Genomic DNA, 144,179 nt, shown 5'->3' with positions numbered 1-144,179 from the left:
ATCTATCATAACAGCAGAGCCCTTTCAGTCAAGCACAGTAATGTTGCTACTGCACGGCAACACTCCCTTTAGCTAGTGATCCACTTTACACGTCTACACAAGATAATAAATGAGTGGTTGCAACAAAATCATGAGAGGGCCATATGGCAGAGAAAGTTGATCCTGTTGTGAGAACCCAGGAATTCAGCATAGTTGTAATATTCAATACTTCCTGCACTCCGTTCTGGATTTGAAAGAGAGCAAGTTGCATCGTTGGATCTCTCAGTCTCTGAATTTTATTCAGTCTTTGTGTCTGAAAAGCTGGTACATGAAGGGCCACATTAAAGACTAGATACTGTGATATCTTTAAATATGCCCATATGCTGTTTCCTTCTCCAGTTTGATTTACGCTTAGCCAGCACACAAGACAGTGTTCAATTCTTTTGTTATAACCTTGACTTACTCTGACTGTGAAAGTTTCCCTTCACCTTTGCTATTAATGTTTGGGTAGTAACCAGGACAGAATGGGCCTCATTATGACTTTGGCGGTAGCCATGTCAGTAAAACCGCCATGGCTGCCGCCAGAGTTGTTTTTTTCCGGCGCCCGGGAATGGGCAATTATAGGGTCATTACAGCCCTGCCGTTGCCCTTTCCCGGGCGCCAGAAAAAAAATGCTCCCATTCCCATTCGAGCCATATAGGGCTCAATGAGAATGGGGAGGCCTAATGCACCAGCATCATTCAGAATTGTGCCGGTGCATCCGACATGGGCTGCTCACAGGTGCCGGTCCGCCCACTAGGTCAGACCTGCTGGGCAAAAAGGCACCCTGAGCAGACCTCGTCGTTTGCCGGTACGGTAACAACGGTACCGGCAAGCTTACCGGTATCGTTGTTACTGTACCGTCAAACTCATTATGAGTCCCAATGTGCTACATGTATTACAAGCATGCTTTATTCTGCTATTAGGCTTCCTCCCCCACTGTGGGGAGCGTGCTCAAGAGCCCAGCCAAGATGGCCGCTCTAGAGTGAGCACTGCATCAAGCCTCCATAATCGGGTACATATCTTGTCGTCAGCTGTGATTAATGTAGAACCATGAGGCAATTCACTGCTGAAGCACTGGGGAAAATAAGGAGGCACTTCCCTGCCTGAGGGAAGATCAGCATTTAGCTGAAGACGCTTGATACAGGGTGGACGGAGAAGGCCTCTGCGACATCATCAAGCTGCAGCAATTTGCGTATAAGTGGTCCAAAGCCCAGAGGTGGCAGAAAGGTGGAGACCAGCTCGAGGTGCCCTCTGTGGTGGAGAAGAGCTGATGGATGAGTGGTGACATCTCACGGAAAGGTTTCGCATGAGAATACAGAGGAGAGCGGAGAGATAAGCGGAGTCTGGCTGATACATAAAATCGAGACGATATGTATGAGGCATGTGGAGGGGTAAGCTGGAGGCAGCCCCTGGCCAGTACCCCCAAGACTGCATGGCCCAGATCATTGCCGTTTGCGCAGCTGGTCATGGAAGGAGTTGGTGACTGATAGCATATACTGCCTTCCGCGGGTGAACAGTGTGACAGAGGGGTGCTTGGCATAGAAGCAGATAAGTGTCCTCGGTGGGCCTGAGAGGCACCTGCTGGGTTTTTAGCTCTGAGGCCGGCTGGTACATTGGCAAGTGCTGAAGGGGCAGAGAAGTGAGTGGATCAACGGCAATGGGGGCAGATAAAGAGACACCTTGCCAACAACTGCTGCTCCGGGCAAAGAAAGCAGTGGGAGCCAGAAGAGTGAGAGAGACAAGTGGAAATTGGATTATCCTGCTTTTAAAATGTGGGGAATCAGGCACACTGGCAAACTGACATGATGATGTGCTTGTGTAACCTATGCGCCTTAACGATGCATGAGTAAATCTTTGAGACCTGTAGGAGAACAGCAGCAACATTCCTCATTGGATATCCTAGAGAAAAGTTGGCACATTGGCCTTTTCCTTCTCAGATTTAGTGGTGCACTGGTTGAGCCCTGTGCACTGAGGAGGCTATGACATTTTCGCATAGTGGTGACACAAATGAGGGGTGTTGGAGAATCAACAAGGCTGCTGTCTCAAGGTGCAAACCTAGCTACTATGGTGACAGTGTAGACAACAATAAGGAAGCCAGACAAACATCAATCTAAACTCCCGTTCGAGACGCTGGTCCAGGGTAAGAAGGGAAAAGTGATGGAGTCGACTTTCATGGACAGCCAAACACCTCAATAGGACAATGCACAGAACACGCTCATTGATATACAAGAGATGTTCACACAGTTGCGGGCTGGCTTACAATCTTTAGATAACAAGATGGACATGTTACCATGTAAGGTGGACCACATGAAAATTATACTGGACAAACATGGCAGACTGGATGAAGCAGAAACTAGATTGTCAAAAGTTGAAGATGAAGCCTCCTCGGCATCAAGGGGGACGGCACAGGTTAAGAAAGCATTAAAGGAGCTATATGTAAAGCAAGAAGATTTGGAATCACGATCTCGGTGGAACAACCTGAGAATAGTCAGGATTCCTGAGTCGAGTAATGTGGGGCCATGGAGCTACTGGTGGACTCCATCTTGCAGGAAGTGCTTAGACTGGACAGCTTCTCTTCTGCATTTATTGTGGAGCATGTGCATCATATCCTGGAATGGAACATGCCTGTTCCTAGGGCAACAGCAAGACTGGTAATAGCCTGAATGCTGAACTAACTGGACAGCAATCATGGCCTGCGCCGCTCTCAGCAGGTTAGGTTATTCCATGACTTCTCCAATAAAGTTCAAGCCACCAGGAGAACATATCCTGATGTTAAGTAACATTTTAGGGAGAAGGGATTAAAATACGCAATGCTATTTCCTGCAAAGCTATGAGTGGAATATAAAGAGAAATCAATGTTCTTTCAGAAAAAAGAAGAGGCCGGTAACTTCCTGAAATCACTACCCCGGGGACCAGAGATGGCAAAAGGCAAGGGAGGCCTATACTTGTCACCTTTCAGCGACAATCATTGACAGTGGCCATTTCATGGATGAAGTATTTACTAATTACAACTTAGATGGAGTCTGATGTTTAACTAGTATACTGGAGGCTGGCTGGTTCTGAATAACCTTCCAGGTCATAGGTTGGCACTGTGTGTTGGGGCAGGGGGATATAGTGAAGATTTGATGTTGCTGGTGGGGTGGGTGTCGGAGAAGGACAGTTGTTGTGATGTTTGTCTGTTTAGTGTTTGCATTTTTCTGACAGTACTTGTGACAATCACATGGCCTGTCTCCTATTTAAAACCTGATGGCACAAGGGGAATTTCAAGACATAGGGGGGGTGAAGTACTGCATTGGTGCCAAAGGGTGAGCATTCTATTATTGGTACATGTGACACCATCAGGAGAGTAATAAGGCAACCTTCTCTGTGTGATACCAATGGCCAAAGAAATACAGGTCATTACGTGGAATGTACAGGGTATGAATTGCTCCTTGAATGCCCAGAGGGTTGTACTCTACTTGAAAAGGCATAATGCAGAGATTGTGTTTCTGCAGGAAACTCCTTTTACAATCTCAGATGAGTCTAGGCTTTCTAGGACATGGGGCTGCCATTGCTATTTCTTACTCAAGCTATTCTAGAAGGGTAGGCTTAGTGATAAAGGGATCCTTGGATTTTCGGTTCATTGAGGTAGTGACGGAGGATAGTAACCAGCACTATATACAACCACATTATTACACTGGTTAAGTACTATGGGCCAACTCATAAGTGGTAGACACCTTGGAGTGGCTAGAGCTACAGATGATGAAATATGTGGGCAACATGACAATGGGCCTCATGACAAGTCTGGCGGTAACCGTGCAGTTAAAACCGGCAGGTTGTGCCGGACTTGCAATATTTACTGGTGCCTGGCTTGCCGGATTCACTGGGGGATTACGACGTCGGCATTCTGGGAAGTCAGGCACCAGTAAATGTAATTCCCCATTCCCATTTGAGTCCCATAGGACACATGGGTATGGGAAACACAGAGGCACCGGCACCGTAAATAACGCTGTTGGTGCCTTCGTTATGGTCTGCTTACCGTGGTTGCTGTGCCCAAAAGGGCAGACCTGCCGGGCACATCGACTCCAGCAGGCAGACTCGTAGTGTGCCATTTTTGGTAACAACAGTGGCGTTACGCTTACCAGCACCGTTGTTACCAGATCGACACACTCCTAATGAGGCCCAATATGTCTTTGGGATTTTAACGCAGTGTTAAACCTGAGGTGTGACAGGATGGGTGGGCCACTCTGACCATACTCTGAAACCACGTACAAGTTATATGAGCTATGCGATGCGTAGAGGGAGAGAGATCAAAAGGAACAGGATTTCATGTTCTGCTCAGCGGTCCATCAGTCGGCCTCTCGTATAGATCATATTCTTCTTTCCAACACAGAGACTGGATGGGTTACTAATTGTGATATACCGGTGGCACACTGTCAGACAATGCCCCGATGAAGGTTGGTCTAGTGGTACCTGGAAAAATGCCAGATAGAGTAGGCTGGAGATTCATAAGTTAGGGCCTGACTGATTCCATATTTCGGGCAGCTATAATTGAAAGTAGTAACATTTCTAGAGACACTGAAGGCTCGGTAGCCTCATGGGCCATGCTATGGGAGAACTTGAAATAGGTTATAAGGAGGGGCATGTATAGCCATGGAATGTGGGATATTGAGAACCATTAGGAGCGACTTGGAGAGGAGTGAAAGAGTCTTACTGGGCCTTGAAGCTGATCCGAATAGTCTAAACGATACCAAAGTGCAGGCCAAGATTCATGAAGAGTTAGGGAAAGTCAAAGAAGCAGCGATCAGAGAGGTTACGTTTCTGGACAGGCAGGTTGCTGTATGTGGGTATGGTGAAGGAAGAAAATCCTGGTAGATTGTTAGCCAGGCTGGCGAGGGTCGAAAACATGAGGACATATAAATGCATTAAAAGACAATGCAGCGTTAATGAGATACACGGATAGTAAGATTGTCAGTGTGTTAAGGGATTTTTACATGCAGTTACTTTCATCACAGGCGGATTCCTCAGAGAGTCTTATGAATGACTTTGTAGACCAAGTGGCACTATATTGGTTTAATCAAGAGGGGCGAGAGTTGCTATGTGGCCCTGTTACTCTGAAAGAGCTGCAAAGGGTGATCCAGGCGCTGCCATCAGGGAAGGCGTTGGGTGCAGATGACCTTACAGTTGAATTTTACAAGGCTTCTGAAGAGAGTTTGGCTTTGCACCCCCTGAGTTTCTATCACCAAACTCTGGCAGATGGTATCCTGCCTGAGACCATGGGCCTCATTACGACCCAGGCAGTAAGGGATTACCAGTACTGGTAAGGGCCGTGGTGCCGGTAATCCCTTACCGCCCAATTACGAGGTCCCTTTGCGGGTCCCTACCATAACGGCTGGTTCCACCAGCCGTTAAGGAAGGTACCCGCAAAGGGACCTTGGAGGTAATTACGGTATTGCATTTTGCGGTACCGTAATTACCGCCTTCCCCATTCCCATTGAGCTCTATGGGGCAAAAATGGGAATGGGGAAGGGCCAACGGTGAATGGGGAATCATCGCCCCTCCAACCTTGGAATGGGGCAGTAATTCCGCCATTCACCATGGCGGATTCCGGCGTCAACCATGGCGCTAATGGTGCCATTGGTTAACGCCTGGGTCGTAATGACCCCCCATGTGGGAAGCAGTGGTCATGCTGTTTTTGAAGCCTGGGAAGGAATCCTTATAGTTCTCATCCTATCAGCTGATATCCCGCATTAACATAGATACTAAGAACCTGGCAAGGATTGTTGTCTAGGCTGACACAGTTGATGACAAAGTGTGTAAAGGCTGATCAGGTATGCCTTATTCTGGGCAGGTCGACGTAGTATGGACTGCATCAAATATTTGGGCTAATGGCGGTGGTAGAGCAGGACACACCCATGGTGGCAGCCTTACTAGATGCAGAGAAGGCCTTTCATTCAGTGGAGTGGCCGTTTCTGTTTAAGGTGCTGTGATCAATGGGAGTTGGGAAAGGGTTTATATAATTAGTTTCATTGTTATATACTTTGCCAACGTGCAAGTCTGTGTTAATGGGCAGACATCAGAAAGAGTTTTGCTGGTTAGAGGCACAAGACAGGGGCGTCCGCTTTCTCCTCTTTTGTTTGCTCTAGCGATCGAGCCGCCAGCCAAACTAATTCGAGAAAACACATATGCATATGCGGATACAATTATATTCACGCAGCATTGTCATATCACTATATGCGGGTGACATGGTCTTATATCTAAAGGATTCAATGGTTAACTTGAAACCTGTTATAATAGATGTCCTGGAGTTTGGATGGTTCTCAGGGCTCAAAATGAACCCTAAGGAGCCAGGGCTGAGTATTTGGACAGCTTAAGATTCAGTGGCACATGACCAGCACGTGGTATCTAGGGATAGAATTGGCTCGTGAACCTGACACCCTTTGGAAAGAGAACAATAGTAAGGGGTTGGAGCAAGCATCAGGGGTAATTGATCAGTGAAGGAAGTGCCTGCTATTGTTATGTGAAAAGATTTTCTTGGTTAAGATAACACTCTTGCCCACGTTTTTGTATATTTTTCTTAATTTTCCCCTGTACAAAGATTTTTTTTTGAGAACTGAGCTGTATGATTTTGGGGTTTATATGGGCTGAAAATTCAAGATGGGAGAAGCTGATTGTCCTGCTAGACAGGGGATGGCTCGCGCTTCCTTATTTTGAATCTTATTATATAGTTGTGCAAAACTACTTTTTTATTATATTGGTATGTTCCCAACCCAGGCAGACCTCAGGTGCAGGTGGAGAGGGCATTGGTGGTGACATCATTTTTTAACAATTCCTCGCCGTGCGGCAGGAAAAACATTGTGGAGTGCATGTGTATAGCATGGCAGGAAATAGAGCAGAAAGTGAATAAGGAGGTTCTGTATTCCCCCATCCTCCCTGTAATGCATATCCCCGGGTTACCACTTACTGGTGAAAAGGGCTACATGCAGTGCATGAAGAGACTAGGCCGAAACGTGTCTGGTGTTGCAGATGGCACTCTTGTTCAGAGGAGAATTGCCTAGCATTTCCAGTGCTGGACTGCCCTTGTTGGTGGGGCAAAGACTAATATGCAAATGCATATTTCTCCTCTGTGAAGGGTGCAGTGAGCTAACATTTGGCTGTAGAGCCTCCTGACTAGAGGCAATTCCCTATAACAGGGTATTTGATGCAAGTTCATTCTCATAGAGGCGCTCCCACACTCCTTTTCCATGAAGGGACTCGGTTTTACATGATTTCAGGATCTCTCCGGTAAAAACAGTTTCTTACCTTGGGAAAGTTTAAAGAATTGGGGGGTACATCCTTACTTGACACATTCCCATACCTGAGGCTCACGTTAAAGGGTTTATTTGCCACATTTCCCAGGTCAATGGATGTCGCAGCATTGCTGCACAACGCAATAGAAGCAGAAGGAGCTGGGAAGTTAGTCTATATGGGGAAATCATAGAGAAAAAGGTGGGATGGTCATAGGCAGCACATGGGAAATGGGAAGAAGCATTAGGTGGTCCAATTCCTGCAGAGATATGGTGTTACTGTTGTAGCAGACTAGGAAAATAGCTCTCAATAGTCGATATAATTTGTTACATTTTAAGTACCTCCATCAAATATACTCCACTCCTGCATCTCTCCATAGAATCTTTCCAGATAGCTCTGAAGAGTGCAAGAGATGTGCACTCTCACCTGCCACCTATAGATAGTTGGTGCTGCTGGGAAACACAAAACAAGTGTCAGGCCGCACACTTAGCAAGGTTACTGCTCTCATTGACGAAGAGTCGGGTGGCAATGTCTTGGGGATGGAGGTCTTCATCTTTGGGCGAGCAATGGATGAGATATATAATGTATTGTCATGAGATTCAGTCGTAATATAGACTCCTAGCCCACCCAAGTGAGAAGCCTAGAGATATATGGGGCCCATATAAAAGGTAACTCATAGCGACATCACACAGAACTGATGATCAACCGGTCCTTGATATTGATGAGGGGTTAAATGTGTGGGATTTCTTTTACATGAATGCCTGGAATATTTTTCTTAAAGTGAAAGTTGCAGATGCTGTCTTGTTTGTTGTTAAATAAATAAAAAAAAGAGGTATTTTGTTTTATTTCTAAAAAGGCGTTCTCCCCACTGTCAATTATGTTTGCGCTGGTAACTAGGAATGTGTTAATTTATTTTATCATAACCATGACATATAGTAACTTTGAAAACTGTTGCTCCCCCGACTGGACTTGTAATGTCCCGGTGGTACCAGGAAGCTAGGTGCCGGTAAAATGTTAAGATTATGGCAGCAACTCGCCGGAAGCACTGGAAGGGTTACCGCCAGACTCGTAATGAGGCCCATTGCTGTTTTATTCTATTATAACCATGTCTTTTCTATGAGGCATGAGCTGCAATGTCAATAACGACTTTTGAGTGCCAAAAGTGATTTTCAAGGTGGAGACAGGGAATACTTCTACAGTGTCCTGTCCAGAAACAATGCTATCTTATTCTTGGAATGTCTCAATTGTGTGGCTTGCAGAGTGGTAATAAACATGTAAGCAACCGATGGCATGTGGCTTTAGCTATCACAAGAAGGCCAGGATGCTGTCAAAATGCCCACAGCATGGTGCAAGAAAACTACACTTCTCAGAGCTCCTGGCAAGCAGCCATTTTGGCAGGAACTCAGAAAATACAATGCCGGACCCGTGACATGGGCCTGTGATTAAGACAACTTTCCATACGCGAGCTCCAAGAATAGGCTTGCTCCTATTATCTGATTCAGCAACTGGGTCTGTGACATTCAGGCTTGCTGAGCACTGGATATACCCTCCACTTCCTGGAGACTTGTGAGAGCCATACATAATGACTCCATTCCTGATAAACTCATGCTCCACTCCACCTTTCTTCCGCCTCAAGGTGGTCCAAGAAGGAGTGCCACCAGTTCACATGGAAGAAAGGACATATCTGCAAGATACTGCCAGCTATTTGTCAGTCTCTGAGTTTGCCTGCTGGCTCAGAAGCCTCTTTTAAGTGTCCAAAGGGGCTGGGGAACTAAGAACACTCCAATAGGAGGTTCTATTACAATATTGCGGATTGATATATAAATTTAGCATCTGTATGGTGCGTGAAATCAAAACATATCAGTGATACATTCACTTTGTTTTTCCTTTTAGATAATGTTGTATTCAAGACCACCAGAAATAACCTGCACACATAGGGACAAAGGTCATTGGGCATAAGCATCACTTTTAGAGACCTTTCAACCCATGTTAAGCTCTCAGGAAAAGCCAGCCAAACCCTCAGACCCTTTAGACTGCACCATTTTTCCAGCACACAACACCCTATTGAAAACACCAAACAATCACTGCTCCTACCCTATTCACAACCTCCCCATCCCTCCATCAGGTAAAGTGCCATCAGCTGACACTCACCAGCCTAACATCCCTCACAACCACCCCAAATCTAAAATCCCTTCACTGAACTGTTCTCTTATCAATGTACGCTCTGTCACGCCCACGCCCTTGACATCTATAACCTCCTGATATCCCACAACTTGGACGTCCTTGCCATCACAGAAGCATGGCTCCTTGAAGCTTCATGTCCAGCATTGCATCTAGCCATCCCCCCATGAAACACAACATATCACAAAGACAGACCAAACACCAAAGGAGGAGGAGTCGCCCTACTATCTAAAGACTACCTCTCCATAAGGCCCTTCGACATCTCCCTAGAGAAAAATTGAGACATTCTCTCATTAATTCTTAACACCTCTCCCACCAGCACCATTACCATACATACCATTTACTGCCCACCAGGCCCTACACTCACCTTCCAAGAAAACATTCTCCATATCACTGGTGACAACATCAAAGCCTCTTCTCAAATCATCCTTGATGACCTTAACCCAGGCCTCAATGACACTTCTGTCTGCCTGGCCACCTCCATACCCAACTCCATGAAAGCACTAAACTTCAAACAACTGATTACTGAACCTACCACTCCAAGGGCTGCACCGTGGAATGGATCACGGCCCTCAACTGCCTGATCACCATTGAAACTAACTCCCCATGCCCCTGGACTCACCACCACTTCATTACCTTCACCATCTCTCACAACACAAAAAACACCACCCTTAAACTACCCCCCTGACTAAGCCAGAGCTCACAAAATCTCACAAAAGACCACATCATGTCACTGCTGCCTACACTCACACTGGAACCTACACAAAAACAGGATACAAATCTGCTGGCAGAACTCTATGCCACCATATTAACAACAGCCGTAGACACTGTTGCCCCTCTAACCCAACGCAAGGCCAAACCAGTGAGACAACTGAGCTCATGCTATACCCCTGACCTACAAGAATCCAAGCCAAAAAAGTGAACAGAAGAATCATGTTGGAAAAAACCCTCAGATACCACAAAACTAGAGTTTACCAGAACCTCCAAAGCCTACAAGCAAGACATCATCTCTGTTAAAGCCACTCCTTTCAACTCTAGAATAGCCAATGCAAAATCAGATTCTAAGCAAATCTTCTCTATCCTCAGAGAGCTTGAAACACTATTGACCCCTCCCACTCCCATCATCAAAGACAGAACCTGGTGTCTAAATATCCAAAATGCCAGGATCAATAAACTAGACACTATACTAAAAAATCCTCGCTAAACTAGTCAACCCTCCACCCCAAGCAGTTGCCACCACCTTCCTCCCAACCTTCCCACAATTTCACTTTCAGCCAGTTACAGAGCCAAAAGTCCTTGCCATCCTAAAAAGCCTTAAACCATCCAAGTGTAACTGGAATGAATGCCCATCCACAGTCATCAAAGACTGTGCCGAAGTACTAGCTCCCCTCATCACCTCCTTCATCAACACCTCCTTTGCCACAGGTATAGTGGCCACTAGTCTCAAAGGACCCTGGGTTCTCTCACTCCTGAAAAAAGCACACTGGACCCCAATACCACCGTCCCTTTACTTCTCAAAATCATTGACAGAGCAGCCTACTTAGAGGTCCAAAACTACCTGGAAACTGATCACATTCTAGGAATGCACCAATCCGGCTTCCGCCCAGGCCATGGTACAGAATCTGTGCTTCTTGATCTACAAAATCAGATAAACAAACTCAAAGACTGGGGAAAACTAGCCCTCCTACTTCTCCTTGATCTGTCAGCAGCGTTTGACCTGGTAGATCATAAAATCCTCTGCCACCACCACACCACATTGGCCAACTTCTCCAAAGAAGCCACAGCGTGGATCACCTCATTCTTAGCAGGAAGGGTCATGAATGTGTTTGCTGACAATGTCAATGTCCCACCAGCACCTATCCTTTGCGGGGTCTTCCAAGGATCCTCCATACCAACCACACTATGCACTATCTTTACCAGACCCCTCTTGGAAATCCTTGATTCACTCACCATAGTATATACTAACTATGCCAGTGATACATATATCCTCCTACCCCTCTTTGGCAACTACACAGATGGCTCAAACATACTCGACCACGCCTACACTACCATTCAGTCCTGGATGGCAGCCCACCACCTGTGCCTAAAAGGGGACAAAAACAAATTCTTAGTGACTGGACTCCCACTGCACTCAACAAGCTCAAACACCAATATACATCCTTCGAAAACAGACGGCACCTTGATCACCATCTCTACCTCAGTTAAGACACTAGGCATCCACCTAGACACCACCCTCTCTATGACTCTCGAAGTGAATGCAATCTCCTCCTCCATTGCCTACACATCTAAACTGATAAGGGCCTCCAGACCCTTCCTCTCCCCTGATAGCTGCCTCACCATAGCAGAGGCTGTCATTGGTGTAAGACTGGACTATTGCAAAGCCCTATTTGTAGGAACCTCATCCCAAAACATTCTAAAGCTCCAAATCATCAAAACAACATACTCGTAGCAGCCCTCAATATCCCCAGATGTAATTGGTATTACCCAAATTGGTTGTTTACGATTGTTCGAATGAACAATTGACCGAATTTAAAGGGTCACAATTGACCCTTTCACAATTGACCGAAAATATATATATACACAGGCCATGGTACAGAATGGTTATATATATATATATATATATATATATATATGGGTTTTGGGGAGTTTTGCCTTGGGTGGGGGGTTGTGGGGGGTTTCCCCCCACATGTATGGTACAATTGACCTTCACAATTCGGTCAATTGTGAAAAGGTCAATTGTCATTCGAGCAGTTGTAAAACGATCAATTCGTATACAACCGAGCTCACATCTCTGCAGCCAGAAAAATAGCCCACTGGCTGCCCATCTGAGAACGGATCTTCTTCAAAACCATGTCCATCACTCATAAATATCTGTCCAACACAGCTCCCCCCTATCTCACTCAAAAAATAACAAAAGCCCAGTCAACTAGACCCACAAAGTCCATGTTTGAAAATCGCCTCCTATAGCCTAAAGTAAGATGCTCAAAAGCGGGAGGCTCCAGCTTCCCATCCATCACAGCAATACAATGGAATTCTCTCCCCCCACAACCCTGAGAGCTGAACCCTCCCACTGGACCTTCCGGAAAACCCTCAAAACCTGGTTGTTTTCCTAACTATCCTGTCAAACATTACACTGCTTTGCATCGCCTCACCTCACCAACTGTATGCTCTAACTGACTGCTGCATTGCCTCATCCTACCAACTGCACAAGCTAGAGACTTTGGGCCTGAATCACAGAGCATTTTTCCAATGGGATTGTGCTCACTGTGTCTTAGAGAGACTCAGTCTCACCTCACTGAGGAGGCCCAACAAGGCAGAAACATGTGTCTGGAGTTGCTGATGGTATTCTTGTTCAGAGGAGAGTTGCCTAGCATTTTGGTGCTGGACTGCCCTTTTGGGTTGGACCACACTGATGTGCAAATGGATATTTCTCCTCTGTGAAGGGGGCAGTGAGCTAAAACATGGTCTAAGACCCTCTGGAGTGGAAGAAATTCCATAGAACAGGGTATTGGACCAATGTTCGTACTCAGTAGAGGGGCTCCCACACTCCGTTGTAACATTATAAAACACTTCTGTAAATCAGGCCATTTGGTTCTGTCGAAGGAGGTAAACTCTTCTAGTGTATTAGGTCATTTGTTTTGTATTTAACTTTATTGATCTAGACACGATTGGAGGGGGCTTATAAATGCTCTAACTGTAATCCTTGATTTTCTGTACTCAATAATGCAAACAAATACATTGATACTTTTAATAATAAGATCAATATCACACAAGCCATCATTTGGAGAAGCTTCTCCATGGTTAGACTTGGTCAAAATGCAATTTACTTAAGAACAAATAATATGACACTATTTTTTCAATCTTAATTATGATCGATTTATATGGACTTAGATAATAGATCAAATTACCGGTATCAGGTTGAGCTCTCGTAAGCTCTGTGCAGGGTGGGACCCAAACAGCCATTATATCTGACATAACCTTCCATATCCGCAAAGCAAAGGCACTTTCCTGCTACTAAGACCACGCCTGATTGCGAGGGAGGAGGAGCCAGAGTGAGGCAGCGCATTGAAAGAGCCTGGGCTATGTTGGTGCGGCTGGTGCATTGAGAGGAGTTGTGAGACAACAGAGATTGCCGAAGGGCCGCATTAGCTGGCTCAGCTCGGACAGTGTGAGGTAGCACCACTGAATGAAGCGGAGGGCAAGTGGTTACCCGGTCCCTCTGCAAATACACCACCGCCGTGCCAGCAGTTGAATTGAGCACCTGCACCGGGCACTAGAGGTGTGGTGATCACAGCCATTACAGGAGACAACAGAGCTTTGCAATGGGCTGCCGAGTGTGGACCTACAAGTGTCCACTGCCAGGACCCGCCCCCTAAGAACAATGCTGGCAGAGGTGGAAGCATCCCCGTACATAGCGGGGAGCCTGGATGTGCTGATCATGAGAGCCAGTCCCGGGTGCACTTCTATGACCCCAGGGTAGGTGTCAAATTAACATGCAACAACCGTGAGTAAATATAATTGACAACAAACGTGCATGTGTTGATTACACAGGTGAACCTGCTGATCACCGGCTGCCGCTGAGACTTGCTGTGATTTGGAGAACGAGTGGGGCCTGCTGGGAACTGGTACCCGGGGCAGATTTGCTTCAAACATACACCCCTATAAACTTAACCATAACAATGACGAAGGATGCTGGCGAGAAGAAGGGGGGTGCTATGTATCGCTTCAGCACCCCAGTGGCAAAACTTGCTGCAGGTCCTGGAGAGCAGTCCTCAGTGCTGGGAGTTGCGGAGGCACTACAGATAGCGAGTACACCAGACTTGCACCGTGTGCTGGAGACAGTACAGCATGGATTTGAGTCAGTTAACACTAAATTGGATGGAATCACGGCTGATGTCTCCTTCATAAGGGCCCAACTCGAGAGAGAATCTCATTGCATCACTGAAGCAGAGGGGCATATCAGTATCACACAGGACAATGTGACAGTCCTAAAAGCAGCAGTGTCCACTCTAACTAGCGACATGCAACAGGTCAAGACCAAATGCAAAGTCCTGGAATCCAGGTCTACCAGAAAAAACTTGCGCATTATTGGAGTCCGAGAGGATGCGCTCTGCGGCAACATGGAAATAGCCAAGAAGGGACTGTTGCGAGAGTTGCTGGGGGAACCTGGTTGGTCGCCACATTTTATAGTGGAACGAGCACAGTGGTCAAACCCAATCTGGGAGACTGCCCTCACCCTATTATTGCTTGCATAATGAACTACGGTGACAGGGACCTGATACTGCATGCTGCAAGAAAGAACAACAAGCTTCAGTTGGGATCAAATACTATCTACATTTATCCTGACTACACAGTGGCAGTGCAGCGAGGGAGGCGCATGTTCCAGGGAGTAAAGAAGCTATTGAGAGAAAGAAGCGTGGTGTACACCATGGTGTTCCCTGCACGCCTCAAGATCCAATTCAACAAGACATATTTTTTCACCATGCCGAAGTGATCAACGTCATTCATAAAGTCCAAAATCCTGCTCTCAGGGTACTGTGCTGGAATTTCCAACTGAACACTAGAAAAGTCCCTGGGGACGGTGATTATTGCTTTTAACTACTGATTGTTTGCGAGAAAATGGCAACATTCCTGATTGGAGGATTCACATATGTATCTTGGACCGAGGTCTGTTTTATAGTTCATGGTACCACCCTGCGCAGCACTGGCTGCTCCCTATGCAAGTGCTTATGGATGGAAGTTTGTTGGGGAACGGGGGGGTGGAAATGAAATGGCCAGAGTTTGGGTGGTCCTGAGGGTGGGTTCGTGGAGGAGTGGGTTTGTTGTTGGTTGGGGATATATATACAGGAAATACACCTGGTGAAGGCTCACAGGGAACTCCTGAAACAGAAACAGTCTTCAGTTAATGATATAATGTGGCAACTACAAGGCAACTACAAATATGGCACATGTGACCGGATTGAATACACTGATCGCTTTACTATCCTGGAATGTCTGGGGGTTGGGGCAATCCCATTCAAACATGTAAGTTAATTACATAGGCCAACAGTAAGGGGGCTGAGATTCTCTTCTCTCAGGAGACGCACTTGATGGGAAACCAGACAGAGAGTGTTGCAAAAGGATGGTGGATCTCCAAATACTATACCTCATACTCCACAAGGGCCAGGGGGGTGATAATGCTGATACACCGAACCTTGCAATTTACTCACATGGGAAACGTGGTAAATGAAGGGGGGCATTATGTCCTGGTCCTACTCGTAAACATCTATAGCCCTAATGCAGATGACCCCAATTATATAGGGATATTTGGTCTCTGCTCTAACTACCCAATGGCCTTGGTGATATTTGGAGGGGATCTGAAACAATATTAGATGTAGACCTGGATCAGAGCTCGATTACACTCAGAGATCCTACCAATGCTGCTAAAACCTTACACACTGATTTGTGTGAGTTGGACTTAATGGGTGCATGGAGGGCAACACATACGAATAAGAGAGGTTACATGTTTTACTCGACTGTGCACAATATGTACTCCAGGATAGATGTGTGGTTGGTGTCTGGGCCTCTGCTGACGGAGACAACAGAATCTCAGATTCTTCCCCACACTATTTCAGATCACTCCCCCATATTGAAGATGGGAGGCTGGGAACGGACGCTGTGGCGGTTCAAGCCCACAGCACTGAGAGACCCTGTGTTTAGCACTAATATGCTGGACCAAATTGCATTATATTTTGAGTCCAACGTGGGCACTGTAGAATCTATAGCCATTATATGGCAAGCATTTAAGGCATATATACGGGCGTAATGCTCTTCACTGAATTCGGGTTTCTTCGGGTCATCAGGTCAGAACTAATACACCATGAGGCTTCATTGTCTGGCCTCCAGCAGACATATGCTACACATCCCACCTCCCAAATCAGACATGAAATACTGTGAAAACAAAGTTAAAATATCGAGGCTGAGTACCCCAAAAGGAAATACACCGAACATGGGTTACAAAGGAACATACAAAGATCTTTTATTTTATACGGAACAGTTTCAAAGGACAAAGTAACAGATAGCTATTGGCCCTCAGTACAACACAACAAACTCCAGCGTGGTTCGGTGTGCTCAGCGAGTGGGACTGTACATTAGAATAGTCCCACTTTATATACGTTTGCGAACATGATGTCCAACCCTACTGCGGGTTAATATTCCTCTAATACATTACTGATCTAGGGTTCATGCCGAGTTCACACATCTATATTCATAGGGTTTGCCTTTAATACATTCGCCAACAAGCCTACACGGTATCAGTGTATTTTAGGATTTCTCATAAAGTCTTCTTCAAACATTAATACAATGTAGTTAAACAAGTGTTCTCAGTTCAGTATTTGTATACATTGTACTTAACATATGCTCGCGGATTAGTTTCATTGACACAAGTAATCCTTTACATACAGGTCAACGAAGGACAAGGTCTCAGTTCATGACCCCAACAAGTGGCCTGCAGGCAAGTTACATATTCATTGTAGACAGAGGTCAAGATGGCCATGTTGTATTTTGGAATGACATCGTCCACCATTTTAACTCACAGGTTGACTTTACAGAGAGAACCTAAAATTGCAGATTGACCTAAAATGGCGGCTTACATCGATTCCAAGATCAGGACCTTGCAACACGGATTTCTTCGCAAGTGACTTACAAGCAACTTGGCATAGGCCAATATACATATTTTTCATTGCAATAGGAGGCACAATATAATTTCCCATTTGACAAACCCTCCTTTTGGCCTATGCCAAGTGCTAAACTACTTCTGATCTCCTTGCAAACAATTCCATGCATCATCGTCCATGCACCCTGAATCGCTGTCAGAAATATCTATTGCCATCAGATCATTCGCTAAAATTTCTTTTAACACATATTCCCTGGAGGTTTTATCTGGGGCATACACTTTATGTCCTATTGTACCTATCGCTTGTGCGCAACATCCACCTAGCATCAAACATATACTAGGTAAACACTGGATACAACAACAGAATTCCTAAAATGATCAGTAAGACCGAAAGTACCTTCCAACCCCAAGATCGCAAGAAGTCCCAGAACCAAGCGCTAAAATCCGAGTTTCCCTCGGGAACATGCACTTCTGAACTAAGGAAGTGCAGATTCTGTATTGCTTTGAAGAAAGTTGGGGAGGAATCCGGCACGAAAACACAGCAAGCGGACCCCACTAATTTACACACTCCACCACATTCAGCCGGAATGACATCTAATGCCATCCGGTTCTGGAGCGCTACTAGTCTTATCACTTTCTGTTCTAATGTCATATTATAGAGTATGTCTGTGGTCCGGTTGATGGTTCTCTCCAGTACTCTCGCTAGTCTTCTGATATCTTCGGAATTCGCTATCTGCCCCCAAAATGGCACAAATGATTTTGCTACATCTCCCAAGACCTGTGCTGGAGTGTCACCATTCTCGTCCAGCCATGGATGAGCCTTTGAAACCTCTACAGTACTAGCTATGAACACCCCAGGTAACAGGATCCCTAAATAACAGGTTCCCTGCCAATCCCTGGGTAACCATGGAAATGCTACATTACCGCAAACAAAATAGACAGGTTCTCCTACATACAAAGGTCTGTCTTCCCCAGTCAAATTTGCAACGTTGGCACAACCTTTAAAATCTCTCATTGACTGAGTACCATTCCTCTGTATCTAGAAAGAAACTGAATCGGGGCTATGGTTAACAGTGTAAGAAGGAGGCATGGCATCCTTATTGCCTATCGGAGCCATCTTGAAGGAAATCAAAGATTGAAAGGGACGAGACAGTCTATCAGAAGGCCTAATAGAAGCAACGTTGAGCTTACTCCTATTTGCGAAAAGCGAGCATCCCAGGGGAGTCAGAACACGTTTCTCAAAATTATTCAAATTAGTACCATCAAAGTTTCCCGAGATGCTGTCGTTCCATCGACCAAAGAATAGTGCTCTAAGAGAAGCATAACAAGCAGTTGTCAAAGGTAAAGGATGAATATACCAACCTAACCTCTTATCCCCATGTTGCGGTAAATGTGAACAGACCCAACAGTTGGACCTATTGAAAATGGCATGGGTAGCATTCACGATAAGTAACAGAGTATTGTTATGGTACCTTTGTCTATGCTGAGAGTCCCTAGGGGACAGAGTATGTAAATGTACGAAGGGAGTAGAAACAGTCTGTAACAAGTCTCTAAAGGATGAGTTTCCTCGAGGTACCATAGGCCTAAGACAGTGACTATTATAAAAGCAAATGTTATTATAAAAACACTGCAATACATTTTCGGGGCCCAAGTGCTTCGTCCATTATCCCGGCTGGTCACGCAATCATTTACAAGTCCCATGCGAGCGGTAGCGGTGGCAGGCATTGTAGTCTTCAAACGACAAACCCCAATGTTATTAGCTGGCGATCTCCCGGCCGTGCGACTTCTTAGTCCTTCCACAACCCTAGCCAACAGAATCCCCTTTCTCAAATGTGGGCAAAAACAAGCCCTCGATGCCTTCTTCAAATGCACAACCGAACCGTGCCCTAAGTCTATCAGATGCACAGCAAAACCGTGCCGTAAGTCTATCTCCTTGGACGCAGATTGTAACTTGCTTTTCCCGGTACTGATTGATCCGGAAACAATGTGTCATCACTTCCCGTTGGGAGCAACGTATCAGGAGTAAGTGAAGATGCAGAATTTGAAACAACAGTTTCCGGTAGCAAAACATTTGGAGAGTGTGGAGACAGAATGGCAGGTTTCCCAAGCCTCACAGGCTCAGAAAGATTCTCTGATGCACTCTCAGCGCTATTTACTGCTTTGGGATCGTTGGTTGCAGCGTTAGCAAGGGGTTCTGTTTCTTCTGTATCGTGTGGTACTGGGTGAGGAAGTCTCTTGACATGTGTTGCGTGGATCCAGTGTTTCCTGCCTGCGACACGCACCGCCGTCTGTGTGACCAGCAGGACCTGGAATGGGCCCGCCAACGAGGTGCAAGGCAGGAAGAACGCTCAAATGCCTTGGTGAGCACCCAGTCCCCAGGCCGTATGCTGTGGCCCGGGCCCTCGTATTGCACAGGTAAAGCCTCTCGCACCTGGTGATGAATCAAATACAGGTTTTTAGTCAACTGGCTGCAATAATCTGAAAGAAGTACATTTTCAACATTTTTCAAGGATCTACATTTAGGAAGATTCCAGATATTGGCAGGTCTCCCCATTACCACCTCAAATGGAGAGAGCCCCGTCTTAGTTTGAGGGGTTGTACGCATGGCTAATAACACGATCAGTAAGGCACCCGGCCATTTTAATTTAGTGCCGGCACACGTCTTAGCGAGCTTGTTCTTGATGATAACATTGTGTCTTTCTACTAGTCCGGCTCTCTGAGCGTGTCTGGCCGAATGGAACCATTTGTTGATCTGTAATGCCACACATATCTGCAGAATTACAGCAGCGACAAAATGTGGGCCATTGTCTGACTAGATGACTCTTGGTAGCCCGAACCGAAGTAAATACTCCTTTAACATGGTTTTTGCAGTAGTCATGGCTGTAGCATCTTTGACAGGGAAAGCCTCAACCCATTTACTAAAAGCACAGATGACAACAAATACATACTTCATATTGTTGCACCGTTCCATTTCAATAAAATCGAAGTGAATGACTTCGAAGGGGACAGAAGGTGGCACAAAACTTCCCCTTGGAGTTGATGTCCCCTTTCCCACATTGTGTTGTAGGCAAATCATGCAGTCCTGAACATAGCGCTGGGCAATTTTCGAAATTTTGTTATTTGCCCAAACTTTCTCTAACATTTTCGTAACTATCTGGGCACATATATGCGTAGGACCATGGGCCATGACAACCATCATCATCACATAACCGTCAGGGAGTAGCCATTTCCCTTCAACTATGTCCACCCAACACCCATCATCATCGAGTTTCCCCAAGCCTTCAGCCCACCTCTTGGATTCTTCTAACGTGGCATCGGCTTGGATATCCCGTACAGACCCGACACCCTCGTCCACTGCATAGGCATTTACAGTCTCTCTTGAAATGTACATCTCCGTAAAGAGATCAGTGGCAGTTTGTCTAGCTGTCTGATCAGCAAAAGCATTCCCTTCTATATCATCTGTAATCTTTCGATGTGCTGCACATTTTACAACAGCTAACTGAATAGGGAGCGCAAGCGCTGAGAGCAGTTGTACTATTATGGAGCCATGTTGGATCTTTGTGCCATGTGAAGTTAAGAACCCTCTCTCTGACCAAAGTCTCCCAAAGTTGTGAACCACCCCAAAGGCATACTGACTATCAGTATATATGTTTACTGTAAGCCCTTCGGAAAGTTCACAAGCTCGGGTCAATGCTATAATCTCTGTGGCCTGCGCGGAGTTATGCGTGATTCTCTTGGTTTCCACAACCGTGCCTAATGTGGTGATTGCATAAGCAGCTGTGGATGTACCATCCGGAAGTTTGAAGCAGGAGCCATCACAAAACAGCTCTCCTTGCGGATTGTTCAAAGGAGTGTCTTTTAGATCAATTCTACCCTTTGTCTCTTGTTCGGTAGTATACAGACAGTCATGTGACTCTTCGTCACCGCAAGCAGTTTCTTGCGGGAAAGGAAGGAGTTCAGCCGGATTAAGAACGCAACACCTCTTAATTTGGATGTGAGGAGCAAACAAGATCAATTCATTTCTCGTCAACCATGCGGAAGTGAGGTGTTGCGTTTGGGTTCGGTTCAGTAGAACATCTACAGAGTGGGGCACCATCAGGGTTAGATCATGGCCTAGCACCATTCCCTCACTCTGTTTTACAGACGCAGCAGCAGCAGCGACAGCTCGCAAACATCTTGGCAAAGTGCATGCTACAGGATCAAGGGCCGAAGAAAAGTAACCGCACAGCCTATTCTTCCCTCCATGTTCCTGCGTTAATACAGCCAAAGTACATCCATCACATTCATGCACAAACAACACAAAGGCGTTTTTTCATAGTTTGGTGTGCCCAAAACTGGTGCCGAGCATAATGCAGTCTTGATTGACCAGCAATCATTTGATTGAGAAAATCAAATGATTGCTGGTGCTCTGTGTTCCATGGCAATGGCGAAGAATTGCCCTTCTTTGTCAAAGCCAACATCGGTTTAATCACTAGTGAGAAGTTTGGGATCCACAACCTACAGTAAGAAGCCATACCTATCAAGGCTCTAACTTCCTTCTGTGTATTTGGGACAGACATGCCAGAAATATGTTTTATTCTTTCAGGTGGCAATCTTCTTCCCTCCTTTGACATGAGATAGCCTAAATAGGCGACCTACTGGCAACAATATTGAAACTTTTTAAGCAAAGCTTTGTGACCATGTTGAGCTAGATGAATCAGCAATAACACAGTGCCCTCTTTGCAGGCACTTTCGGAATCTGCAGCTAAAAGCAGGTCATCAACATACTGAAGCAGTGTACAGGTAGAGGGCATTTCAAGGGTATCAAGCTGTTCTTTCAAAGCCCTACTATAAATGCTAGGACTCCCTCTGTAACCTTGGGGTGCACGAGTAAATGTGAACGAGCGTCCCCCTAAGGTGAACGCGAACATGTATCTACTGTCCTTGTGTATAGGAATACTAAAGAAAGCATTCTTCAGATCCACCAACACTAAAGTAAGTAGCTGTAGCTGGAATCATGGTTAATATCGTCACCACGTCAGGCACAATTGGAAATTGCGGAGTGACGACTTTATTAATGGCACGTAAATAAATTATAAAACAGAATGGGATTGCATTATCGCCTTTCTTGTACACGGGTAAAATCGGACTATTGCACAAACTTCCTGAAATTTCCTCAATCACCCCGCAATGCACAAAATCGGAAACAATGCATTTCAAAGCTCGCTCGCCCTCAACTGAAATCTTATACTGTGGAATGCGTGGCAGCTCAATTCCATGTTTCAAGACTATTTTAACAGGCTCAATCTGTAAAACACCGACATCATTGTCGTCAATTGCCCACAAGCACTCTAGTACATCAATGAATTCTGGCGGCAAAGGTCTGGTCAAGAATTGAGAGACAATAAAGTTGCTGTAGTGAAATCGTCAAACACACTCCGTCAGAAGAACAATGAATTACCGCATTTAATTCTTTCAATAGATTCAATGCCAGCAAATTCTCTCCACAATTCGAAGTCAACAGAAATGGACAGTGGTCCGTAAAGGGACCCAAAGAAATAGGCACCGGCAAAGAAACTGGACAAACAAATGGTGTGCCAGAAAACCCTGCAGAAACATTGGTTTACCCTGACAGTGGAATGTTTGGAACCCGAGAATGATCAATGGAACACTTCTGTGCTCCAGTATCTATCAAAAACAGATGTTTCCTATTTCCCACTACCATTTCAATGTAGGGACCTTTCTGATTAACGGGAATAGGTGTTGGTTCCAAACCCTGCTTCGTGCAATCTTAACGAAACAGATTATCGTCAAAAGGAAGCTCTTCAAAGAGGTAAGCAGCAGAAGGATGATCAAATAGGTTTCTAGTATCCACACTTGGAGTCTGATTATCCTGCGAAAAAGGTTGCTGAGGATCCTGTGTAAACTAGCCTCTACCAGGGCCCCCGACACCCGGGCGACCTCTGGACTGTCTACCCATATTTCCGAATGTGTTATTCGACCTTTGTCGAAGGACGGGGCATTGTGCACGCCAATGACCCTCTTGTCGACAATAGGAACACTGGTTAATGTTCACAGGACCCAAGGGCACATTCGCTTGCGGAACATACTGACCTCTAATCTTCGAACTACCCCCTCTGGGGCCTCTAACAATTTGCTGTGATAATACTTTAGTCTTTAAATCACCTTTTCGCTTCTCAACTCTATCTTTTTCATTGTTGACATGATTCTCGTAGTACTGAGCCATGTGCAGTACTTCTGATTGGGACTTCGCCTGCCAAGCGCTCTCAGAAGACATAATTTGTGACTGGATGTCAGGCAGCAATCCATGCACAAATTTGTCCACAAATAATCTTTTCCCAGACTCTGTGCCTAAGTCTTGTCTGCTGAAATCCGATAATACCTGTTCGAACCGATTAAAGAACTCGGTAGCACCCTCAGACTTCCCTTGGACACAGGCCGTAAACTTGTCCCAAATAATCCTCTTTTCGGGAATCATGGTTTTCAATTTTGCAATGATTCTATCAGGCAAAGTTAGTATCACCTGGGGCTGTCTCTCACCAGCTGGCCTTTCTCCATCGAGTCTAGTTATGTTAGCCCATGTATCTCCCAACCCTGATACGTCGTCTTTAGTCCTAACTTGTTTCCACAAATCTACGGGCAAGAGTACAGGGAATAAAAGATCAATGTCCCCCAGGGTGAATACTGAGGTCTGCAAGATGGACTATATTACTTTATAGAACCCTGTGGAATTTTTCCTAATGTCAGGAATAGATTCTCTAATAGTATTCACTTCCTGTCTTGAGAACGGGACGTGAACAAAATGTGATACATAATGTGCAGGAATGGTCACAGCAACTGCATTTGTTGCAGGATCAGCCACAATCTCAACCTTTGGGACAAATGTCGGAGGAACCTCTATCATAGGCAACTGAGAAGTAGGCGACTCCGAACGCTTACTAAGCAAAAGAGCCAAGTCGAGCGCTAAAGCAATTGAAGAAGGGTTGAGTAAAAAAGCTCTCTTATATATACTCAATAACTCTGTGGGACAACTAATCTTTCTCTTCACACAATCATCCTGTAGGTACTCTATCATTACCTGTATCACTTTCCTCTGCATTTCTGGCGTATACTGACTGTATGTGTCATATACCTCAACTGGAGTTATCGACATATCTGAAATCCATCTAAGCATGTCTTTCGCACAAATTTGTGCTTCCTCAGATATCGATTTTCGACAAGGAAGGAACTGTTTCTGTACATACATACTTGCCCCCTCGTCATCCTCATTCTGTAACCTTTCCAACTCCTTTCTAGACTCAAATAACGTCTCAACATGCTCATTTACTTTCTCCACAGTGTCTCTTGAAAACGCTAAAGTGTTTAGATCCCTTAACCCTTGCGGGAGATCTGTATTATTTAACTTGCCCCACATTACACATAAATGAATCCCTAAACCTTCAATGAAAACATTTTTCTCAGGAAAATTATCCATATTAGAAAGTGTGGCAAAAACGTTAGTTTGATCATCTCTCTCCATACAATGCTTAGCCCATGCAATCAATTTATGTTTCTTTTCTGGAGATACAGTATTACGAGTGACAACCCTTGACCCCGCACCTTGATCAACTATAAGCGGTATGAGACCACTTGGAAGAGGGGGATCAGGCAAATTCAATGGAGGTACTGTTACTGGTGCAATAGGAAGAGGTGGAGGAATAGGTTGAAGAACAACAACTGGAGGAAGAGGAACATTAGGAGGAGGAGGAACAACAGGCAGAGCAGGAATAACAGGAATAACAGCAGGAAGAGGCACAACAGCAGGAAGAGGAACATACAGAGGTGGTGCAGTGGCACCAGGCCTTCGTTCATCTAACAATTTGTCAATAAATTCATCAGAAACATGGAAATCTTTAGAAGGATAGATTTTCTGAATACCAAGTCAGAAAGCCCTATCCATATTCCTAGCTGACTCAGACTGTTTATCTTGGTCATACAATAATGCTTTTTCGGCGTTCGTCTTATGACGGTGCGCATGTTTTTCCCTACTCTTAAGTTTCTGTAACGCTTCTTTTTTCCAATTCTGCAAAACATTGAATGCTGCAGGTCTAGCCTTCTTCTTTAATAGAATCAACTCTAAATACTCAATACGAGGGATTTAAAAACTACCATTGATTGGCCACTTAAGTTCGGAGGCATGTCTGGATTGTCTGTGCCAAATATCATTAAACATTATACTTCCAATGCCATGCTTACAGTACATAGTACATGCCGGCGACCCCTCCTGTGGTGCTGGACGGCTAAATTCCAAAGATTGTCTATCACTGCGGAATAACACCCTGAAGCAGGTAGACAATTTCCCAGGCATGTCAAAATATTGGTGTTACCTGTTCAATAATTGTGTCTGCAGATACAATACGCCAAAATCAAATTATCAGGATACTTAAGAATTGGGTCACGACTCACCTGATCAATCCTAAGGAGGTCCAATCAGATTACAAAGAATCTTACCTAACTAATCTTACCTTGTGTTTGGTGATTTCGGCAAATCTGCCCACCTCGATAAGTGGACCCTCGTCAAGATGCCGTCTAAGACCACACGCTAATCGTCCAGGGATCGGGTCGTGCAGCGCTGCTGAGGTGTTGTGTTTCGTTCAGAAGGGGCCCCCTTCACCGTCTGATCCCGGTCCGATAGCGCGTGTCAACCTTCGACAATCCGGCATCAATCTTGACGGTCCGTATTCGGGCACCAACTGTGAAAACAAAGTTAAAATATCGAGGCTGAGTACCCCAAAAGGAAATACACCGAACACGGGTTACAGAGGAACATACAAAGATCTTTTATTTTGTTTGTTTGTTTTTTTTTTTATTTATTTGATAATGCGCGCCAAACCCTTAGGTAGCCGGGCGCATCAGTGTACACAAGAAAACTTAAGCTTCATTACAATATTTGGCATGAGTATATAGAACACATATGCAGGAATATATACAAAGACATATACAAAAATATATACAGTTGGGGTGCTCTAGCCAATCTATCTGTTATAGAGAGTACATGATCAAGTTTATAAGTCAAACTCATAGATCTGAGTATCACATGGGGTCTAGTGGATAATAGTGCATGCTTAGTGACCTAGAGTGCAGGGTGGATCGTAGATGCAGAGGGTTCGGTAAAGGCCATGTGTAGAAGGCTAGGTGTAAGGTCAGGTTATGTGTCTTTAGCACACAGCCATTTGAGTATCTTATGTCTGAATGTCGGGTAGGGTTGTTCAGTTCTGAGGTCAAGGGGTAGCTTGTTCCAGCATTGTGCCGATTTGACGGGAAAACTGGCACCTCCCGCAGTGGACCGTTTGAACCTAGGGGTCTCTAATTTAAAGGTGTGAGTGGATCTCGTGGGGCGGGTCGATGTTTACCTGGTGATTCTTCCACAAGATATGGGGGAGATAGGTTGTTAAGACATTTAGATGTGAGGGAGGCTGTTTTGAGGAGGATTCTATCCATTGTCTTTAGCCAGTTAACCTCTTTCCTAAATTTGGTGATGTGCTCTCTATGAGGGATGTCTAAAGCTGCTCTTAAGACATTGTTCTGTAATCTTTGAATTGTGTCTATGATGTATTTATTAGCTCCTGAATGCAAGGCGTTACAATAGTCTAATCTGGATAAGATAAGAGCGTTGGCTAGGGTGGTGCTACTAGCAGTGGAGAGATATGGTCTGGAAGCGCGGATGAGTTTGCAAGTGTAGGTGGTAGAGGAGGCAAGGGAGTTGACTTGCTTCTTGAGAGTAAGTGAGGAGTCCAGATAGAATCCAAGGGTTTTAACCACAGGCATCACCTTGATAAGGTTGTTATGAATACTGAAGGATGTGCAGTTTGGGCCTCATTTTTGAATGTTCGTCTCAGAGCCTAGGATTAGTATCTCCATTTTATCAACATTCAGGCAGAGGCCATGGGAGGCCATCTATGCCTGAATGAGGGTGTAGATCTTGTTCACCAAGCCTGAGTCCGTCTCGAAGTTGCCCGAAAGGGGTATGAGGATCTGAGTGTCATCTGCGTAGTTAGTGTAGGTGACACCCAGTCTGTCCAACTTGTCAAACAAAGGCTTGGTGAAGATGTTGTACATGGTGGTGGAGACGCAAGATCCCTGTGGGACACCGCAGGTTATTTTGATAGGGTCAGCCGAGTCGGATATGGAGAACACTCGCATAGTGCGATTCGCTAAGAAGGATTGGACCCAGGCTATAGCATCTGCAGTAAAGTTGGTGGCAGATTTGAGGTGGTTACATAAAACTGCATGGTCCACCAAGTCAAAAGCTGCTGACAGGTCCAGTAGGAGGAGTAAGGCTGTTTTGTCATTGTCCTTAAGTTCCTCAATTTGTGTCTTGAGGTCTAGCAGAGCTGTTTCTGTGCCATGGAGTGGGCGGAAGCCAGATTGCCGTGAGCCAAGCAAGTGGTTGGCTTCCAGGTAATCCTGGATTTGTATGTAGGCAGCTCTGTCTAGGATTTTAAGTAAAAATGGCACAGTGGTGATTGGTCTACAGTTGGTGGGGATAGTGGGGTCCAAGGTTTGTTTTTTAAGTAGTGGGAGGACACAGGATTCTTTGAGGTTGGTAGGTACCATGTTAGATTTGAAGGAGGAATTTATAAGCTTGGAGATAAAGGGAGCTAGGTCCCTAGCTGCGTCCTTTATTATTTGTGCTGGGCAGGAGTCGCCCTTGCAATTTGAGGGTTTGAGAAGGAGTATTATTTTTTCGTTGTCAATTATGGAGATAGTCTTGAACCTGAAGGGTGTAGTTGTCCTATTCTCCTGAGGTTGATTTATTTGTTGGTCAGGAGGTGGCAATGTATCTTTTTTTTGTGCAATTTTGCACTGGAGAGAGGAGATTTTGTTTGATAGGGCGTTTTGTATATTGGTGCACCATTCTTTATTTTTACGGGCATTGTCTGTCGGTTGAATTGGGGTTTCTAATTCACGGAGGATGGCGAATAGCTCTTTAGTATTAGAGTTAGCTTTCACGATCCTGTCGTTGAAGACATTCTTCTTAGTTTTGATTATTTCTTTTTTGTAAAATTTGGCAAATTCAGTTAGGTTATTTTTGTTGTTTTCAGAGGGAGAGTGTCGCCAAGTGGATTGGAGTTTTCTTTTTTGTAGTCTTAGAGATTTGAGGTGGGGCGTAAACCAGGTGTTTAAATGGGCTTCCTGTTTCGCTTTGCACAGTTTGGCTGGAGCACTAGCATCTAATGCTTTAACCATAGCATTATTGAACATGTTTAATCAGGAGTCAGGGTTGTTGCTTTCAGACCCAGAGATGGCTGGAAGGAGAAGAGGGATAAGGTTTTCAGCGGTTATGTCCTTCTTACTTCTGGTCAGGAGAGGGGATGCCATGTTCTTAGTCTTAGGGCTGTGAAGATCTAGTGTGGCCGAGAATGTTATTAAGTAATGATCAGTCCATGTTTGTGGGACAATATCGGTCATGCTGATGTTGCAGTTCCATTCAGATACCCAGTCGAGGGTCCTACCTTTGTTATGGGTAGGGACGAGAATTTTCTGATCAAGACCATGGTCTTTTAGCAAAGCTGCAACTGACTCTGCATGTTTGTTGTCAGTGTCGTTGAAGCCAAGATTGAAATCTCCCATCAGTAAAGTTTGGGCATGCTCTTTGGTTTTGTTGGCTATGAGGCTGGTTAGATCATCTTCAAATGTGCCTAATGGGCCGGGGGGTCTGTAAATCAAATGGACAGATAGCGTGCGATTATTGGAGATGGACATTTTTGCTGTAAGAGTTTCGCAAGATGGGTAGGGAACTGACATGGCAAGTCTAATGGGAAGGGTAGATTTGAAGATGATGGCTAGTCCACCGCCTCTAGCATTAGGCCGGTCAACTCTGAGGATTTGGTTATTAATAGGCACTGCTAGCATTAGAGTTGATCCTGCGGCCTCGTGAAGCCAGGTCTCAGTTATGGCCAGTAGGTCCAGGTTATCATTGTTTATGATGTCTGCAATTTCTGAAGCATGGGCTACCATTGATCTGGCGTTGATGAGGGATCCTGTTAGCGTTAAGGTGTTATTAGGTTTGGCTGTTAGGATAGTTATGAGAGGATTGGATGATAGGGTATCTTGAGTTAAGTCAGTCATAGTAGGGGTTAGAGGGCAGGTATGGGTGGATTGCTTGGTTATTCGATGAGGATTCTTTGGCTGGGTAATGGTGCGTCTGTTCGCATTGTTGGGGTGGTCTCTTACAGGTTCATAGATGCTAGGCAGTCTAGACCTGAGTCTCAGGTTTCTATCCTTAGGGGTGCTGGTTTTGATAATGAGGGCCATCATACTTATTGTAACGGTGGTGAGTATTAGGGTCTGGACGACTTTGATAAGGCAGGCAGGGTCATATCTGTCTATGACAGGAGCTTGCTATGTGCTAGCGATGGCAAGTCGGTTTCTGTGCTATAGCTAGGAGGTGCTATTTGCAGGAATATAGGTTCAATTTTGTCACAGAGCCTGAAACACTTGTAATTTGGAAATACAGTGTGCTACCGTTCAGTACATTATATTGTAAAATGCAGAGAGAAGATTCTAGTATGCTGGGCTTGGATGTGCTAGCAACTAGATTCAATTTTCGTTCAGAGGACTACGACAAGTAATGGCTAGAGAGATGCAGTATGCTAACATTCAGTACATTGTTAGGCTGCAGTAGTCACAATGAACAGCTGAGGAGCAGCTAAGGCAGTACTAGAGTAATAACAGTAATAGGTAGCGAAAAAGCAATGCTGAGCAACAATAACAGTTGGGTAATTTCTGACCGGCGTTCATTTGTGGGCGGTAATGGCTAAATTCAATTTCGACTAAGACATTGGTGACTAGAGAGATGCAGTGTGCTAGCATTTAGTACATTGTATTATGAGAAGCAGAGAGAGAATTCTAGCAAGCCAGGCAAAATGTACTAGCATCTAGATTCGATTTTTATTTCAGGGGACTAAGACAAGTAGCGGCTAGAACGGTGTAGTGTGCTAACATTCAGTACATTCTAGCATGCAGGGAATAGATGTGCTCGCAACTAGATTTGATTTTCGTTCAGGGGACTACGACAAGTAATGGCTAGAGAGATGCTATTTACTGACATTCAGTACATTGTTGGGCTGCAGTAGTTGCAATGAACCGCTGAGGAGTTTATACTGAACAGTTTCAAAGGACAAAGTAACAGATAGCTATCGGCCCTCAGTACAACACAACAAACACCAGCGTGGTTCGGTGTGCTCAGCGAGTGGGACTGTACATTAGAATAGTCCTACTTTATATACGTTTGCGAACATGATGTCCAACCCTACTGCGGGTTAATATTCCTCTAATACATTACTGATCTAGGGTTCATGCCGAGTTCACACATCTATATGCATAGGGTTTGCCTTTAATACATTCGTCAACAAGCCTACACGGTATCAGTGTATTTTAGGATTTCTCATAAAGTCTTCTTCAAACATTAATACAATGCAGTTAAACAAGTGTTCTCAGTTCAGTATTTGGATACATTGTTCTTAACGTATGCTCGCAGATTAGTTTCATTGGCAGAAGTAATCCTTTACAAACAGGTCAACGAAGGACAAGGTCTCAGTTCATGACCCCAACAAGTGGCCTGCAGGAAAGTTACAAATTAATTGCACACATAGGTCAAGACGGCCATGTTGTAATTCAGAATGACATCGTCCACCATTTTAACTCACAGGGTGACTTTACAGAGAGAACCTAAAATGGCGGATTGAAATAAAATGGCGGCTTAATTCGATTCTATGGTCAGGACCCTGCAAGATGGATTTCTTCGCAAGTGACTTACAAGCAACTTGGCGTAGGCCAATATACATATTTTTCATTGCAATAGGAGGCACAATATAATTTCCAATTTGACAATAAAGGTATGCCTAGATGCGTTCAGGGAGACAGCTGAAAGGGAGCTGAAATACCTGGTCAGTCCTATGGTGGCAGACGCTACGGGGACGCAGATAGGCCCGGCAGATTATAAGCCAACGCGGCGAAAAAAGAGAGAGGGAGCACACATATACCATGTATTGAGGATACAGACGGTAACGCAGTGCACTCAGATGAGGGCATACATGTAGTATTCTATAGATTCAATACAGACTTGTACTCATCCAAAGGAGTGACGACCGAGGCTGAAATAAACAGGTACCTGGGTAAGATCCTTACAACCCTTTTGTTGGTGGAGGCCAGGGAGTCACTTGAAACCCCACTGGCTCTTGAGGAAATCAAAGCTTCTACAGTGGATTTGCCAAACGGGAAAGCACCAGGGTCGGACGGGGTAAGTGCCGAATTTTACAACAAATTTAATAACAAATTGGTCCCTTACTTACTAGATATTTGAAATCAGGCCCTTATGGCCGGTATAAAGCCTGAGACCATGAGGGAAGCAATAATTATACTACTCTTGAAACCAGACAAGGAGGCAGATCGGTGTGAATCATACAGACCCATATCGCTGATAAACACAGATGCAAAAATCTATGCTAAAATAATAGTTAAACGGCTCTCACCCTTGATGCCATACATGGTTCACAGGGACCAATCCGTCTTTATAGCTGGACACCAGACGGCACTAAACACCCGCAGGTTTTACAATATTATGGCACAATTGCCGTGGGATAGCCGGGCAGTCGCGCAGCACTAGACATGCAAAAGGCTTTTGACACGGTTTCCTGGCCCTTTTTTTCAGGTATTGCTCAACTATGGGTTTGGCCCCAATTTCATCTCAAGAATCCTCTTGTTGTACTCATGGCCGGTTGCCAGGGTATGCACGAAGGGCATTTATTCCCCAAATCTCTCACTGGACAATGGCACAAGACAGGGATGCCCCCTGTTGCCCCTGCTCTTTGCCTTCGTGATTGAGCGCCTAGCGGATCTTATCTGAGAACAGTTTGGGAGAGCGGGTTTTCAACTGTGGGGAGGACCCGAGATAATCGCTTTGTATGCCAACAACATACTGTTGTACATCAGGGATCCTCAGATTCACTTACCTAAAATATTGGTAGTGGTATTGGAGTTCGGTAGGCACTCAGGGTTAAACCTTAACTCCACCAAATCCAAAATATTCCTACTGACAGAGAATACACATCAGCTGCACACTGTAATTGGACTCCACTGGGCTCCATCTGACTTTCGGTATCTGGGAACCAGGATGGCTCGCACAGGTGCCTTGAAGCATGACCTAAATTATGGTAACTACTTGACTGGTCTTAAAATCAAATTGCAGAGGTGGAGTCGATTCCGCTTTCATTCGCTGGGAAACTAGCCGTGATTAAAATGGTTGTCTTGACTGAGCTTTTGCACTACTTTCACAACATCCCCATGTGGCCGGCGTGTTCATTTTTTACTGAGCTCTCGGGTATGTGCTCGACCTTCATATGGCCAGGGGGATCGGTGCGTATGTGGTGGGACCGAGTAGCCCAGCCAGCCGAGAAGGGAGTCCTGGAGGCCCCAGACTTTGAGCTACACTTTGAGCAATATCACTGCACAGGAACGCATCATCCCGGGAGTGTGGAGGAAAGGGGACTATGGACTAGGAGTAAGGTGGTCACTACGGTGAGTAACCTTATTACAAAAGTCACACTACCAGCTGCACCTCCTCTGAGGTATTCTTCCTTTCCTCTCCCTCGCCCAGAAGCTCTCTGTCTCCAGAGCCCTGGTCCTATCTAAGCTGGACTACTGTAACAGCCTCTATCTAAATCTGCCTGCCGCCACTCTCCGTCCTCTACAACTTATCCAGAACAGGACTGCAAGACTTGTCATTGGCCTCAAGTCCAGGGATCGTATCTCTCCAGGACTGAAATCTCTGCACTGGCTCCCAGTGGATGCAAGGATTAAGTTCAAAACCCTCTGCATTGTACACCAGGCCTTCTGGGGTCTGGGGCCGCAGTACCTTCAACTAGCTCTCCCTAAATATCTTCCTTCTCAAGCCATTCGCTCATCTGCCTCCAACTCCCTCAGGGTCAGTCGCTTCTCCAAGCAACAAATTGGTGGCAGATCACTCTCTTCGGTGGGGCCTCTCTCTGGAACAGCCTTCCTGCCTCCCTGAAACTCGAGGAGAACCATCTCCAGTTCCGGAAACACCTCAACACCTTTCTATTTGCTTCTGCTTTCTCCCCACCCCTCCCCTGCTGAATTCCTGACTGAAACTGCACTGGTTACCTGGCCACCCTTTCTGATCTCTGGCCCAGGCCCTGTCAATTGCCCACCTGCACTGCCTCCCTGGCACCCCCTGCATTTGGGGACCGTTTTTCTGTATCCCTTCAGTCCCCCTACCAGCACTTATGTCTGCACTTCCTTGCACTTGCTGGCTGTTTTATTTATCTTATTTATCCTATTTATTCCGCTTTCCCATGAACTGCACTTTACCCTCTCCCTTCCCCCCGCGCACTTCTCCTTTCCCCCCTTCCCATGCACTTGCACGATCTGAATGACACCTGGCCTAGTAGGATCGTTGTTTGTCCTCCCTCTGCCCCCCCTTGCCTCGTCGCGCCTTGAAACACTTGTGTATAGGCGCGTTATAAATGCCATATCATATCATATCATCATATCATGTTCAAATCACTCACCCTAACACACAAATGTCTCCACCAGATGGCCCCAGCCTACTTGTCCAACAGTATCACAATGACACAACGCTCAAGACCGACACAAGCTATCTACCAGCACCGCCTAACCACTCCCAGATTCAAGCGCCAAAAGGCAGGCAGCAGCTTCCCCACGTTTGCCAGCAAAATGTGGAACGCATTACCTCGCCCACTCAGAGCTCAAGAATCCTTTTCGATCTTCAGGAAACAACCCAAAATGCACCTGTTCTCCCAAAGCCTTAACAACCAAACTTCCCCTCTCACCTAGTTCGGCACCACCTCCTGGCTCCTACCTATTTTTGAAAGCTCTGTATGTTATCATGTTAAGTCACCTACTTGTAACGCCATTATCCTCGCTATCTCTGTCCTGTAATTTTTTGCAACAACTGTAACGTCTTCACACTTTGTCCTATATTTGTTTTTCAACAACTGTATCGCCTACTCGCTGTAAGAAAGCGCACAGATACCTTAGAGCTTGGCGCGCTATATAATTTTCAAAATAAATTAATAAATAAATATACTATCTGACGACCCAGGCACACGATCCCACATAATGGGTTATGGACCATCATGACTTACCTCATGTTCAATTGAAAAGGCTTCAGATGAGATCTTTCCCACCGATATTACTTCTGGCACGAAGCATATACCGGAGTACAAACTCATTAGACCCAGTGGGGGCGACATGGAAGGCTTGGATTAGGCTGTTGTTTGTTTGTTTATTTATTTAGTAATGCGCGCCAAACCTTTAGGTAGCCGGGCGCAACAATATACACAAGAAATCTTAAGCTTAGTTACAGTACTCGGCACAAGTATAAACAACACATTGGCAAAAATATATATAAGAGTACAGGGCATATCTTAGGATGTCCAGGGAAGACTAGCATGTTTATCTATATAGACAAATATATAATCAAATTTATAAATCAAACTCATATATCTATGTAGCATATAGAGCCTTGTAGGTGATCATGCATGCTCGGTTACCTAGAGTAGAGTGTACTTCGCGGATGCAAATGTTCGGTATGGGCCAGGTGTGGTAGGCGTGGTGTAAGTCAGGTTATGTGTCGTTTGCGCGCAGCCATTTAACTATCTTATGTCTAAATTTAGGGCAAGGTTGTTCAAGTCTGAGGTCAAGTGGTAACTTATTCCAACATTGTGCGGCTTTAACAGGAAAACTGGTTCCTCCCCCTGTCGATCGTTTGAACCTAGGAGTCTCTAGCTTGAAAGTGTTAGCAGATCTCGTAGGGCGGGTGGTTGTTTTTCTAGTGTTTTCTTCCACTAGATATGGGGGAGCTAGGTTGTCCAGGCATTTGGACGTAAGGAAAGCAGTTTTGAGGAGGATTCTATCCGTTATCTTCAGCCAGTTAACCTCTTTCCTGAATTTGGTAATATGCTCTCTATAAGGGATATCCAGTGCTGCTCTCAAGGCGTTATTCTGCAGTCTTTGAATTTTATCTGTAATGTATTTATTGGCTCCTGAGTACAGGGCATTGCAATAGTCTAATCTTGACATGATAAGAGCATCGGCTAGAGTGATGCAGCTAGCACTAGAGAGGTACGGTCTGGATGCACGGATGAGTTTGCAACTGTAGGTGGTAGAGGAGGCAAGGGAGTTGACTTGCTTTTTGTGTGAGAGAGGAGTCCTAGTAGAATCCAAGAGTTTTAACCACAGGCATCACCTTGATAGGATTGTTATCAATGTTGAAAGATGTGTCGTTTTTGGATGTTGGCTTCAGAGCCTAAGATTAGTATCTCCGTTTTATCGTCATTCAGGCAGAGGCCATGCGATGCCATCCATGCCTGAATGAGGGTGTAGATCTTGTTCACCAAGGCTGAGTCTGCCTCAAAGTTGCCCGAAAGGGGTATGAGGAACTGGGTGTCATCTGCATAGTTCGTGTAGGTGACACCCAGTCTGTCCAGCTTGTCAAACAGAGGCTTGGTGAAGATGTTGTACATGGTAGGGGAGACACAAGATCCCTGTGGGACACCGCAGGTTATTTTGATGGGGTCAGCAGAGTCGGAGGTGTAGAAGACTTGCATAGTACGATTAGCTAAGAAGGATTGGACCCAGGTTATAGCATCTCCAGTGAAGATGGCCGCAGATCTGAGGTGGTTGCATAAGACTGCATGGTCCACCAAGTCGAAGGCTGCCGACAAATCCAGTAGGAGGAGCAAAGCTGTTTTCCCATTGTCCTTTAGTGCCTCAATGTGTGTCTTGAGGTCTAGCAAAGCTGTTTCGGTGCCATGGAGTGGGTGGAATCCAGATTCCCATGAGCCAAGCAGGTGCTTAGGTTCCAGGTAATCCTGGATTTGTATGTAGGCAGTTTTATCTAGGATTTTAAGTAAAAATGGCACAGTGGTAATCGGTCTATAGTTGGTAGGGATGGTGGGGTCCAGGGTTTGCTTTTTAAGTAATGGGAAGAGCAGGATTCTTTGAGATTGGTGGGTACCTTGTTTGATTTAAAGGAGGAGTTTATAAGCTTAGAAATAAAGGGAGCTGCGTCCTTTATTATTTGTGCTGGACAGGTGTCGTCCTTGCAATTTGAGGGTTTGAGGGAGAGTATTATTTTTTCTGTGTCAATTATGGAGATAGTCTTGAATCTGAAGGGTGTAGTTGTCCTGCTCTCCTGAGGTTGAGGTGTTTGTTGGTCCAAGGATGACAATGTGGCCTTTTTTTTGCAATTTTGCATTGGAGAGAGGAGATTTTGTTCGATAGGGCATTTTCTATGTTGGTGCACCATACTTTGTTTTTAGGGGCATTGTCTATCAGTTGAATTGGGGATTCTAATTCGCGGAGGATGGAGAATAGCTCTTTAGTATTAGAGTTAGCTTTCGCAATTCTGTCGTTGAAGGTATTCTTTTTAGTTTTGATTATTTCTTTTTTGTAGAATTTGGCAAATTCAGTTAGGTTGTTTTTGTTGTTTTCAGAGGGGGAGTGATGCCAAATAGATTGGAGCTTTCTTTTTTGTAATCTTAGAGATTTGAGATGGGGCATAAACCAGGCATTTAAGTGGGCTTCCTGTTTAGCTTTGTGCAGTTTGGCAGGAGCAATAACGTCTAGTGCATTAATCATAGCATCATTAAAAGTATTTACTAAGGTGTCAGGATTGTTGCTTTCCAATCCAGAAATAGCAGGCAGGAGAAGAGGGATAAGTTTTCCAACAGTTATATCCTTCTTACTTCTGGTCAGGAGAGGGGGTACCATATTGTTAGTCTTGGGGCTGAGAAGATCGAGTGTGGCGGAGAAGGTTATTAAGTAATGGTCTGTCCATGTTTGTGGAGCAATATCGGGTAATGTTTATGTTACAGTTCAGTTCAGCTACAAAGTCAAGGGTCCTTCCTTTGATGTGGGTAGGGGGGAGGACTTTCTGATCGAGACCGTGGTCATTCAGCAGGGCTGCATCTGACTCTGCATGTTTGTTATCAGTATCATTAAAGCTGAGATTAAAATCTCCCATCAGTAGAGTTTAGGAGTGGTCTTTGGTGTTGTTGGCTATAAGGCTAGTTAGATCGTCTTCAAAGGTGCCTAATGGCCCGGGGGATCTGTATATCAGGTGGATTGATAGCGTACGGTTATTAGAGAGGTGCAGTTTAGTTGTGAGTATTTCACAGGATAAGTAGGAAGCTGACGCGGCAAGTCTAATAGGATGGGTAGATTTGAAGATGATGGCTAGGCCACGCCTCTGGCACTAGGCCGGTCAGCTCTGAGGATTTGGTAGCTATCGGGCACTTCTAGCATTAGAGTCGGTCCTGTAGCCTCGTGTAGCCAGGTCTCAGTTATGGCCAATAGGTCCAGGTTATCATTATTTAGGATGTCTGCAATTTCCGAAGCATGGGCTACCACTGATCTAGCGTTTATGAGGGATCCTGTGAGCGTTAAAGAACTGTTAGGTTTGGCTGTTAGAGAGGTTTTAGGTGATAAGGTATCTTTAGTTGTGTGAGTCTTGGTAGGGGTTTGAACTCAGGTATGGGTAGACTGCTTTACTATTAGAGGAGAGTTCTTAGGCTGGGTAATAGTGCGTCTGTTGGCATTATTAGGGTGGTTTCTTGTAGGTTTGTAAATGCTAGACAGTCTAGACCTGAGTCTAAGGTTTCTATCCTTTGGAGGGCTTGTTTTGATAGTACGAGCCGTCATAGTAAGTATAGCGAAGGTAAGTATTAGGGTCTGAACAACTTTAGTGGAGCAGGCAGGGGACATTTTCTGTCTATGCCAGGAGCATGCTATGTGCTAGCATCTGGGTATTTTCCAGTATGGATAGCCAGTGAGTTTCTGTGCTATATCTGGGAGGTGCTATTTACTGGAATCTAGATTCGATTTTGGAACAGGAGGCCTGAAACACTAGTGATTGGAGTATACAGTGTGCTAACATTTAGTACATTTGTATTGTAAAAATGCAGAGAAAAATTCTAACATGCTGGACCTGGATGTGCTAACATCTAGATTCGATTTTGGAACAGGGGGCCTGAAACACTAGTGATTAGAGTATGCAGTGTGCTAACATTTTAGTACATTTGAGTTGCAGAAATGCAGAGGAAAGATTCTAACATACTGGACCTGGATGTAATAACATCTAGAATCGATTTTCAGTGTGCTATCAACAGAATAGTATTATAATGTAGTCTGGATGGCAGGGAACACTCTTATAGTATAAGCGTGTCAAGTTGAGTGCTGGTGTCCAGCTACAGTCTAATGTAGGCGGTGCTAGGGAAGCAAATCTCTCTTCATATTGTGTTTAAAGTATACATTTAGGACCATGCACGTGTATGGGTAAAGCACTTTAAACAGACAGCATTATAGGGCAGTGCATACAGATAGGCAAAGAGCATCAGGAGGTATATTCTTAAGTGGGCATACTTTGCAGGGGGCAGGACAGTTCACCACACTGTGCTAGTCGGCGCACTCTCTGATGAGTAGTGGTTAGAAAGTACCTTGTGCTTTGTTCCGGCGAGCAGAGTAACCGGCTGACGGCTGGGAAGGTGTGGACAGGCTGGGACAGGTAGAAGGCCTTAGTACAGGCTTTGTTGCTGGAAGCCGGCTACGCCTACCGTCTTGCAGATTGGCTGATTAAGAGGGCAGAAGGGCCAATCAGCAGCCTGGTGGAGCTTGTGCCAGGAAGCAGACAAGCTGGTTTTGTCGGGCAGCCATCTTGGAATGGCGGTCGTAGCTTCAAATAAATGTAGTAATTTCAGGAGCAATAGAATAACGCGGAATATCAAGCGTTATGGAAGCAATTCAGTAAATCTAACATCACGAAGGATGGTGTATGTTAAAAGTAGCACTATCAAAGATTATTTTGTAGAATTTCAGATCGAGTAGAGGCGAGGCCAGGGGCCTACCTCTATTGTGTGGGGAGAAGCTCCTGCTTCTCTCCCATGTAGCGGTGCACTGCTCCAGCAGTGTTTGGGGGCTCCTGTTCCCTCGCTGCCTGGTGGCGTGTGGATCACAGGCTGGGACAGGTAGAAGGCCTTAGTGAAGGCCTTGTTGCAAAGATAAACACACTGGCCCCATATGACCGGAATTTGCCATCATGGAGGATGACAGTAGTGAAGCCCACCACTGACAAATTACTCGAGAGAACATGGAAAAGAGCTGGGATCCTAATGGTGGGGGACCTGTATGATGGGGTAAGTTTGAAGACTGGGATACTATGAGTCTGCATATTAGGGACACGCCTCTAAAAGAACGTCAATATCGGTGCATTAGAAAAGCAGTAGCGGCGCGCTGGACCGACTTTCCATCCGAACCAGACTCACATGCATACTTACGATATATGCTCCTATCAGGTGGGGGCAAGACAACTATCTCAACTTTATATAAATTAGCACAAACAATGACACCATGTAAATGCCCCGACATCAGAACGCAGTAGCAAACCTATGGGTCATGATCCCTGAGGCACTATGGGAGCGCAAATACCAACTGACAAAGATGGTGTCTATGAACTCGAGACATCGACAAATACACTTTAATATTATAAATATATTGCATTACACTCTAGCTAGGGGGTCTAAGTTCAGACCCCTGAGCACAGGAGAGTGCCCGCGATGTAACAACTCAGAATCTACCCTAATGCATATGATGTGGAACTGCCCCAGGCTAAAGGAGTTTTAGGGGAAGGTAAAAGACACATTGGATAGGATACTGGGGCAAAGATTACAACGCACACATGTGCATCTTGGGATACACTGAGAGACTGGGTGAAACACACCGTAGATTTTTAAATGTATGTTTGTTGCTTGCAAAGAGATCCATTTTGCAGCGGTGGACATGAAAGTGTCCCCCCATGTGGACTTACTGGTTCCATGAGGTAATGTGGACTAACACAGCGGAGGAACTGGACTTGTCCATAGTACCCGGGTCGTGCTGCCCTAAGGACATATGGCAAACCTTTCGCCAGTACCTGGCAGACTCTGTTAGCGATGAGGAATGCAAAATGACTCTGTAATTCTGGTATCGGCGCAGTGCCCTGAGGAGACACACACATGCAAGAATGCTGCCTAACAATTCCATTTCAGATGAGATGGAAAGCTGTAATGTTGTGTGATGTGTGTCGCCATGAACGTATTACCATGTCAGTACTGTGAGATGTTCACCTGGTGTTTAATATAGAAAGTTTAAAAAATAACTTACCAGTATACTATATGTTTTGGGGTTGTAACTGTTGATGGATATGCTGTGTTCCAAGAATACCATAGTACCTTTGAGGGAACAGGCAATTGAGTCCAGTGCACTAATTTTTCCAAAGGCATTTCAATATGGTGAACAACAAAAAAGTATATTGATAGTCCTTTACATTTTCCATGTTGTCAAAATATTGAACACAATTCATGTGTTACAACTTAGCTATTAACAAAAGTTTTTGTTTTACAGAATCAGTGATATAAAGCCTTGGAATCCAAATGCATATATATAACATGAATTTAAGTCAGACCTTTTCACAAAATATATGTATCCAGAGTGAAATGTATGTATCCACTTAAAGATATTCCAGTATGACGGACTGTAAAGCAGAAGAGGGTGGTGGTCAAATCTATAGTTTCTAGCAAACGGCTACAGCTCAAAGCATGGTTTCAGGTGTTTTACAAGGGCATATGCAGACAGGAAACAAAGCAGTATATAATTCCTCAAGATTGTAGGATCATGACTATTCAGACTTTGATCACTTAGACAAGGTTAACTCAAAAAGTGTGCTAAAGATTTGATAAATAAAAGCATACGTTCTAGGGAGAAGTGCATGCAGCTTTCAGTAGAGATTAGATTATGACAGATTGCAAGCAACAAGCGGTTAACAGTCACCTATTTAGCCTCCATTATCCTCAAGTTTAAAACAGGCAGTTTCAAGTGCTTCACCAGTTTATAAGGAGGCAACAGATTTCGACTATCAGATAATCACCCAATCTAATAAAAGACTAATCAAGGTGAGATTGTGCAAAACAAATACTAAAGTATTCATCATGTAACACTCATTTTCTATTACATAATTAATACTTTGTGTGAACACTGTTGTCGAGGGATCAGCTTTGACCTTGGCGGTTCTCGTCGACGATCAGTCGTGGACGTCCTGTGAAGATGAGGCGTGCGGTACACATCGATGACAAAAGTTTGTTGCCTCAAAGCAGATCGTTGAAGAACGTAGGCCCAGTAAGGGCATTGGGTCATCGGTGTTGGCGTCGACGATCGGGACTCGACCATGGCTGGCTTTCGGATCTTCGTTGGTCTGGGTCTTTATGGACTTTGGGTGGTGGATTCTCCTCGGTTCACCGGAAACCCGACTTTCTCCACTGGGACAAAGAGGTTGACGGTGATGGCAAGGGAGTCCATGATTTCAAAGTGTCTTAGGCAATGGAGCATTGCGGCTCCGGTCGTCGAGCAGTACAGCGTCAAACTGTCCCTGCTTCTGGGAAACACGACTCTATGGGCTTCCAGCAGTTACGGCAAACCTCCAAGCCCTGGTGGACGATGATGGATTTCGATGTCCAAGTGATTAACTTCAGGTTCTTGGCTGACCCCGTCTCTGGTCAGCGGTCTTTCGAGGACTGATTTACAGGGCTCCATGAAGAAGATCAGCTTTGCACAATGTTCCCTCATATCTTGGGAAGAGTTCTCCTAGCCAGCTCCTCTCTTGGATCAGTTCTTAGAGATACGACAGCTTTTAGATTGGTGAAGGAAATTCTTGTCTTCCAGCTGGGCTTCAAGGTTAAGCATCAAGTTTCGACTTCAGCTTCTGAAAAATTCGAGTAAGTGAGCGGCCCCCAGATATACTGTTTTGTCTCTCATTCACACTGCTGAACCAGGCTCAGGCAGCCAATCATTCAGAAGGGAATTAAGCAGGCAGGCAGTCAATCAGGCTCACAGTGCATTCAGGCCATTCTTCTCCATCCAGACACTCACAACAAGAAATGTGGATTGGGGCAAGCACCAGGCCTTTCAGTACACCACACTGCATTTGAAGTGGGAGAATGGAAGAACAGGCTCCCGCCAATCCCCTCTCGCGCTTGGCCCAGAGGATCACGGCCTAAACACCCGCCACGAGAGGAGTTTGCCTATCTACCAGACGACCAAATACCCTGGTACAGGAACATACGGATGTGCCCACCCACCTGCCCAGCAGCCCGACCTGCCCATACCGACACCTGCGGCATAGATCAACTCGACTAAACCAACACATCGTTAGAGATGCCATGACGACCTAGCCAACGGTCAGCACACCTGTGCAAAACATACACACCGGACACTCCCACACCAATCCACACGAAGAACATACTCAGTGCTATGACGTAGGCGACGGACACACCCACGGACGTGCATCTTTATTATTTTCCACATAGGCTCTCAAAATGCAGAAACGCAAGACGCATAATGAACTTATCTAAAAAGGCTTGCTCACGCTTCTTCTAAAACCATGTACCATAATGAAGAATATAACGGAGACACGATACTGGGGATAGAGCAATATGATACCATAACCTAAAGCGCTGTGCACCAAACGGTTCCACCTACGCACCAGGCCCAAGTAGGCCGCAAGCAAAAGCTTCCATGAACATTAAATGAGCAAGAGCTCGGTTGCTGACCCTGCAGAATGAGCCCGGCAAAAGCACACAGCCAAGGGCACAATGTTGCAATCTCGCACACCGCAAGCCGACGCCAAGGTCGCACCTGCAAGATAAACCAGGCACACAGTGGAAGAAACAATATTAATTGTGCAGAATTCTGCCTCAGACACGGTCCCACCTCACGTGACCAAGCAAAACCTGATAGGATGCCAAGCCCAGGAGGAAGGAGATGCCTGGATCCCACGTTTCAAGACACAGGGCGACAGGGGGAGTAGTCGGCCTTCCAGCATATGAATAAATCCTCACATTGTCTGCACCTACCCATAGTGTAACATTGTTGCAAATGACAGGTACACCGCGAGCTGGGAACAGCGATGGTCCCAGACTGGGAGGCTCGCGAGCGGACCAATCAGAACATGGGGCGTTTATCACTGACGCCATTAATATTGACCAATCCTCAGGGGTCTTCATGTAACAATTTTCATGTATCAAACTGAAGGGACAACCCAAGTATATCACCTGACTAACCCTCAACCACTAACACCGTTCTCTATATGTATGCTATACTAACCCTACCACTCGAGCAACCAATCCAGAGTGGAGATAGGTTTTTTGCTAAACTTTCTAAGGTGACGCAAGTAGCGCGTCATACTAAGGTAAAAAGGGCCTGCGAGCCCCACGATTGTGTGTGTGTCAGGACAGACGCGTACGACCCTTGACCCATACCTGCCGTTTTGTCTAATAAACAGCAGAATCACCTTGCTTCTTGCGTGTGTCTCATACTCTATCTCTTTTGGGATATACGGGAGGAGTTGGGGCCTCCCTGCCCGGAGGTCTGCGGACGGCCCGGCCGACCCCGGCAGAATTTCCCCCCGACAAGTTGGAGGCACTGCTGAGATCTGTTTAAGATCTGCTTTTTATTTTTATTTTTCCAGGTACTCCCGTTGCGAGGAGGTCCGGCGGCGCGGCCCCCTCTGCCGCTGCCCCCTTCTGAGGACTACAGGACCATCGCGGAACTGCGAGAAGACCGGACAGCGCAATCCGGATATTGGCCTTCGGGAGCCGGTTGAGAAGTATCACGCCCGTGGTTGGCGAGTGTCCAGACGTGGTCCAGACGAGGGGAGGTGGCGAGCCGCTTGGAGGGGTGCACGCAGTCGAGCGGCCCCGCATCAAGAGAACTTGGTGAGCATGCCACGCACAACAAGCAATGTGAAATTGTGAGGGAGGGGGGAGGAATTAAATACGGGAGGCGGGAGGTGTTGCACAGGTGCGAGGCGAAGGTTTGACAATTTAGTGTTGGCAATGAAATGAATGGTAGCCGAACGAGTGCGAGAGCAGTCGGCTACGTTACGCAAGAAAGGGGGGCGGAGCACGAAAACATCACGTGCGGCCGCTCGTAGACACTGATTGGCCTAGGTCGCGACTACGTGTAAGGGTGTGTGTGTGGTTTCCTACGATTTGGCATTTATTGATCAATGAGTAGATGAGGATCCCTATTGTTCGAGCAAGAAACTCGATAGGTAGATGACGTTTCCCTGTAGGCGGTAGCTAGCTATTTGCCCAATACGGAAGATAATTGGCTGGTTAAGCCCTCCTGTCGAGGGGCGTAACACACGCGAGGCGACGCAGCGTGCGCAGTCCGATTATATTATTGATTACCTTGTTCCAGGCGAGACAGGAAGACAGTGGTGGGGTTAACGGGGGTAGATTGCAAGTGTTTTAAGAACTTATCAGTAGTTTTGAAGAGATCGGTGACGTCACCAGTAGGGCTTTCATAGGATATCCCGAGCACAAGGCATCTTTCTTTCTGAGAGTGGTGGGGAAGAGAATTGTGGTAAGGGAGTGGAAACGGAGATAAACGGTAATGAGTTGATCGGGGGAAGGCAAAACGGGGAATGTGGCTGCGCACGGAGAACGCCGGCCACGGCAAGTGTAGAGGAGGGAGGAGGAGCAAATGAAAATAGGACGGCTATATAAGAACGTCACAAGGGGTACGCAGCCGCAGGGGGCTACGTGCACCTCGGCCGCAGGGGGCCGTAAGGGTGTTCTGTAAAGAAAGAAAAGAAAGAAAAGAATATACAAATGTAAATACTATATTTTAATAATTTTCCTCAGCGGACTATCGCAAGTCCCCAAACTTACGGGGCCAGGTAAAGGTATAAGGCTGTGTATCGTAAGTGTTAGTAAAGTAATAGCTACCAGATAGGGGAAGGATAACTAGTGGAGCGCTACTATGTCATACGGGGCAGGATCGGGAGGGTGGGGGAACACCCTCACTACCCCACTACAACACATATGTAAAACACTGTCACCCCATAGGGAGAAACTGATCAAGTATAGCATAGAATGGACACAGGGGACGGACAACAAAGTGACAACACCATGGCCGCCTAATGGTAGCTTCGATCCATATACCCAACATTCACTATTAAACCATCTGCATAACACATACAAGGGGAAGAAGTTGACACACCACGTGGAGGTGTTTAACTTATGGAGGATGTTCCAGGGGTCCCGAGCAGGACCAAATGGAATGTTCACTGTGGGGGAAACACTGGAAGAAAAAGAGATCAAGGAGGAAGGAGAGAATGGGGAAAAGGAGAGTGAAGGCCCAAAGAACACGGGGAACGGACAAGAGGGAGGAGAAAAGAATAATAACTCAAAAGAAAATGGAAAAAAAAAGGAACAGGGTGACAATATACCCCTAGCGAAGGTAGTGAAAACAGAGGGAGGGGGGTTGTACCCTTTAAGAGAACTAGGAGAAATAGAAAGAGAACAGTTAAGGGCGGCTGAAGGGTATTCGAACCCGGCATACAGCCCGCCACCATATGCAGCTCATAGGAAGGTGCCAGCAGGGGAGGGGAGGACTGGAGAAGAGCAAACTGCAGAAATAGGACATGATGAGTGGGTAGCTGCGCAGATACTATTAAAGTTACGAGGTTCATTAACAGGAGAAGAGAAGGAGGTAGTAAGGAAAGTGGACGAGGATAATACCAGGGAGAGTGAAATGAAAGGGGAAGAGCTGTTACGACAAAGGGAAGAGATTTTGGAGGAGCGACTAGCAGACTTAAGGAATGAGCAGAATGAACTGATCAAACAGCTCGAGAGGGAGGAAAGAGAGAGGGCAAGGACAAGGAAGGAAGGTAAGAACGAGTTGGAAAAGATAAGGGAACAAACTGAGGAGCAAAGGAGAGAAGCCGAAAGGGTAAAAGCATCAGCAGAAAGGGTATCAAGAGCAGTACTACGAGAGAGGAAAAAGGAAGAAGAAGAGAAAGAAAAAGAAATGGCAATGTGGAAGAAGAGATTACTATCAGAAACGACTAGGAAATACGAAGAAGGGAGGGTGATAGAGAGTATATTAGAACAGGAGAGGGTGAGATGGGAACGAAGAAAGAGGATGAAAGGATATTGGAAAAGATGAGTAGTGAAGTAATGGAGGAATTAAAAAGGAAAAGGGAGGAAATTGGTAGAGAGATGGAGGAGAGAAAAGAAGGGGAAAGAGAAGATAGGAGAGGGGAGAGTGAAGTAAGAAGGTATGTATATAGAGTCACCGAAGTAGCAACAATGTCAGCGCAAAGGGGAGCGGTCGGTAAAGAAGAAAAGGGAGAACCGGACCTAATAGACTTAAAAACGGTAACGATCAAGGGGAAAAAGACAGAGTGGGGGCCGCCATTTACAATTGATTTTTGTAGTGAGGAAGAAGAAGGAATGGAAAAGGAAGGAAGAAATAGTGAAAGAGAAAGCCTAGATAAACTATACACCACCCGGACCAATATAGACTCACCATGGATTCGTTGGAGAAAGGATGAACTGGAGAGAAGTGAGGAGGAAGAGCAAGGAATAGCGGAAAGACAGACACATGAAGCCACACCGTCACCATCCCACCCTACATGCTCAACCACCTCACGCCCATTACGTACAACCAAACTCGCGCCCTTCACAAACGAATTGACACCCTATGCAGGTAGGCTTAGAGACCTCCCTAGACGCAGGCAGGAAGGACGAATACACACGCCCACACTAAATACAGGAAATGATGAAAGAAGGGGAAAAGGTGGAGAAGAAAGAGTTACGAGCAGGGGAAACACGCACGAAATTGACGATGTAGGAGAGACGGAAGAAGAGGAGGGGTGTGGGGACTCGATTGTATGGAACCCAAGGGGTAACACGAGACACAATGTAATGCCACTTCTGGAGAGGGGAGGGGTTAGACCACAATACGTCCCTTGGAAGCATACAGACAAAGAAAATATAATGTGCAGGCTCCCATCATTAAGTGGAGGTGCGGGTAAATGGATATATGAAATGGAAAAACACACCGCAGGACAGAAACTGGCAGTGGGAGATGTAAAGGGCCTTCTAATATCCATATTAGGGGATGCAGCGGATGACATTTGGAAGAGAGTGGGATTCACTGGGGTAACAATAACAAACACATCGCATGATGGGGCACCATTCGCAAACTGCAGACATGCACTATGGCAGGCACTGAGGGTACAGTACCCAGACACATCAGACATAGGAGCAATTACCTCACGCAAGATGCGTGAGAACGAAGATCCTGTTGATTATATCCAGGAAATCCAAGAGAAGTGGCGCATGGAAACTAGAGAACAATGGGACAAAACACCAGCAATATTCTATCATATACTAGTACAAGGGCTCCCAGAAGGAGTTCAAAAACAACTGAAGAAAGTAGTGGGAATGAAGCAAAAGCATGGCCAGAAATACAACTGACAATAGTGCATCATTGTAGGACATGGCAAGGAAAAATGAAACAAAAGGAAGAGGACAGGAAAACGGAAGAGGCTAAACTAGTACAGAAAAAACTTACTAAATACACAATGGAAGGGGCACTAATAACTACACCTACAACAATGACCCAAAGCCCCACACAAGTAGTGGCTGCACAAGATCCCTCCCAAGTACCATCCTCACAGACTATACCACAACAGGTGCCGCCACTCCAACCATACACGACCAACATGGGAGGAGGATACTCAAAGCCAGGAGCTGGGTATTATAATTACAACAGGGGAAGAAGAGGAATAATGAGAGGGAGAGGATATGGATACAACACACAGCAGCAGGTGGGAGGACTTAGAAATTCCTACCCCACTGGGCAACCAGTATACCAGGACAACACAGGAAGCTTTCCATGGCAGAGTAGGGAACCACCGGTGTGTTGGAGTTGTGGATTAGTAGGGCACATGTCACGCATGTGTAGAGTAAGACCAGGAACGCCATCATGGAGCGAACAGGGACAACTAAGGCCCACACAGGAACAGCAGGGCATACAGCAACAGCAGACATTGCAACAGGGAAATGAACAGCAACAACTAGTAACACAACAACAGCCACAGACATATTCACTGCCACAACAACAGGTAGCGATAACACAACAACCACAAGCACAACAAACACAACTGGGAAGGGTGACGGTCCTGGGACATAACCCTTACACAGGAAATGGTCAATCGTTGTACCCTCAATAGGACAGCCCACAGACGGCCTTGGTGTGTCCCATCCTGTCAGTAACACCTAATAGTGCGGAGGAACCACGCATAGAGGTAACGATAGGTGACAAAAAATTATCATTCCTTGTTGACACCGGGGCGACCCGGTCTTGCATAAGGGAAGGTAAATTTAAGATGTCAGGCGAAGCCATGAACACCCAAGGATTCTCTGGGGCTAGAGGGTTGGTTCCCTTTACTGATAACATTCCCTTTTCAATAGGGGATTACGACATGTCAGTCCCACTTTTATATTCTAGTGCCTCACCAGTAAATATACATATCATGAACAGGTTGAATATGACGATCTCCTTTACGGAGGACGGCATAATTTGCTCTACTCCAGGAATTAACATGCTCACAGCACGACAGATTATGCAAGCATACTGTGGACAGACAGCGATTAGGGCTGAGCCAGTAGACGGTGAACTATTCCAGTACGGGACAGACATGGCATTTGCATGGATGCCAGGGATAGAAGGAAAGATCTGGAGGAGGCCAGCAGCCTATTTGTTCAGACCAGAAACACCAGCAAATGAACCAGAAGGAAAGGTGATTTCAGTGGTCATAGAAAGCATTATAGCAACTGCTGATTACATTGCGGTGCATGCCCAGGACAGAGAAGGAAGAGCATGGAGGGCAGTGATAGCACTAGCAGAGGGATGTAGACTCACCCAGGTGTCAGATGAGGAGCTGTTTTCAGAAGAAAAGGAGGAAGGTGAAATGGTGTTTATGATGAGTGTGGAAATATGGCTAAGAGTAGCGTACAAACAAGTGGCACAGAAAATGGCAATGGCACTTGAGGCACCCACATCCACCCCAGTTCCCTTCTTTAAGGAGGATATGTCAAAAGTACCCACATCATTATGGACTACCAGCCCCTACGACGTGGGGTGCATAAAAAGTATAGGGGGAGTAAGGATAAAATTGAAAAAAGGTGCAATACTCCCCAGAGTGAAACAGTACCCACTATCAAAAGAGGCAGATGAGGGCATATATGAAATAATAACGGCCCTTATAAATAATGGCATATTGGTCCCCTCAGAATCACCATGTAACACGGCTGTATACCCAGTGCGCAAGGCTAAAGGGGGGTCTTGGCGTTTCATACAGGACCTCAGGCCCTTGAACAACATAGTAGAAGCAGAATACCCCATAGCCGCAAACCCGGCCACAATATTGTGTGGCATTCCAGCAGAAGCATCACGATTTACAGTGATCGACCTTAAAAATGCTTTTTTCTCAATACCATTGCACCCAGACTCACAAGATCTGACAAGCTTTACTTACAGAAACACAAAGTGGAAACACACCAGATTGCCACAAGGGTACTGCGAATCACCCTCAATATTCAACAGAGTAATACAGATGGATTTGGGTAACATTGCAGTAGAAAGCACAGTGTTGCAGTATGTCGATGACATAATAATTTGCAGCACAAACGAAAAAACATGCAGAGAGGACTCATTAATGATGCTGACAATATTGGCTGAAAAAGGGTACAAGGTAGACATGGAAAAGTTACAGTACTGTCAGGAACAGGTACTTTACATTGGTCAGCTGATATCCCAACATGGAAGAAAGATTGCACCACAAAGGGCACAGGCCATTTCAAAAACACCAGTGCCACAAACAGTGAGGGAACTGCAACAATTCCTAGGTTTGTGTAACTACTGTAGAGCATGGGTATTTGATTACAGCTCATATATAGGACCCCTGCTTGAGGCGTTAAAGGAAGCTAACAAAGGGGAGAAAAAGTTGGGGTGGACAATGGAAATGAAAGAGGCTTTTGATGAACTGAAAGACGCGATATCAACTGCTCCGGTACTGGCAACCCCAGACTATGAGCGACAATTCTTTATATTTTCACATTGCGACTCAGCAGTAATGAAAGCAGTGTTGGCTCAAAAAACAAGCATGGGCTACAAACCAGTAGCATTTTACAGCGGCCACTTAGATCCTGTGATGTTAGGTCATTTCCCTTGCGAACAAGGTCTCGCCGCAGCTGCTTTTGCGGTAGAGAAAGCGTCAGTAATCACCATGGGGTGCCCTACCACACTATTTGTAGAACACGGACTATTTGCTATATTGAATAAACCTAAGTCCACCCTAACCACGCAGAGGGCATCAGGCTATAAGATCATCTTATCTAGAGCTGAACTATCAATTGTTAGATGTAGCACGGTCAACTCTGCAAGGTTTTTAGCAGAAGTAATTGAGGAAGGAGATTATGCACACGATTGTACACAAATCACTGAAATGTACTCATGTACTAGAAAGGTTGAAGAGAACGCACTAGAGGGTGGTGAGCTACTGTTCATTGATGGGTCATCAACAATTGACCAAAGGGATGGCATAAGGAGGACTGGGGCAGCGGTGGTAAAAATGATGTAGGTACCGGTGTGTGTGGCAATGAAATGTGTACAACTACCACAGCATTACTCTGCCCAAGCAGCGGAGTTGGTCACACTGATCTTGGCATTGAAGGAAAGCTTTGACAAACGAGTGACCATATATTCTGACAGCGCATATGTTACGTCCACTGTCCACTCAGGGCTGTCGAAATGGAGAAGAAGAGGGTTTAGGAGAGCTGACGGCACTCCAGTGCAACATGCTCTCTTATTGGCTGAACTAATTGAAGTCATAAATGACCCCCAAGATTTAGCTTTGGTCAAATGTACCGCACACACTAATGGTGAAGACCACATTTCGAGAGGGAATGCAGCAGCAGACGCACATGCGAAGTATGCTGCATATTTTGGTGAGATATGGAACCCCCCAGAGTCAGAGAGAGGGAGAGGGAGGGGAATGGCTAAGGAGATGTTGATAAGAGAAGGGTACACCCATCTCCCAGCCACACAGATAATGGAGCTACAAGCGGCTGCACCAATGGCAGAAAAAGAAATATGGGTAAAAAGAGGATGCACAATGTCACCAACTGACGCACTATGGCGCCAGGGTGGCACTGGAAAGATTGTAATACCACTGGCACTATTGAACACCGCCCTGAGCCAACTACACCACCCAGCCCACACAGGCAAGGAAGTAATTGCAGCACGAATTAGGGAAGACTGGTTCTGCCCCGAGTTAAATTCTCATGTGTCAAATTTTATCAGCAATTGTCTCACATGTCAACAGTTTACGGCCGGTCACACTCTGAAGGTGATAAGAGGTACTATACCCTGGCCAGAGGGACCCTTTCAACATCTCCATATTGACTATGTTGATATGATCAACGTATGTCAAGGAAATAGGTATATGATTGTAGTAGTATGCCCATTCTTGAGGTGGATTGAAGCAGGGCCCTGCTCACACCCAGATGCATTCAGAGCAGCTAAATTCCTAGTGAGGGAGGTCTTCCCCAGGTGGGGAGTGTGCGAGGTACTACGGTCAGATAATGGCCCACATTTCGCAAACGAAATGTTCCAGCACATTACATCCTTACTGAACATCAAGCATAAATTTGCATGTGCATACCACCCACAGGCCAACGGTATATGCGAACGCCTGAATGGCCTACTAAAGGAGGCAATTGCAAAAATACAGCAAACAACAAAGAAGAGTTGGTTGTATTGCCTTCCGCTAGCCCTATTTGAGCTAAGGAATAGACCAGGTTCCGACCACCACCTCACCCCTCACGAGGTGGTTACCGGACGTCAAATGCGCCTTCCCCTAACGCCAACATCAAGAGCATTTACTGATCACGAGAATACTGCAACTGTTCTTGGTGATGAAATGTACCAATATGTGTCTTCTTTGATTACTAGTGTAGTGTTTGTGTCTCAACAGCTCGAGCGCACACGGGGCGGGTCTAACAGCGATCAACGAGAAGACGCGGACAAAGAACTGGAAAAGGAAAGACTGTGCAAAGTTGCTAAAGGTGACCACGTACTACTTCGCAATTTCAACAGGAAGTGGAACAGCCCACGCTTCACTGGCCCTCATCTGGTAGAGGAGGTATCAACGAGAGCAGTAAAGCTACAGGACAAACGTGCCTGGAATCACCTACACGACGTAAAGATCTACAAACTCCAGACCCGCCCCAGCGCCACCGACAGGGCCACTGGAAGAACAACAACAGCATCGCCAACGGAGGAAGGGACTTCTACCACAACTAACGGCCAAAGTGTCCCCATACCCTGCCACCCCCCAGATTCCCCAGAGACAACTACCAGAAAAGAAAGGGGTGATCCGCATACCGCCCACCCCATGGTCACACGATCAAAGAGTAAAGAGACTTCCGCCAGTTGAGCCCCAAACCCTCTGCCCATTGACCCTCTACCCACTGCAGTAATAACTGAACTAAAGGACATTGTCTTGCACATATACACATGTAAACACCTGAATGTTCTCTTTCTTTTCTCTCGCACATGCAGGTACAGCGTATTATTGTACTGCTAAGAAAGTAGATAACTAACAAATTCACTGCCCAGGAGTAGATGGTACCCTCAGACGATAACTACCCAGAAGAATTGTCACACCAATTTGTATATGAAATAAAAAGGCCAACGTACCTGAAAAGAAGGAGGGTACGCGTCTACTACACAGCATTCCTCTTGGCCATAGAACATTCAATGCCCCACCTCCAACCATACTTGCCTGCCCTAAGAGATAGATCGCTTAGATTGGCGTGGGAACAGCTCTTCGCCTGGGCACTGAATGACTATCTGGTAGGGAGAGCTTAAAAACAACAACTAACACTAATAACAAGCATATTGAGAATTTTCAGGCGGGCAACTTTAACGTCGCAAGAATAAGCTGCCGGACTGCAGCAAGGTAAGAGCAAAATGCCGGTGAAATTAGCATATGTAATAAAGTTGATAGGGATTTTAATGATCACCGGGTTCTTGGCTGCCTCTGTATGGCAGTACAGCTATGCTATCAATATTATTGCTGTACCCAAACCTAATGCACCCCCACTCCCAGCTGCAACAGGTGTTACGTCAGGTGGTACTAGTAAAATCCCACACAAGGGAAATAGAGTTAAACGCAGCACATACTCAGATAATAAAGGTATTGACAACTACATACAAGATTCAGCACACATCTCAAACAACATATGGTACCAACACATGACCCACATAGGTAAGCAGACAACAGAGGACAGCTGCTACGTTTGCTCATTGATCCCATACACCATGAGCGCTTCTCGAACATTCGTTGCCACGGAAATAGATGAAAAGATAGCACGATGTATAATATACCTGGCACTGTTCCAGACGAAAGGAAGATTTCAAGGGACAGTGGTGCAACTGGTGTGGAAAACACGAGAAAAATATCCATATGAAAACAACTTCCTTAAGACTTATTTGAGTTACCACAAGAGCAGTTTACATGCTGAAGCATTCGGATACATAACAAGTGGTCCTGAAAAAGGAGAAACAAAGAAAGTAACACTACAGTACCTACCATGTGATTGGTACGCCACTGAAGTTCCTGGTAAACAAGGAAGTTGGGAAAGACCACTGGTGACAATAACAGGGAAGGTGTACATGGACAACAAATGGGACATAGGAGTGGTTGGCAGCAACATGGTAACAAGAGAAAATATTTCAACTATTGATAGACACAACCATAGGTGCTGGATGACGTGGGTCAAGTACGTACCCATGCTCACGTGGATAGAGAAGGATGAAGACCCAATAACAATACTGCCGCTAACTGCACCTAAGGTATGCTACCAACATAAAGGAGAGGTGGACGTAGGATACAACACCAACTGTGCAAGCGTGATGGAGTTACCTGAGGGGGGAGCAGGAACAGCAGTAATAATGGACCATTACTGGGCCTGTGGAGAAAAAGCATACCACACACTGCCCCCTCTGTGGAATGGTATATGCACAATGGTGCACATTAATGTACCATCACTAGTGGTACCCCAGAAACATGTCAATGTGGCAAACTTCCCCAAAATGGATGAAGGGAACAAGAGGAAGAAGAGATCTGTACAACCTCAGAAGGGGCCAGAGAACAAAAACAACGGCAATAATACTGTCCTGAATAGAAAGAAAAGACAAGGAGAACCTCTGACAGGAAATTACCTATGGGGAAGGTCGGAAACAGCACTTACTTCAATTCCGCCAGAACACAGACTATTCAGCAGAGCAGCAATGTTCTTCTCCTCAATAATACATCCAGGACTGCAGGCTTACGCAAACGCAAAGTGGCTCCAGATAACTCGATGGGAACTAATGATGACTATTAATTCTACAGTAAATGGATTCAACGCAATAAAAGAAGAACTGCGAGCTGTGAGGATGGTAGCACTTCAGAACAGATATGTACTGGACCTCCTCACAGCAATGGAAGGAGGAGTTTGCGCAAAGATAGGACAATCATGCTGCACATTCATCCCTGCCAACGATGCTGACAATGGTACACTGACAGAAGCAGTTTCACAATTGGCCCAGATGCACTCCAAAATGATGGATGAAAGCAAAGGTGTGAAAAAGGATGAGAGCTGGTTTTCAATATTATGGTCATGGATGCCATCTTGGCTGTCAGATGGACTGAAGATTATAGTTGGATGTACTATTTTGGCTGGAGCTACACTGATCATAATAAGATTTTGGAAGGCCCGGAAAGCACGCACCACAGACGAGATGATCGAAATGGTTGGTATGCACCCCTTGATGCCAACAGATGACGGCCAACACACAGGCACTATCATAAAAGAGAGAGAGAAGTTGCGCAACCAGATAATCACCAACCACCTGGACCCACCATCTGTGAAGCTCGAAAACCCAAGAAACCCAAGGAGCTACATAGGGAAATGGGTATACTGCACTCCTGGAGGAACCTGTGCATATATATATTGGTCATTTAAAGACCATGTTAACCACTATGGACATTTGGGAGGAATAACTAAAATATGGAGAGTGAGAGGAGATAAAGAAAAGGATATGTTTGTGGTCGACAAGTCGACCAGAGGGGGGATTGAAGTGGGAGAATGGAAGAACAGGCTCCCGCCAATCCCCTCTCGCGCTTGGCCTAGAGGATCACGGCCTAAACACCCGCCACGAGAGGAGTTTGCCTATCTACCAGACGACCAAATACCCTGGTACACGAACATACGGATGTGCCCACCCACCTGCCCAGCAGCCCGACCTGCCCATACCGACACCTGCGGCATAGATCAACTCGACTAAACCAACACATCGTTAGAGATGCCATGACGACCTAGACAACGGTCAGCACACCTGTGCAAAACATACACACCGGACACTCCCACACCAATCCACACGAAGAACATACTCAGTGCTATGACGTAGGCGACGGACACACCCACGGACGTGCATCTTTATTATTTTCCACATAGGCTCTCAAAATGCAAAAACGCAAGACGCATAATGAACTTATCTAAAAAGGCTTGCTCACGCTTCTTCTAAAACCATGTACCATAATGAAGAATATAACGGAGACACGATACTGGGGATAGAGCAATATGATACCATAACCTAAAGCGCTGTGCACCAAACGGTTCCACCTATGCACCAGGCCCAAGTAGGCCGCAAGCAAAAGCTTCCATGAACATTAAATGAGCAAGAGCTCGGTTGCTGACCCTGCAGAATGAGCCCGGCAAAAGCACACAGCCAAGGGCACAATGTTGCAATCTCGCACACCGCAAGCCGACGCCAAGGTCGCACCTGCAAGATAAACCAGGCACACAGTGGAAGAAACAATATTAATTGTGCAGAATTCTGCCTCAGACACGGTCCCACCTCACGTGACCAAGCAAAACCTGATAGGATGCCAAGCCCAGGAGGAAGGAGATGCCTGGATCCCACGTTTCAAGACACAGGCAGACACAATTAAAAGACTCAATGGACATCTGCGACAGGGGGAGTAGTCGGCCTTCCAGCATATGAATAAATCCTCACATTGTCTGCACCTACCCATAGTGTAAAATTGTTGCAAATGACAGGTACACCGCGAGCTGGGAACAGCGATGGTCCCAGACTGGGAGGCTCGCGAGCGGACCAATCAGAACATGGGGCGTTTATCACTGACGCCATTAATATTGACCAATCCTCAGGGGTCTTCATGTAACAATTTTCATGTATCAAACTGAAGGGACAACCCAAGTATATCACCTGACTAACCCTCAACCACTAACACCGTTCTCTATATGTATGCTATACTAACCCTACCACTCGAGCAACCAATCCAGAGTGGAGATAGGTTTTTTGCTAAACTTTCTAAGGTGACGCAAGTAGCGCGTCATACTAAGGTAAAAAGGGCCTGCGAGCCCCACGATTGTGTGTGTGTCAGGACGGACGCGTACGATCCTTGACCCATCCCTGCCGTTTTGTCTAATAAACAGCAGAATCACCTTGCTTCTTGCGTGTGTCTCATACTCTATCTTTTTTGGGATATACGGGAGGAGTTGGGGCCTCCCTGCCCGGAGGTCTGCGGACGGCCCGGCCGACCCGAGCAGAATTTCCCCCGACACATTCATACCAGTTTCGGGCAGGTCTGTCTCAGTCATTGTGTCACACACTAGAAACCAGGCACCCATAACATGAAATGTATATTGGTCACCCACCCCATTCACCCAGGTCCCACCCTAAGGGTGTACCCACAACATACAGTCACTGGGAAGGTTCCAGCCAGTCTGGAATGGACTTCCCCACGATACCATATATGGAACTTCCACCCAACAGCCAGTCAGGGGAAGGGACAGTGGCAGGGCTTCCCAGGTCTTTGGGAAAACAAGGTAACAGGTAATAGAAATCAAGAGGCCACAGGGGCCATCTTGTCCCCTATCAGGAATCAACTGATTCCAATGGCAGGGCCTGGGTATCCCAAAATGGAGGCTACTCAGAGGACCTGTCAAATTCACCATGAAGCTGCCACCAGCCCATACCCTGCTCTGTGGGCCACACACAGGTGCTCCAAAGCATATACTAGGTGTACTGGGTTCTACCCCCACCCATGGGTGCCATAAGGGTATCCCATGGGTCTGCTCACCACAACCAAAAAGAGGAAGAGTTGCACTGCCAGGAGTCCCACATGGACTCCTGTGCAGAAAACAACACAGAACACACATGAAAAAGGAGTACAGGACAAGGACAGGGAGGCCATATCCCCCAATGCTTTTCCAGCATCACAACCACAGGGTAGCAAGGAAGGCCTCAGGGGTCGCAGCTGTGACCGCTCACCACCCCCAAATGATTTCCCTGACTTTATCCTACATTAACCTACAGGTTGGGACACAGATAAGAGAATAAATAATCTGAACCAAGTCCTGACTTCAGAAACCCACATGTATTTATGTACTAGCTTTACAGATGTAATTTAAATGATGGCATGAGCGTCTAGCAACAGTTATACTCAGGCAAATAATGTTGTATTGTCCCTATTTTTTCTATTCCATCAATTTATTTATTATTACTGTTTTACATTTATAGGTATGTATTTATATACAGGGAGGAACAATGTTCTTATGATCACAAAAGAAAGAACAGTCAATAAGAAATCAGATTTGACAGGAAGCAGTGAGCTCTTACAATGGGGTGCGTTGGAGGGACATTCTGACCAGGTTGTAGAGGGGAGTGAATGGAACAGTCACCAGGGACAATACATAAGATTTAAGTGCAGGCAGACGTTACGGGCAGCTGTATCAGGATGTGACCATGATGTATGAAGTGCTACAAAGCAGGCAGAGAAAGTGAGGGACAGAGGCAGGTTAGAGGCGAGGGACATTTTTTAGCTAGAAGACAGATGAGAGGTAGGTTAAGAGGGCAACTTGGAGGTGAGGACGTAGGCTTTTTTATATGGTTTTGAACAAATCCATGTAGACTGCTTCTTGGATTCCCAGGGGAAGAGAAATCCATGCAAGTGGAGCAAGAAGAGAGAAAGAGTGGATCTGAGAGGAAGCACTGTGTGCGCAAGGAGCCACACAGGTAGTTGAGTAGGCAGAGCAGAGACTACGGGAAGTCTTGTAGAGTTGGATAGGGGAGGATAGATACAGTCATGCCTTTCATGGATGGATTTGTGAACCAGAAGAAGAAATGTAAGCCTGGACCTGTTTTTCATCGTCAGCCATCCATCTTGGTGATGGAACGAAGAAGTAGGGGTGAAATAAGTGAATTCAAAGAAAGTCCTTGTAGCAAAGTTAATGTTCTTGTTGAGAGGAAAGAAAGCATAGTTGGGCCGGCCAAAAGGATGCTGGCACAGAAGTCTAGTTTAGAGAAGACAGTTATGATTAAGAGATGCGTTGTGGTGTTGAAAGGAAGCAGGTGCCTGATTTTCCTAATATTTAGCAGGTTGCAGCCAGGGCTGTTGCAGTTTTTGAGATGAAAGTAGAGAACATGTGAGAAAGGTCATAGATGACACAGAGGTTTCTAGCTGAAAAAGAGTAGGGGAGAGTGTCAGATGGGAACTGGATAGGCACAGGAAAATGTTTGCTAGAGCATTCAGTAGGGAAGCAGAGCCCATCTGTTAGGCAGAGTCTAACATCAAAGAGTGCAAACCCAGTCAATATTTTATGGCACAGAGACAGTTGGAAATGTTGATACAGAGATCAGAAAGAGAGTGCAGCAAAAGAGAACCCAAAGGAGGAGATTATTGCCCCAAGAGCAGACGTGTAGAGTGTAAACTGGTGCTGCCCAAAGACAGACACTCGTGGAACACCAACAGTTAGAGGAGTGAGTTGAGAGATGTTGGTGCTCCAGGTGATTGACAATTGTGGAGGTGCCAGGTAGGATTCACTACATGCAAGGGTTCCATCATGAATCCCAAGAAGAACAAGAGTATTAAGGAGATTAGAGTGATACAAAGTGTCAAAAGCAGCAGACTGGCCAAGGAGAATTAGGAAAGAGGAGAGCAGTTTCTGTGTAGTGAAAGGAGAAGAAACCTGCTTGTAAGGGGTCTCAAAGGTTGTGGATGTCTAAGGACTTGAATAGACGGTTGAACACAACCCTTTTGAGCACTTTAGAGAAGTGTGGAAGGAGAGACACAGGGTGAAAGTTAGCCAGTAGGTTCAGGCCAGACCCTTGCTTTTTTTAGGAGAGGGATGACCATGGCTGTTTTGAAAATAGTGGCAAAGCAAGCAGTCAAAGGACAGGTTGAAGAGTTCAGAGAGGTGAGAGGCTACTAAAGGGACAATACGTTTGACTAGGTAAGGAGCAGGAGGGTCTGATGGGGCAAAAGAGGGTTTGGCTTTCATCAGTATAGATAGGACTTTTTCAGTAGTAGTGTGACTTAAGTGGGAGATAGAGGCAGAGAATGATGGTAGAGTAGGTAGAGTGTAGAATTTAGAAGGAGCGAGTGTGAGGAAGGTCAGGAGAGAGTGCCTAATTTTCTTTAATGTGTGCAGTGAATCATTCAGCTAGGTCATTAGCCATGAGAGTGTAGTTGATAGTCATAGATTTAGGAGGAGTGAGGAGTGATTTTAAGGTGCCCTCTAGCGGGTGAGGATGGTTGGAGTAAGAGTTAATGAGGGTGAGGTAGAATTCCCTTTTTGCTATATCAAAAGGGGACTTGAGATAGTTCAAGGCACAGAGGTAGAGCTGCAGGTTCTCATGTGAGTGGTTACATTCCCATTTGCACAGCAGCTGACACATGTCTGTGCAGAGGACGTGTATAAATAGGGTGGCCTATGGTTGAGGATTCTGAAATGGAGAGAAAGTCAGCAGTGTGAAGTGAGAGATGAATGAGTCACATAGTAGGCACTGGAAGCTGGAGAAGGCACTATTGGTGGAAGAGGCATCAGGTGTGAGGGAGAAGAGTGAGAACTGTCGGTCACAGAGAACGGTAGGAATGACTGATGGTTTACATTTCCTTTTAGTAACAGGTGAGCAAGCAGTGAGGAGCGATCAGAGGGTGAAAAGGAGATGCAGGTGGAAACAATTGAGTGATCAGATAGGGAAGGTATGACAGTAGTATTAGTGACTGAGAGAAAGGTGGAGATCAATAAGGGATCCAAAGAGGTACCCCTTGTTTGGATGGACAGGTTATGGAAAGAGTGGAGAGCATGGTCACTAAGAAAAGACTGAAGTTAGGATGTCTGAGAAGTGGTTGAAGAGGGAACGTTAAAGTCACCTAAGATAATAAGGTGATGTTTAGTGGAAAGGGAATCAAGGAGCTGCCCAACATCAACTGTATGGTCCAGTGGGACCAATTGGGCAACAGATGGAGGTGATGTGAATTGAGTGAGGTGGAGCAAGATTAGAGATGGTGAATTCAAAATGGGTGGGCGATGGGGTGGAATTGGAGTTTTGTGAGGCATTGAGGCAGGAAGAGAGTACATGTCCGACACCTCCACTTCTGCCAGTCAGTCAATGATAGCGAATGAAGGATAGTTTGGAGTCATGTCGGGTCACCAGAGTGGCAGAACCAGATGGAGAAATCCAGGTTTCAAAGATAGCAAGAAGGCCAAGGGGAGGAGAGCTGGAGTGAAAGTAGTCAGTGATAAGGATGTTTTGTTGCATACAGCCTGAGCATTCCACAATGCAACGTTCAGTTGTGTGCATCGTTCAGAGTAGAGAAGTTGAGTCTCAGAGGAAGAGAGGCGAGGTGGATAGGTGTTGGAGGAGGTATGGTTAGCTTGTTGGCTTTGTTTATTGGAAGTAGGTGGAAGAGAGATAGACTAGTGTGATATTCGAGATGTGAGTTTTATAATAGCGATAGTTAAGGAGGAAATTGTAGGGTAGTTGGAGAAAGCATATGGAAAACTGAGTAGGAGGAGGAACTGGGTGAATGCATAATAGGTGAATATTGCAGGATGGAGAGACGGCTCATTAAATAGAAAGCTTGGGGTACTGACAGGTACAGTAATGAAGTACTTCAATGCAATATGTACATGGAACATAACATATTATTTAACACTGTTTTGTACAATTGCTGACAACTGTCTCCTCAATATTCACCTTGACTCCCCTGATGCAGCCTCTGGACTCTTCTGCAACCTCTGTGACTCTCTACCCATCTCCATTCTTCCCTCCGGTCCGACACACTTATCCGGACACTCCTTGGATGCTCTTATCTCAGCAGACATCCTGATCTCCAACCCTCTCATTACACCTCTCTCCTGGTATGAACATGCTCTCCTATCCTCTCACTGGGACCTCCTTGACCCCCCACCTAAGCCTCAGCCTGCACTACCAGTCTCCTTCTGCGTCATTCAACCAATCAAACGAGAGTCAGTTGCTGATTTTGCTACCAACTTCATTCCCCCTCCCACTCCTACCCATGACTCTCAAACTGATAGAGCCCTTACTAACCTTCAATTCTCCATCTCCAGCACCCTGGACATCCTTGGCCCTGTCATGAGGATTCCATGAAGTCTGCCTCCAAGAGCAACACCTGGTTTGGCTCCGACCTGGCCTCTCTGAAACGCAAGTGCAAAGCTGCTCAGCACATTCTCTGACAGACTGGACTGCTGCCTGCTCCAAAGGTAATACAGACTATCCATCTGCTTGAGGAAGAGGGCCAATATCCAAGCCCACTAACCACACAGCTGCACATTAAAAAAACCTGCAAGGAATTTTACAAACCTATGGCAGTCTCCATTTCTCCTCTTCCTTCGCAGGCCCTCTACAGTGGCCTCTCAGGTCATTGCTACAACTCAGGAAACCCTGTTCTCACTCTCCTCTACACCAGTCCCTTCTCCCTCACCTGCTCTCAGGCCTCTCTTGGCCTCCCTCTTTCTCTCCCATTTCACCTGATGAGGTCTCTAGACAAGCCCGCTCTATGAAAATCTCTTCCAAACAGGTGTTCCCCTGCTCCCCCTGAACTATCAAAGACAACATTGCCTCCCATGCCCCAGCCTTGGATGATTTCTGCAATCACTCCTTTGCCACTGGATCCTTCCCACCACTCCACAAGCCCTCTCTTGTTCACCCTCTCCTCAAAAAGCCTTCTGCCGACACCTCCTGTATGGCTAACTAACACCAAATCTCCATTACCCCCTTCCTGGGCAAACTCTTGGAGAAGCTGGCCATCTCACAGCTTATCCACCACACTGAATCTGTTGGTTGTCTCCACAACCACCAGTCTGGCTTCAGAGCACACAGAGGTTTGGAAAGTGCACTCCTGAATACCTGTGAAGACTTCTTCTCTAATCTCGATTCCAACTCTCCTTCAATTGTCATCCTTCTTGACCTTCCCTCTGCCTTTGATATAGTCAATCATGCTACCCTTATAAATCAGATCCATAATACCCTTAGCATCACTGACCTGGCTCTGAACTGGTTGACCTCCTTTCTCTCTGACCGGCCTTCCCAGGTCCAACCGGGCCCTTTTCTCTCCCCATCTCACTTTTCACATGTGGTGTTCCTCAGGGCTCTATCCTCTCGCCATGGCTTTTCAACATCTACCTTGCCCCTCTGGCCCATTTGATCTCTGCCTTCTATGCCTCCTCTTCTTCCTCTCTCATTCCTGTCTGTCTGCTATTCTGGAATGGTGTACTGCTAATGATATCTGCCTTAATGCCAGTAAGACTGAGATCCTTCTCATTGGGACCCCAGCTTCCCCTTCCCTCCAACACTCTGGCTGCCCTCCATGGGGCCCCTCCCCTCACCCTCACACTCCTGCAAAAAACATTGATGTCATCTTCGACTTCTCTCTCTCCTTCTCTCCTCGCATCACAGACCTTGACAAGAAAGCCCACTTTTTTTTAGCTGCAGCTCCTCAGAGGCTTCCTCCCTTTCCTCACCTTCCCCCAGAAACTCAATGGGCCTCATTAGGACCCTGGCGGTCCCATAATGAATGGTGCCGGTACGGGACCGGCACCGTTCAATACGGGCTGCCCTATTACGAGTTCTGCTGCAGGACGAGCTAGTAGTCCAGGATGCTAACTACAGGCCCGTCATTAAAGGGCCCCTTTTTAGCATCCTCCCCATTACCATTGAGCCCTATGGGGCTCAAATAGGAATGGGGATTCATTTTTATGGGGTCCCAGAAAAGGTCAATTACCGGGTCCGCCAAGGTCGGCATGACCCGGTTATTGCCCTTTTCTGGGACCCGGTAAAAAATCATTACCGGCGGCAGCCGTGCTACCGACAGGGTCGTAATGAGGTCCAATGTCTCCAGAGCACTGGTGCTCTCCTGGCTGGCCTATTGCAAAATCCTCTTCCTTAATCTGCCTATGTTCTCCCTTTGTCCACTTCAACTAATCCAGAATAGGATTCAAGACTTATCCTGTGTCTCAAGCCCAGGGACAGCATCTCTCCAGCCCTACAATCTCTCCACTGGCTCCCAGTTGCTGCGAGGAGCGAGTTTGAGACCCTTGCATCATCCACAAGGTTTTCTGGCGGCATTGGACCCCGCAACATCCAACTCTCGCTTCCTAAATACGTATGTGGTAAAGCCCTTCGGTCTTCTAACTCCAACTCTCAGCAGATCAGATACTTTTACAAGCAGAAAGTGGGGGGGTAGATCTTTCTCCTCCTCAGGTGCCTCCTTCTGGAATGGCTTCCCTGGCCCTCTCAGACTTGAGCTGGAACAAGTTCTGGAAGCTTCTCAAGACCTTCCTTTTCTCTTCCTCCTTCCCTCTCCCCTCCCCTGCTAATTGATCCCCTCTGCCTCCTTTTGACTTGCTATTTAGTTCCTTCAGATTCTCACAGGACACCAGGCCCTCTTCGACCAGTCTACCCCTGCACTTGATCTCTCCAGACCCCCCACCAAACCTGCTCTTGCCCTTACGGCGTTCATCTCCCTGCACTAGCTTGTATGGGCCTGCACTCCTTTGCCCTTCCAGACACGTCCCTAACACTTAGCAGGTGGACCTTCTTCCCCTCCACTCTCTGCATTACCCGAGCACTTGTCCACCTGACCCCCCTCCCTTGGCACTCACGTAACTCATGGCCCCTTCTGCCCTGACAGACACTTACTCCCTCCCCTCTCAAGCTAGAAATTCCACCGGAATACCGCCAGTACAAATTGCATTACCGCAACTGGGTCCTGTGCTATTAGCACTGTATTCTGAGTTGCGGAGGGGGTGGTAAATCCCCATTCCCATTGGGTCCCCATTCCCAAACACCTCCTTCCTACCCTCCCGAAACACGCCCCTCCCAAAAAAAAACCCCTGCTGTCCCCAAACACCCCCTCCCTAAATAACTCCCTTCCTCTCCAAACACCCCCTTCCCAAAGATTCCGCCCCTCCCCAAACAACCCCCTCCCTAAATCCACCCCCTCCCCCAATTGTATGCTATGGTTGATGGCCTCAGCTATGGCGGAGGCTACCTCATTGCCCTCACACACTCGTTAGATGTTTTGTCCATTATGTTTGTATTTATACTGCACATGACACATTGTTAGATGAATACATATTTGTCTATCTACGTTTAGCCTTTTTACTCACAGCCTGTATTACACTTGGTGGGAAAGACTCACTTAGAAGGAGTCTTAGTACAACATTAGACTTGGCGTGATTCATCAACTAGTTACAAAAAGTAAAGAAATCAACCTTTAAGAACAATTTGCAGACATTAGGAAACAAGTCCATACACACTATTGAGTTGGTTTACATTGATTTCACTGCCAGTGCATGGTCGAGATGGGGCTTCCAGAGTTGGTTGGAACTAACCCTCATGTTCAGCACACAGCAAAAAGATTTCAATTTGCATTTTTTTCCAGAGTCTAAGAGCTGGGTTATGATCTGGCCGAACACATGCTAATTACTAATATTCTCTAACATTAGCGTTGTTGAAATTAGTGACATAAGTATGTTAGGTAGGTTAGTAAAATGAATTGTTAGTCCCAGCATCACACTACACCATCATGCTATGCTATGCTCATTCTTTTCTTTGGTTTGTATGGTTCTCATCAGTGTCTCACATCTGTGCTAAGCCACGCACACCGGCTGCAACACTGTGAAGGGTTTTGACCGATGCTGAATCAATAGACTGGGTAGATGTGGGGATGAGCTGTCGCCGCCCATCATTCCATCGCAGAGTCCAGGAGAACCGCGCAGTTGTGCGCATACCAAAAGCGCCAGGGGTGAAAGGTGGTGCCAAAGGAAAAATAGCAGCACCTGTCAGAGCAAAAGCGCTTTTAAATCACCTCTGTTTCTTTGAGTGCAAGCTCCAAATGTCCATTCCAAACATTGCAAGATAGCTAATACCGAAGACCTTTGTTCAAAAAATCTGTTTTACTGATGTCAAAAATTTGCTGAAATCATGGGCACAAGACCACTCTAAAGATTCAACCTTCTTGTGGGGGGGTTCCACATAACCACTCAAATGTAAGGATGCCCATCAAAACAATAGCAAAAATCTCCTGTCAAATTCAAGACAACTCAAAAATGGATGCAATACCGGTACTCACAACTATCAGAAAGCCGGCGTTTTAAAACCACCAGACTTTTGTGTAAAACTGAACAGATGAACCCAAACCAGGCCAAGGAAAGACTTGCTAAGAGGTGGATACAATGTAAAACTACATTCTGAAATGACTTGAAGGAAGTAATTATTTAATGTATATGTAAAAATTGTAAGTTTGATTTAAACTGGGAACTAAAGTGACATTTAGCTGAATTCTGCCTGACAACTACCCCCGACAGGAGAAACCTGCTCAGCCACTCTTCCCAGGCTTAGCTGCATCCTGCTGCCCCCACCAAAAGGAGATGACACCTCTCTGATTAGATTAGGGGAGGGGCACCTGCAGGAGGTTGAACAAAGCACTGTCATGGGCTCAGGCAAATGTTATATTGGGGGGGTCGTAAAATAGCTTCCTCTTGGGAGAAGTGGGAGGAGAAGTGCCTCTGGGAGCCACCTGAGCTGGAGGCGGGGACAGACCAAAGGTTCCCCCATGTGCTTTGGAACCTAAACCACACCCATCTGGGCAAGAGCATAATTTTAAAAAAGATGGATAATTCATAGTACGGACTTGTCAGAATTATATAAGTAATTTCATTATTCTTGTGATTTTTCTGTGCACGTTTTAAGAGGCGTTAGGACCCTGTGGTGTATTCTGGGGGGTTGCTTGCAGATAATAGGGTCTCACTCCAAATGTCTGCATGTTAAAAATCTGACACTTCATCAATTAATGTCCATACTCCTTGCGCACATTTGTGTAATTTTTGGTAAATGTCCGATATTGGTAAACCAGTCAAAAAGTGCAAAATGTTGTCATTTTTTAATGCAAGCCCCCAGGAACATCAGAGGCAGACAAGCATGTACCATAAGGAATATATAATGTGTACATGTAATTTCAACAAATTGTGTATCTGGGAAATATGTATTTGAATCAAATATATATTTGTGGGCAAATTGACCAGGGGAGGATGCTCTGACCCATAAACAGACCTCATCATGATGACAATCCATTTCCTTCCCCCAATCATGGATGGGAGAGGGGAGAATTGGGCCAATGACAAGTAGAGAGGGGCAGGCTCAGTTATGCCACGCACACACCCACTTCCAAAACACATAAAAAGAGACTGCTGGGACAGGTAGAGACATTCATTTTCCATTTCTGCGGAGCATTTTGACGGCCAACATCCCATCCAGACAGAGACCAGAACCAGGGACCCATAGACTACAGAACTTTGAACCTAGAAGGCCCACTGCAAGCAAAAGTATTCTCAGCAGGCCTTCAGAATCCAGCAAACCTAACCAAACTATTCAACAGCTGGGCGAGCTGTTTGAACGCTTTGCCAAGAACTTTTGCCGGAACCGCAGACCAGACCCAGACTGCTGTGAGCAGGACCGGTGCCTGATTGACCCGCCAAGCAGAGAGAACCGCCGCTGGACGTGTTGACCAGATCCATGACGAGGCCTATTTCAAATTTATATTGTGAGTACCTAGCAGAACTGTGCAGAACCAATCTCTTAGTTAAAATAATCTAATTCAAACTATTTTAGCCTATTAGAACTGCCTCCTAGAATCGTGTCATTCTGTCATCTTTAAAACTGAAAACTGTCATCTGTCATTCTGAGCTTTAAAATTTCAAATCCGAAAAACTACCTTCACAAAATCGGCCGTTTCTCCGGAACCGTTTGTGCTAGGAGCGAAATTTTATCTTCAAGCTAAGATTCTAGGCTTTATAGTGCCTCCGTAATCGCGCTCGACGCGCTCGACGCACGCAACTACATTTGCCGCGATTTGACATTTTGCTCAATTTCAGCCACGTGTAAAAATATTTGTCCTTGCTTTGCTTGCTGAAATTTGTGTGCAACCTGACAATCATTCATAGAGCATTGCTAAAGTGAGCCTGAACTAATATAAACTAGATATCCCCCACCCTGAATCTCTAGAGGGAATTAAAAGCATTTTTAGCACATTTCTCACTTCATTGTCATCACATTCAAAGAATTTTGGGCCTGTGTTTCAAACTTCTACCTGTTTCCTCTAAGCTTGCTGGGGGGGAACTGAATTTCGTATTGTATTTGATTGCATTCCTGAGAACTGTGTGCTCCTCTTTCCATCTCCTTCCATTTCTTACATTGCATAGGAGGGGGGGGGGGTGAATTGCCAGAGAAAAAGTGAACATATCTCTTGTGAAACCATATCAGTTTATTTTCTGTACTGCATTTATTCCACCTTGCATTTCCTTGAAACCATAAAGCATTTCAGCTACCTCATCCTCTATACTACTTCTAAGTAACCAAATTAGTTTACCAATAGAACATTATCCATTGTTGATCACTGTCATATTTTAAGTGTGATATCCAATATTAATTTATTATAAAAGTGTGATAGATATATATTGTTATATTTCTCAAATAAACCTTTTAAATTTGCAAAACAGACCTACTTCTTGGCTCAGTGGGGTCAGGGGGATTCTAAGAGAGGGGTGTTATATAAGGGTTGTCATCCAGAGTACATGAACTGGAAATAAAAATATATCAATAAGGGTTTCCCTCAGCATCCCAAACTAGGCATTGACTTAGCTGTAGTGTTGAAGTGAAGCCGCTTAACAAAGTGCGGGCTCGTAGCCAGAGATTCTGGGTTAGATCTATCACTTGTGCAGATTAATACAGTGTGCTAACTGACAGGAGACATACATCCGGTCGGATCACCACGCTGTGTTACGCTGTAAAGCACTCCTCAAAGGAACGCTCTAAGGAAACGGTCTGTTTTGCAAAAATAAAATACAAACTTCTGTAAGTCAGGAAGGAACTCAAATTCCAGAATGACGACAATGGTAGACATCAAAATAGCCAGAGAGCACTTCTTACATAAGCTATTTGTGAGAGGTGAGTGGACTCATCAGGACCAAACGGTCTGGTTGCAGGCAATCGCGCAACAGGTCACTGAAACAGGGTCAGATACATGGAGAGATCAGGGTCCCCTACATGTGGCCCTGAGTGAACTATATATATGGCCCCTAAAGCCAAAGATGAACATAATAAGATTGCCAGGATAGCGGCATATTTGTACCTATATATGGGAGCCATACAGAATAAATGTGCTGAAGGCCAAGATCTGGCAAATAGGCAACAGATGGCGTTAGAGAAGGCCCAATCTGATGTGGACTCTTCTGAGCAGTGGCTGCTCAGGAGCCACGAGTCAGAAAATGACAGCAGACAGTACATCACTAAAATAAAGGAGGATATGGATGTGCTGCAACAGGAAAAGGCTGACCAGGATACCAGATTTCTGGCCTTACAGAGGGAGTACCAAGAAGGTTTGAACTCCCTACTGCAGAGCCAGAAAAAGCTGGAGCAACAATTAGATTTCAATAGGGCATGTGCTGAGCAGGTAGTCACCCTGCAAAGCCACCTAGATAGGAAAAAAGAGGAAAGCAATAAACTGATTTTGAAAGACCTGGATACCCAGGCAGAGTTTGACCAGGAGCGCCAGAAAGCTGGTGCCTTCCAAAGGCAAAGGGACGACCTGGCGGCACAGATGCAGGCTCTTAGTCAGGAAAGGGATACCTTAGGCCAGGAAGTCTGCCACTTAAAAAGGAAAATGGAAGAAAATCACCTGGCCCTCCAGGGACTGGGTGACCTCCAAAAAGAACACCAGAACTTGTTAGAGCACACCAGGAGGGTGGAGGAGGCTCTGGCATGAAAGGAGCAGGCCAGTAGGGATGGGACTCAGGAGGTAACCCTCCTGCAGCAGAGACTGGCCCAGTACTCCAGGACCAATCAGGAGGCACAGAGAGAGAATGAGGCTCTCTGCCAGCACAATGATAGGCTCCAGCAACAGGTAGCGATGCAGGAGAGACTGATAGAGTCTAGTAAGGCCTTAACTGAGGAATTGAAAGCGCAGGCTCTTGCATTGCAACAGGGAGCAGGGGCGGATAGAGATGAGGTTCGCTGGGAAAGAGAAGCTCCTGAGCATAACCTCAGGAGCCCTAGTACAAGAGGCCTTCATCTCTCCCAGTCCCTGGACTCTGCCACCCCCATGTCCCCTCGCGTACATGAGCCCAGGGCCACGGGGATGGCAGATTACTATCCAGCTAGAAGTATGGGGCTCATAGGCCAGTACCTCCCAGGAATGGATGGGTGGGCATCGGGGTATGGGCACCCAAGCACAGTGCAATTTAGTGGGGAACCCCAGGAGAGTAGGCCCATTAAGGGCATCCTGAAAACCTCTGCCCTGTTAGGTCAGTGGGGGGGTACCCATCAAATCCTGGCAGCAAGGAGGGATCTGAAGACTCCTCTGAGCATTACAGGACACAGGAGACGAGGTCCCCACATTCTGCCAGCCATTCCCAGGCTCGCAGAATCCGGGAAAACCTGGAAGATCAGACGGGCACCTCTGGGAGCAGTGCTTCTGAGTCAGACGATGAATGGACCAGGGTTACCCGAACCAAAAGGGCCAATAAGGCAAAAAGGGCCTTGCTTAAGGACCCATTGAAACAAATAAAGGCAATAAGGAGTGTCATCACGCCTTATCATAAGAACGCCAAGTATTCTGTTTGGGAACACTTGGAGCTCTATGAGCAAATGATGGAGACTTTCCATTTGAAGGACAGCAGTAGCTGCATCCAGTACGTCAAATGGACCTTCTCACCAGAATACTCCAGTTTCTTTGCAGGGCTGGAGGATCAAAACCATTCAAGGTGGTCCACATACAGGGCGGCCATCTTGAAACATTTTTCTGTTCACAGAAATCCTCAAGAGGCTCGCAAGGCAGCCTACAATTTGCAATGTGGGGAGGATCAGGCCCCACAAGAGTTTGTGCAAGAATTAAAGCGTGCTTTTGCGCAGACCACCAGAAGGGTGCACACGGATAGCAGAGAATTTATCAATACGTTTTTCCATGCCTTATCCAAATACATAATGACCCAGCTCGTGAGAGATTTTCATGAGAAAAGATCTTTAGACTGGGTCATTGAACAGGCTACCCGGATCTATGAGGTGCAGAAGCCCATAGAAGATAAAAGTAATGCGCAGAAAAACCCCAAAACCAACAGCACCCCTGCTGCTGCTAAGGTGGCAGAGGTAAAGGTTGCCCCTGTTTTAGATTTGGAGCTGGGGGGGCCTAAAAACCTGCCTGCACCAAATAATTCACAGCCCAGAAGGCCCTCGGGCCAGTCACAGACAGGGAGTCGAGGAGGTAGTTCCACAAATGGGGTCCCTCGCTCCCCTGATTATGTAAGTCCCCGCTACAAGGGAAACCGACCCATCCTGGGTTATGTGTGGACTCCTCCAGCCCAAGGGGGGGGATCCAGCCAAGCACCTGACCCAGGGAACTTCCCTCCTAACGTCCTCCAGGAGGGCAGAAATTCACCAAATCCTGGGCAGAACTACTTCCCCAGGTATCCACCCAATTTCCAGCCCCAAAATTATCCATCCTTCTTTTCCAAATTCCCTGAGCCAAGACAACCTAATCCGGGACAGGGGAGGCCAAGGGTGGAGGGGTACCCAAATCTTCCCAATCCGGGGTATTACCAGAGAAGGGATAGCTACCCTTCCCGGGATCAGCCCAGGGGAGAAAATAGAGCCCCGTATCAGCCTGAGCGGGTTTCACAACTTGAGCGCCAGGTCCAAAATATGGCACGAGATCTGGATCACATACTGAGGGCTCAACAGAACCCTCAGATGAGCATGCCGCCGCAGAATGCCCCAAACTCTGGACCTGGTGCTCTAGAACAATGACGGGGGCAGCACCCCGATAACCCACCGGTTCCCAGGGAGGAGGCACAAGTGGAAGGGGGGTGTAAAGCCTTGGAGGAAGCTTCCTTCCCAACTTGTAAACAGCCCCTGGAAAACCAGGAACCGGAAACAAAATCTCCTGCCCCTGAAAGTCTGCCTCCAAAGGAGCAGAGGGGGGGTAGGAGAAACAAAGTATCCAAACAGGCCTAGTTTGTGGAGGAGGTACAGATCTTCCAATTTGAGGGAGAGGAATCCTCAGAGGATCCTGGGAAAAGGATCTTCTCCTATAGAGATGGGGGAACTCCTCCCAAAGTAAAATGGGTCCCAAGGGATTCCAATCCAGACTGGGGAGATATGGAGACTGAGCTACCGCCGCCCATCATCTCATCCTAGAACCCACAATACCAAAATCCCCTGGTTCAAACCCATCCTGGTGACTGCCTCCAAAAAGGGGGGGCGGCACAGAACCGAAACCAGGGGAACCCACAATGGCTCTGATCTCCAGTTGCCAACTTTTTCTTTCAGATTCCTCAGGCTCTTCATAGAATTCTGCCCAAATCTCTTCGCTAGCAATGTCCAAAACCAGAAAGTTAGCCCACCAGTTGTCCAAAAATGTGCATTATCTGTGCCCCCTTGAGGAGAAGGAGGGAAGATATTATGCCCAAGTACAGGGTACAATTTTGGCACTGGTGGACACTGGATCCCAAGCTACCCTTCTGTCCAAAAGGGCCTTTGATGAACTAAATGCAGGAAGGGGGGAGAATTACCGTATTCCTCTCACCTCTCTTCCTGGACAACTGCACAACTTTGACGGGAAGGAAATTCCCGTCGAAGGGACTGCAGACTTGGACATTAAAATTGGGCGACACAAGGTGAAACACCCGGTCATAGTAGTGACTCCAGAGGGCACCCCTTGTTTACTAGGGAACGACCTCCTGAGAAGGTTGTCACCCCTAATAGATTGTGTAAACAAGGTCCTCTGGATCCAGACTAGCTGACCAATAAAATTAAAACAGAGTGTCAACCATGTTAGTTTAAACGGCACCTGCCACATGGTTGAACAAAAATCTGACCAAGTAGAATTTCACTTCCAGAACAACCAAATCCCAGACGTGACAGTAATAGCAGTAGGACAACAGACTGGTGATGGGGGGTCCTCTCTATATCTGAAAATCAACCTTCATTCCAGTTTAAGGTGGTATTCCACACTGGAAGGAAACACTCTGAAATTCTTTACCAATCCACAATCAGACACCCCCACTCCTATAGTCCAGAAAGAGGTGAAATCAGCTCAGAGCCTGGCTGATATTCAGCAAATTGGAGAGCAGTTGTTCATCCCTGTTCAGTTAAATGATGGGAAGGACTCTGTTCTCGCCCGAGTGTGTGTGAACAACGGTAAGAGCTTCATCAGCGAAGCCATGTTCTGTCAACTCCCAAAAGATCCAGCCATTCCCACATTCAAACTGATAGACAAATGGGAAAGGGACCTGGAAGCACCCAATCCGAAACATCTCCTGTGAAGCAGGTGTATGCTCAAAATCTCCATTGGCAACAAGAGCAGAGTCCATAATTGTTGGGTCGTGAGAGACATCACTGCCGTCTTTTACTTAGGCAGTGACATTCTCAATCGCTTCGCCATTAGTTTGGACCTAATAAACTTCAAAGCTTGGTCCCGATTAGCGGATAATCCCATGGGCTTTGATGATCCAGAAAAAGCATTTAGGTCAGCTCAATTGCTACCTTATGCAGTTGAAATTCATATTAAAGAGGAAGTCACCATCCCAGAAAGGACCCGACAATTCTCCCTGGAAGTGAAAGTTAAAAGAGGACAAAAATTGAAAAATCCTGATGCTTACATACATTTAAATGCTTCTCTCCAACAGCAAGGGTTGGGGGTAAACCCAACTCCATTAGTCAACACTGAACATGACACCATTCCAATAGAGGTGGATAACAGCAACTTAAAGAGTATTACTCTAGCCGCAGGCACCATTATTGGAATGGCGGTTGATGACCGACATTTTTCCATTGATCTAGGAAATGAACTGTTAGGACCAATCCCCAAGGATTGTTTTGACAGTGACAGTGATGACAACACAACACCAGACAGGAATTTCACCCGGCATGGGGGGAACTTCCTGGTGTACACTTCTTGCCCTTATGGTAAGGAAGATGTGACTTGTGACTTCAGGAGGGATGAGGTGATTTTCCAGGTCCATGAGGGCTGCCTTTCCCACCTGAAGCCTCCAGTCCAAATCAGCACTCTGACCAGGAACTTCTCCACCCAGCTGGAGGAGGCCGCTGAGATAGCCAAACCAGAAGTCTTTCCAGGCTTCAGGCAGATAGTGGAAGAGAGAGTCAACCTAGCTGATGCCTGCGTGACTCTGGAACAGAAGCAAAAGTTGAAACAAGTTTTCTTGGATTTCCAAGATCTCTTTGCGGTAGAGTCATATGACTGTGGTCGCACCGACATCCACACAACAACAATTCCCACGAACCCTGGCATGACTCCAGTGTTTGTGAAGCAATATCGCTTGCCTCTCGCATCCATGGAGTCCCTTACTGAAATAATTAAGAACCTTGAGTCCCGGGGAATAATCCGTCCAGTACACAGCACCTTCAATAATCCGGTGCTGGGAATATTGAAGCCAAACGGCCAGCGGAGACTCTGCGCCGACCTTAGGGAGCTCAACAAACGGGTCCATACTTCCCGATGGCCTCTGCCCTACATTGACCAAAGGCTGGCCCAGATTCAGGGGTCACAGGTATTCACAGCAATAGACCTGACCAATGGATACTGGACCGTGCCTGACATGTAGGGAGGACCAATACAAACTGGCTTGTACCTTTGGGGGCCAGCAGTACACATGGACCCGGACTCCATTCGGATACCTCAACTCCGGCAATGAATTCAACATTTTCCTACATAAGGCCATGCCCGACCTAGGTGCGAGGGGTAACCTGGCTTATGTAGATGATGTCCTCATCAAAAGTTCATCTGTGGAGGAACACATAGCGGAGATCCGTTATGTTCTGACACAGTTGAGGGCCGCCGGAGCAAAACTTTCCTTTCAGAAAGCACAGTGGTGTAGAACCCGTGTTAATTTCTTAGGGCATGAGATTACTCCTCAGGGTCTCTGTCCCCAGGAAAAGAAAGTGGAAGCACTTCAGAAACTGAAAGACCCCACCACTCTGCGGGAACTAAGGAGCCTCCTTGGACTGACTAATTACAGCAGAAAGTTCATTGAAGGTTACGCAGAGATCACTAGACCTCTGATTCATCTCTTGAAGGGGGGGTCAAGTGGGAATGGGGTCCAGAACAATCCGAGGCAGTAAGACAACTCAAGAGAAGCCTCTCACAAGCGCCTTGCCTAGCTTACCCTGTCAGAAACAAGGAGTTCTTCCTGGAGACAGGGTTCTCTAATACATGCTTGACGGCAGTATTATACCAAAAGCATGACAAGGTCAATAAAGTAATCTCCTATGTGAGCAAAACTTTATCCACTGTGGAGGAAAAATTCAACGATTGTGAGAAGGCACTCCTGGCAATGGTGTGGGCATTGAAGAATTACCGCCCGTTTATCCAGGGGGAACACATCATAGTGGAGACTCCACACCAGCCTCTGCAATATCTCCAAAGTGACAGAATGCGGGCCGGAAATGTGAGTAATTGCCGAATTACTTCCTGGATTCTGTCAATGCAAGGCTTTCCTGTAGAGGTCAGATATGGCCAAAACAAGAAGAGTCCCCTCACGCAAGATCTGGCTGACTTGCATGATTGTGCCAGAGAAAACTGTCTCGAGGCCGAAAGTCTAGAAATCAAGGACAACATGGAGGCATACCTTAATTCCCCACACAAAGTCTTTGAAGGAGACAAGTGTGAGGGAATGCCCACTGTCTATGTGGATGGCTGCTCGTACCATGTTGACAACAACGGGGAGAAAGAACTGGTTTCCGGCGTAGGGAATGCATGGGTGAATGAGTCCCCAGAACCCTCCGCTGGATACAAAATTGGTCCCCGAAGTAGTCAGGTGGCAGAATTGATGGCTGTGCATCAGGCCATCCTGTCTGCTGTCCAACATCAACTCCACGAACTGGTCATAATCACAGATTCGGATTATGTACGGAACAGGTTCGTGGAGCACCTCGTTAACTGGAAAACCAGAGGCATGCTATGTGCTAATAACAAACCCCTGAAACATGGGAAGCTAATCCAAAATATTGAGGATCTGGTCACATCGAATCGGATGCCCATCTACTGGAAAAAGATCAAGGGTCATTCCAAAGTAGAGGGACCAGACAAAACTGGAAATGACTTAGCTGATCAGCTGGCCAAAACCGGGGCCATCCAAGGGGATCTAATCGAAATAGAGTCCCTGTTGGGGGAAATCCAGGTCACTGCTATCACTAGGTCCCAGACAAATGCTCACAATGATCTTTCAACTGCACAATGGAGTAAGGAGACCCCTGGTGCTGATTTGATTACAGCTCAGAAGGGGGATCCAATAATTGGTAAGTTTTACCAACACATTGAGGACCCTGAGAACTTTCCCCTGACGGATACTGATTACATTGGGAAAGAGGACCTAAGAGTGTTGATGAAATGTCCAAAAAGGATCCGAATCCAAGACGGTTTGTTGGTAAGGAAATCCCAAGCTGGCCATGATCAGTGGGTGGTCCCTACCTCATTCCGAAGCCTGATGTTAAGTCACGCCCATGATGCGGCCACCGCCGGTCATAGGGGGTTTCACACAACACTGGAAATCTTAAGAGAGGTTGCATACTGGCCACACATGGGGCAGGACCTCGCCCAATACTTGAAGGGGTGTCTTGTGTGTGCACAATTTCAGGCATCATCCCTCACACACCGTGCGCCTCTCCAAAAGAGGGGGGATGACACTGCCATGGTCAGATTTGCAAATCGACTTTGTAGGCCCTGTAATTCGCTTGTCTAGAGGAAACAAGTACATGTTGACCGTTACATGCTTGTTTACCAAGTGGGTGGAATGTCTCCCAGCCCCAAACTGCAAGGCAGAAACAGCAGCTGCCCTGATGATTAACCACATCTTTCCCCGTTTTGGTCTACCTCAAAGGATTGAGTCAGACAGAGGTAGCCACTTCACCAGTGAAGTAATGACAAAGATGTGGGGGATACTGGGGGTTAAAAGGAAGCTACACATTGCTTACAGGCCAGCTTCTTCTGGAGCACTGGAGAGATACAACCGAACCATTGTGAGCATATTAAAAAAGTTTGTGGCAGATTCTGGGCCAAGTTGGGATATCCGATTACTTCTGGTCCTAATGGCCATCAGATCTACCCCTTCATCTGCAACTAAAATGTCACCATTTGAGTTGATGACTGGACGCAAGATGGTGCTTCGCCAGCATCTGCTCTACAGGACCCAAGAGCAGACACTGATAAATGCCTCCACAACTCATGAGTATGTGGAGAATTTAAGGAAACACCTTCAGCATGCTTTTGCCTATGCTCAGCGGAATCTAGAAAGATCAGCTGATAGCATGAAAACCCACTATGACCTGAAGACCACCAGGAAGGAATATACTGTGGGGGACCGGGTCTATCTATACAATTTCCAAAGGAACCAGGCCAAACAGGGAAACACATGGAAGGGACCGTTTGAAATTATAGACAAGATCTCCCCTGTAGCGTACATGATCCGCTTCCCCAAAGGTAGTCTGGCGGAAGGGGAAGACAAGTGGGTACATATAAATCAGCTAAAGTGTTGCCATCCCAGGCACACTCTGTAGCAACTGGAGGAATCCTCTGGAATCCCAGAGGGGACCGCTCCAGATTAATCCAGTCCCAACCTAAATTATCCCATATAGTCTCTGAAATATTATGATTCTTCTAAAAATGTTTCCTGTTCTATCTTGGTTTTTAAAACAAGACTGAAAAATGTAACCGGATGTATAAAATGTATGTGTTGGCCACACCATTAATAGTGGTGGAAAAATGTCTATGAATAGGTATTTCCGCTTTTGCTTTCTCATCCTAGGAGAGAGGAAACCATGGAGACTGACCAAGGAGGATGACCGGGGACCGGGAGCAGAGACCCGAGGGGCCCGGGGTACCTCCCAATATTCCCATCAGGACCGGTGAGGAGAACCGATCGATCCAACTGGGTGGAGGAAAAGATGCTGAACTGTGCCATCTACAGAATTGGAAGAAGATAATGAGGACATACCAGCACAGGGCTCAAAACCTCCTTTGCACCCGACTTCCCCTCGACTTGAATCAAAGCGTAGTCGGGCGGGGGGGTTTGTAAAGGGTTTTGACCCATGCTGAATCAATAGACTGGGTAGATGTGGGGATGAGCTGTCGCCGCCCATCATTCCATCCCAGAGTCCAGGAGAACCGCGCAGTTGTGCGCATACCAAAAGCGCCAGGGGTGAAAGGTGGTGCCAAAGGAAAAATAGCAGCACCTGTCAGAGCAAAAGCGCTTTTAAATCACCTCTGTTTCTTTGAGTGCAAGCTCCAAATGTCCATTCCAAACATTGCAAGATAGCTAATACCGGAGACCTTTGTTCAAAAAATCTGTTTTACTGATGTCAAAAATTTGCTGAAATCATGGGCACAAGACCACTCTAAAGATTCAACCTTCTTGTGGGGGGGTTCCACATAACCACTCAAATGTAAGGATGCCCATCAAAACAATAGCAAAAATCTCCTGTCAAATTCAAGACAACTCAAAAATGGATGCAATACCGGTACTCACCACTATCAGAAAGCCGCCGTTTTAAAACCACCAGAATTTTGTGTAAAACTGAACAGATGAACCCAAACCAGGCCAAGGAAAGACTTGCTAAGAGGTGGATACAATGTAAAACTATATTCTGAAATGACTTGAAGGAAGTAATTATTTAATGTATATGTAAAAATTGTAAGTTTGATTTAAACTGGGAACTAAAGTGACATTTAGCTGAATTCTGCCTGACAACTACCCCCGACAGGAGAAACCTGCTCAGCCACTCTTCCCAGGCCTAGCTGCATCCTGCTGCCCCCACCAAAAGGAGATGACACCTCTCCGATCAGATTAGGGGAGGGGCACCTGCAGGAGGTTGAACAAATCACTGTCCTGGGCTCAGGCAAATGTTATATTGGGGGGGGGGTCGTAAAATAGCTTCCTCTTGGGAGAAGTGGGAGAAGTGCCTCTGGGAGCCACCTGAGCTGGAGGCGGGGACAGACAGAAGCTTCCCCCTTGTGCTTTGGAACCTAAACCACACCCATCTGGGCCAGAGCATAATTTTAAAAAAGATGGATAATTCATAGAACGGACTTGTCAGAATTATATAGGTAATATCATTATTCTTGTGATTTTTCTGTGCACTTTTTAAGAGGCGTTAGGACCCTGTGGTGTATTCTGGGGGGTTGCTAGCGGAAAATAGGGTCTCACTCCAAATGTCTGCATGTTAAAAATCTGACACTTCATCAATTAATGTCCATACTCCTTGCGCACATTTGTGTAATTTTTGGTAAACATCCGATATTGGTAAACCAGTCAAAAAGCGCAAAATGTTGTCATTTTTTATTGGAAGCCCCCAGGAAGATCAGAGGCGGACAAGCATATCCCATAAGGAATATATAATGTGTACATGTAATTTCAACAAATTGTGTATCTGGGAAATATGTTTTTGAATCAAATATAGATTTGTGGGCAAATTGACCAGGGGAGGATCCTCTGACCCATAAACAGACCTCATCATGATGACAATCCATTTCCTTCCCCCAATCATGGGAGAGGGGAGAATTGGGCCAATGACAAGTAGAGAGGGACAGGCTCAGTTATGCCACGCACACACCCACTTCCAAAACACATAAGAAGAGACTGCTGGGACAGGTAGAGACATTCATTTTCCATTTCTGCGGAGCATTTTGACGGCCGACATCCCATCCAGACAGAGACCAGAACCAGGGACCCATAGACTACAGAACTTTGAACCTAGAAGGCCCACTGCAAGCAAAAGTATTCTCAGCAGGCCTTCAGAATCCAGCAAACCTAACCAAACTATTCAACAGCTGGGCGAGCTGTTTGAAATCTTTGCCAAGAACTTTTGCCAGAACCGCAGACCAGACCCAGACTGCTGTGTGCAGGACCGGTGCCTGATTGACCCGCCGAGCAGAGAGAACCGCCGCTGGACGTGTTGACCAGATCCGTGACGAGGCCTATTTCAAATTTATATTGTGAGTACCTAGCAGAACTGTGCAGAACCAATCTCTTAGTTAAAATAATCTAATTCAAACTATTTTAGCCTATTAGAACTGCCTCCTAGAATCGTGTCATTCTGTCATCTTTAAAACTGAAAACTGTCATCTGTCATTCTGAGCTTTAAAATTTCAAATCCGAAAAACTACCTTCACAAAATCGTCCGTATCTCCGGAACCGTTTGTGCTAGGAGCGAAATTTTATCTTCAAGCTAAGATTCTAAGCTTTCCAACGAGCCTAGAACCGACTTCCTACTCCTTATAGTGCCTCCGTAATCGCGCTCGATGCACGCGACTAAATTTGCCGCGAATTGACATTTTGCTCAATTTCAGCCACGTGTAAAAATATTTGTCCTTGCTTTGCTTGCTGAAATTCGTGTGCAAACTGACAATCATTCATAGAGCATTGCTAAAGTGAGCCTGAACTAATATAAACTAGATATCACCCACCCTGAATCTCTAGAGGGAATTAAAAGCATTTTAAGCACATTTCTCACTTCATTGTCATCACATTCAAAGCATTTTGGGCCTGTGTTTCAAACTTCTACCTGTTTCCTCTAAGCTTGCTGGGGGGGAACTGAATTTCGTATTGTATTTGATTGCATTCCTGAGAACTGTGTGCTCCTCTTTCCATCTCCTTCCATTTCTTACATTGCATAGGGGGGGGGTGAATTGCCAGAGAAAAAGTGAACATATTATCTCTTGTGAAACCATATCAGTTTATTTTCTGTACTGCATTTATTCCACCTTGCATTTCCTTGAAACCATAAAGCATTTCAGCTACTTCATCCTCTATACTACTTCTAAGTAACCAAATCAGTTTACCAATAGAACATTATCCATTGTTGATCACTGTCATATTTTAAGTGTGATATCCAATATTAATTTATTATAAAAGTGTGATAGATATATATTGTTATATTTCTCAAATAAACCTTTTAAATTTGCAAAACAGACCTACTTCTTGGCTCAGTGGGGTCAGGGGGATTCTAAGAGAGGGGTGTTATATAAGGGTTGTCATCCAGAATACATGAACTGGACCTAAAAATATATCAATAAGGGTTTCCCTCAGCATCCCAGACTAGGCATTGACTTAGCTGTAGTGTTGAAGTGAAGCTGCTTAACAACACCATCATTTGAACAGTGGTCTACACTTTCTATAGGAATGTGAGGTTACGCTAACATTTCTGCGTGGTTGAAATTCACACAAAGTATTCCTACAGAGGGCAGCGAGAGAGACATAGAGAAAAATACTGAGAGAGCAACATGAATAATGACATAGAGAGAGTAAGAGAGATAAACATAGAGAAGAGAGACAGATCGAGAGAGAAAGAAACATAGAGTGGGTGAAAGTTATAAAGAAAGAGTGGCATTTGAGGGAGTGGTAGAATATTAAAACAAACTTTGGTTGAGGAAAAGGTAGAGCATTGACATAGGTTTTAAATGCGGGAGAGGATGAAAATTAAAATTGGATGTAGTTGAGAGAGTGGGAACATTAACGTTGAAAGAGAAGTATAAAACTAAAATTTATTAGACCATATTTTTACGACTATTAGTGGGGGATAGAATCCTAGAGACCACATTGCATGACATACATGAATGTGAGATGTTTTCCTAATGACCAAGGAGTGAGGGGAAGAGATTACATTAACCTCTCATAAAGTCTCTTTATGCTTATCAGCTACAATGTTCATTTTAAGGTGGTGACACACAAATATATCAATGTGCCATCATCCAGCTAAATGTATTTATCTAAGGCACTAACAGATGTATTACCATGTAGATGTGCCTGTACTGCAACAGTTTTAAGCTGAATTGATCTGAACCTGTGATCCTATTACTTGGCCAAAATCAGCTACAAATGGCAGTTAACACCTATTGTCAACTCTCCATCTTCTTCTGAAAAATAGTCCCCACCAAAACCAACTTCAGAAACTTGGGATCCTACTGGGTGCAGTCCCGAGCCTTAACCATCATTTGGGAGCAATGGTAAAATCAGTATTCTCCCAAAGTAAGTCGCTCCTATGGATCCTTCCATTTATCCTCAACAACAACCATCCAATGATGGTAGGTGCACTGGTCAAGGGCCACCTTGAATATGGAAGCGCCTTCATTATTGGCCTTCTAGAATACCCGATCAAAACATTTCAAGCAACACAAAAGAATCAGTGACACATGGTTTTTCTCAGGAAAAACCAACCAGTAATAAACCATGTGAGGGGCCACCACTGGCAGCTGGTAAATTAAAAGATAACATTAAATGATCTGTACCTAATGTAGAAATGTCCTGAATACTCAGGACTCAAGCACTTCTAGGACAAACTAACACAATACAGTCCACATGCTGTGGTGACAAATGGAATATCAGACTACGTCCAAATGTACATGTAAAGCAAGGCCACTGAACCCATACTGCAGCTCTACATCTCTGTCAAAACCACCCCTCAGACATGCACAAATTAGAATCAGAATAAGAATCATGAGAACCCCAACAAACCAGCTGGCAACATGCAAGTATGAGTTTGCTTGCTTATGCCATTGTCTGTGTCTGCGAGGATGCTCCTGGTGTCCACTGTAATGCTTCCTTTGCCAGCTTTATGCTCCCCTAAGGTTGCTTGTTACGTGTTCACTGTAACCTAGTTTATCCTCTCACCCACACTAATGTCTAAATTTAACAAGGGTGTGGGAGACCCTCTAATGAGAATGAACATTGGTCAAATAGCCCGTTGTGGGTTTTCTCCCACTCAGGGGGGTCTACAACCACTTTTTAGCTCGCTCTCGGTAGAAGGGTTCACAGACATTTAAAAAATATATTTTTAAGAAATTGGGGTTTCACACTAGGTTACACAGTGTAATCCAGATGTGGAGCCCTTGCTCACTGTGCTTAGAGAGGAACCACATCACCTCACTTATGAAGCCCAACATGGCCGAAACACGTGTCTGAGGTTGCTGTTGGTACTCTTGTTCAGAACAGATTTTCTTATCATTTCAGTGCTGGACTGCCCAAGTGGGTGGGGCCAGAATGATATGCAAATTGTGAAATGTACAGTAAGCTAAAACGTGTTTGTAGATCCTCCCAAGTGAGCACTTTCACAGAGCACCGGTTATTTGGCCGTGTTCGTTCTCAGTAGAGCGGCTCCCAGACCTTTTTTTGAACTCACGTCTGAAGCCTGTCTGCTTTCTTGCTCCATTGTAGCTTTCAATGTCCACGCTTCACTTTCTGCCGACCGACAGTCCACATCACTGGAAGACAAGATGCTAACTACCTAATGTGGCTAACACCAAAAAACTATTCAGTTAATCATTGGCCAATGTGCAAATTAATACACATAATTACCCAGGTTAGGTCAACTAAGAACAAACATGTCACTCCAATGCTACAACCTGCTCATTAGTTGTCAGAAGTAAGTTTATCACTCTTTCTGTGACATCTACTGATATCAAATCCATACCTCATCCCTAAAAGTTCTCAATGTGCTCCATTTCGACAGCTTTGAGCAGCCCCAACAACCATCCTACTCGTTCTCTTTCAGATGGTGCGTCACAAGGTACAAGCTTCTTCCTATGAAACACTCTTCTCTGGAGCCCATCAACCGTCAATATCTACATTTAGACATGTTTTGTTGGGCCTTCACCAGCTAGACAGTGCCATGAAGTCGTCTGGTCCAGTCATGCTTTACGAAACTCTATGTAAAATATAACAGTATTGCGAATCCATTTGTCGCTCATTCTCAAATCGTTGCATTCTCTGACCTTTGTCCTATTTAAAATTTCTGTTCATTGTATTCGCAACAAATACAAATATATCATTAGTCGTAAAATGGTAATCTTCTGGGTTTATCATGCATACGTTACATCAGACAGTATATGCGAGCCATTATATTTAACATTGCCTTATTATGTGAACCACGTGTCCTTGGGGTGTCAATACCCCTTTCTTGCATTCGAATAGAACACATTGGGCCTCATTACGACCCTGGCGGAGTGGGTTTACGCCAGCGTTATTCGCGGCGGACCCGTCCGCCCTACTACGAGTTCCCGTAGCGCCATGGAGCGTTTTCCGCCTGGTTTTTCCGGGCGGAGAAATCCATGGCGCTACGGGACCTTGTTGTTAATTACGCCACCGTATTTAACGGTGGCGTAATTAACGCCTTCCCCACTCCCATTATACCCTATGGGGCAAAAATGGGAATGGGGAAGGGTAAAATGGGGAATGGGGATTTACCGCCCCGCCAAGGTCGGAATGGGGCGGTAAATCCGCCAACCCCCATGGCGCTATCGGCAGCTTTCCGCCGTGCTCCATGGTGCATTTGGCGCCACGATTTCCGCCAGGGTCGTAATGAGGCCCATTGTATTCTTTTAAGGTGGCTTTTGTAATTTTCCTCCACCCACCTATTTTTTTTTGTCACAGCCACTTGTCAACAACACTGCACAATGATATGTGCGGAAGTCTGTTAAGTGCACATTGGAGTTTTTGTGAAGACTCAAGGCGAAACATCCTTTATTGCATAAGAGCGTCTGGCCCAAAGGAAACATGTAATCACATTTCACGGACAGTACATGCTGGAAACGTTCCTGTCCTCGCCAGTTAATATCCAGCTGCAGCAGAAAAATACCAGCTTTTAGTGGCCCATTCAAACTGTGAATTGTATGGGAACGCTACAGTGGGTCAGTGAAAATGCACTTATGCTTCATTACAGGATATGCTGTTCCTTCAATCCATGCTTCTGATGGCTCGGAAGAGGAACACAGATTACGACAATTCTCTTGTAATCCAATTCGGTGTTGTTTTGGGGAAAAAAGCCTGCCTGTTTGTACTGCCATTAGGGCACGTTGCGAAACTAAGCGAATAAAAGCGTAACGTTTGGCTCTGAAGTCATCCGTCCCCATCGCTGCCTTATCCCCGGGCTAACAAAAGCAATGGCTGCCGTGTTTGCCTATTTGAAAAAGCGACGCATTTTACAGTGGGTGCCTCGAAGACACACACAAACCTACTTTCATTTTGCTTGCTATTGTCAGGGCTGATTTATTTGTTAAAGTGGGACCCGCCAGTGCCCATGGCAGTTCGATGCAAGTGCCAATCACGTGTCGAGGGTGAACGTGACCGTGCGTGGAGCAGAACAGCAAACAGGCTGTTCGTTGCATCAAATAAACGAGCAGCCGCTTTGCGAAGTTTGGGTAGAGGGCAACCTGGGTGTTATTGTGTTGTTTTTTTTTCTTCCTCTGCGCTCTTCGTAGTGGTTGAATATTCAGGTGTCATCTTATTTGCATACACACCTTTGTATATTATAATGTGTACATGTTTTATCTTACGATGATCACTAACAATGCTGTTCTTTTCCTTTAAAAAAAAATCAATTGTTTTACTTGGATGTTAATTGCAATTTCATCAACAAAATGTGAAAGGTTTATCTTAATAAAAGCAAAACATAATAAACATACATTTTTTTTTAATCGTGTTATTTCTTTAAAGTAGTGCGGCGGGTTGGAGCCTACAATGATTCCTTAAGGGAATTCAGGACGAACATAGACTCCCCTAGATAAAGTAGCCGGTTCGCTCATGATGTTTCTGCAAGTTTTAGTTTGTGGAAAATAAAGTATCAGTCACTGCATGGTTTTGGCACCATTTTGGTCTAAATTGTTATTGTGAGGCAAGACTTACAGAACATATTTGTTTTTGGTGCGAAAGTCAATGTTACACTACTTTACGTGGATAGGGCGACTCATGTCTGCTTCCTCACCTTGACTGGCGCCATGTTAAGGGTATGAAATGATAAAACATTCCATAAAGGGAGGCGTGAACAATTAAGACAGACTTGTTATGAAAGATATTCTTTCTTTTTGCAACTTTCCCTCAATTGACATCAACACAACCACCAACATTTTACTATTGGGTGATTCCTATCCTGACTTTTAATATGGCGCTCCGAGGAAGTGGTCCCGAAGTGGCTGTCTGCTGTGATTGCTGTGGAACTCTGCCTAACTCTGCCTAACGCTGCATATCAAGAGACTACTGTAAAGGAGTTTGTTTAGAAGCCACGCCCACTTTAGAAAAAATCCTTATAACCACCGAGGAAGTGGTCCGGAAGTGGCTGTCTGCTGTGATTGCTGTGGAACTCTGCCTAACGCTGCCTAACGCTGCATATCAAGAGACTACTGTAAAGGACTTTGTTTAGAAGTACGACTTTATATAGACTTTATATAGAGTACTGTAACTCACTTCTAATAGATTTTACAAGTTTACAGAGTAAATATAGTCCCTAAATATATATTTATATTTGTTTTTTTGTAGGCCACGCCCACTTTAGAAAAAATCCTTATAACCACCAGAGCGCGCGCTCCTGCGCGCGCGCTCCGAGGAAGTGGTCCGGAAGTGGCTGTCTGCTGTCCGCTCCTCGCAGCACAGCAGCACAGCAGTGCAGCCGGTGAGGTTTACGTTTAGTGAAATCTTTGTGGAGGTAGAGTGTATTTTGTCTAAATATAGATAGTTGCACTTATTTTTTTTCTGCCGAGCCTCCATTTGATTAACTCTTGCAGTTAGTAAGATCACGCAGCATTCAAAGGGTAAGACAGACAGCCCTGACCTTGTGTTGGAGTCGGCTATTGTTGAATTTTTTAGGAGAAAATATCACTGACTGCTGTAGCACCTAATGAGGTGAGTGTCTTAGGTGCGCAGAGCAAACAGTGTATAAGTAAGTCAATTGTGCCTGTTTCCAGTTGCTCGATACACTGCTTATTTAAATTCTTGAGGAGAGAAACAACACTGTTTGCTGCAGCACCTGATAAGGAGAGCGTTTCGGGTATGCTGTGCAAGCAGGGAATAAACAAGTAATTTGTGCCTGTTTCGAGTTGCGTGGGACATTGCATATTTGATAGCCGGGTACCATCCACTGAGTTGCTTCTTCCAGTAATCAGTATTAGAATGATTCTCTGAGTATCTGTATTCGGGATTCTGCTTATTACAAATTAGCACACTGTGGATGGGGTGGTGGTTGTTGAGAACCTCACACAGTGATACTCCTTTTCGGTATAGATTAGGAGGGGGTGGACAGTCTGCAACCGAGAAAGGCCAGACTCGGATACTTGGAATATTAGTGCTTATGCTTGCATTTTTTGTGTGTGGTTGGGGGTTGCAAGTTAAACTCTTTAATCTGGCACTACTTTGTATTGCAACCCACCTTGATAAGGAGAGTGCAGAGAATACTGTGTTGGCAATTGGTGGGGGGAAAAAGGCAATTGTGAATTGGGCCTTAAGTGTGAGGAATTCTCCGTATTCGGAGCATGGTGGGAACCCTAAGGAGTGGTACGATACCAACATTGAGTGAGACTCACAAACATCTTAAGCGGTCAAATAAAAGTATTAAATCGGAAAGGCAGAATACAATCATAGCAAGTGGGTCTTTTGTGTTCACACAAACAAGTAAGATCGAATACACTAACCCCCGCTTAACTAAAATGAATGAGGGAGATGTTAGGGATACATTGGGGGGTAGAGAGACAGAAAAGTGGGAACTAAGTGGAATTGATTTTCCTCCCTTGCCCAATGTTACAAGTGATCACATAAGGGCCCAAATGGAGTCCTTTCAGAAGGTGGACCCTGTTGAAGAGATTGTGCAGAAAAGCTTTCTAAGCGTCTATGAATTGCCTGTTAAACCCTCAGTCTTAAATATGGAGGACTCCATCCTCAACACACCTCAGTTGGATACGTCACTACTAGCACCCGTGGTGTCTGCCGAACTGGATAGGAGGGTGAGACTCTCTATGGGCCCTTCAACTCCAGCAAGGGCTATGGGTGGCAGTCTGGATAATGTTTATCTCCATAAATCCATTCTGGAAAGTAGGGAGAAGTTTGGAGACCACAGTAAGGGCCCCTTGTTGGACCTTTTTGGGGATGGCGGAACGGGAGCACATAGGGTAACTGCAAACAAATGCTCGAGTCCGACTAACCCCGTCCAGCCAGGGCGAGGAGATTTTGAGGAAAAGATGCACAACCATGATAGTAAAGAAACTGTGGTAGAGGACAACATGCTAGAAACTGAGTCATTCCCGGTATTAACCAGAATCCTGAACCTTTTAGACAAAGGTCATGAAAGAACTCATGGGGAAATTCAGGAATTAAGATGTATGATGGTTGAATGCATAGATAAACTGAGTAGATTGGAAGGTTTTGTACATGCCTTGAGCATGAGTGAATCTGCCCAATTTCCCCTTACGGAAAATATAAGGTCTCTCAATCAAGGCTCCCAAACAGGAAACAAACTATATACCTAGGAAGGAGATGTAATCTTGAAACATGGGAATGAACTAAAAAGAATGATATTAATTAACCAGGGAAAAATTTAAAAAATGGAAAATCAAAATGAAAATAAATGTGGAAAACTGGAAAATACCACTCTAAGTACCTCAGAGCAGCTGGTAGAGATCAAGCTGGATAGTCCATCGGTACTTGTGGAAGTGATGGAAAAGGAGGAAGTTAAAATGCTGGATCAGGAGCAGATAGCTGGGGAAGACGTAACCCAGGATGACGTGACTCCTTTTGTGTATGTTATCACACGAAGAGAAAAGAAAATGCAGGCTGGGGCTCTCAAAAGAAGAGCCAAGAGTGAGAAGGGAGCGAACAAAACGGAAGCCAAAAAACTGAAAAAGCAACCATCACCGAAGTTAAAAAACACCAATATAAATTTTAAAGACATATGTAGTCTATCAGGAGAGGGAGGTCACTTAAACTTCACACAGTTAAACGAAGAAAGCAAAATAGATCTGGAAGTGAAGGAAATGGTAGATAGACAGGGATCAACTAAGAAGGACGTTCCGGAAACTATAAAAAGTACCTCACCGGAGATAAGTGGTAAGGAATATGGTGAAGCCAAGAATACTCTTTCAGAAGCTATGAACTACAAGGGTAAAAGGGGGAATGGCAATCTTAAATGTAGATCAACAGAAACAAATAAGAAAAAGAACCCGAAGAAGATGAATGGAAGTAAATCAGAGGGAGAGAAAGAGGAAAGGGGTATCCAGCAATTTTTTGGTATAAAAAACAAACCAAAGCCAATTATGGATAAAATGCAGGAAATTGTAGAGAAGGTACAAGAGGATTTAACTGTGCCCCCGGTTGGTGAAAGCCGCTTTAAATGCAGCAATCTAAGGCCGTGCGAGGAAGTAGAATCTGAGGGAGGGCCCCTGATTGAGGTGACTGACAGTAGTGTGCCATCTTTGACACCTAGTGAAGATATCAAAATATTGGTTCAAGAGGCACTAATCAAATTATTTGATTCCCCTCTAAGCACGGACACCATCCTCTCCCTAGAGCAATGTTATCTGACGCAAAAGGGATCGAGGGAGAACAGCATAGGTTAATAATGATTGAGAAAGTAGATGGGAAGGAAATAGAAAAAAAATAGATTGATCAGAGTTCTAATACTCATACTATCATTAATGACCATGATATGAGGCAGAGTGTACATAACCAAGGGCCCGTCCCTCCTACCACACAGGAAAGTGGGAGGGATTTGAGAGAGGAATGTAAGGATGGGGGGTTAATAATAAATAAACCCCGAATAGAGGGTATGAGCTTTGAAGAGAGGATATGGGAGATAGCCGAAATGTGGAATATAAAGCAGAATCTAGAACAAAATAGAGAACACAACCGAAATAGGGAATGGATGAGGGATAATGAGAGAGGAGAAAATAGGAAGTGGGAGACAGGTGGACATCAGAGGGCCGAGGGACATGATCCAATGCTATCTAGCGCCTGGCCAGATGATCAAAGTGATTGGAGCGAGCCGAAATTTGCTGATGACCCCAGTGTCATACTAAACTTTATGCTCACAATAGGAGGGCCTCCTTGCTTAAATAGAGGACGGATTTTGTCACTGTTTAATGAGATCCCCCGGCTATCTTTAATCACTTCTAACAACATTAAGCTTATTGATTATATTCATCCAACAAGATTTGACTGTGTCAGGATTGTATTGTACTCCAGGGATACATATGATCTTGCCCTGACGGAAGGAGTGGCTTTGCAACGTTTTGGGTACGATATAGTGAACTTTAGCCTCGGCGCACGGAAACAACTGAGGGGTGAGAGGGGAGTGCTCCCCAGAGAGATGCAGATGAGATATGACAGAGAAGGAGAAAGAGCCAAGAACGCTGAGATTCTCCCAGATGAGGTGGCGGAGCTGAGATGGTTGGCATCAACCTTGAGGGAATCCATATCCAAGATCCAAGACTCGAAAGGCTCAACCTAGAGTAGGGTGATACTTACTCTTGCATCGTGGAATTCGAGGGGATCACGTGCTCTATTGCATTCTTCTAATATATGTAGGGAACTCTTGTCTTATTCGTTCCTATGTATTCAAGAAACCTGGGCAGAAAATGCAATCATTTTGGATGGTTTTACCATCTTTCAGGAACCTGCAACCAAGAAATCAATGGGGAGACCATCGGGTGGGCTATTAATCGCGATTAAGAATAATATAGCCTTTACAACCCAAAAGGAGTTCCATATAAATAAAGGGTGTTTAGCAGTATTAGTGAAAATTGATTGTAGGAGATCCTCCACAATCCTATTAATTATAAACATTTACCGGCAACCTGAATGTGATTTAAAGGCAAACATAGATGCAATTGATTCCGTAATACATGAGTGCCAGGCTATGAACAGGGATCTATATATGATCGTGGCTGGGGATTTCAATGCTGAAATATGCCTAGTTGAAGGAATAAATGATTGCAGGTTTGGTCGACTGATTGGAGAAAGAATCGACCAACGGAAATGTCACCAGGGGGACATATGGGCCCCCTTCCTGGGTGGTTGGGGTCTGCAGGGGGTGAATGAACTGCTGGATGACTCAGCGGACAATTTTACATGGTCTAATGGAAGATGGTCATCTACCATAGATTATATTTTTGTCTGCACGCATACATTTGACCTTGTCCATGATTTCGGCCTGTTAGATATGAAGGAAAGCGATCATAGATTGCTTAAAATGTCTCTGTGGTAGATATGGACAGGAGAGAGGATGAAAAATGGGAAACTCAGGTTACAGTGAATGTCCAATCAAACAGAATTGCTTGGCATATTAATAACATAGAGAAGGTTAATATACTTTTCCAGGCTGATTTTGATAATAATGTTTTTGCTGAGAAAAAAAAGATGTACTGTCAGGTTTCCTTTGAGAGTTATGTCGAATCGGTAATTCGAAGAAAGGCCGGAATAAAGGAAAAGGCCAAAAGTGACAAAAGACATAGACATATCTACTCTGTGGAAGTGAAATCACTCAAACAGAGTAGAAATAGCGAAATCTGAGTGTTCCGCAGATGCCATCCATTACCCTATACAGTTGCGGAAGCACGTGATTTCCATGCAATAAAAAATAAATGGAAAAATAAGTTACGATTTTTGCGGGAAAAGCTCTACCAGGGTGACGCGGAATCTATGTTGAGTGTGGTGTGCGGTGTGTAATGTAAATACACGCAGATTTTGGTGCTTGATCAAAAATGATGAGCAGGAACAAATAAAGTCCCAAACCTCTTGTATAAATTCAAATATATGGCAAGGGCATTTTTCGAGGATTCGCTGCCCCCCCAGTGTGGCATGGGTTGTTCCGTCAGAGATCGAAAATGCCTCATGGAATATTTCGTTTAGTGTAAAAGAAATTGAAGATATCATTGTAAAGAGTTCACCCTCTAGGGCATCTGGACCGAATTTGCTCTGCAATGGGGTCCTGAAGGAGAAACCAAATTTATGGGCCAAAATACTTTTATACAAAGACATTGTTAAGATCCACCTTCTTCCAAACAGCTGGAGAATGTCCTATATTATACCGATTTATAAGAAAGGGGACAGGGCCCTACCCACTAGCTATAGACCTATTGCCCTGTTGGATGTGGACTCTAAAATCTCAGCCTCGTTCTAGAGCATATTCGGTGCTGGATGGACCAACATCAAATTTTATCGTCCATGCAGTTTGGTTTCAGAAAAAATGTGGGTACCGATGCAGGTGGCCTGTTAATCAATGTTATGCAAAATGCAGCCTGGACCCCTGGAAATCTCCCCATATATTTAGCATCAATTGATCTTACATCCGCCTTTGATCTAGTGGACAGAACAATTTTGTGGAGCAAACTAGCTAATCTGGGGATGCCTGCCCCGCTTCTTTCAATTGTATATTTCATGCACCAAAACTCCAATGTAAAGGTTTGAATGAGCATGGAGGGAAATCTGTCTCAGGAAATCAAAGTAACTAATGGTCTCCGACAAGGATGCATATACGCACCGACATTATTCAATCTATATTTTTCTGATTTAGGAGCGTGTTTTAGTAAACTGGTTACAAACTCACCTAAAGTGGAGGGCGTTAAGGTAAAGTGGACCGCTTATGCTGATGATGTAACTCTGTACGATCATACACCCATTGGTCTGCAACGTTTGCTAACTGCTTTTAAAGAATACATTCTTATAAACGCCCTTAAAATTAACTACTCTAAAACAGTGATACTATGTTTGACGCACAAGAAAAATAAAAAAATAACTGCATTGTTTCTTAATCATGTGAAATTACCAACAAAGTCAGCAATTAGATATCTGGCCTATCCAGTGTTCGGAAACAAGAACAAGGTCAACTTCCGGGCTATACTTTAAGCAAAAATTGCCCCTATGAAAGCACAATTATGTAAAATCGACTCAAAGTATGGAAAATTCTCTCTATTGCCATGTGTTCGTTTGTATAAAAATAGACTAGTGCCTCAATTCTGCTATGGCCTGGAACCCGCACTTCGATGGTGCAGAAAGGAGGTGTCGAAGTACAAATCCAAAATTCTGAAATCCATGGTTACGTGTTTGCCGAAGTGCGTACCATTGGCGGCAATAAGATATGAGTTTGGTTTACATTCAATTAGAAGTACCATTGAATGGCGTAGAATGGCACTAGTTAGGAAACTGTTAACCTGCAAAGACACCACCCTTTATGACATCATGGGTAGGGGTTTCCGGAGCGGTGCTCCTACTTCTAAGTATCTCAGGGACATGTTGGAAGACACAAATGAGGTTCTGGACAATCTGGGGGTCCCTAGAGATATGCTTATCGCAAACCCCATGAAAGTAAAAAAATTACTCCTTCATGCAGACTGGAACTTAACTGTTCAAGAGGTCAAAACGTCTAAATTATATAATCACATTGCCTCGGATTGTAAAAAGATGGGGGAATTGGAACCACATCTATCTAAATTTCCTGATAAAAAGTGGAGGCAGGAATATATGCGATTCCGATTTAATGTCTTGAGTACGGGACAAATTGCTGATATTAGAAGTAGACAGAGTGTCGGATCCTCCATCTGTAAATACTGTAAACAGGGGGAGAATCTAGAGACTTTGCAGCACTTACTGACTGAGTGTGAAGGTTTGAGGAGTGAACGCATCAGTCACTTCAGTAAATATGTGCCAAACACTGAGTGCGTAGATCTGGATTTGCTATGGTTAGACATGTTGCATGGTAATCGTGTTAAGCTTCAGATCGCTGTTGTCAGGTTTTTGAGGCAGTATTGTTGTCTTTAACTTATGCGAAAGAAGTAGACGATGAGTGAGTATCAAGTCCCTGTATGAATACAGAGAGTAATTTTGTTTCTGATCGAGGATAAGTTAGTTTTTAGGTATATGAATTCTTTTAAATTAATTTCTTTTAAATTGTATACTGATGTTTTGTTATTCAGCAAAAAAATGAATTGTAATGGCATCTGGTAAATGTGAACTCATGTGTCTGTATATTAACTTGTGAAATATAATGTGATATATTTTTTAAAAGAAAAATACCTTTTGTAAAAGTTACTATGTAACTATAAACAAATAATAAATAAATAAATAAATAAATAAATAAATAAATATGGCAATAAGACCCGAGCCGGCGGGCCATTACCGCATAAGGGAATGCTCCCGGAGCCCATAGTTACGAAGGCCCCGGGGGCATTACCTTATGAGGTAATGGCCCACCGGTGAGGGGCTTATTGCCTATAGTAGCCCGGCCCGTTAGACCGAGGTACTAATGTTTTTTTCCACAGCTGAAAAAAAAAGTAAAAAAGTTTTCAAAAAATGGCCGTTGTGGGTAGAAAACGAAGTCCGTTTTCTCTTTCCTTGGTGGCCATAGTAAATAAAGAAAATGGTCCCTTCTCTCAAGTAACTTAAAAAAAAGTAAACAAAATAAATGGCCGCCATGGAACAGAGAGAAGGTACTACACAGAGTCTCTTCTACCTTTCCAGGGCGGCCATTCCGGAATGAAAATATTGTTGGAGATGGGAGCGAGCTGCACAGCGTTGCGTGATTAGGCTTACCATGCAGTAAGGCTCGGAATCCAGCCAAACCACAGTTAAGTGTTTTTCTTTTCTTTTGCGCGCTGTGTACTAATGGAAAATAAAGTCTTTTTGCTGTACTTTTCTTGCTTAGCTCATCTGTTTTCGGGCATGGGTCAGTTGCCAAGGATACCAGTGAAGGGATACATTGTTTCCCTAAATGAAGTTCCTTGTTGTGTTTATGCTGTGAACATTACCTTAAAATCAAGCACAGTAGGTGTCTTTGTATCCCATTACCTTTTTATTTTGCTGATACTTTTGTTACTTTCACAATGTGTCAAAGACAGGATGGTGGCAGTGGATATTTTTCTGCCATGCTTTTACTTGTTCACGTATGCACCTGCATCAGGGGTCCTCCGTCAAAAAGTAATCCCTGGGAAGAAAAATATTTAAAAAAGAAGCGTTCACCCTGCAAAAAGCAGCACACAATTATTGGGCCCAAACAGCTGGGAGACACGGTTCAGACAGCCCTGTGGAACTGAATGAAATGAACTCTCCACGCTGCCCAATGCAGTTATGTTTGTTATACACAAATTAGAAAATGACCATACAACATTTTAGTTACATTTTTGGAGCAGGTCACAGGAGCGGATTGATGGACATACGTCAGACCCCTATAGTGTTCTTTACCGTAGATTACCTTATCAGATTAAACATTTCTTGGAGCAAAATCACATTAACACACCTTGTGATGTCACAAACCATATCACACTGCACCACAATTACATTATTGTTCTGATCAGTCAAAAACACTTAATTGTCGTTGGTTGGCACTTGTCCAATATATAAATAGATAACCTGATGAATACTGATTGGATATGGTATTTTGAGATGGCACGGACGGGACCTTCTCACCGAGTGTGACCAATGCTGCACCCAGTGAACATCAGCAAGGACACTTTACAATGTAGCACCTGAGGAACACTGACTGCTTCCCTGTCACGCGCCCCTCAACCCCCCAGCTCCCTTCTCATGCCTTGCTGCCAGCCATGCTTCTAAAAAACAAAAACAAAAACATACCCAACACTGTGAATATATTTTAATGAACTGTATTTGATTGCATTTTAATGCCAAGGTGACTAGCTCTGTGGTATCGAAAGTATCTCATGGAGAGACTTCGATAGGATTGCGTTCTCCTGGCAAATGTCATTCTTGCAACATTACTGTGCACTGTTTCTGCTGAGTCTTCAAAAATGAACCTTGCTGTCATAAAAGCCTGCAGCCCTTTATTATAAGCTATCTACAAAATGTTTTCCTAACATGGGCCTAAAACACATGGCTTCGCTAATGTGCACATATTATTGAAATTGTTCTTTTATAACACACTTAATACCAGTGATTGGTTTCCAAGCACAAAATCAGGATTCATACCTGTGTGGCGCTGCCTTGTCTTGCTTCCAAGACAAACGCGTTGCCCCTGAGCTATCCCCCTCACCATTTATTAAGAAGCCCCCTACCACAATGCCCCATAAAGCACACCCATATGCCTGCTCTGCACCAGCTATCCCATTACTAAGCAGGTTACACACAATCCTTTCCCTTCCACGGTACGACCTCTTAAGCTATGTCAGCTCCTGTGTCTTTATACATTATTTCTATACTACCTGCGCCATGCACAATGATGTCACCCACCCCATACGCAACCCACCACGTAACTTGAAGTCACCATGTTACCTGCGTAACTGGTATATGTGCCCCGCTTGGCGGCGCTGGATTTGGACCCTTACAACACACCCTTGCATTTTACTGCATATTGCCTTTTTGACTACCGAATAATCAAAATACCCATGCCACACATTTATTTCCACTTTCCTTTAGCCATCTTGTCTTTTGGCCTTCTTCCTGCCTTCTCAGGTCAGGAAATACCACAAAAGGGAAGCCCTTTTCCTAGGCAAAGTCTCAGCATCTGGCCAGAAGTGGTGGCTGTGACTGCGTAGTCCCAATCTACACTGAGGGCAGCGTTATGACTGTTGCCAGGGCGATGTGGGGTAAGATGCTCTCCAGGACTGAACAGTCATTGCCAGTTTGAATGGTGTAGATCTATCCCATTGGAGGGTTTTGGGTGACCCTGGCTCAAATCTACGAAAAAAAGGAGGACTCCTGTAGCCATTGTTCTGGTCATCATTGGAGCCAAGGCTATCACAACCATTTGCAGGCAGTTGAAGACCTGTGGACGGCTTTTGAAGACTTCCAGCATTGCCTTCAGCCCAGGTCCCTGTGAAGCCCTGCCTCTCAGGCCCTTTTTGGTGCTACTACCATTGGGCTGGTGGGCCCAACTAGTCCAAAACTTTGCATGCCGAACCTGCCCTCTGGAGCTTTCCCGGTACCATCCTTTGGGCTAATTAGTTGTGCCTCTACATGTCGCCAGCTTGTAGCCGAGAAGAATCTTCCTGAAGTTGCTGCTCTCTAACTCAAAGATAGACTTTACAAGTGCAGTTTCTTTGCACTCCTGATATGACTCACCTGCCATCTGAGTGCTGTGATCTTCCCTGGTGCCCACTTTTGTCATATCCTGTGGGTTTGTTGTAATCACTGGACTTGTGGTGGTCTTCAGCTTTGGGTGCCTGGGCAGTCCTCCGGTCCAGCATCAGGAACTTTCTCACTGATGCTTGGAACCACTGTCTAGCCAGACCGAATCTGTATCCAAAAACTCCCTCTACACCCACGACCCAAGCACCCCATGCAACGGAACCGATGGGATCAGAGCACTTACTAAGTGCCATCACGGGTGGTTTCTGGAATCAGAGTAAGCCGACACGCCTGCATAGGTGAATTCTGCGTGTTATCATTAGAGGAAGAAACATAGGTGTGTATGGGAGACCATACATTTGTCTTCATGCCAATATCTCAGAGAACATGACTCTGCCTGCCCAAATCCCAAACCTTTTACCTCCTGTGCCCCTTCTCTTGCTTCAACACAGCAGACAGCCATGCAGGTGTATATTTTGTATATTTTCTGTCATTAACAGAACACACATGATCCTTGATCCTGCAGTATCTCGGTTGTGCTTTTTGTTTAATCTGATGTATACTGCTCTTTTGTGCCAAGTTCCAAGTGCAAAGGTAATTGATGGTCATCCCCATACTTTCCTTGATTTTGTAAGTTGCACACCTAAGGATTTGTGAAATATGTACAAGGCAGCGTTTCTTAACTAGAGGCAATTCTTCGGCCACCCGATGCTGTGAGTTGTGTGAGGGCTGGATGAAATATGTTCACTAGACCTGCAGGATGGTTATTTGAGGTCACCCCATATAAACTGACTATGCAGTATGTGTGCTTTATGTTCTAAACACAACCCCCCAATCATCTTATTGTGGTGGACTTCTAACTCAACAATAGAAATAAGGCTCAGATTTATAAATAGTATAGTCACCATAGTCACATTTGTCTCTGTTCATATGGCGCTAGAATATAGTGAAAGGGTTTCTCATTGGGAAAAGTAATGCAGTGAGATAAGTGGACGAGACAGACTACCCTAACAACATAATTGTTCTCTTGGTGGGTAGGGAGATAACCACAAAAGTATTTCTCATGCATGTCCCAATGTTCCCGTGTGCATGGGGACCTGCATGTTGTATTCCTGTATGTTCATGGACATGAAGGAACCCTGCATATTGATTGGCATTCTGGACATTCGTGCTGATTCTGTTGATAGTATGACTGCCATGAATGTGCAATGTGCCGGGGTAATCTGCACCTCCCCATATCTGCGGAAGTGCTGAAGATAGCCCTTTGTGACTGTGTGCATATTACGCCTTTAGAACAATCCATCTGCGGATCATGGGATGACGATGATCTGTTTAGAGTGGATTGTTGGAGGTAGCAAAGCGTTCTGCCTTGGTGCCTTACTGCTATGTGCATGCTGCAGGTTGTGCGTACTTCTGGGAGTATAGGTCATATTCTCTGCACACTCTGCACTCGTGGATCACCATATGCATATGAAGGGTTCCTGCTCCACATGCACATGGTGTGGATTTCGGTGAGCTGTCTACTCCATTACATATTTGAGAATTGTTAGTCTCTTACAAATGTCAAATTTGACCGTGAGCCTCATATTGATAGGAATCATTGCAATAGCAATTGCATTGGTCAACACACTTTCACATCATTCAAATGTAAATTTAAGCTTTCTTGTGCACAGCTAGAATTGGGTGTTGGCTTGCATGGTGGAATACTTCTTAGGCAAGTGTTGAAGATAAATACATCAATTTCCATGCACGGATGTATATAAAGTGCATTTTGGCTCAGAATTCACTGATGAAATGCTAAGCTTTTACTCAGATTATGCAAAATGATATACATACAGTGCACATTTTTATTAATGCAGGAGATTTCTGTACTGTTGACACAGGCACAGCTGACGGCATGTGAAATATGGATTACAAATGCCAATAGTGATGGCAGTATTAGATGGCCTGCGGTAGCGGCCATGAAGTTATGGTTAAGTTGCTAAACCCATAGGAAGAGCACTTTTTGGGTGGTTTATAACGTTGCTCCCCCTGGACGAATCCTCACCAAACTTTGCAAAAAAAAAAGTATATGGGCCACTCTGAATCTTTTTGCAACGTTTTGTGAGGTTTGGTCAAGGGGGGGGGGCAAAGTTATAGGGGGGTCCCAAAATAGACATAATGGGAAAACATTTCTGTCGCACCTACAGCCCAAACCGATTGACAAATTTTCACCAAATTTGCAGCCGTAGCGGTGGCTTGGTCCCGAAAGCGTGGTTTTGTTAATTTGGTGTATATCTGTCCAGTAGTTTTTTTTTTTAAACAATGAAAACGTAAGGTAAAAAATTTTGTGATATCTATGTCCGCTCTGTGGACTCACTTCCCTGTTCGGTCTCTGATTGGCTGCTCAGTCTGCGGACTGGCCTCTGATTGGCCAGAAAATTCGCTGAGTTTTGCGTGGTCCACAGACATTGGGAAGCAGGCCGCTGATTGGGTGAGAAAACGTGAAATGCGTCGGTTTTCCTGAAACTCCTGCCATCCTGGATCAATGATATTTGTGATGTCATCTTTGATGTCCTGGGTGTTAGTCTTAGCAGTGCACGGTGGTGGCGCGAGTTATGGTTGCTTAGCTTACCATAATTGGTGAATATCAGGGGTTTTTCAATTTTACTTGTAACCATAACGTCCCTTTAACACATTTTTCTGAATTTCATAGGTTTTAGTAGCGCATCTTAACCATAACGTCCCTTTAACAACGTTTTTTCATTGAATTTCAAAGGTTTTTATTAGTGCAACTTAACCATAACGTCCCCTTAACAAAGTTTTTTTATTGAATTTCATAGGTTTTTATGAGTCCAACTTAATCATAACGTCCCTTTAACAAAGTTTTTTGAGTGAATTTCATTGGTTTTTGTTAGTGCAACATAACCATAACGTCCCCCTTAACAAAGCTTTTTCATTGAATTTCATAGGTTGTTATTAGTGCAACTCAACCATAACGTCCCCTTAACAAAGTTTTTTCATTGATTTTCATAGGTTTTTATAGGTGCAACTTAACCATAATGTCTACGAAAATGTGACTTCATTACAGACCTTCCGGAGAGTGCCACATGACCATATGCTGGCGTGTGGCATGATGACGTGTCCGAGAGCCCGTACACACTTTACGATAAGATCTGTGCTTTGCGGACTGTTCGGAATTGCACTTTCTACTGATCTAGGAACTTTCAACTTCAAAATTTCCCTTGCACAGCTCCAACACCTATTTCTACTCATCCATTAACAATCTAGTACACAGTACATACTTTTAGCAAAACTGCTATTTATCTTAAAATAGAATCAGCTAATGCCATCCCTCCTCCCCAAGAGACACCACCACTGCTGTAATCAAGGAGCATGAGAAACACTGCCCCCTACCTTAGAAATAACACACACGCAACATTTTCCTCTGTCCACCTGCCCCTCCATACTAGTGTTTGGTGCCTCTTCCCTCATTTCCCTCCCCACCTTTCGTTCTAAGCTCTCCTGCCAAAAAATAAAATGCATCCAAAAACAAAATAAATGTTCCTTTAGGAACCACCTTTCACAGTTAAAAAAAATATAGACTCCATCTACTTTATATTTCTCAATAAAGTACATAGACTCAATAAGATTTTCCAACATTTCCATTTGCATTTTCTGTTATGCTAATGGGAATATTGTGGCGTTCATCCCGCGTTCCAGGGACTGGAACGGTGGATACCGGCCCAGCAGCCCAAGTTATCAGCCCAAGCGAAGCGAGGATGGATAACAAGGTCTCTGGACCATTATCCCCCCATTGCAGCCCCTGAAATGGGGGATGAAGGCCATTAGCAGCCTAGGTAACCAAAGCGGGAACCCGGGGTACTAAAAAAGAGGATTTTTCTTTGGAAGGAAAATCCTTTTCCAAGATGGCCACCATGGAAAGGGAAAGCGGGGGTTCCATACATGGCCCCTCTTCACTTTCCATGGCAGCCTGCAGAAGGCAAAAAGAGAACCCTATGACCATATTACCACAGGCACATGTTTCTTCCCTTTCAAATCTATCCTAATTTCGAATAACTTTACCACAAAGCCAGTCCCAGGTGGACATGGCCACTTTAATCCTATGTTTTGTCCTTTGTGATCATGGCCTGTAGCCAGATTGTCCTGATCATGACCTTATTCCATGACCCAGACAATCTGCCCACTGCCCTTGGCCACAGGCTACCTATCAGTCACTAAAGGTATACTGCTATTTTTTGTAGCTACATATGACACTTGTCAAAAAATAAAACAATGGCACATTTCCAAAACCATGCTTGTAGGTCCTTGCCAATGCTCCTTAACCAAGTTTGCTGGAAATCAACCCATGTTTTATTTTTTCAAAAGTGTCAAATGTATGCACATACTATTGTCATATAACCTAGCCCCCACTTAACAAAATCCATTCAGACTTTACGAAAACATTTATATCTACATCTATAATCTTTTTGCAAACCTTTGTGTAGATTTGCCAAATGGCACCACATTTATAAGCCTTTACAATATTTTGGGACCCCCCCCCTCTAATTTTGCTCCCTTTTGACAGAATCCCACCAAACTTGGGAAAAACATTTATATCTAGATCTATTATCAGTTTGCCAAAAGAAGTGTAGATTCATCAAATGGCACCTCATTTATAAGCGTTTACATTATTTTGGCACCCCCCTCTAATTTTGCCCCTCCTGACAAAATCCCACCCAACTTTGCTTAAACATTTATATCTAGAGCTATTATCAGTTTCCCAAATGAAGTGTAGATTCGTCAAATGGCATCTCATTTATAAGCCATTACATTATTGTGGGACCCCCCCTCTAATTTTGCCCCCTCCTCACAGAATCCCACCAAACTTTGTAAACTCAGTCAGAATCAGGTCAGAAATATCCCATCCCATCCTCATCACCCCTCACCTCCCCAGAGATTTTTTGATAAGTTTGACAAGTGCAATGCTCAGAAAATATTATTGTCCCGAGGGTGCGGGCATGTATTTTTATACATACGTTGATCAATCGCACAAACATTTCCAATGCACCTTACCATAGTTTTCCTCTTTTTTACACATGTGAAATCTGGCAGCAGGGCGTGGCCAATTTCTGCTATCTTATCCGTTGCTGCATCGGCCTAAGGTGAACTTCCCTGACGGCACTAAATCATGTGCCCCGCCCTGTGCCTCACATCAACAAACCTAGTAATATTGTCCACCTTTCTCTGTGATGTTCCTGGGGAGCATAGCCAACTGCGCCCAGTCATCACCTACGTGACATGACGCAGAACCCGAAAATCAACACACATCGTCTCACAACACAGCACGTCACAATTCGGAATATTAAACTGTACTTTAAAAGGAAACAACAAGACTGTACAATTTGTAAAGTACTTTTATTTCACAATAAACACTCTGAGAACATCTGGCTATTGCCATATTTAATCAATTGGAAATTTGTTTCTTCGTTCGTGATCCGAAAATGTTTATCGTGAGTCACGCATTGTTCTTTTTGCGTACACAAGTTGTTCGTTTTGGGTAAAAGAAGCGCTTGTGTCGCACAGTGAATTCCAGGGCTTGTGCATCAACTTGGGGCTAGACCACCGTAAAGGTTGTTATTTTTCTCCTAATCGCTAGTACAGTGTAAGGGCATATGGGCCCTTGGCGATTGTCCCAAAAAAGAGTCAAATATATCCAGTTGTTCACAAGTATCTGCAGCTGCCGGTTAAAGAACCCATCAGTTGGCACCTGGAATCTATGACAATCGCAGAATGGCAGGATGTGCCTGTTTCGAAATATGTCTCACTAGCCGATCTTTATTTCAATTTATCTATTGACTTATTAATTCGGCATAGAGTTTAAACTAACGATTAGCACAGACATGAAACAATGTCAACAGAGAAAACAACATGGAAAGTAGTACACAATTTTCTTCCGAGGACATTGCTATGTAGTATGGTCAACTCTAAACGGGATACGGAGCTGACGCTACAATTCTAGGTGCTCATAGATGGCATTTTAATGAAATATTAGCGTTGAACCTGGGAGAACCAAGTAGTGGTCTACATGCATCTCAATGCTGGCCTGCCCATCTAGGCAGTAGAAAGAACATTACACACAAAGGTTATACTTGCGTTTCATTGCAATATGCCACAAGGAACAAACGAGTAGAATGTAACCCAAAAATAGTGGTCAGATAATGATAAGTTGATGCTCGTTTGGGTATAAAATCGTCGAAAATCAAACTTACATTATATTCGTCATTTCCATTCTCTTGGCGTAACTCAGACAGTAACGCAGACTCCGTTTGCACCAACGATTTTTCATAAACGGAATTTACAGGTTCCTTAGTCCAGTTTTGGAATGCATAACCTTATCATATCTTACATTATTACAACCCTCCTTTCATTCAATTCCTTTCAGAATCGTCCCTTTCTCTCAAGGTCAAAAAACAATTGAACCTTATACGGTGTGTCCGGTACGTGGGCTTCCTTAGCTCGCAAGCAAAAATTCAAAGCTGGTGACCTTCACTCAGAATCAAAATACATTCTTAGTTTGCAACAACTTGCGTCACTGCATCCATGAGAGCTGTAATTCTGATGCACGTGCAGGGCCGGTCTTTGCATCAGACAGTGCAGGTGGCTGCCAGAGGCGCCAGGCTCTAGGGGGCGCCAGTCTGACTCCATTATTATTTTAATTACATTTTAACACAGACATGAATAGCCCTTTCTTTGTCGCGCTCTGGGTGTAGCACAAGCACATCAATTTATAAACATCAATTGTTTAAATTAAGAGTGTAAAATAATCTGAAATTGCTTCTATTTAATATTAATATATATTGGGCAACCAATATAAACAATATAGAGGAACGGGCATTCAGAATGTAGTATTACTCTGTAATACCACAAAGTAAGGTTGGGGTTGAAAACTGCAGAAGCAACAATCTATTTTACAAGTTCACCATTTACGTTTCTGCCTCACCATCTGTGTTATCTGAAATAATGCAATCAACTTGAAAATTAGTGAAGGTTGCAGGCTAAAAGCACTATGCAGAGAAGTGATGCAGCACCCACATGCTGTTATATATTTTGTGGGTCGTCCTCGCTTCCCTAGCACTCTGCAATCTGTCTTAAATGTGCCTCAAGCCAGCCTTTCCCGTGCTGCTTGGTTTTTCTAAGAGACTGCACAGGACACACAGACACAAAGCTGCACCCATCATTGTTTTTTTTTTTAAATAATTTATTTATAATATATACAATATATACAACATATCTTCACTCAGTAATATTACAGAAACAGACTGTACAAAAGCAACATTTAAAAACTAAAATTAAAAATAGTCATTAAACACATTCCAGATCTTCTCATATGAAGACATTTTACATTTCAACTTGTAAATCAATTTTTCTGTCCGTGACAGGCAATGCATTTCCTGGATCCACTCCTCAAAGGAAGGAGGGACCCTCCCTTTCCACCCACAGAGAATCAGCCTCTGGCCACAATGAATGCACGTAAAATCCACTTCTTATTGGCAGAGCTGACATCATCCAATCCAGAATCATCACCCAAGATCACCGTCCTAAAATCTAGGGCAGGCCTTCCTCCAACAATCCTAACACACACATCACAAACCTCACTCCAAAATCTTCTGACCCTCACACAACTCCACAACAAGTGTTCCAACGACCCAACTGCCTGAACGCAACCCAAACAGTCAGTACTGTCAGACATGCCTCTTTTATGAAGTGTTTCAGGACACCAATACACACGATTAAGAATTTTGATTTGTCGGGAACGTTCACCAAGATTCAGCGAACACAAAGAGACATTACCACACATACTCTGCCAATCATCCATATCAATCTCTGAACCAATCCTCTCACTCCAAAATCTCCGTAAATTATCATTATTCCGATAATGTGACACAATTAGCTTGTAAAGCCTACTGGCCAGACCACCACTCTTTCCACTGGAATCTGTCAATAAAGCAACCACATCCAAGGAGTTGGACCAGTCCATCTCACCAACAGCCCTCTTTAGGCGCCTATAAGCAGAGTCTGATAAACCATCAAAATTCCATCTCACTCTCAGCTCAGCAGCAGTCAACCACCGGTCATCATTCCCCAAATCGGAGACCCGTTTAATAACAATCAAAAACCAATCAGGCCAGAAAATTGTCCTTGAATTATCTCTAATCCCAGGATTCAGCCAGATAGAGGCACTTGTACACTTAAATGCGTCCCGACCTAGCAATGACAAAACCGCAGTCCAAGAATTGCGCAAAAATGATGTTGCCAAAAAATTACCACCCGGAACCTTTGTATTAGTGGTCAACAAGGCTTCAGGACCCAGCGGCCCAAAGGCACTCGACTCCGCCACCGCCCAGCTGTCCAATTCACCTGTCAAAAATGGAACAAAAGAATGAGCAGAAAAGGCCAAATGGTAGGCCCGAAAGTTCGGTACTCCCAATCCACCTAAATGGACAGGAAGTTGCAACTTCCAAAGACTAAGCCTTGGAGGTTTTTTGTCCCACAAAAATTCCTGGACCAGGCGGTCCAAATCATTCCAATAACCGCTCTTAATTTTCAATGGATGCATGCTAGATACAAAGTTGATCTTGGGTGTTGTATTCATTTTCAGGGCATTGACTTTACCCCATAGAGAAAAATTGAGCAAAGACCACCTTTCCAGATCCAATTTACAATCCCGAACAACCTCACTCATGTTCACATCAACCATCCTGGAAAGAGGATACGTCAACCATATCCCCAAATACCTCAAGCGAGCATCACACCAAGTAAACCCCTGCCCCGTAACCAGAGTCTTATCACATCTATTTGTCAGATGCAACACTTCAGACTTCAAACGGTTGATTTTGTAGCCCGAGCAATCATGAAAATCGGACAAAAGCCTCATCAAACTGGGTAAGGACACCTGCAAATCCCTCAGCACCAACAGGAGGTTGTCCGCATAAAGCCAAGCCTTCTGTACAACACCCCAACAAGCAACGCCCTTCAAATTAGGTTCATTTTTAATGCCAATGGCAAGAGGTTCAATCGCTAAAATGAATAACATAGGAGAAAAAGGGCAACCTTGACGCGTGCCTCGCTCCAAACAAAAAGGTTCCGAAACAACCCCATTGGTCTTAACGTCAGCCGTTGGTCTGGCATACAGAAGAGCAACCCAAGAAATGAAACCTCACCTAGATTCATCCTCCTCAGCACAGAGAACAAGTAATCCCAACTAACTCTGTCGAAAGCTTTCTCTGCATCAAGGGAAAGGACAGCGGCGTCACAGTCTATCCTGTCCGCCATTTCCATCGTACGCAACAACCTTCTGATATTACTTGACGTACGCCGATTTTTCATGAACCCAGATTGTTCCTCATCAATCAAAGCAGGCAAAAACTGTACTAGGCGCATAGCTAGAACCATGGCAAGAATCTTATTATCTGTATTGATAAGGCTGATTGGGCGATAACTAGCCGGATGATGACAGTCCTTACCTTTTTTCAAAAAGACCGAAATAGACGCATGGTTAGTACTTTTAGGCAACGTCCCGATCAGTTTGCTGGAAGCAAGCATATCTCTCAAGAGCTCTAAGGCCGAGTTCGGGAGGATCCTATAAAACTCACAAGGGAGACAGTCTGGGCCCGGGGATTTGCCCACATTCAGCCCTGAAATCGCACTTTTGATCTCTTCCACCGTTATCATATCACCAAGAAGATCACGTTCAGTATCCCGAACCCTAGGCAAATTCAAATTACCAAAGAAGTCTTCACCCCTACCAGTAATACCAGCCTCATTGCTATACAGATTCTCATAGAAGTCACGAAAAATCAAGTTAATTTTAATGGGATCAAATGTAATTCTACCCTCCCTGTCAACCATAGAAGCAATTGCTGACTCTGAAATCCTTTTCTTCAACCGGTATGCCAGCCATCTGTCACAACGTTCTCCCTTTTCAAAATAAGTACATTTAGAAAAGAACAAACTACACTCCGCCCTCAGCGACAAAAAGTCTTCCATTTCTTTTTTAAGTTTTTTCAAAGTAGCCAATTTCACGGAGTCAGTCGGATCAAGCATCAGGTTCCGAGAGATCACACCAATACGTAAATCAAGATCACGCCTCTTACTTTCCTCCTTTTTCTGTTTACCACGAGACAGCCCCAAACAAACACCACGCGTACAGCATTTAAAGGCTTCCCACGTGTTTGCCACACTGATCTCTTCCGATCGATTCTCCATAACAAAATAGTTTGCTTCCGCAACAATCCGCTCCAAAATATCATCATCCAATAAAATGGAAGTGTTCATCTTCCATGAGAAACTTCTTTTACACTGAAATTTAAGTCTCAAATGCATCTCAACCGGGGCATGATCACTCAATAAAATATTACCAATACCACTTGAGACAACACTTTCTGATACATTTCCACCAGTAAAAATCATGTCCAATCTAGAAAACACACCATGCGCACTAGAAAAGAAACTGTATTGACGTTTGACCAGGTTCTCCAGACGCCACATATCTTTCAAAGCATGTTCCTCCAAGAGTGATTGAAGCCCCTGATGATGATAATCACAACGCAACACACGCCTGACCTGACTTCTATCAAGATCTGGATCAACTACCGTATTGAAGTCTCCACCAAGTATAATATTAGGATTATTCAAATCTAAAAGGGTCTGTGCCACCATTCTAAAGAAGGTGCCATTGTCCACTGTAGGAGCATACACACTGCAGAGGGTAAACAACTCCCCCTGAATCTCAACCAACAACGCAATCATCCTGCCATCCTTATTTGCACATTCCTTCAGAATTTATATGGGAAGTTTCTTACGAAACTAAATGGCCACACCCCTCGACCTTGATGAAAAGGAGGATCCATATGCCGAACTCACCCACTCTTTTTCCAACCTAGAAAGTTCATCCGCTAAAATATGAGTCTCCTGTAAAAAACAGATGTCAGCATGCATGTCCTGTAACATATGAAACACTTTCTTTTTCTTTAACAAATTATTAACCCCATTCACATTCCAAGAGACAAGACACAGGTCATTAACAGTCCCACCCGTGGTTGAAGTCGCCATTATAACATGAAGGTCTGGAACATCAAAAGCAAAAATAGAACCAAAAAAACTAAAAGAAAGACACACACATAAATATGAACAAAAAACAAAGAATAAAAAACAAAAAGAATAGACAAAACTGCAAAGTCTTTTCAGCCCAAACAATAATTGAAACAACATTCAGAACCATTCCCGGGACCCCTCCCAAGTCCCAATAGAAAAACAACAAAGCAACAATAAAACTAGAAAGAGTGCATAAGTGAACCCACAAATAACCCACAAAAAAAACCAACCCCCAACCACCAATGACAACAAACAATATATCCTAGAAGAAACAAGAACCAGACTAAAACTAGAAAAAAATGAAATAAGTCATAACCAACCAACCCCCCAGGAGTGTAAGCAATTCACAACCACGTGACCATCAATGCACCACCTCTCAAACAGTAATGCAGAACAGTGAAATAAATAATTATTGTCATAGTATGAAGCATACAGGCGGGACAAGATTAATGCCAGACATATTCCCAGCCAACATGCACAATGCACATATGTGACCGTTGCCAGAACAATCAGTCATTGCCCCATCCAGTGAGAATATCCAAAAACATAACAGAAGTAGAACAAGTAAACGAACCATTAAGAGCCATGGCAATCCCTCATATAAAATGACAATCCCACCGTTTATGGCACAATCATGAAACAACAGCCCAAATAAATAACTTAAGGGTCCACAAGGTGAATAATGAGGGGCAGGACCCATAACATCCAGTTGTCCACAAAATGGTGGCTGTACAGCCGCATGGGCCTCGGGCAAACCAGAGGGACCAACACATGGACTGGCTTGCTAACTATTGTCCACCTCATGCCTGGGAGCACAAGCGTCCATTATCCGTGTGCCAAAGACCTCCGGTGCGAGCAATTTAACTCCAGAGTGCGAGTAGGTCCTTGCATGGCACCTCTCTGATACACGTGCTGGTGGGGTGCCGGTGGACCAGGTGTGCCCATATGAGCGCAGCCAGACCAAACATGGCGGAGTGCCGAAGGCGCTTACTTAATCATTCCGTCCTACTGACATCAGGGCCACCTGGGCCTACTCTTGGTCCAAAGTCTGGGGGGGGGGCGGGATGACTCCGTGGGGATCAACACTGACCGCCACAGACCGGCGCACTCCATGGCCCCACCGACTCCTTCGCACTAGATATTAGTATGCGGCCTCTCCGTCACCAATCTCTCCTGCACCTCCATGCAATCACCGCCGGGTGGGGATGGATGCTGGAGGAGCCCGATGACAGACATCTCCTGCGCCCACTATCACTGCAGTACAAACCTCACATGCTTCCGTTTCAGTCCCCGATCCTGCCGACAAACCCAAGCAGTTCCAATGGTCGCTCCGGTCCAGCGCGGCCCACCACCGCCGTCCGTAGCCGCGTAATGAGCGTAATGGGCTCCCTGCAGTTCCGAACGAAATGCGCCATGATCAGCTGACTGGATGTCTAGCACGTCGCATGCCACACGCTGACTGGTTCCTTCCTCTAACCATGGCTGCGGTGCTGCAGGACACAGAACGAAGCCGCGAGAAAAACAATAGAAATCCACAGTGAGTCACAGAGTCTCGCAACACAACGAAATCCTGAAAGAGTTCCAAAGTAATTTTAAAAGTTAACTGCCATGTCCCATCGGCGCCATCTTAATGAACGTTCATAACATATCAAACAATGTAAAAAAAACGAAAAAGATAATTAAAATCTGAAAGTCATGGTGGGGGGTGGAAGGAAATTCAAGTTCATTCACTGGCAAAAACAGGCACAGGGAGACTCCTCTTAAATGTATCTAACCAATCAAGTGCCAGGGTAGGATCAGATGTGCTCTTTTCTCCTTCAGGAAACACAATAGTAAGGACACTATTTTTACTGAGAAAGGACCTCAAGGAGAGCTGTTTAGCCAAGTCTTTAGCTCCTTTAAATTACCTCCTCAAGAGTAAGACTTCCTTAGGATAGTCTGGGTAAACAAAGACGGATTTACCTTTGAAGGAGGCATTTCGAACCTTCCTGGCAGCTTTCATCAAGCGTTCCTTTGACCTTAGATTCATGAAGGAAACCAAAACATGCCTTGCCTTGCCCCCCAGGTGTTTACCAATCCTAAAAATATTATCAATGTCCTCAATCTTGATCGCATTACAATGAAAACTGTCTTTAAAAACCTGTAAAACCAGGGAAGGCAGGTCCTCATCATCACCAGAGTCTTCTAGTCCAACCAATCTGATGTTTCTTGCTCTAATCCTCAGCTCCAATTCCAGGCGTTGTTCTTTTTCTTTTTCAAATCAGATCTCAGATTCTTGTAAGCTTGAAAGCTGCCTGCTATCTCTGAGCTCATAGATGAGGAATATTTCTCCAACTCAGTGACCCTGACATCCAATTGTCCAGTTTTCAAATTGAGCTCCGCCATAGTCAGTTTAATATCATTAACATCTTGAGCCACCTGAAGAATGGTCTTGTATACATCTCCAAGGCTTGGGGTTTCCTCCATCTCAGGAACCTGTTTGGATTTCTTTGAGGCAGGGTTATCTGCTTCACCAATCTTCTTCTTGGAACTCATTACAATTTCTTTAAAAATGTCTTCAGGGAGAGGTCCAGAGCAGTTGAGTTAAGCTGCTACTCTGCTGCCAGTCACATGCCGAGGCACACACAGGCACTGAAGAAGCACCAGATCAGACACAAATGAGAGGGTGTGGATAAATGGTGGGCACAGCCACCGGTTAGAATGACCACCCACCTAACCATGTGCACCCAACCCCTCACCTTGAGTGAATCAATCAGAGCCCAGGCAAATACCCATGATCAGGTTCAGTGATACAGATCTGAGAGCTGGAATCTTAAGCAAAACACATCAAACCCCATGGCCCCTCCCCTTATCTTAGTACGACATTTCAGACTCCAGTGATCACACCTCTTTCGTTCATCATGTTTGGTAAAATGAACAGAGCCGTAGAAGGACAAGGCACAGAAAATAAATGGTGGTAGCAGCAACACATTTAACAAATGACCGACATTTGGCAATGTAAAACATTTTATTGTTACTGCAATCGTGTGCATGCATTTTTAGGCAATTGAAATTAGATGGCTGTTCATTCTTGCATGTCAGGGGAGTGATTGTAAGTGTAGGGGCAGGAGGCCGTTCATTTTCACAGCAGAGCGTAAGTGTGTGGTTTCTGAGTGGTTTTATAAGTGAAAGAGAGATATAACTGATTGTAACATTGAAGCTGCACTAGAATAGTCTCATTAGAATGTGTAAAGAAGTTAGATGCCCCCACACAAGTAAGTTTGCCCCTCCCCATCATCTCTGAAGTTAGCATCTCTGCCAACATTTGGTGGGGGTGCCAATGATGCTTTATGCCTGGGGTGCAATCTGGTCTAAGACCGGCCCTATGCACGTGCACAGTAGGAGAAATGTGGGGGCTGCCCTTGCTCGATGATCTTGGCGCTGCTAAGGGGTAGGGAAACTTTGCAATGACAGAATGCGCCCTACTCCATACCAGGCACCGGTAAGGAGACCGGTGCCGGTAATCCCTTACTGCTCTACTACGAGATCCCTTAGCGGGTCCCTCCTTTTACGCCTGGTCTGACCAGGTGTCATGGACGGGATCCGTTAAGGGAAATCAGAGCCAATAGCGGTACCGCAAATTGCAGTGCCGTTATTAGCTACTTCCCCATTCCCATTGAGCCCTATGGGGCTCAAGTGGGAACGGGGAATGGTTTTTTCAATGGGGACGTACCGGTCCCGCAACGGTCGGACTACACCGGTAAGTCCCCATTGAACGAGACCGGTGCCGGTACCAATTATTGGAGGCAGTCATGGCGCAAATAGCGCCATGACTATCTCCAATCTCGGAATGAGGGCCAAAGTGTTTCTAGCAACAGCCCCATCTATGCTTAGGTCTTGGACTCCTTCACTTATGCAGCCTAGGTCTCATCCCCTTTGTGGGATTGTAAGGCAATTGTAAAAAGTGGAATAGTTGAAAAAATATTTTAACAAAGAGGATACATTTTAACATATAACTTGAATGCTTTATTTGGACACTTCTTAAAAACATTGTTGATCAAAAAAACAGATGGTAATCATTTGTACCTGGATCTGAACTGTTCCACGAGCTCTGTTTTAGGTGGACAGGGCACACTGGCAATGTTTTCTGACAATGTATGTGTACTCGGAACAAAATCGCACGCAATTCCATGATTATACACCTCAATCCCTTGAATGCCGAAATGTAATCTCTTTGGCCTATACTTTAGGCACATATTGTGGAACACCACCAAATCTACTGTCTGACAAAATACTTTGAGTCCTGTCAGATCTCTTGAGAGTTTTATCAAACACAATCTTCTCAACTGCTTTGTGTGGAGGCGAAGATGGAATCAACCACTCTTCCGTTACTGCGCAGGACTGTTCACAAACATCCTAACTGTTCGGACTTTCACGACAAAAAAACACCAGCTTTTTGCTTCTTGCAGCCATATCCCATCCCATCCTCATCACCCCTCACTTCCCCAGGGATTATTTGATAAATTTGACAAGTGCAATGTTGTGTTTTATAATATGTTTTTACCACGGTGTCCACGGGCACCAAACATGGATCCAAGATAGCGGGCACATCGAAACAATCCAACGCACCTCACGCTTCATCACAGCCAATCAGCGGACACGTCGCATGTCCGCGGACATGATGCAAGCCGATTAGCCAATCGGTGTCCTTTCCGCGGAGCGAACAGGGAAGTACATCCGCAGAGCAGACATAGATATCACTAATTTTTTGTGGACTACTTTTTGGTCGGTTTAAAAAAAACTACCAGACGGATTTTCACCAAATATACAAAAGCACACTTTCGGGACCAAGCCGCTGGTCCTGCCGCAAAGTTGGTGAAAATCCGTCCAGCGGTTTGGGCTCTAGGCGTGAGCAAAGTTTTTTCCCCATTCAGTCTATGGGAAAAAAAGAAATTTCAAATTGTTCTAAGAACACATGTTCGCAAGCAAGTTCAAATTGTTCTAAGAACACATGAAGTTCTTGGGATGTTTGTAAATAATAGAAATGGGGGTGTTCTGAGGACACTACGTCTGTACATATTGTTCGCAAACAAGTTGAAACTGTTCTAAGAACACTCGCTGTGTTCTGAAATGTTCGAAAATAAACGAAATGGGTGTGTTTTGAGGACGGTATGCCTGTCCGTTTTGTTCGCAGGCAAGTTGAAACTGTTCTAATAACACCATCAGTGTCCTGAAATGTTCGTCAATGGATGAAATGGGGGTGTCCTGAGGACGCTGTCCGTATTGTTCGCTGGCAAGATGAAAGTGTTCTTAGATCACATTATGTGTCCTGGGATGTTCGTAAATAAACAAAATGAGGGTGTCCTGAGGACGCTATGTCTTTCTGTACTGTTCGTAGGCAAGTTGAAACTGTTCTAAGAACACTCATCATGTCCGCAGACATTAAAAGTGCCAATATGGAATAGTTAAAATGTTTGACTCTATGGGTGTGATATGCTGTGGTGGTTGTGGGCAGGGCCTATAGTCTTGGGTGCATGGACAAGATCAAATCTATAGGCAGCAAATTTATGAGTCACTATGGGTGTGTTTTGCTGTGATGATTGTACTCAATATAATATACTTACTGTTTGGTTTAGTAACTGGAGTACATGTATTTCTTTTGTATTTCTGTGATAAAAGAAAAGATCATGTTAGTATTGGTATTTTGTAACAATTTATAACATTGAATATTCAACTTTTTTTACCCTCATGTTTAGTAGATTACAAACCAGTGTACTGTGCAATTTGCTCAGTTTCTGTTTCTGTTGCTAAAATCATTGGGTCTGTGGGAGAAAAAAAATCCATATTGGATTAAAAAAAAAACTTTTTTTGTTATGCTACAGTCTATTTGTTTGTTTGTTTTCAGTGTTCACTTGTTGTTTCTGGCTAATGCTCTATATATTGGCTTGTTGCAGATTTTTGGAGCAGTTAGATACCTGTTGACATATTCTAACAGTCTATTTTTTGTTATAATGAAGTGGTATTGATTTATCTGTTTGGATATTGTAAAATTTTGGGGTAGTTGGATACCAGTTGGCGTATTCTAACTGTTTATTGTTTGATATAATTTAGTGGTATTCATTTATCTTTTTAGTTGTTGTAGAATCTTGGGGCAGTTATATAGCTGTTGGCATATTATAACAGTTTATAGTTTTTAAATAGAAGTTTAGTTAATGTTTAAGTACAGTTTAGTTAATAAATTTTGGTTTTAAGAACATTAAATAAGCGTTTTTAAGATTTGCAGGTAATCTCTGCTTTAGAGTAATGGTACTATCATTACATTTGAACCATCCACATTTTTTTTTTATATATGCAGTATAGTGACCTGCATTGGTTGTGTCTCCTGTGTGGTAGATTATACCTATTGTTGTGAAGGTTTTTTTACCAAGTGATACTTGACCATGTATGAATCCAGTCAGCTTGCAGTTGTTTTTGGTACCATCTGCATTGTAAAGTAGAAGCATTAGTATTACGTATTTACTATGTGTTTGTATTAGTAAGGTGGAGTGATTATCCGAATTGCAGCTAGTACATAATCTACCATGGTTTGCATTTTGTACAAGTTGCTAAAATGGAACGGATTCACAATTAGGTATTGATACATAAACAAAGCGCTCATTGGGGATTTGTTCTTGTGTCACATTGTTGCACAGAGTGCATGTATGTTTCCACATGTATGAAATCTGGAAGATTTAATTTATAGGTATGTTTTTGTTTTCCAGTACTTGTAGTAAGTACATTACAAATTCTTGTGGATCTTCCTGTGAGTTTATAGGGAATTTCACGATTCCAGCACAGTAGTCCAATTGTTGTCTTATTCCATAAACACTATACGTGTTGTCAGGATTATTTGTTGCGTTTCTATGAAGTACTAACATTTGCAAACACAATTGGTCTGTACTGTGTAAGTAAATGTTGTGAACTATTGGTGGTAATTGAAATAGAATATTCATTGCTACATTTGCCTAGCAACTTAGACCAATTACATTTGAAAGTTTAAATGGACCAGGTAGTTCTGTATCTGAGTGCTTTTTTTGGAGTTTGTCTTCCTTCCTTGAAGAGGTACCTGGTTTACTTTTCCTAATAGGTTCTTATTTGATTGTGGTACTTGATGAAGTATTATTTTCTTTTAATCTCTTTGGAGGATTTGCAGTGACATCCTGTTGCATTTCTGTTTGATTTAGTTTTCTATTAGAACATTTTACTTTTTGTGGAATAGGATATGTTTTTAGATGGGGGGTGTATAGTGAACAAAGTCTATTGTATTGTGAAATGCAAGGCATATCAGCGTTTACTTTACTTGCATCCAAGTTGATTAGAAATAGACTGCCAAGTGTACGTAAGCGTTATAGTGCAACGTAGCTCATGCCTTCTTTAAAGACTGTGTTACCAATGTCTATCAATGCTTTGTCTAGGGTAAGACCTTGTGATTTATGAATGGTGACTGCGTATGCAAGAGTTAGAGAAAATTGTTCTCTTTGTAAGTACATGTCTTTGAAGAGAAGGAATCAAGCTGTTGAGCGCCCTATCCTTTTTACTTCTGAAAGTTTGTAAAAGAGAATATTGACGAACTCAATGTTGTTGTCACGTGGGTATGTTTGAAAGCCAACAACTGTACCCAGTGCCCCATTAACTAGTGCTTGCTCCACGTCAAGGTTAGGTTTAAGCATTACTCTACAATTTAAGGATAATTTTTATATTTTTTCCAACCCAGCTTTGTTGGAGATTGAATTTTCTAAGGTGTTGTTGTGGCTTTCTTACACATGGGTAGTGTCATACCATGTACGTCCAGTTTGTCTGTGGAGCACATTTCAATTATTGGTTGCATTTGTTTTTTTAACATTGTTTCATTGAATTTGAAACAGCTTGCAAGAGTTGGCATTAAGGCCATACAATTGACATTTTTGTGCGCTAATTGTTCCATAACATCAGTAGCACATGCGTTATCGCCATAAAGTGCATGGATGTGCCGGTTTTTCAATATTGTTTGTGCTTCTTGAGATAGTACACCAATTCTAATACTTTTTAAAATGTTGGCGTAAGTGAGGTCTGAAGATTGACGCATGTTTTCGGTTAATTCTCTGTACTGGAAATGTGGCCAAAGGTTGATATTTCCTATGCTGGCAACAGTTTTACGGCAGAGTTTGTGTCCTAAGGTTTTAAACATAGGTTCACCCTTGACTGGTGTCAATTGTAGAAGATCTCCATAAACGATAATGTTTTTTCCTGCAAAGAGTTCTTCGTAGTTTGTTTTAAGTACTTCTTGCAATCGGAGGTGAATCAAAGCCAACATTAGGTTGGAGACCATGCTCACTTCATCTAGTCGTAGCATTTTCATTTGTTTTAATACTCTGCGTAGTTCCATTGCAGCTTCTGCAGAAAGTTTGAAATAGTCTAATTTGTTTTGGTGTTCTACTGGAAGGAATAGTAATCGGTGTAAAGTGACAGCGCCTATGTTGTAGGCAGCTAAACCTGTGGGGGCAGTTACAACAGCTGACAGTTTGTTGTTTGTCAATTGCTGAAGGAACTTGCTGATGATTTTGATGAAGAATGTTTTTCCTGAACCGGCTTTACCACTGACGTACAGCAGTATAGATTTGTAATTTTGGCTGGTACATTCTTTATTTTCGTGTTGTACACCATGTGCAATTTCTTTTGTTACTTCTTCAGAAATGGTGCGCTGATCTTTGTTAAGTTTTGATTGTAGTAGAGTTAAGTATTCTATATCTTCTTCATAGTGACACAAGGGGCCTCATTACGACCCGGGCGATAAGTGAATTACGATGCCGGTAAAGGAATACCGGCATCGCTTACCACTCCGCACGATTAGGGCACGCCAACCCACTATTAGCAGCACCGTAATTAACGGTGCCGCTAAAAGCGGCAGGAGCGCGAGCACGCAAAGCTTCATGCCGCCAATACCGGCATGGCGTAAACAGGGGAACATCACAAGTCAGGCGGACATGCAAATAACGCCCGACTGAAGCATGAAAAGTACCTTACCGGCATGGAGCAAATACCGGCATCGCGGACCACCCATAAATGGCCATGTGCAGTGTTCCCAAATGCCAGAGGTGCACACAATCAGCACAGGTGGAGGCAATAGAGACTGGGCCAGCACAAAAGGAGCATACTCCACCCCTACCCACACCCAGTCACACACCAAAATGATTCCAATACTACTAGCAATGCTGGGGCTGGAGGACATGATTGCACTGGAACTTCTGCAACAACAACAACAACAACAGGCTGCACAGAGGAGATGCAGGAGGAGAAGGAGAGTGAGGCAGGCCCAGCATGCCCCACCAGTACAGCCAGTGGTGCCACGCAGGCAGCCCCCAATCCCTCGCATCAGAGCCAGTCCATTCAACCTAACCCCTGAGCAGATCCACACCCTGTACCGTCTGGACCGGGACACCATCACCACTATTGTGGACATGATACATGATGACATTGTCAGCCTACTTGAAACACGCATCGCCATCCCACCCCTACTGAAGGTAGTGTCTGTGCTCCACTTCCTGGCCACAGGCACCTACCAGCACACAGTGGGGCACATGCATGGCATATCACAACCATTATTCTCATGTACGCTGAACCAAGTGGTTGATGCCCTCCTGAAGCACACAGGCGACCACATAGTCCTACCACGGACTGGCCAGGAGATCTCAAACACCAAAGTTGGTTTCCATTCACTGGCCGGCATCCCTGGTTGCATTGGCGCCATCGACTGCACCCATGTCGAATTGGTGGTCCCACGTGCCATGGAGGTAGTGTACCGCAACCGTAAGCTATACCACTCAATCAACGTGCAAATGGTATGTGACTCAAACAAGATCATCACACATTGTTGTGTCCGATTCCCCGATTCAACCCATGATTCAATGGTCCTGCGGAACTCCACGATACCACGCTACATGGAGAGACATGCAAGGCAGAGATCCTAGCTTCTCGGTGAGTTGCATGTTAGGCTCATGGAAATGCAATGTGTTTAGGTGATTGGAAGATGCATACTTCACCTGGCTGAGATGGGGGGGAGAGATGCATACTTCACCTGGCTGAGATGGGGGGAGATGCATACTTCACCTGGCTTAGATGGGGGGGGGATGCATACTTCACCTGGCTGAGATGGGGGGGCGGGGATGCCTACTTCACCTGGCTGAGATGGGGGGGGAGATGCATACTTCACCTGGCTTAGATGGGGGGGAGATGCATACTTCACCTGGCTCAGATGGGGGGGGAGAGATGCATACTTCACCTGGCTGCGAGTGCCTGAGAGAATGGACCATGTTCATACCCCAAAGCAGGCCAGACCGGACCTGACACCTGACACCTGACCACATAATGCAAGATGTAAGCTGCCCTACCATGTAAATGATGCAGTGTCACAACCATTCCATAGCCATCTACATGTGCACTGTACTCAATCAGACAGTATCCCCCTAAACACAATGCAGCCACAAGCAATTAGTATGGCAATACACAGCAACAAATACCATCAACAGAAAGGACAGTCCCCCATTAGTGCGTACACAGGAGTCACATGAGGGCCAAATACATTAATACACCACTACACTGACACAGAGGTCCAACAAAACTGCATGACACCATTTGTTGTGCATAGTGAGATCATCATGAGGCTGACATCAATGGTGACAGGATGAAAGCATACAAATGACTGCACATCAGCCAGATCATGGAAACAACCGGCTTGGACTAACACAGTGCATGAGCACTCTCAAGGAACAGGACCCCCCTGCGCCCACTAGTCGATGGCACGCACACCTGTCCATAAGAGAAATACACACATAGCAGTCACATCGTGTGTCTCCATTCATGCCTGGAAATGTGGTTGCAATCAGGAAATCAATGCATGCTATGGTGTCATTGATACAGATCCCATATGATCGGATGATTTACACATATACATTGTTGCCCACATGCAGGTGATGCAGGCTATCCCTTGAAGAGGTGGCTCCTTACCCCAGTCCGGAACCCACAGAACAGGCACGAGGAGGACTACAATCGTGCAGAGTCATGTACCCGTGTGGTGATTGAGCAGACATTTGACCTCTTGAAGGCACGGTTTTGCTGCCTCAGCAGGTCTGGTGGGGCACTCCTTTACCGCCATTAGAAGGTGGCCAAGATCGTCATGGCCTGTGTCATGCTACACAATATGTGCATGAGATGGAATGTGCCCCTGCCCCCTGATGCAGAACTGCAACCACCTGACGATGAGGATGAGGAGGGTGGGGATGGGGCTGCACTTCAGGGAGGCAGCGATGCACAGGAGGGACGTGCCATGCGTCAGACTCTGATCAACCAATTTTTCTAGCACACATGGACGGGGAGTGTGACATGGAGGTGGCACTCAGGGCACTGGGTTTGTCAGGGACATGGACACTGTAGACTGTTCACCAATAAAGCACACTTACACAATAAGCAATGTCCACACATGTGAATCATGATTTACCAAAGGGTGTATTAAAGAAATATAACAAAGTGCTCAAGCCCTCCACCCCACACACCCACTCCCCCCTCCCCCCTCAATTTCCCACATACCCACTCCCCCGTCCCCCCTCAACTCCCCCACACACCCACTCCCCCTCCCCCCTCAACTCCCCCACACACCCTCTCCCCCCTCTACCCTCAACTCCCCCACACACCCTCTCTCCCCTCCCCCCTCAACTCCCCCACACACCCACTCCCCCCTCCCCCTTGACTTCCCCACACATGGTGTGCACTGGCATGCACCATTAGTCCACATGGGACCAGTATGGCTGGCTGTACCTACAGCCCTCCCCTCTACCAGCACCAGGTGAGCACCCTGTCCGATCTGTGCAGGTTCCTGCCAGACCTACTCACGGGGCTGGTCCTAGTTGAGCTGGCATTAGATGGTGTTCCAGATTATCCTGGCAACTCTGGTGGATGCATGGCCTGCATTGCTGCCACCATTTCCGAGAGGACATGCCGCACTGCTGCCAATTCAGCGCAAATGTCCTTTGAGGTGGACTCAATGGCTGTTTTCAGGGATGCAGCACAATCCCTAATGTCATCCCTTGCCCGGTATATGCTGCGTCAACAGCCCTGTGAGCTCCTCCTGGCACCTCTGAATAGCCCTGATCCCCTCTTGGCTGGTTGGAACTGGTTAGATGTGTGAGGGGTTTCCACCATGCTTTGTTCATCAGGCACAGTTGGCGTGGGGCTGAAACTTGCCGGCCATGAATCACCAGGTGACACCCCGTGCATGCTGCTGTCCTGCAAGCTGCATGGGGATAGTTGTGAGAGCAGGGGGCCTGTGGCGGGTGGTGTGCCATGCAGCTGTTTTTCTGCCTCATCGTCCGATACGGCTGCTGTGACAGCTGTCTCACCCACTGTGCTGCTAGCAGCCGATGCTGTGCCCTCTGCCAAGGCCTCCTGGGTGATGGTGGCTGGTGTGGGTGCTGTTGTGGGGGCCGTAGTGCACATTGGTGCTGTAGCCTATGTGGTTTTCTTGGCCTTGTGAAGTGGTGCAGGTTGGCCTCTACCTCTTGAAGTTGAGGGGCAGTGTTCTCCCTCCTCGCCCCTGGCGTTCTTCTGTGGTGTGGCATCTTCTTCCCTGGTGTCCTCGTCACCGCTGTCGGAATGCATGCCTGTGGGGGGCCAATAGAGGGAGAGGGTTAGTGATGGGTCTACAGGCATCGGGCATGCATTGGGGAGGCTGCATTCATATGGAATGGCAGATGATTAACATTGGGGGAGTGACATACGCGTTGCTTGACTTTTGGGTGGGTGATGCATGGAGGCGTCTGGGTTGGATCACATATGGGGTGCATTATGCATGTGGACAAGATGATGCTGTGCACTGCCTGTTGGCAGTCTTGTACATATGTGTCTGGTGGACCATGCTATACATCATTGCACTGTCAGTTCAGGTGGACATCATCATGGTGGTATTAGCATTGTTTCATTTGGGACACCTACCTGCATCGGCTGATGACGGGGCTCCTCGCTCCATGTCCCCCACTCTCTCAATTGCCTCCATCCCTATGGTGCTGGAGCATATCTCCTCCCATGAGTGCAACTTGATGGGGAGTCCGCACCTCCGCCTATCGCCATCCCCAGACTGCGGTTGGCGGAGAGGATGCTCCGCACGCACAAACGCAGATCGTCCCAGTGCTTACGGCAATCTTTGGGAGTGCAGGGTGTGGTGCCAACAGCACTTACTTTCTGGGCGACCTCCACCCATATCTGTTTCTTGCGCTGCACTGCAGGGCGGGACATGTCGGAGGAGAACACGACATCGGCATGTTACTGCAGCATCTCTGCCAGCATGGTCAATTCCTCTCGGGAGAAGCGCTCCTTGCGCAGGCGATCTGTGGATTTTTTAACAACTTTCGGCATGCTGAGATGCAGCAGGTGGTGCTGGAGGTGTGACAGAGTTCTGGGGGTCAGATGGCTCCTGGTTGTGGTGGATGGCAATGGATTGTGTTTTTAAAGATGGCCCCTGTACTCTTTCCGTTCCTGTGCGATGACGCTACTTCCGGTTCCGCTTATTAGCGGTGACCGCTAATAGCGGGTACCGCCATTAGAGGTGACCGGTTAGCGGTCACAGCTAATGCCAATGGCTTGGATGCTGGAGGAGCTATTTGCACTACGTACGATGCCGGAAAGGGGGATTTTTCAACCTTTTATGGCATGGCGGTGGGGTCATTACTGGCATGGCGCAAAGCTCTTGCTCGCGTACTCGTAATAGGCCGCTTTTAGCGGTCTATTGGCAGCACGGACACGGTACTTGCGCCATGCCGGTAATGACCGGTACTTACTGCCTGGGTCGCAATGAGGCCCATGGTGTTTTCCACTTCTGTCATAGCTAATTCTGCCTCATTTGCTATTAGTGGCTGTCCTAGTGGTTCTTGACTTCCTGTTACAGAAGGTTGACTTCTGTTGGAAATGTCCTTATGTAGTTGGGTCTGGAGTTCTTCTTCGTGTTGCTGTTCATTGTGCAACATTGTTTTGTACTGCGTAAAGTTCACATCGGTGATAGCGCTTTCAGTTGCTTTGAAAGCGTCTTCATAGCAGTCATAGTTATCTAATATCTCTTCCTCTTTTCTCCATGGTTTAAAAAGTTGTAGCAGGGACATGTAATATAGTTCTTTCTGTTGAGGAGTTTTTAATGACAATTTGACATGATTAATTAAGCTTCGTTTGCTAAGTTTCACTAAGCTGCCTTCACAATCTGTCACTCTATATCTACCTTTGCTTTCATTGGGTTTTATATTATTTTTGTATGCAAAGTTTTGGGCTATGTGGTATAGACACATGGTTTCCAAAGTGGTACTCCTGTTCGGGTAGTATGCGTCTAGTAAATTGTTTTTTAAAATGTCTTGGCTGTTGGGATCATTTTTGGCAATTGTTTCTATGTCCTCATATGATTTGAGAACTCTTTTTCTACATTTAGCAGGACCAAGACTTAGCCATACTATATTTTCAGATTTTCTGTACAAAACAGTACCGGTTAAACAATCTGCAGCTTCATAGGCGCCACATTCTCTATGAGAGAGCATTTTTATGCCTAGGCTGTACAATTTCTGAGATAGTGTTTTGTCTGATGATAGGTCATTCCAGAGGTCTTGAAGCTCTGTTTTTTCTGCTTTTGTTAAGTAGGCTGTAACATATTGTGCACCTGCAGTGGAATTGTCTGCAATGTACTGCACATCTATGTTTGCATTTCATAAGAGGGCAATTATTGTATTGTAATCATTGATATATTTCGATTCTTCTGTTCTTTTTATGCAATACGTGTTCTTAGGTGATTTATCTTTAACACTATGTCGAACTGAAGACATGAAGTTGTTCACTTCACCTGTTTCTGTAACTGGTCTAGGGAAACCAAAGCAGCATTTTGTGTAGTATTTCCCTTTGCTTTTGTATTTGCGACAACAATATTTGCCACATTTGTGTCTTTGAAATTGTTCAATCTGTCCATGAAGGTCACTATGTGTCCTTTGTGAAGGGATTTAACATGTGACATATTTTCGGATGAACTGCAAAACAGTGACATCACTGTCCTGACCAAATTTGAGTGCACCTTTAATCCATAAAAGCATGTGGATATGTGGTACTCCTCTGGCTTGGTATTCTTTTCTACAAAAGGAGTGTTGCACTTCTCCGAGGGGAGGAACAGTTTTATTACAAATAAAAGTGTAGCATGGCAAGGAAACGATGGTGGAAATATCTTGAAAGATTAACAGGATCTAGAGAGCAAAGTTCTCCAGGTGTTAGTATATCTATGTTGCTTTTGTTGTTGTTTGATATGCGTAGAAAATCATGTAAATCTTCCCATGCATATTCTGCACAATTTAATGTAACAAAACAAATGGGTGGTCCAAGGTTTCTGCTCATACAACGTACATTTCCGTGCCATCGAAACCATTATTCTTTCGTACCACGCATGTTTGCAAACAGATTTGTTATGCTTGATTGTAAAAACTCATCTTTTTCTTGCACTTTTTGTATTAATTGCGTGGCTGACATATTTTGAAAGTGGGTTCCAGATTTCAATATGTGTGCAACTCCATAACATAGGGTTGCTAGTTCACTTTCAAAGAGTAGGTGGAATATGTATTCCACATTTTGTCTAAATCTGGGATCTTCAGAATACATTCGTAATGAGCGGTATTCTGATGCTGTTATCTGAGTGGGTCTATCATCGTATCTTCCTCCTTTGCTAATAAGAAATAGCAGTGGAAAAGCACGTGCTTCTATACTTTTCTCCCATATGCTCATTGGTGACCCTTTGGTTTGTCGCATTTGGTAAGTTTCTAGTGCATCATCTATGCTCTCATTAGAGTGCAATGGATGAATTGTACAATGGTCCAAAAGAGTGGATACTGCAGCAGGATCCAGAAGTTCAAATTGAGCAGTTTCTGATGACTCTTGAATTATTTCAGTTATTTCCCTTAAGCTTTCTTCAATATGTATTTCTTTTTAGTATTAATTACTGTCTTTCATATATTGCAAGGCTTGTCTTACTTTATGTAAGTCCACGAGTTGTTGCCAATTCTTTTGTCTTTTGTTGGTACACCATTTACTAAGACAATTAAAACATGCTCTATTGGACGTTGCACTCCTAGAGTGTGCACATCTTCTGTCAGATCTAATGGCAAATAAACTACTTTGCCACAAATGCCTTTCACCAATTCGGAGGGAGGTAATTTTGATGTTTTTGGTTGAAGGCATATTATTGCTTGAAATGGGTGTACTGTTTGAATTATGATGCCCTCATACAAATTGAGTTGTTGCAGGGGTTTTGGTACTGGGAATAATTCCAAATAAATTGTGATAGCACGTGAAGGAGTTTGGTTATTGTTAAGTTTTGTAGTGCAGTAACTGCAACATATTAGGGGTTCACTTATTTCATATTTGTTTTCTGCTAAAATCCAAAAAGGTAGAGAGCTAATTCAAACCATTTGGAATCTTTATTGTCTTCTATTTTGTATGTTACGTCTATAGTTTTTGTGTTACTTTTGTCAAAAGTTCTGCGGCAACACACACACATGTTGGTACTTCAGCGGATGTACTTTTCAATTTTAGTATTTCTTTTTTGTATGTGTGTAATAGAAGGTTGACATGTGCAGAATTGTTGCTAGTCTGTTCTGAAACTATTGTATTTTGTAAGTGGCTTTCACTTCCAAAATATTTTCTCTGGATACGGTTGATTTCTTCTTGTAGGTATTTGGGTGTACCATGCAGAAGAGTGTTATTTAAATTGCCTAGTTCTAAAGCTGGACTTTTAGCATAGTACAGTTTACACACTACATTTCTTACATTTAAATGATGTGTTGATAACATTTTGATATCATGGAAGGTGATTTTGCAAATAGGTCCTGAAATGCAGGCTAATGAATGTCCTTGTAGTCCTGCGTATTTGCGTACTGGACAGGTATCCATATTTTGCAGCACTTTCATTTTCATTTTGTCTTTACCTTTCACATACTCATTGAGGAACTGGCGTAACGTTTTTGAAAGATTTGTTAGGAAGGTTACATATTGATGTCCACGGCCATTTGTATACTGGACGGTCTGGTTCAGTAGAATGGAGAGGTCATTCTGAGTTTTCTGGGGATACTTTGTAAGCAGTGTTTCTTGTTCCATGATGGTATTATTGATTTGTTCATATCCTCATCCACTGCTATGGATGGCAATTGGGTTTGTTTGATTCTTTTTGTATGCTTCCTCATTAAAATATGGTTCTATGGTCGTTGTGTGACTCCATTCACCTCCACAAATATTTAAGAAGTTATTTTTGTTGACATTCTCTTGATTGAGAAGTTTCTTTTGTAGTTTAGTACTTAGTTTTGCTAGTGGTTTCATCTTATTTAACTCTTCTGAAGGACTCTGTGGTGGAACATTTTTGCTAAAATACTTTTTTTTACTATGGTTTCTTGCTAGTATATCAGGATTTATAGGAGCATTGTTAGCAGTAGTGGTAGCCGAATTCTTGTAAAGCATTTTTTGTTCCGTGCCACATTTTGATAGAGGAGGCAAAGTTTCTGTAGTTGAAGCTTCCTTTGTTTCGCTATATGACTGTATTAGCTGTTTTGTTTCAATGTTTTGTACAAACTCTGGTAGAGATGGATGCTTACTTTGGACACTTTTATTTTCATTTGCTCTATTTCTGCGTTCCTTTCCACGGACTTGCTTTTTGGTAGGCATTCTTTGGGGTCTGTTGAAAATAAAGAAGGTATGGGTTGGTCTGTTTTACAATGTATGTGTGCTGTGTGCATGAGTGTATGAGTGTGATGGGGAAGATGTTTGTGGTGGTGTGCGAATGTGCATTGGTCAGTTACAATGAGTTGGGAAGGCTATTTGTCTGTTTGTATATTACTACACGGTGCTTCAGTAGAGAGCAGAAAGTGAGCTAGTGGTGAGGAGAAGCATTAATAGTAAACATAATGGTATAAAATTAAAACAGCTATTTGTTTTGTAGTACTAACATTCTAAGGCTTGTGTATGTTATTTGTGTTCCAAAAACAAAGGGATGTGTGTGCCATTCTGCCTGTTAATCTTTGTTTAATATATGGGGATTTGTGGGCAGAATGGATCAGAAATCAATGTTTTCTTTGGTGCAAAAATTATATAAATAACCCACACAGGGCCTCATTACACGGAAGGCGGTGAGCCATGGCGCTATTAGCGCCATGGCTCATGCCGGTAAAATACCGGCACCGCCTTGGCGGAAAGGGGATTTACCGCCCCATTCCAAGGTTGGTGGGGCGGTAAATCCCCCTTCCGCCATTGCCCTTCCCCATTCCCATTTCTGCCCCATAGGGCTCGATGGGAATGGGGAAGGCGCTAATTACGGCACCGCAATTTTGCGGTGCCGTAATTAGCTCCGAGGTCCCTTAGCGGGTTGGTTTTTAACGCCTGCAAAAAGCAGGCGTTAAAACACCAACCCGCTAAGGGACCTCGTAGTAAGGCGGTAATGGTTAACGGCCACCGTTACCATTAACGGTGGCCGTTAACCATTACCGCCTTCCGTGTAATGAGGCCCACAGTCTCTTTGGGGAACAGTAAGAATATAAAGGTAGTACTGTACTTACTTTATTTTTGTGGAATGACCAGGATTTTTTGATCTGTTGTTTGCAGTGTAGATGCTGTTGATTTTCAGGCGAGTGGTCTTCACTGCAATTGTAAAGGGAATAAGTTAGTAAATTTGTCTGTTTAAAGCAGTCATGTTAATGTACACGGTCATTTTTCAGCTTTCGTGGGAGTATTCTCATTTGATATGTCAGCACAGTGTATGCGTGCATTTCATTTCACTATGTGCAGCCTTTATATGTTATTTGCAGTATGTTAGTTGAACCTGCTTCGCAAATGAGTACAATTTTCAGTTAATGAAATTCCCTTTTTTTTTTAGCTGTGTTATACATAGCAGAGAGGTTTGGAAGTGATAGGTCATTATAGTAGATGGGAAAAATGTGAATACTTTCCTATTATAAGTAGGAATGCAAAAAATGGGGAGCACCTGAGAGGGAGATGTCAACACAGCAATCGGGATGGTTTATTTTTCTCATACGATCGCATTGGAAGTAGCATTAATTTAGGCGGAAGACAGTAAAAAATGGTGCAATTTTTTAATGGAAAATCGAGTTTTGCGCGTAAATCGGGAGGGTTGGTACGTATGTATAGGTTATGCGGGAGATAGTAAGAAGTAGTGTGATTTTTCAATAAAAAATCGGAAGTCTTGCGCTTAAAGCGGGAGCATTGGTATGTATGTATTGGCTATGCAGATTTAGTGCCATTAATTTGTTTAAATGGAATCATAAGAGTTGCAAATGTACTCCTGTACTTTGTAATCATGCATGTGGGTATGCATGGAGCTGTAAGTAGAAATCCGTGACACTCGCACACTTTATGAGAGTGCACACTCTACGACGGAGTTAGATTTAGAGGTCTTAGATGTGATGGTGGATGGTTGTGTGACTGCTTAGCTGTGTCCAATGAGGGAATGGATTCGCGAGTGATGTGGAAAGGGTAGAAAGACTGGCTAAGAGTTACGTGCCGCACGGACACCGCGCTTGTCCGCGGTTAGGGCGTGCCACATACGGGGTTTTACAGATAATCCAGCATGCAAAGGGGACTGTAGGCATCAGCCAATCAGATGTTGACATTGTTGATTTGTGTAGAAAGAGATTGTGTGTAGTCAAGATGGCAGAGGTGGAGACAGTCAGGGTGTTGGTGCTCGGAGATATTTTTGTCCATGGTTTACAGCACTATTCAGAATGTAGGCATGTGGCAAACAATTTTGATGTAAGAGAAGTGGAGGTGGTGTGGAGCACTGCGACTGATTGCAATGTAGCAGCAATTCTCCAAGTTTGCAGAGATATGCGTAGGATGACCAGTCCCCATGTAGTAGTTTTGCACTATGGTGCTTGCCATTTGGCCTATGTGAGTTCACCTACTTTGTTGGGAGATTTGGAACAGTTGGTTCAAGTAGTCATTAACATCTTTCCAACTGCGAAAGTAATTTTTTCTGGCTTGCTCCTTAGAGCAAAATGGGAGAACAGTTCTGTTTTTTCTCCTGATCAAAGGATTGGTAGGTGTGCCATCAATCGCAGCATGCGTGCTTTCATGTTAAGAGCTGGTATGTTTTTCTGCAGCCACGAGAACATTGTTTCCAGTAATGCAGCTTATTTTGAAGCAGATGGTGTTTCTTTATCTTTTTTGGGAAATGCCATGTTCTTTTGGAAGGTAAGGCTTGCTTTGGAGAAGGTTATGTGATTATTGTAGGAGTAAACTAAGAAGAAAAAAACTCCCAAAAAAATACTAAATAACAGGTGTCTGTCAGGCATCTGCAAAAAAAACAAAAAAAGGCTCTTTTCAGAGCCCACCTTAAATGGGAAAAGAGGAATACTATTTAATTGTACAGGCGTCATGCTCAGATCCTCTACATGTCAGCGGACATGGCGGTAGTCTGCAGGCAGCGTGTATTACATACAGGGATTCTGGGGTGGAGAGGCATGCAAATGAGAATGAGCAAAGCTAGGGATTGGTCAGTAAAGTTCAGTGGGTGTGTTCTGAACAGAGAGATTTAGTGAGAACTTCTTTTTCCTGAGAGGAGAAGAGACAGCTATGGCTGTGTGTGCTCGAAAACAGATTATCTGGATTTTGGGAGACTCATGGACACATTGGTTGAAGGTGCATGCAGAACATTGCGGTATATCTGCAGATCTTGGATTCCCTGATGTGGAAGTGCACTGGCATGGAGTAAGTGGAATGAAGTGGCTGGACTTGGTACCTCACAGTGCTGCTTTACAGACAGAACATCATCCTGATATAATTATCATTAATTGTGGAGGAAACAGTTTAGGGCATGTCTCTGGAATTTATTTGCAATTAGCAATGAAGGAAGGACTTGAGAAGGTCATCGACATGTTTCCAAATTGCCAAGTCATTTTTTCTCGTACTGCACAAAGACAAATGTGGCTGCGTTCTGCTTTATTTGGTCCACAAATGGAGAAAGCGAGGTGCAATATCAATAAGGCTGTTTGTGCCTTTCTAAGAGATGTTGGCATGTCCCCTTTCCACAATGAAAATATTTTGTTTCGTAGTACATTCATTTTTTGCAGAGATGAAGTCTATCTTACATATGCTGGCAATCAGATTTTTCTTCGAAATGTACAAAATGCATTGCAAGCTTTTTTGGATTCATAGGGCCTCATTACACGGTAGGCGGTAAGGGTTTACCGGCACCGGTATTTTACCAGTACCGGTAAATCCTTACCGCCTTACTACGAGGTCCCTTTGCGGGTTGGAGAAGTTAACGCCTGCTTTTTGCAGGCGTTAAAAACCAACCAGCAAAGGCACCAGGGAGCTAATTATGGTACCGCAATTTGCGGTGCCGTAATTAGCAACTTCCCCATTCCCATTATGCCCTATCGGGCAAAAATGGGAATGGGGAAAGGCAATGGGGAAGGGGGAATTACCGCCCCACCAACCTTGGAATAGGGCGGTAATTCCCCTTTCCACCAAGGCGGTGCCGGTATTTTACCGGCATGGACCAAGGTGCTAATAGCACCTTGGTCCACCGCCGTCCGTGTAATGAGGCCCATAGTCACCTATTTTGCATTACATTTTCACAAATCCATGTTTTTCAAACACACGAAACATCACCAAAAGGCTCTTTTCAGAGCCACCACTTACTCCTAGAGAAAAGTGCATTGGTTTTGCTAGGGCTGCACCCCAAATTTTTATCTGTTTTAGGACTGTCTGTGGACTTTTAAAAAATGTGCACGGCCCTGCACTGTTTATTTGACACTTCTATTTCGAAAATGTGAAAGGCTGCTCTGAAAAGAGCCTTTTTTTGTGTTTTTTGTTGTTTTATATTTTTTTGATTTTTTTACACACAACACACTAGGAGAGGAGGGGAAAGGAGGGTAAGGAAGGGACACCAACCACGGGGATAAGAAAGGGCAGGTGGAGAGAGAAAGATATAGGGTGGGCCTTATTTAGGTAGGAAGCAGTTCTTCTGGTGCTCCGTGACCGGGATTTCTGATGTCATCTTTGAGGTCGTGGGTGTTAGTGTTAGCAGTGCACGGTGGTGGGGCGAGTTATGGTTGCTTAGCCTACCATAACTGGTGAATTTCAGGGTTTTTTCGGTTTTACTTCGAACCATAACCTTCCGTTTATAAAGTTTTTTGTGTGAATTTCATAGGTTTTTAGTAGTGCAACTTAACCATAACGTCCCTTTAACAAAGTTTTTTTTACTATATATATATATATATATATATATATATATATATAGTCCCTATATATATAGTCCCTATATATATAGTCCCTGGCCTGGCTGCTCCAGGCCAGGGACTTGTTTAATGAGAAACAGGATCTACCTACAGTGGCACTTACTAGTGGGGCCAAGAAAACTACCACCACCACCTCTACTGAAGTTACACTTCTTCGTGAAATAGAAAAATCTCGCAAAGAGGAGCTATCTAAATGGTGGGAGGAGCACTCCCTGCAAAATTATCTTGATGTGGGTTGTGTACCCCGTGGACTACGAATTATGATAACACCATCTTTCGAGGATCAGGATCCTAACATGTTGGAAGAGTGGGGAGGTGCCAGCAGTTACTGCTCTGCGCAGTTCTTGAAAATTTTAGTCAAGTATGCCAATTCCGACCGCAATACTGTACTTTTACATCTTGACAAATTAGAGTCTGAATTGCGTGATATTCCCAGCACTGAGGAGGGTAAGAAACTACGAAGTAAAATTGAAGAAGATCTTATTGTCTACGAAGAGGAGATCAAACAGCGTAAACATAGAAAGTTTATTAGAGATAAAATTGACTATGAATCAGGTCGAATTTTTACCTTTGCCAAACGGTTTGATTCTTTGCGCAAAAGCTCTACTACACAATCATTTCCTAAACAATTGGGGGAGGCAGAAACCGTTTCTTCAGAATCTGATGTCTCTGTTTCAGAAAATGATGAAATGCCTATCAAACAAAATTTTTTAGACCAAATGAGACTTTTATGTCAAGATGGAAAAAACCAAAAGAGGGGCAGAGGCCGTGGAAAGAACAGAGGAGGAGGAAGAGGGAGAGGAAATGAACAGAAATTGTCAAAAGGAAAAAAAAAACGCTGAGGCTGTCGTGGGAAGCGGCTCAGATGTACATCAACAAGGCAGGCTGACGCGCTCTGGAGCGAAGTAGTAACTACAGACAATATGAATTTTCATCAAATTGTGAATATGTCTTCCCACACCCTCACGGGCTCACAAGCATCATTGCTTTCATTGGGCTTGAATTTTTGTCCTACCACTCAGTTTGACTATGTCCAGTCACGTCTGGACTTTGACAAATTCCTACGGAAAGTCAGACTAAAGAAATTCTTTTCCATCAATCCCCCGCAAGTTAAACCATCTGTGCCACGGCTTGGCCGAACTGACATTCGCATTTCTGACATCTCTACCTTGACTGACTTGGCCTGTCTTCAGAATGAATTGTTTGATCCCTCTACATTTGATCCAGTTGACTTTGACATTGATCCCAACTGAGATATACGTACTAAATTGAAAAATAAGTCCAGGTTCAACCCTCAATTTTCGGTGGGGGGATGTATTGAGGCATTTCATGATTTGTGTGTTAATGATTTTCGTAAACTTCGCAAACAACAAACAGAATCTTACCATTCCACAACGATCAGCCCTTAATGAATTGCAGAATTTGCCCAACATTGTGATAAAACCTGCCGATAAGGGTTCTAATATCGTTATTCAGGACAGGGAATGTTATGTGGCCGAGGCTATTCGTCAGTTACGTGATCGGTGCTGTTATTCCAGGCTTCCTAAGAATCCTTTTGTCGAAATACAGTTGGAGCTCACCGCCTTATGTACCAAATGGGCCGAGAAAGGCCTTATTGAGGATGAGCTTGCTAAGTCTCTTGTGCCTGTGAGTCATACCATACCCAGTATATATTTTTTGCCCAAGACTCATAAGTCCTTGATCCATCCACCAGGCAGGCCTATTGTAACTTTGCCCAATTCATAGATGAGACCCTGTTCCCGTTGGTGTCAGTCCTGCCCTCGTATCTACGTGATACCAAGGACTTTTTGAGTCACATTTCAGATATACCTTGGGAGGAGGGCTTAATGTTAGCTACCTTAGATGTTGTTTCCCTTTATACATCTATAGATCACATGACTGGATTGGTAGCCTGCAAACATTTTTTGGACACTCGTTCTTTGAACTATTTGGGGCACAGTGGTATGATTTTGGATATGCTTTTGTTCTGTTTAACTAACAATGTATTTCTTTTCGAGGGTTCCTTTTATCACCAGGTCAGGGGTACTGCTATGTGCAGTACCTTTGCGCCATCCTATGCTAACCTCACGAGGGGGTGGTGGGAGGCTACTTTCTTGTCTGAGTTACTTTCAGTCAGTTTTTCTACACAAGTTATTGGTTGGTGGCGGTACATCGATGATATTTTTATCATTTGGAAGGGAAATGAGAATGAGTGGGGATCTTTTGTGGACAGCATTAACAACAATGTTGTGAATTTGAGATTCACTGAATGCCACAGTTATACTGAAATTGTTTATTTGGATGTTAATGTAAGATTGGATAACCTAGGCATTCATACTTCCCTACACAAAAAACCCACCAACACTGGCCTTCCTCTACATGCAATGAGTTGCCATCCGCTTTCCTGCAAGAACAGTATCCCTTATGGCGAATTTATTCGCTTCCGGCGCAACTGCACAGACATTGAAGAGTTTGATCGTTGTTGCAGGTTGGCTGCCACTGACTTTCTACTTCAGGGGTACCGAAAAAAGATTATTGAAATGGCTTTCTTCAAAGCACGGTCACTTTCAAGGGAAGTGTTATTACATGGTTCTGCCAGTAGGAGGAAAGATAAGGATCAGGATGAACCTCGCCTTATTGTTACATTTAACAAAGCCTCTTATGATGTTCGTAAGATTGTTGCGAAACATTGGCATATTCTCAGGCTGGACAAAGATCTTGGCCCATTACTCTCCAAGTGTCCCACAGTAACCTACAAACAGGCACCTTCGTTGAAGGGTAGACTGGTTTCCAGTTATTTGTCTCCTGTCCAGAAAAATTCTACCAGGACCAATTGGCTACCCGCCTTACCCAAGGGTTTTACCAAGTGTCAAAAGTGTAAAGCCTGCCCTCACGCCACTAATTGCAAATCTTTTGTACATCCAATCACGGGTATGGAATTTAGGTTAAAATATTTTATCAATAGTGAGACTCCGTTTGTAGTGTATGTTTTAACATGCCCCTGCCGGAAATGATACGTGGGATCCACTACATGTGTACTTAAGCTCCGTATTTTACAGCACCTCAGAGCGATTAAGAACTTTGACCCCACGTATCCTATGGCCAAACATTTCAGGCAAGAACACGACAGTGATGTTCATTTGCTTACATTTTTTGCTGTGGCTCATGTACCGACTGATCCGAGGGGAGGTGACCGCACTCTGAAATTGAGACAACTGGAAACCAGTTTATCCTGGACTTTGACACTAAGTATCCCAATGGGCATAATGTGGATGAGGAGTTACATACTTTTGTGGGAACTTAATTATTTTGTTTCTTTATGCGCCTACACACACCTCTCCTTTTCTCTTGCTCTATGTTATTTGATCCTGGTTCCTTGCCACTGTATAATGCTTCTCCTTTTGTTTATTTGGATTTTGGCCCCTGGCCTGGAATTGGTTGATTTATTTAATTTCCATTTTTTAAGTTTTCCAACTTTTTTAATTGTTCAGTTGGTCTATGTTGGCTGTCTTGCCCTTTTCTGATGTTTAGGGGGTTTGAATTTTGGGAGTACACGATTGTATCTGTACTCTGTAATTCTTTGTTTTTTGATATTGCTTTCTTCATTGTAAATTGCCTTTACTTTTCCCACAAGCGCTAATATTGCATTTTGCACTAGCACTTTATGATTACCAAACTTTTCTGCCTATCCAATGCTGCTAGAGTGATAAGTTTACGATCTAATGCACTTGCACTTTACATTGTAGCCTACAACATGTCGCACATATTGACTGTCCTCAAACTGTCAACAGAGTGTTTATATTAGACAGCATTATCTTGTCCCAGCTGTGTTTTCTTCATGTATTATAATTATATTGCCTTGTTGAGCTAGATATGCACTCGCATTTTATATATATATTCTTCATATATATTTTTTAGCTATTGACTGCATTTTTTTATAAGCTTACATAGGAACACATTTGCACTTTATGTCACAGCTGTGGACTGCTAATTTTTGCTAATCTGTGCTAATTTTTGCTTTGAGTGAAATTTGCTGACATCTATCTCACTGCATGTCCTTTTTATTATATTTCTACATGTTTGGTGCTGAATTTTAATGTACTATTGATTATACTGCTATTTTTAACCTGTTCTTTTATGGTTAATGCAGTCTTCTGCTATACTCTAAAATGGCCGCCATGTTATTGCGCAAAGTTGTTAGCTTGTGCTGGTAGGCAACATGGAAGAAGGACCCATTTGCAATATCTACTCTCATTGTTTTCATGTCTCCCTAACGTTATCAAGCGCTCGGAGAAGCGCGAAACCCGTCGTTAAGGACACTGCCCTGGCGTTCTGTTCTGTTTGCTGTGTGTTTTTTGCCTACTATTTTTACCATCTATTAAACTCGTTTTTGTTAATTGGATTCGAGTTTGCTACCTTTTTCATTGGGACCTGCAGACCTCATGCTTGGAGTGCGGTTTTTTCCTTCCTCCATGTCTTAACGATATATATATATATATATATATATATATATATATCTATATATATATATATATATATATATATATATTATAGGGTGGAGATAGCCGCCGTTTAAAACTGCACGGCTGCCGCCGGAGTTGTGTTTTTTTACGGTGACTGGCTTTGGGGAATAACCGGGGCATTACTGCCCTGGCAGTCCCGGAAGCTAGGCGCAGGGTCAAAATTACTCCCCATTCCCATTCGAATCCCATAGGACTCAATGGGAATGTGGAGTACGGAAGCACCGGCACTGTTGATAACGGTGCCTGTGCTTCCGTCAAAGTCTGCGAGCAGGTGCCGTTCCGCCCGCAAGGTCAGACCTGGCAGGAGGGACGGCACCTGCCCGCAGAACTCAGAGTGTGCCATTCTGGTAACAACGATGCCGGTAGTTTACCGGCACCATTGTTACCGGACCAGCATACTCATATTGAGGCCCATTGTATTTTTCAAAAGTTGTGGTCTACTACTCCTTAATTTTCCCATAGACAAACAAGGTCCATTTGTGCTGGACTGCACAGACCAAATCACTGGAAAGATTTGGACCAGGTCCGAAACAACTTGGGCACAAAGCTTTTCAAAGAAGCCTTTTGTGGTTTGGGGTTATGACAACCAGTAGATTTTAAAATATTTTACGGAATAAAATATTATTCTGAAAAATAGACAGCTATATCTCATGTAATTTACCAGAACTGGGTTTTTACAACAATGAAACGGCTGACATATTTTTTTTGCTCAATGCGAGAAGTAGCCGTGGCTATAGCCGAGGCAATCAGGGAATGAAAAGTAGTTAAAAAGGCTTTCACAAGTAAATATTATTGCAAATGACATTTGTCTAGAGGTGAGGAGGTGGCTGGAGGACACCAAGTGAAATCAGGAAGTTATAGGAGCTTCAGGTACTGAGTTTGCAAAACAAAGCTTTATAATTTATACATCGCTGACTTGAATGAATATATGATGAAGTGTCAAAACCTCCTCCCTCAACTAGGCCCTCAGCAGATCTCATGGCTGACATATAGGTTATTTATAACACAATTAATATCCAGAGGTTTCAAAGCACAGACCAGGGGATCGAACATGTGTTGCTTCATGTCGTTTTGCTTCCAAGGCAAGCACGTTGCCCCTGAGCTATCATCCCGGGACATATGCGGACGATACAATCTTAATAGAAAGGCCTCCAAAGCTCTATGTCCACACTGGAAAGTGACTCTCAGGAAAATGGGCTTGTCGTCATCCAGAAGACAAACATTACGGTCTTCCAAAGAAACAAACAAAAGAAAACTAAATTTGGCTGGAGAATTGGCGACCAGCCCATTGAGGTTGTAGACAGCTATGGGTACTTGGGCTACCCATTTTTTTTGTGTTGCTAAGACTGAACAATTGGGAGCAGCTGTAGCAAACAAGACCGTGAAAAAGTTCAAGGCCATTAGAAACGGCATAAAACACAGAGGAGGTTTCTCGATTTAAGGCTTACGGAAGCAATACAATACTAGTATAATGGCAGGGATACTATACGGTCTTGAGATATACACGGACAGAGAGACATCTTGGCTCATGGCACTTGAAGCAAAGCTGTGGCGCAGAGCCTTGGGATTGCCTAAATGCACTCCCATTGAAGCAATTTGAAGCGAATTAGAACGCACTGCACTAACCACACACAAAAGGATTAACAGTTATGAATTTCTAGCAAAAATGAAAATTGAAGAAGGAAATGCTGAATCAATGTATAGTCATTTTAAAAGGATTTTCAAAAATACACCATGTAAATCCACCCTTGGGGAGCGGACGAAAGACGTTTATTCCTCCTTGAGTGATGTTGGCTATGTTATAGATTTTACAACAGATATCACAATAGCAACACGAGAAATTAAAGAAAAGGCCTATGCTTAGGACAGAAATAACAACTTTGGTTATCCTCTAAAGGTTTGTACAGGAGGTACGTCATCAAGGCATTATCCTATAAACTTCCCCTCACTTACTTAAAAAATATATGCAACGGGAAAGTACAAGGTTTTATAATATTGTTACGCATCGGCCTACTCCCTATGCTTTCCAGAACGGGATCTTGGCAAAAGCTGCCTTATGACAAACGTTGGTGTAGATTGTGTAATAAAGCAATTGAGACCCATAGGCATCTCCTGACGGAGTGCTCTGTAATCAAGCCATTTTTACCATAGAGGCTATATAAAGATAAGATTCCCTTTGGAAGTAATTAGTTGTGACCAGACATGAGCATTTTTGTATTCAGGAAGTTGCCTGGTACTTAGCTACACAAAGTATTATATCTTGTTTGAAGCAGAAAAACTACTGAAAGCAGTTTAATACCTAAGGGATGCCTGACACATGGAAACATTTCTTGCAAATGACATTGTTTAGATAGATAATGATGGGAGCTAGAAAGCCTGATGAATTGTAAGCGTTCACTTTTAGGACTTGATGAAATGTTTTTTGATGTGAGTGTTCATTTTAGGATTTGACTACAGAACTGGTTAAAGATTGATATGAAATGAGCAACAGTTGGCTAGATCAAGGCCTACATTGGGAAGGGTAATTCAACTACATGAATATTCAGGATCCAGTAATGGCTACAATATACTGTCTACCAAAAATCCATAAACAATACACAGAATTCCCTCTGTGACACCCTATTATCAATGGAATTTGCTCACTCTCTGAAAGGATATCGCAATATATCAACAAACATCTTCAACCATTGGCATCAAATTTGGCATCCTTCATCCATGACACTAAACACGTCATCCAACAATCTATTCAATCCCATGGCAAGATAATTAAAGATTCGTCACACTGGATGTTTTGTCACTGTATACGAGTATTCAACATGAACTAGGAATCAAGTGCACAGAATTATTTCTTAAAACCCGCTCCATCTCCTACAAAGAACAGAATAACATGCTAATTCTCAAGCTTAAATTTGCATTGTTTAATAATATCTTCTGTTCTGAAAAACAAATCTATAGGCAACTTCAGGGAACCGCAATGGGTTCAAAATTAGAGACATCCTATGCAAATGTATTCATGGGTTTCTTTGAAATCAACCATGCCTGGAAACATCTAGCATTTAACGACTCCAGAAACATTGGGTCTCATTATGAGTGTTGCGGTAAGGGGTTAACGGCGCCGGTAAGGATGCCGGTGCCATTAACACCTTACCGCCACATTACGAGGTCCCTTAGTGGGTCCCCGCGGAGGGACCAGGGAGCTAATAACGGGCCTGTAATAAGCTCCCTCCCCATTCCCATTGAGCCCTATCGGGACTCAATGGGAATGGGGATGGGTATTTTGAATGGGGACTTACCGGGTCCTCCAAGGTTGGAATGACCCGGTATGTCCCCATTCAAGGAACCCGGACACGAGTTTGGAGGCAGCCATGGCGCTAATAGCACCATGGCTACCTCCAAACTCGTAATGACCCCCATTGTCTTCTGGTGTTGTTACATTGATGATATCATTATCATTAAGTGGAAGGTGATACACTCGAAGATTCCACCTATTTTAATCACTTAAACAAGAATAACTTTAATCTCAAATTTACCATGAATGAAATCATTACCAAAATACAATTCATGGATCTGGAACTCTACACTGAAAATGACACAATTCTCACAAATCGGTACACTAAACCCACGGCTTGAAACAGTATTTTACATGCATGTGGCAATCACTCCAGGCATGTGATCGACAACATCCCCTATGGGGAAATTCTTAGGCTTAAAAGAAAGTGTAGCACTCAAGCAGCCTATGAAACCAATGTTGAAAAGCCATTAACTAAATTAATTAATTAATTTAATTAATTGAGCAGTCAACGAGGATACACCCACCAAAAACTGTAGCAAAAGCAGAAAATATCACAAGGACATTTCTGTTACAACATAAACCCTAAACCAACACACAGGTCGCTACCACAAAATTAATTACAACCTTTCGCTCAGAAGCGCCTAACATGCGGAAAATCCTCAACAAATACTGGAACATCCTTAAAATTGATGACAGTGTACGTAAACACTTGGATGACAATCCACGCATATGTTACTGGAAGACCCCAACCATCAAAAATATGATCAGTCCTAGACATCTCAAGCAGCTGAAAACGAAAGGTTTAAGCAGTATGCTCAACTGAAAACAAAAGATTTAAGTAGTATGCTCAACTTGGACCCAATTTTACGGACACACAGTTGCGGTAATTACAAATGTCACCCACAAATAGAAAATGGAACCAAAAGTGTGAGTTTAGCAAACGAAAAAGAAAAACAAATTCTCCAGTTTATAAACTATGACAGCACATTTGTGGTGTATGGGATGAGATGCATCAGCGACAAACTCTATATAGGGAGTACAATCCACGCACTAAAGATAAGAATCTTTGAATATTTACCTGTAATAAGGAATAATGACTTGAGATACCCGATGGCAACTCATTTTTGTTTGAGACATCCAGACTCTTCAGCAGACCAATTGAAAGTCTTTGGATTAAAACATATTAAGGAATTACCCAGGGGCAGTAATAAAGAATGTATATTGAGACAGAAGGAAGCAAAATCGATTTGCTTGATGGACACATGTGGTACGGTTCTGAATTGTGATAATGAGATTTATAATTTGTTGTAATCCAGTTTTAATGATGTGACAATTACTTTATTATGACCCAGTCTAACAATTGCTCTGCTCTAGGAATACTGTTTATATGTGCAATTGCAAAAGTAGGAAGCCCAAGTGTGAATAACAGGATGAATCATATTACTACATGACCAGTTAGGGAGAGTAACTCGGGCATAGAAATAAGTTTAATTAACATCAACCATTTGGAAAATCCTTAAAAGCTGATGTATTCGATAAGCCATACCAATAAGTTTAAGTTTGACATTAGTGGAGAAAGGTGTATCTAATATAAAACAAAACCAATATACTTATTTCTATAAACAATATGTTGCTTCTTAATAACAAGAGAGATACCCCTCAAACAAATAATTTCTTGTATCTTTAGGACCAGTTACCTTTTAAAAATAGATTACCCAATTGGAAATAAACCATAACAGATCAAGTAGGCAGTTTGAAAATAAATCTCAAGGCTACATAACAAATGAAAAAATGCGCGAAATTGGCCACAACGTAATGGCGTGGTGATGTCATCGCGCTCATGCAAATGGCTGTGATGGCATCATTGCAGCGGCTCTAAGCACCCTAAAACCCGTAAAAATTCAGTCTTGATCCGTGCAACGGATTAGCTGCATCAGAATGAGGACAACTGTATCCTCACTCTATTAAAGGCTCAAAGATTTAACTTAAGGGGAGAAACCCACTGTAGATCTGCATCCCATGCTAAGTTAACCCTACTTTTTTAAACCTAAAAATGTACCAGACACTTTAGAAACAAAGAGAAACCTCAACCCCCCATCTTTTTGCTTCTCTTTTATTTATGTCCTGCTCTAGCCATCCCAAATACTAAGAACTGACAGCTAAAAGATCTCCTAACTGGACAACTAACGAAAATGAAAGCAAGATGCAACTAATTCATCTGAAACCTTTTGAAGTGCAACCCACAAGCATCCTACAGTTAGTGGCAAGATTTAGCCCTACTAACAATGGAAAGATGTATCCATTATTGTAAATTGATATAAATACCATGTGCCTTATCGACCATTTTTTGTTTATGAAGTAGGAATGCAAAAACACTATATTATTTTCCATTATATTATCACAGATACTCTCCTGATGAGCCTTCTGAATGTAAGAAGGTGAAACACATGTCGCGAATCACTAATGGAAATTATGGAATAAACATTTGCAAACTATTGAATGTGTAAATAGATTTCTTTGGATCCAACTTTACTATATTTTAATATTGGAATCATAAATAAGGAGCAGACATGTAACTAATGGAAACAACCATCTGCATTATTTGGCGCAAGCAGGATAATATGACTCACAAGAAAGCACTCCCTACTATTCCTACAGTCAAAATAGAGGTATATACCTGTGCAGACAACTGGTTCAAATTCATAAGAAACTGGATTCGCCAAAAGGGAGGTTCTTGGACTGTACCTATTGCAGAAAAACATGTATAACTGTTTGTTATTCATTATTATTATTATTATTATTATTATTATTATTATTATTATTATTATTATTATTATTATTAGATTTTATCTTACCAGCGACAGTTCCTATTTTTGGTGTCCATTATTAATAGAAATATCAGATTGAATGCCTGTCTCAATAGCCATTAATCATTCATTCTGGGATGAAGGTTGTATGGAAAATGTATAATAGCTATATTTATTTACATGATATATAAATGCTTGCTCAATGACATTGCCCAAATATGACAATTTGTCAGCACACTCAAAATTTGGCTTGGGAGATGGGTTAATCGAATTCAGCATAGCCAAGTTACATTAAAAGATGAGGTTTCCAACTTTGACCTAAAAATGCATCTAGAAGCTTATGCATGCTCTTTGTTCGTAAAATCCGTCTAGGGTAATATGCTCATTCATGAGGATGATGGAGTGACAAAAGCATGTTTTTGACACTGTTGAATTTTCCAAGTACATCAATGGGAGGCAAATTGATCCCGTTTGCGCTAATAATGTAATGATATGAATAGAAATGAATCACAGTTTGAATGTGCCAGAGCAGAACACATGTTTGAAACTATACAAGCACTACATTGACAATATTATTGGAGTATAAACTTTTATTTTATTTATTTTTATGTATTTATTTGTAATGCGCTGGTAGGTTGCAGGTATCAGGGTGCACATTAACATGGAGGACATGACAGATAACGAGATAAGCCCTATCCTGACAGGTGAGACAGGAAGGGTAGTCTACTCAAATAAAAATGTTACTAGGAACTGTCGGAATACACTAAGGTTTTGCTCTTGTCTAATACTCAGTGGAAACGAATTCCACGTGTTTGCCACACAGATAGGAAAGGAGCTTTCTTGCATATAGATTCTCGACAGTTAACCAAATGTAGGTCATAGGAGCAGAGGGTTCAGGCCGGGGTATACCTAAATACTAGAGGTTTAAGATAAACAGGAGCCTGGCCATATAGACACCTGTGGACCAGCATAGCTGTCTTAAAATGGATTTGTGCACAAACTGGGAGCCAATGCAAAGCCCTCCTGTGATCGTAGATATGCTCGCTCCTCGGGATTCCCTCAATAATGTGCACTGCATCATTCTGGATGGCCTGCCATTTTTGTAGACATTATATTGGCTCCGATCAATAGAACATTACAGCAGTCAAGACCTGATAGAATAGTAGCCCTCGCTATTGTAGCAAAGTTGTTCTCAGAATCAAAGGGGCAGATGTTACGTAGAAGCCTGAATTGATAGGCACAGGTCTCGGCCATTTCTGTAACTTGAGTCTCAGCGGTTAGTGCTGGTTCTAAATAGACGACAAGTGTTTTGACCTTGTTAAGAACAAGGATCTCATTGTTCTCAATCTTAAAGCTTTGATAATCCGGATGTAATTTAGATTTTGCTTGACTACATCTGAAAATCAAAAGCTCTGTTTTATTCTTGTTCAGACAAAGCCAGTTGTCTGTCATCCATCATTCTACCAGGTGATAAATATCTTCAATGTTGGCCTTGTCAGACTCATAATTAATGCTAAGTTCAATCACAAGTTGCATGTCAGCATAGTTAGTAAACAAATTCCCCTTTTCCTCTATTGGTGAACAAAGAGGTTTGATGTAAATATTAAAGAGGTTTGGAGACATGCATGCACCCTGGGGGAAACCACAGCTGATGGGTTCTGCTAGTGACAAGGAGCCAATCCAACAAATGCTGGATTGGCGATGGGACAGAAAGGATTCAACTCAGAACATTGTGTTGCCCAGACCTCCCAAGGTTTTGATAAGGTGTTTATGATGTAAAAGATCAAACACCACTGATAGGTCGAGTAAGATGTGGAGGCCAGTCTTCCCTTTGTCAAGGATTCTTAGCATGAAGGTTTGCAAGTCAATAAGAGCAGTTTCAGTACTATATACTGGTTTAGATCCTGACTGATGACTGTGAAGGAGCATTTTTGATTCTATAAAGAATTGAAACTGAGAGGTGGCCACTTTATCTAGAACCTTCAGAAAAAAGTTGGAGTTAGTAATAGGTTGTAGATTTGAGACCACCTTTGGGTCTAGACCTGTTTTTTTTATCAAGGGGGGTGACTGAGACAGTGTTAAACAGGAAATCATATTGTGCCTCCTTCTGACATATATTGGCCTAAACCTAGTCGCTCTGCGAAGAAAACCGCGTTGCAAAGTTCCGATTTTGGATCGACTTCGCCGCCATTTTAGAATCATCGGCCATTTTGATTTCTGTTTGTATGTGAATTCTCTGTTCTAAAATGGTTTAACTTGCAACCGAGCCTTCCAGACCCTTGCATCTTGTTAATGGTTAGACTATCCGAGGGCCGAATGTTTAAACTAGGTAATGAGACCTTTCCCCGAGCATGACTTGTGGTCATAGGATTGTCTGCACTAACAAGCCTCATCCACGAACACACATCGAGGACGATGTAATTCAAATGTCGAGCGTGGGCACTGGCAGAACTACATTGTGAAGGGATATGTATTAAGGCTCACTGCTAAATCCAGGAATACACTTCGCCATTGTAACTTGTTGGAAACGCAAACCTATGTAATCCATATGCATATTATTGTATGAGCTATGTGTGAACTCGGCACAAACTCTAGACCGCAGATTATTAACTTGTAGAGGGGCTGGACAATATTGCAGGATATGTATAAATAATGCAAATGTTTAGATGTCCAGTGCCTCTCCCTCCTCACTCTAACAGACTGGTACTCATTGCGGGGTGTCGAGAGCCAGATAGCTATCTGCATCAGATCTGTGTTTCTTTGTAACTGCACAGTATTAAAGATATGTGAATCTTTATAGCTCATGTTTGGTGTATTTCCTTTTTGTGGTACTCAGCCTCAATATTTCCTTGCTTTTACAGATGGCGACCGAATTGGGACCCTCAAGATGGATTCCATCTCGTTGAAGTGTTGACGTGGCTATCGGACCAGGATCGGACAGTGAGAAAGGGGGCCCCTTCTTGGATGAGACACGATACCTCAACAGTGCTGCACGACCCGATCCCTGGATGGTGAGCCCGCAGTGAGAGACGGCATCTTCACGAGGGTCCATATATCGAGACAGGCAGTTTTGCCGAAATCACCAACCACAAGGGTCCTTTGTTGTCCTTAGTAATCCGATTGGACCTCCTTTAGTTCTTTGATCAGGTGAGTCGTGACCCGATCCTTAAGTATCCTGAAAATTTGATTTGGCGTATTGTACTCGCGAACACAATTGTTGACCTGGTAAGACCAGGAATCTGATATGCCTGAGAAACTGTCTGCCTGTTTCAGGGCATTATTCCACAGAGACAGACAATCTTTGGAATTTGGCCATCCGGTGCCACAGGAGGGGTCGCCGGCGTGTACTATGTACTGTAAGCACGGCATTGGTAGTATAGTGTTTAATGATATTTGGCACAGACAAACTAGGCATGCTTCCGAACTTCAGTGGCCAATCAATGGTAGCTTTGAGATTCCTCGTATAGAATATTTAGAGTCTATATTGTTGAAGAAAAAAGATAGACCTGCAGCATTTGATGTATTACAAAATTGGAAGAAAGAAGCTATGCAGAAACTTAAAAGTAGAGAGAAACATGCAAGCCGACATATGTCCAACGCAGAGAAAGTGTTATTGTATGATCAAAACAAACAATCAGAGTCAGTTAGAAATATGAATAGGGCTTTTCAACTTGGCATTCAGAAAATATATCAGTCTAAAGATTTTCATGTGTCTGATGAATTTATTGAAAAGGTTCTAAATGAACGAAGGCCTGGTGCCACTGCGCCAGCTCCGTATGTTCCTATTCCTGTTGCTTTACCT

The sequence above is a fragment of the Ambystoma mexicanum genome, chromosome 4p, assembly GCF_040938575.1.
Source record: "Ambystoma mexicanum isolate Mex_15411 chromosome 4p, UKY_AmexF1_1, whole genome shotgun sequence".
NCBI lineage: Eukaryota > Metazoa > Chordata > Amphibia > Caudata > Ambystomatidae > Ambystoma > Ambystoma mexicanum.
The sequence above is the reverse complement of the archived record's forward strand: the minus strand, read 5'-3'. Positions refer to the sequence as shown.